The sequence below is a fragment of the Haliotis rufescens genome, unplaced genomic scaffold (assembly GCF_023055435.1).
Source record: "Haliotis rufescens isolate VD_foot unplaced genomic scaffold, xgHalRufe1.0.p SCAF_1, whole genome shotgun sequence".
In the NCBI taxonomy this organism is placed as follows: domain Eukaryota; kingdom Metazoa; phylum Mollusca; class Gastropoda; order Lepetellida; family Haliotidae; genus Haliotis; species Haliotis rufescens.
Genome location: NW_025963779.1, coordinates 57165194 through 57283753, shown reverse-complemented (window position 1 = coordinate 57283753; position 118560 = coordinate 57165194). Strand labels below are relative to the sequence as shown.

The following is a 118560-nucleotide window of genomic DNA, read 5'->3' as shown; positions in this document are numbered from 1 at the left end:
AATTCCCATTTTTGCCATGCTCTTTATTTTTACAATAATGTCCATCGATGGTACGACCCAGAATATGAAGAGGGCGTCATGGAAAATGATAAAAGATTCTTTGGAATAAACCCCTATGCAGCCTCAGACCTATCCAGGCCAACAAACCTGATCTTGTCTTTTTTGATAAATCCAGTGACATCATTGATATCATTGAAGTCTCTGTTTCCTTTGACACCAATGTGATCGACAAGATTCAGGAGAAACATGGCAAATATGCGGTCCGAGAGCTGGCTTTCGAAATGTAACGCTTGTGTCCCAAGTAACAAAATGTCCTACTCCCTATTGGTCTCGGTGCTTTAGATTTGGCACCTTTCAATCTCTTGTCTGACATTGTGAGAATATCTGCTGCCAGAAATACAGTCCTTCCGCCAATATGAGTAATGCAGAAGGCTGCAGTGTTGGGGAGTCTTCACATTCTCCGAAACGTTCTTGGTGTGCTCGACTTGGCAGTGCTTATGGGAGAAGTCCCATTCGCCGTCTTGACTTAGTGTAGTGAAAGGGCCCTGACTTGATGATGAGGCTAACCAGCCTGACTGTGCCAGGATCACCCAAACCCTCTTTGCTGCATTTTTTATTTTATCTATTAATAATAATAATACTACCCAAGTGGGGAAAATGGTAGGGCCTAACCAGGAGCTGCTGATAACGAAGCTTCTTGAAAACGAAATTATGGGTTCGCCTCATACCCCGCCTTACCTCCCGAGGCGCCATGCACTAACGCGGTACCATGTGGCCATACTATATTCGGAGTGGAGAAAGTTATAACGGATAAGATAAATGATATGCGGCACACCCTCTCACTTCCATCGTGAAGCAGCAATAGTCAACATAAATTCCACATGTCGTGAAGGAGGAACATTCGACAGATTTTACATGGGTAACTAAGATGTCGTTTATCTATCCTGCTGTTGTCGCACTATCATAGATGTTACATCTAATTCAATTAATTGTGTATGTATCAGCAGCAAAATATTTTTTGTGGGGGATACTTGTTTGTTTGTTATAGCATCATGTCTTCCTTTTTATCTCCCCGTTCATACTTGTGAGTTTTGTCAGAAGGTATACAGTTCAAAACGAAACTTAATTAGATATCCGAGAAATCATGGACCTCTGTCTCAAGCGTTTCATGGCGTTACCACCATTAAAAGATATCGGTCTCTTTAAACGTATGACTAAGCTTAGATATAAACCAGGTACGAGGAAGAAAATCTGGGATTCGAACCCGAGAAGAAAGGATCGTGGCACGGTAACAATATATAAGCACCCATGTGTGGAATCGAACCTGGGTATTCGGTGTGACGAGCGAACGCTTTCACCACTAGGCTACAACACCGCCCTGCGGAGTAGTTGGACGTAACAAAGGCTTATTCTCATTTATATGAACATATCTTATAACTTTCATAAGTATTTGTGAAGGATCCCCTCCTTCCTAAAATTATGCAAACAAACTTATCCTGTGGGCTGAAAAGGGCCCCTGTCCTACCTTGCCCTACCAACTGCGCAACAGGCACTACTCTAGCGTTATAGTCAACACACAGTTAACATGTGCGCTATTTAATGGATCACTATTTAGAAAAGATGACCTAGTATATAGCTGTTTACACGTGATATCTACCCTGTTCAATATTCATAATACTGACATACATAAAACGTTTATATTACACCAATTACTAACCTGTGTTGGGGAAACGGGTGGATCAGTCTTCTGAGGCGCCTCAATTAGGAATGCAGAATTGCTTGGATCGCCAGAAACCTATGATCGTGGGTTCGAATCCCTATTCCTTTCGATTATGTCTCTAGATTTTTCAACACCACACCCGTTCACCAAAGTAGTAAACGTTTTGATATGCATAGCCTCGGGCTTTTCCGAAGCCGACATGCCGTGAAATAACTGGAATACTGTTCAAAGCAGCGTTAAACCCAGCTCCCTCACTCGCTTATCTCTATACGTATGCAGTATACAGTAAGTGACCTGATATCTGCCGTTGGGATTTTCTCCCCGAGGTGTCGCTGATTATGAGTTCATCTTCGGATGACTCAACACTAGGAAATGTCCTGTACAGGCGCACGGATGTCCATGAGCTGGCATGCCTCTTCTGTAACGTCTTGTCCCAGAGGACACCACAGAAGACCCGAACAACAGGGTGGTCGTGGCTGTTTTCAACGTTTAGCATGCTGATGTAAGAGAAGTGACCTGAGGCATGAACGCAGACTAAAGATGTCATGATGAACAAGAGTTTGCGATAGACGTAACGAGCGCAGAACATGCAGCCTTCTGCCACTTTAGTATTCAAGTCAAAGGAGGTGAGGAGAAATGGGATTTAACGTCGCCTTAAAGAGCATTGCACGTATATAGCGAAGTGCATGCACGTTCGTGTGCTTGTGCTTACGTGTGTGTGTGTCTGCTTGTACAGTCCGGACTATGCCGGTTTTGTAGTGCTTGCCCACTGAGATACAATTAATGCCACAGTTTACTGACTCCGAGCCAACCAGGCCTTCTTTTATCCCAATAATGCCGATCGCCAGGCAGGGTAACAACATGTATCATCTTTTTAACGACGCCTTTTTGTATGACACGGCCGGGGATCGAACCACCGACCTTCCCCTTGTAATCAGTGCGACGTGTGTGACAGATCTTGTGAAATTCAAGAAACATCACGAACTTTGAGTTGGCAGATAATTATAATCAGCCAATCATTGGATTGGATTTATATTTAATAAATCCGAAAGTGGTTGAATAATAAATTGGCCTAAATTTACAAAAACAAATATAGCTTTCACCTGGATGATCTCAACATGGTGTGTTGTGGGTCAAAAGATGTTGTGTCGAGCCATCTAGACCTTTGTATTCAATACAAGTAGCTCAGCACTCAAACATGCAACCGGATTATTGTTTACGTACACATGTATATATACTTCTGTTTGCCTGCACCTTTATAATGCCTTTCCATGTTTCTCGTGAAGGTGGTTTTGTTCCCTCTACCAACCATCACGACGCCTTGACTGTCCCAATTAGAATTCGAAGGAAGCAGGTTATCGCTGCGATAAAATCCCAATACGATCAACATGTTATCACAATCCGCTATATAGGTCACCTAGCAGGCAGAACGTTTTAATAAGATCAATAATTTCTTGTCTTTACGAATCCTTTTGCACTTTTTAATACATGTGCGGTTCACTCAGGCATTGTATTCATACACGGATTCTAAAGTTAAAAGATAGAACTGTCGCTTTTTTCCTTTTCGTAAGCATGTCATTAGGAAAGATAATTAATATTATGCCACTATATACTCACACAATACAATGCTATGTCTTTAATATTCTGATAATGATGGGGCGGTCGGGTAGCCTAGTGGTTAAAGCGTTCGCTCGTCACGCCGAAGACCCGCGTTCGATTCCCGACATGGGTACAATGTGTGAAGCCCATTTCTGGTATCCCCCACCGTGATATTGCTGGAATATTGCTAAAAGCGGCGTAAAACCATACTCACTCACTCACTCTGATAATGATACCGAACCAACCATACGGTTACTGATAAGCGGTTTTATTTAATTGGTGACGTATAGGACGCCATTATTGAAGTCACACAGTCATTATCGAGATGCAACAATAGACGATGATGCTACACCTTTCGAGTAGGTTCGTTCGTTTCTGTTTTCATTGAAAACAAATTAAAATTTCTTATATATATGGTTGTAGCATACTCAGTTTATGAAACTTTTGACTGATCGCGCAGTTAAAGATAACGTTTAAGAGTGACGTTCAGTGCAATACTTACCAAATAGACTGTAGGCAAAGAGGTATCGATAGGGAATCGATGATTGCTAGCCTGAAGGTGAATGCAATAATTGACAAACTAGTTTATCAGTCAGTTTCACAATTTTAGAATTTCCACTTCGTTAAATTCGTCATGATACATATTTAAAGGTACTCAACATAACACAACAGTGTACATGATTGCATATAGTATACCCGACACACTCTAACTAAAACATTACCCGAGTTGGTATTCACACAAGATTCATTCAAGTTGAGCCACAATACATATTCCAAAAGGTAAACAACGTAATACAGTTTACGGAGTTGGCATAATCTGTTCACAGGAGTATTACAATGGGAATATCTGAGATATGCACCCAAATATGACGTTTTCATTTACCAAATAGACTTGCAGGTATTGCCCGGGGTAATAGCATATAGTTTTAACATAGTAAAAGCTGCAGATACAGAGAAAGGTATTAACGCCTTAAATGTGTTTTCCTGACTCTGGGGCGGTCGGGTAGCCTAGTGGTTAAAGCGTTCGCTCGTCACGCCGAACAACCGGGTTCGATTCCCGACATGGGTACATTGTGTGAAGCCCATTTCTGGTGTCCCCCGCCGTGATATTGCTGGAATATTGCTAAAAGCGGCGTAAAACCATACTCACTCATTCACTCACTTTCCTGACTCTATCTGACCAGCACGTTGAGAGATACTGGTCCCGAACTATGTCCGATGTGTATTATTGGCAGGTTTAAGATACTGGAACATGGTCTGTTAGTTTGTAACATTCCCTAGTTCCAATTTTTAATATGTGGCATGTGACGTGATAAAATATTTGTAAAACTTGTCCATTTTTCTAATGTTATCCAGGATCTTTCACTGAACTTTAATATTGTTCAGTAAAGTGTTGAACCAAACACAAGCATCCGTCTTCATTCGAATGAGCACGTTGGTACTCATATAATAAATATATCATTAAAGTATCTACAGTCCAGAAAAAAACATGCTCTTCACAAGGAAAGACGATATTGTGACCACGTGGATCATTTATGGCCTGGTGCAGATAATGACGAGAGGAACGATCTTTCAGGCAATGTGATGCAATTGTATGAGCGTTTCGTGTATATATGTTAGCACTTGGCTAAATAGTCATCCGTCGTCATCGAACCCTCACCCCAAGCGTTGCTCAATCCCCAAAGGATTCTTACATTATACATGTAATCCTATTTTTAGAGGCATTTTGGTTTGTCCAAAAGGCCTAACAAATAGGAATAACACTGGTGTCGTGTGCACAATGGGAATTCCTCTGTGACATAGGTCACGTGTTCATCTATGTCTTCCAGGGGAAATATACAGAAATTAATCAATGCATGTAAATTATGCATTAAATAACCTACAGAAAAGAAGTTTATATAAGTACTAGTTTACCATCGACACACTCACTGCATCTGTTTCGATATATCAGTACACATATTGCGCGGCATCTCCATTCTGACAAATCAACAAGTAACACAATTGTAATCAATAAATTTATTAAAAGCATAAAAAGGGTTCATCAATATTGTACTTAATTGTGAACACCACCAATGTGGGGAGTAAAAATGACAGAAAAACCCCATAAAATGGAATATTGACACATTATTTTTCACAACTGACGGGATGTATAGAGACGTGAAAGAGCGATAAAACGCCACATGCTAAATACATGTTTGCACACTTTAAAACGTCAACATTAACATCTGTAAAATATAACAAAGAAAAATATACGTATCAATCATGAACTGAAAGCAGTAACATTAAAACGTTGGAGTAAAAGTTGTACATCAATATTGTATTTAATCATGAACACCATACAGTTGTGGTAAAGGACGGATTATACGACCTGGTTGACTATAACCTACTTTGCTGATTTTCGAACTCGGTCTGGATCCATAATGCACCATCTGAATACCAAATTTCGTCAAATTCATCAGTCAGCATGGTATCTTGACTATATGGTCCGATAACCAGCATGCCTTACCTTGATATACACTTGAGCTACTGGATATATATTGACCAATTTGGTTGGTTATGCATCGTAACATGTCCATTTCGTGTACGATGGACAATTATATTGTTGGTAGATATCTGATATACAAGTTAGTTATTTTATAGCCTTTGTCATCCCCTAGTGACCTCGTTATTGTTGTCCAATATTACCGGCTATTGTACATGATCTGTTGGTAGGGGTGACTTAATACTGTAAAAGCTGAGTAGCTGATGTTTGTTATTGCAAATGGCAAGTGCAAATGTTTCCTTTCGAATATTGGTCAAAATATGTTACAAATTGTTTAAAACATTCAATTGTTATACCACACACACATGTAGTAATTCAGTGGGCGAAGCCGTAAACCAGGTAATAGTAAATTTAAGTAATGGTCTGAATGTTATGATCACAAGTCACAAGTACTGTCCAATAAAACCATTGCTCAATCATAAGTATCGTGCCATCATAGACACTGTCCACTCATGAGGACTGTCCCTACAAAAGTTCAGTCCGACACTATCCCACCACAAACACTGTTCAGTCAGACACTATCCCATCACATGCACTGTCCCATCACAAACACTGTCCTAATCACAAGCACTGTCCATTCACAAGCACGGACCACTGTCCATACAAAAGCACTGTCCAGTCAGACACTATCCCATCACAAGCACTGTTCAGTAACAAGCATTGTCCCATCACAGATCAGAATGGCATTGAGAGGCTGCGTGATTAAGCAAAACATTCCTTCGGCTCGAAGCAAATTCCACAGAAGAACTGATTCCGTCATCAATGGGCCAGTCAATAGCACATTCCAGTTCCGCTTGAGGGATTCTGGTAAACCGACGTTTTTTGTTGGTTACACTCAGAACTCTTTTTCTTCTTTGAGCAAGTTCTGGGTTGTTGATAAGAGTGTAAGCCACAAACCATCTTCTCAAAGCTTTGGTATTTCTTCTCACTGAAATCAGATCAGAGGAACGTTCTCACACTATTCCTGGTTTGAAAAGGTATTAGCAGAAAACACAAAGGTTGAACAAACTGAATATGATAGTAACACATCCAGAACATAGTCATATGATCATACAGTGTATGCCGAACACATTGTCCAAGGAGATATAATGTTGTGTCCGGTTCTCTTTGTTTATATGGATCATTTTCACCTAACTTGTATTTTCCGCAAAGGTGAGCGCACATGTGTCCTGTCCCACCGATGGCGCCCGTCAAAGCACATTCGCCTGAAGAACGTTGCAGTAGATACAGCATTATATTACGGTTGCTCTTTAAGATCAGATGGTGGACAGGTATAGGTTTTCACTACTGATTTCGCTGCAATGAAACTGAATCAGTCCATGTAGCTGCAGCGTTACTAACAGGCACAGTGTTACCGATTATTGGTATTATTGCATGGTGGTTGACTGCACACTAAATATTCGGGTTCAACACTCAGTGTACCTCGCCGTGACATGGAAGGATATCACTCCAATGTGGTCTATATATGTAAAAACATACTCTGCTCCAATATACCAATAGTCCACATGCCATAAAATGTTACCCGTATTATAGGGACAGTTTATTGACACTCAAAACACGAATACGCCGGTAACATCAGTAAATAAAACATACCCGGTGTCTGAAATATGTGCTGATGTCCATCCTTATCTAGAGCTGTCAGTAACAGGTCACAGAAGACTCTCAACATCGGGTGGTTGTGTGCGACAGATAACCTATATGTGGGAAGAAACCGTTATTAATGATATGTGTTGGCGTGCATGAGGGTGGCTAATACTTGAGAGAGAAAGTACCTATATATTGTTGTTAAAATTAAATAGGTAATATAATGTAGTACGAAATAACTATTTGCTTTCCCCTTTCACTAGAAATGAAGCAGTGACCGACAAAATCTCGTCAATAAAAAGTGAGTTAGACGGCTGGGACATTTGTACCCCCCTCCTTCTTAAAAGAAGATATGCCGCGATATAACTGGAATACTGCTAAAGGCGGCGTTAAACATAACTCACTCACGAAAAGAAGATATATTTGGGGCATGGTGGAGGCTATTCCTACACCATGACCGTGGAATATATTTATTTTATGAAAAAAACCTAATCTAGAAATGCATACAAAAGCAAGTCTAGCCAGCTCAAGCTAGCTCTATTCCTGCACCATGACCGTGGAATATATTTATTTTATGAAAAAAACATAATCTAGAAATGCATCAGCATAGGGAATTTTTATTTTATTTTTAGAGTCAAGAAGGATATTGTGTAATATAAGATTTCAGAGACTAAATGTTAGTCTAGGTGGAGGCCAACTGCGACACATCCAGTCACTGTGAAGCATTACCTTCATAGCCGAGCATGGATCTGCTGGGTATGGATTTAAGGCCAAATTCCTCCACATTATCATCATGTGACCTATACATGTGCTTCTTTCAGCACAGGTCCTTCCTCATTAGCAGGCACATTGCCCTATCATTGAAATACAGTTCAATTGCTATAAAGAAACGATAACGACTAATAATATATAGGTTAAACAACACCCTTGACATATCTTTGTCTCTGTGTTCCCAGCCCCTTGAATATACACTACTGCCTAGAAGTTCATTCCCCTTAGACGCATGGGCAACGCGTTACGCAACCAGTGTGCATCGGGTTGGTCACGCGTGTGAGACCCGTGTGCAACGCGTTGCACACGGGTGTGCACCCCTATGCCACTCGTGTGCAACGCGTGACACACTCATTAGAGGGGGAACACACTTTTGACCAAAGGAGGACCCGTGTTAAGCTGAACCTGGAGGTGGTAACAAGGAGAGAAAATGATAATACACATGTATTTCCTAATGTCTCCTTTCTTTATGTGATTTTGTGGGAATAACATGAATACTGTTGCGATTAAATAGATCTGTTTTGTTTTATACGACCATTGCTTCTAAATCCGATGGTGTTAAGAGAATACATGGTCCTGGAACATGTTATTGCAATTGAAATGCTTTTATTGTGATTTGACATTAACCGTCTGTAGTACGACTTTCAGTGATAATATGTATGAGGTTTGGCGGCGCATTGTTTTTATTGGACCCTAATTACTTTATGATGACTTGGACTCTTTATCACAGCTCTTTATCACAGCTCCATTTTAGGCAGCTTCCTTGTTCGAGGAATGTATCCGTGAATATCCACACAAAGGAACAATATCACATTCGTCTGCAGCTGTACAAAGAAACCTATTCGATGTCACGTGTCTCTGTAACAATCACATATTTTAAAAGATATATATCGTTTCGGGATATTATAACCCATGTTCGTTTCTCAACTGATCACTTGGATTGTTTCAGGTGTTTCACATAGGTGTCAAGTCTCAAGGGTCGGCTGAGAAAGCCCACGTGACAACTATTTTCATAACGTCCACGGTTCCTAAAAAATCCATTGAGTGATAGATAACAATGATCAATCAATCAACGTATTATCAGTTAACCCTTTGAACAAAGTATGTTGTTTTTACATCGGCACTTCACGCCATGGTATGAGTGTATTCCCTTTGTTTTAGTAAACCTAGACATGTAAACACTCACTTTTGACATATCCACTGTGCAAGATAACAGTGATTAATCAATCAACGTATTTTCTGTTAATCCTTTGATGACCAGGAACGATCCGTTGATTTACAAAAAAAAAGTAAATGAACTGATCATTCATCTCTTGCTTGGCTGCCACGTGCATATTACATAACACACATTTCACCTCACTTCAAACCTGGATTTAGATTGAATAATTACCCCAGACACAATAAATGCCAAATGGGAACCTTTGTCAGGTAATCTATGTGGTGCTACCACTAATTGTGCCTGTAATAAATTCATTAACTGAGCATCAAGGGAATGACGACAAATACACAAGTGTAGGGTTAGACGAGAAAACGTGGATGACAACAAGGGAGTAGTAATCGTATTATCGACGCAATCCGAAACCCGAAAATGCTTTCACTGCATGGATACTTTTTTTAGTATTAAACTATAACCATCTGGGGTATTTCCAAATTACGACACCCGATGAGCTCCGCCGTTCTTTTTGTCTGTTTGTTTAGGCTGAAGAAATTAATTAACATGCGCCCTTTGTCGAAATCTTTATAGATCACAGTTAACCAATCAGTGTTTATGCAAAAATGCGTAAAACAAATATTGCCTCCAGCCTCCGAGTTCATTTAGCTGTCCTTGCAGACGGTAGCCCAGTCTCTGGTCACGCTCAGTTGCGTTGCGTATCATCCGGGTACTCACGGGGAAAAAAACAATAACAAAGGCAGCAACCAGTCCGGGGAATTGCGTTAGATCAGTGCCCCTTTAAGTTTCCAAACATTTAAGAAAATTATGACCACTAACAGTGTAAGAAATCTAAAAGGCCTATCTAAATTCCTTAACAATGTGTACAATACAATTGGTAAATTGTATTAGTATCCACGTATCCTATTTTTTATTAAATTGTACATAATAAAAATTGTACATAATTGTATATCATGTTATTCTAAGAATAAATGAGTTTGAGTCCGACACCCGAGAAGAAGCCAGAGATTAGTGCCCCTTTTTGAATAGTTTACAATCATGTGTTTTACGGTTAGCTGTGTTGGCTTAAACGTATTTTTATTTCAAAAGAAATCTGGATCGGTAAACAAGCAAAACTTGCTTATGTAATACCTCTCCAGGTAACAACTTAACAACAGCTGGATATATATAAGAGAGTGATGAACATAAACATACAAAATGCACAAATGAAATACACGAAGCCAATACACTGAAGCAAGTGGTGTCTGTAAAATAAGGTAATGCAGTTTTCCTTTACTACATGCATAAAATTAAGCTACTCAAACCTTTTGCTTTTGACAATGATGTCATGAACTGATTTAAGAAGAGTCATGTTTGTAGAACTGCTTAACTACTGCCATATAATATGATCATTTTTAGACCATACCCATGTGTGTAGAAATACACAGTGTTTCTGATATTATCGTATTTTTTAACAGTTATAGAAAAAGTGAATTGCATCTTCAAGGTGATATCCACAAGTGCAGTCTGGTATGTCTGATACATGTCGTCTAAACTTATCAGCGTTTAAGTCACTGCAGCCGAGCCTAAGGCGACAGTGGACAATTTGGCATGATCTATGAAAATATTTGAAGTCAAAATTATTAATAATTGCATCAGAACGATTAATTAAGGATTTGATTTCTTTTAATGAGCGAGCATTAGTTACTTCATCGGATAGAGGGTTCCGCAGGTTGATCATATCCAGAAGAAATGATAATAAGCATAGGACTGTGTTCTACATTTGATTGTTTGCATGTTGAATCTTTTTCTAAGGTTATATTTGCTGTTATCAGAGAATTGAATATACACTTTTCAAATATTTTGGCTAAGCAACTTGTGAGTGCTACAAGTCTATGATTTGAGCATTCATGTTCATCGCTGACACTGACACCGCATCAGCCCGGCAGTGGACTTGACACAATTATTTGCGCACCGATTATATAACTCCTACAGACAGGTGGGGTGGTTGTTCAAAGCGAAACGGACGACCCCGTCTGTTATCTAATAAATGCTGTGCGGCGCCTTTGATCTTGGGGGGTTGCACTTCTTTATTTAATCATTACGCTTTTTTACCCTAATAGTACAAGTGCTTCCCCGTGTGCGAGATAGGCTTAAGTCGGAAAGCGCACGTTAAATCTCCGAGGTACCTATCTACCAGAACTCTATTTGCTGTTCTGGCCATACATAAATATATGTAAGTTACGTACATGGGGAGGCTAGATTATTTACAGCTTACCGCAATATAGTGCAAATATTATGTTCAAAAAAAGAAAACGTTGATAGATCTATAACACACTTTTTGTACTATTAAACCAACTGTGGACTTTTAAGACATTTTCGCTTATTGTAATAACATCTAGCTAACCAATCATGTCTATCTCTGAAATCCACAAGCATAGTTGCTGTCAAACCTAAAAAACATATTCAGGGAGGTCAGTTTTGACTTGCCAAGCACCTTAAGGTGAGTTTATTTTTAAACTGTCAAAAGCGATTGTCCCTTCAATACTAGTATATGTCTGGAAGCTGTCTCTCGGACTGTTATGAGTTATGATGTATTTTATGATATAACTGGGGAATGTTCAAATTAGTTACTGTCATTTAATCCAACGTTCTAACTGTCAACTGTCTCAACAGGATCATAGGTTTGGTTATATATCTCCTCCCTGTCTCTATGTCTTAAGTTGTTAATCGGTAACTGCGGTCCAAATGTATCAACTTATTCATCTATTGTTGCAAACTTGACTGATTTAAACATATCTTATTGATCATGAACTACTCAGTCAGTCAAGCACCTGTATCAGAAATGTAAAACCAGCCATGTTTCATGTAGTCCCAATATCACTGAAAAATGCCGATGTAACGTGACAAATAAATTTACTCACAGACAATATATTTTTCGTGAGAGTGAAGCACAATTTTATTGAAGTTTTATTAACAATTTCATAAAATATAATAATATTAATATTAAAATTCATCATCACTTGCCAAGTTTATGAAAATGTCAAAGAAGGATTAAAATCCTAAAGATATCCTATCTACGTGGAATAGGTACTCACAACCTCTAATAATAAACTGTTACGTTTGGTATCCCCAGCAATACTCACAATGGTCATTGGGCAAATGTAAAAATCACAAACCCTAACGAGATTCTGTCTACATGGTCACACCCGGTGATTGTGAAGATCTCAAATTTTATCAACTGTCAGACAGCATGGCTGTTCATATTCATTTACAACATCCTCTTATAATTAGTATAAAAGTGTCCCACACAAAACCTTCTTTTATTTATTTTTCAAAATACAACACAGAAAGTGGGGTGTGGGGAAATGGGACATATTCCTACGTGAAATAATGAGACATTAGTAGTGGTGACGGCTATGTCATAATTGAACTGTCTAAAGCATAAATTTGGCGAACGAAAAACGTTATATTTGCAATCAAATGGAATGACTCGTGTGGGCAAATGAATATGTTCGCAATCCACAAACAATTATTTTATTAATGGCGAACATTTACCAACCCGCGACAATCGTGTCAACACGGGGGTTCCCTTAGCAATAAACTCGCATCTAAATTCACTACTGTTCTACTGTCGGCTAGCCACAATGGCTAGACTGGACCCTAGTGGAATGGTTCATGCCATAAAAGTCTAGCAACCGAACACTAATTAAGATGGGCCGACCTTGTATTTACGGTCTGGTGAACACAGCTCAATGGCCGCTCATTAACTCAAATTTCACATCTCACTGTTTTGTTTTATCTCACTATTCATTTGATAAATTTGTCAACTTCAACTGGAACCCGGTCCCGTGTTACACGCGTGGCACACGCGTGTGCAACGGGTTGCACACGCGATTCACACCCGTTGCACACCCGTGTCCAACGGGTGCTCACCCCGTGTGCAACCCGTTGAGCACCCGTGGCACATGCGTGTTACACGCGTTCTCAACGCGTGTTGGGGGAATGAACTTTTAGGCAGTAGTGTATGCTGTGATCCAGTCGACCAACCATTAAGACACCAAGAATGAGCCCTTGTAGAATTCTCCAGAAACACGAAAATATTCCAATGGCCAGATTTCCGAACAAGGCGTAGTAATTAAAGCATTCATAAAAGCGCCTGAAATTATATTGAATTTTCATGGAAGTTACCTTCAACATGTGATTTAATGATCTGTAAATGGATCTGTTCATGATCAGGTTATTGGAAACACTGTGTCGGCCCTAAAAAACACGTTTTCGTGGTATGGTTTGATTATTGTTATAAAACCTATCGCTTCCAAATACTCCAAGAAATGAGCCGCACACATTTTACTCATAAAGGGAATCAAACCCGGACTTTCGGCGTGACGAGCGAACGCTAGGCTCCCCCCAAATCCCCACTTAGACAGTCACGGGGAAAGAGTTTAAAACAACTCTAAACTCTAGTGAGTGAATATATAATGTTGTACGCCACAGTCAACAATTTTTGAGTGGGTGACATCCTAAGCACAACCATCCAGGCCACACATTGTGTCCACCTGGTCCTGATTAATTTGTCCCTGATTCACCACAGGGTCTCTGAAAAGTAAGGTTGAGATTACTATTGAGACTGAAACTGTTACAGTACCTGTTGTCCACATTTAGAGGAGGTGTGTCATCTGTAACCTTGATCTTCTCTTGCATAAGTACACGTTTGGCAAGGACAACTTGTAGATAGAACAACAGCAACGCCATGGCTGGAACACTTGTACAAAAAACAACTTTCAATAACTTTCAATAAATCAAAACTCCTGAAAGTATCAATATGTCAGCTTAATGTTTACAAACATTTTAGTGTTCTTCTTTAATGTTTATTTGAAAAGCGCCACTTGGCATATTCCTTATCCATCATGGTCATGTGTTTGTGAGATGGTGATATAATTGCATAAATACATATTGTAATTGTCAAATACGGAATGACTTTTTACATTTCAGAATTAGCTATGGTGTTTTTATGTCTTTTTTAATATGACAACGTTTGTACCAACGCCCATAGCGGTGTTTTGTAGTGTTGATTGGAGTATACATAAAAGCAGTTATTCATATACATGATGTATATTATGTATGTCCAAGTATGTTTTTTTTCAATTGAACAAAGTATACACCTTTTTATATGAACACATCTCATAATTATCACACCGATTTCTCCCCGTGGGGATTTCTTGTCACCAGCAACTGATGCTGGACGTAAGATGCGGCCAAATGAATCGGGTAGTCAGGCTCGGTGATTAGGTTGATAGCGTGTCATCGTACCCCGACGGTGTAAATCGTTGCACATAAACGTCATATCATTGCTTGTTCAGACTCGCCGCCATTTCATGCTGCCATCATACAGCTGGGATATTGCTGATTGCGGCGTTAAACAACAAACACAAAACAAAAATTATACAGAATCATGAAGAGGCCGTAAAGGACATTTAACATTCCTTGTCCTTTGTAACAGCGATTATGGCACTGTTTTTGGCACATGTGTTGACAAGAATCTGTAGTAAACTACCTTAATCTTTGCACTGTAGTGTTCACACAAGTAGATGTACCTTATTGTTTGTAACAGCGATAAAAGAACATCTGTCAGGATGTGATTGATAATGGTGAGATATATCACGTAGGTGAGCATCAAGCCCACGACCAAAAGTGCAACAAACAGCAGGCCAAACCCTGCAAAATAGAATACACACAATTAATCAATTGATTTACAATATAAGTATTATGGAGAACATTATTATTTGAGTGCATGTATGTGACAGGAAAAACAGTGAAACCTCGCTAGTCCGGACCCCGTTAATCCTGAAACGTCACCTTCTTGACGATCTTGTTCAATGATCCGGTTACATGACATGTATACAAAGTGATTTCAGTACCAGAGATGCGTTAATCCGGACAAAAAGGGTCCGGAGGTTTAAAAATCTTACTACCATTAACTTGAAACCGCATGTCATATTATCCACCTTACATTTCGATGTGCTTCAGCATCTAGACCTATCCGATATTGCTGCGTAACATTTAGGAAAAATTAAACATATCAGTGACTAAAATAATTTGAAGCTGTTACCCTACAACATGTATGCAACTTGATATCCAGGAAAGCGCATGCTGCTGGCCTGAAAGCAGAAAAAGGAAAATATACATTCTTCTTTTCAAATAAACCATTGCGAAAATCACGTTAATATAACCGGTACCAGGGCCCGTTTATCAGGGCACACGCCTTCAGGGTGATGTCTGTTGCAAAAAGGACGAATAAGGACCAGGGTCCTTTTTGGTCAACTGAAAAGTTAAAAATTGTCAGATGATCAATATTATTTTATGATTGTACTGTCTTCGTGTACAATTGCAACTCCTTAGAAAATCGCCTTGGCCCAAGAATTTTGCCGATCCTCAATTATTAGAATAAAACGCTTCTTGAAAACTGAACAGATTTTACTCTCATATATTCCATGATGTTAGTAATGTTATAAATCCCAAACATGCAAGTATTGACATGAATAACGTCTTATTCTCCGTCATAGCAGCACAATCAATAACTTTCATAATGATTAATATAATACTTTCTGGAATAATTATAATGCCCCCATAATGCTTCCCGGGGGCAAAAGTGCCCTTATCAAACCTTGTTTATAAGTAAAATTAAAGGGACATCACAACGTAACGAAATTAATATTTCTTTGATTCGTAAATGGGTCTATCCAAACGATTTCACTTGGAACGGTATAGTCCGAATTATGATTTTCACTACATAAGACCCACTAAGCTTTGAATATTCGATTACTTTAAGTCTAGATATAGGTTCGACTACCAGATACATAATCAAGGGTATTGACTGAGTCAAATGTCTGTCAGCGAGTGAGTGGGGGTTTATGCCGAATTAGCAAAAGTGCCCAAGAGATAATCCGACAGGATTTTAAGTATACCCACGTCGGGAACTCTGGTAATTCGCCTGATGAGCGAACGCTTTATTTATCCTTTATTTCCCCCACGTCCTTAAAGAGTTGAAGCATATAAAATCAAAGCTAATTATCCATTTACATCATTTTCATCCATTCATATAATTTTCACTGCTGTTTGCCTTTACAACGCAATAGGAATTACTTTATCGGATAATATACTGATTATTCTCTGGCGTTGACGTTATATTTTACTATTATATTGGCAGGGCAATACTGCTCATTGAATATAAATAGGACCTAGAAAGTATTCAATTGCGACCATCCTTCTCAGTAGGTATAATGTTAATAAACATGCCATCATTATATGTGGTTTCGGCAGTTGATCGAGAATGAAACTCTTGTTTCCCCGAAACATGCGCAGCAAATGACGTCTGTAAATAGAACAGGATCATGATGGTCTTCAAATGGATTAATGACAGCTAAATCAGTTTAATTGGATTGACAGGAACGCATCGTTTACCTGTAGCCCTTCATAAACAGGTAGATGTAGAATGCAGTGACTATCACACATACGATCGTTGTGATGTAGAACACGCCTGCAACATGGGAAACAAACTGCGTCAAATTCGCATCAGGAAGACAATAATTGATTATTGCTTAATACTAAGCATATTCCTACGAAGTATTCATATGTGTAAAACGGGTTCTTCAAAATAAAACATTCAACACATGGCAAAAGAGAGACATGTGAGGATAAAATGGTTTAAATACGACAATATATAAAGCATGTAAACACAATGTGTCTGTTAAAAATTGTATCACATGTGACCATTACTAATCTGAATGTGTCATGTAGGCTTTAGACTTACAACAAGGTTGCTTAGTAAGTCCATACCTTTTGTCGTTTTCCGTTTAAAAACTGTTTGTAAAGGTACGCGAGGCGTACATATATTTGCTAGGTATTGATGAAATTTTGATGGTACTGGTGTTTGCTGATATCATTCCTTCTCAATAAATGTACTCGAGTTTGTTTTTTATTTTGACAGTTAATCTAAACAAAACATGGCTTAAAACCTGTTAACATATGGGCATAACATTTTCTTGTACACTCCGTTTTATCTTCCTTCAACATATGTACATCTGATTTAGTCACCTGAGAATAAAAATTCAAAATTAACCGACTATGATAGATAATATAGAAACCTCTGTGTGATACTTCAAGTATTGGGTGTCCAATCGCAAAACATAAAATATAATTACTTGTGTAATGCCAGTTTCATAAACGCTAAAGTTAGATTGGTTTCCCAAAACGACGATAATTGGTTATTTCAACTGAATAATATTGAGCTTAGAACATGCGCTTAAATACGTATTTTTTAAATATACAGAGTTATTAAATACATGTATGTTTATACACACGTGGGATTATAAATGAATTCGAGCTCAAGACATGTGCTGTATATAGTGTATGAATGTCAATTAGAAGGTGAAAAGAATTTTCCATCATAACAGAAGAAACTCTTAAAAAACCCTTTCTTATATGTTTAGACCTGAGATAATGAAGACAGTTATAACTTAAACACATAGAAAAACAAAGAGAGGAAGTTATGTATGTACATTCTCCTTTGAGGATGAAAACAATATATATCGTATGATATAATTTAAAAAATCAACACCAGAGAATAATCAGTCTCGATTATCTGTCGCAACAGATTCAATTGGTGGTACATGTTAAAGGTACGGGTGTCCTGCTCTACGATAGGATCCGTCAATATATGTGCTAATGTAAACTATATTGTAAAACTATTTCCCGCTATATACACTTGCCTGGTCAAGTTTCTGTTTGCAGTTACCCCTTTACGTACACATAATAATGCATCGCACTTGCAAGAGCCGACATACACATAAACCTTCTATTGTACATGCGCATTGGGCAACAACCAAATGAAACGCAACATTCACAGCGGAGGAGATACGTCATCCAGAAATTCTTATGAAGGAAGGGAGGCATTATTTGGGGTAATGAGGATTAAACAAACTCCCTACTACTTTTGTGCATGTCACATCAGTCAAATGAATGTTTCATACAATTCTCACAAGACAGCACAAACAATCATCGATCAGGTGTGTTGGTAATTATTACAAGTGTTACTAGGAGGTCATTTGGAGTCGTGAAACAATAAAGAGAAGAATATTTCAAAAAGCGAACGAATAGCCCACTCCACAGTGTCATACCTGGAAGTAGATCAAATACAACTGGTGTCATCAAATAAAACCTGGTTTCACCGACGGGAATTGAAAAATTCTGACCGACGAAATAAAACTCTGACAAGTCGGTAATTAGAGAACCAACCAGAAGCAGGGCCAATCCAAGCTGGAAAAGAATCAATTTAATTATGTACATGCTCACATTCAAAACATAATTATGAAACGAAACCTAAGTTTAAGTTATAAATCTCTGTTTTCTGTGTGTCGACAACGTGGCGTTATTTCAACCCTGACATATGTGATTATAGTGAGTTTGGTTTAACTCCGCTTTGAACAGAATTTCAGGTACTTATAATGTGGGGAAAGTGGCCGAAGTGATGCAGATCTGTGGAACTAACATACTGGTGAAACACATGCGTCGTATATGTTACTGCAAATCATAATCAGGGTGAATTGTTGGATCAACCATATGAGGCTAAGGGAGACAACTCTACATTGCGGCGCTCTAGACGTCTTGCCCACCATGCCCCCATATATGACGATTGTGATGATGGTAGCAACGGGGACCCTTTGAATTCTTGGATTTGCCGAGGGCTTCCATGTTGTTTCGAATGTGAACATTTTAACTATCTTCTTCATACACACATACATGTACACTTTAACCAAATAACAAGACATATATGAATTTCAAAATTAATGTACACTTTGGTATCAATAAGGGCGGCCAGTGGTTAAAGCATTCGCCCGTCACCCTGAAAGCCCGCAGACGAGTCCCTAAAAGGGTACAAAGCGTGAAGCATATTTCTGGAATATTCCTGTAAGCGGCGCAAAACCATACTCACTCACAGACCCTACGTGGGTACTCTGGGGAGTAATTGGATGCAACGATCATATGTATGATGATGACTGATCATAAATGAAATGGTTGAAACTTCCACCCGGGTGTTAGTGGATGTAGTATTCACTGGTTTTAACAGCAACCCGTGTGTGCCCAGGTGTGGCATTACGTTGTTTCAACGTCCGCCGCTCTACTGGTATAATGAGGTTTTAAATGAATAGACGTGGTATAATTAAACTATACATGGGTTCAAGATGACCGTATTCTACTTACTCTGTATAGAAGAACTAGCAGTATGAAGGCTACATATATAATTCGTACAGGGTATTTAAATCCAGGCACGGATCTGTAGATCAGTTTATCACAGGTTGTCGTCTCTATGCTGAAATACAGTGTTATACAGTGCGCAACATCACGGTAGTTTGAAGGCTACGTTGCACAAATATGAATTAATTTGATTACTTTTTTAATCAGAAAACCAAAACTGTCAGTGATTATTTATTCTAATAAATGCTACAGATCTGCGTATTATAAATTACGCAACGCTGATTCTGTTCTGCTGCCACTAGATGTTGTAGTTTGATAAAGCGCCAGTTTTGCCTGTTACTATCATGCAACAGTTCACGAAAATGCTACATGTCCACATGTCACTATGCTAGCTATGGATTCATACATGCCAGAAGAATGATACAGTTACAAATGCATGTACCACTATAATTTAACAGTCCTTTAAGTAACTTAATTAATGCTATATTCCTACAGCACCACTATAATGCTACAGTCCTACATGTTACTATAATGCTACCGTCATAGATGTCGCTATAATGTTACAATCCTAAGTACCTCTATAATGTTAGACTTACAAGTACAATGTATATAATTATGATATTAAATACCTACATGGTTCTACAACACTACGGTCCTACATGTTCCTATGTTACATACCTACATGGTTCTACAACGCTACAGTCCTACATGTTACTATGTTACATACCTACATGGTTCTACAACGTTACAGTCCTACATGTTTCTATGTTACATACCTACATGGTTCTACAACGCTACATTCCTACATGTTCCAATGTTACATACCTACATGGTTCCACAACGCTACATTCCTACAGGTTCCTATGTTACCTACCTACATGGTTCTACAACGCTACAGTCCTACATGTTCCTATGTTACATACCTACATGGTTCTACAACGCTACAGTCCTAGATGTTATATATGTATACATTGCAAAACAGACAATATGTAGTTTTTAGTCTCAACGAAGGGAGCTTAATCTGTGTAGATGAGTAGATAACATTGTATGTTCCCATGCGAGGAGAGCGAAGAAGAGCTTGAATGGATTTACAAAACACAAGTTCATAAAACTCCAATTTTAAGAAAAGACTCAAATTCCACACAACGCCAGTAAATCTTTAATGCTGGGTAGGGAGGTACCGTCATTAAACATGTAACAGACCTAAGAATCTGTGCATTATCGAAATGTTTGTAATAAAAGGTGTTGGAAACTTTTAACGAACCGCATAATGCTAAACTTTTGATGTCATCCTAATGTTTGGAAATGTTCTTCATGAGTATACATACAATGCACTGCAGATTTGTTTTTTTGGAAGATTGAAATATTGTAAGAGCTGCTCAATTCAGCTGATAAAAATATAACCGTCGCTATTTTGGTAAGATGGAGCAGAGAGTTATCATATGCCCTAGTGTGAGTGATTGAATGTTATTGAAACAGCCAGCTATATCATGGTGAATACAAGTGACTGAAAACATGAGCAACGATTGGGTCAAGAAAAACAAATAGCCAAGTTACAGAGCCGGGACAGCCGATCCCATTCAGTAGCCTCTTTCCACCAGCTTTCGGGTACTGGGGGTAGCCTCTTTCCACCAGCAATCGGGTACCGGGGGTAGCCTCTTTCCACCAGCAATCGGGTACTGGCCATGGGGGTAGCCTCTTTCCACCAGCAATCGGGTACTGGGGGTAGCCTCATTCTTCCAGCAATCGGGTACTGGGGGTAGCCTCTTTCCACCAGCAATCGGGTACTGGGGGTAGCCTCTTTCCACCAGCAATCGGGTACTGGGGGTAGCCTCATTCCACCAGCAATCCGGTACTGGGGGTAGCCTCTTTCCACCATCAATCCGGTACTTGGGGTAGCCTCTCTCCATCAGCAATCCGGTACTGGGGGATCTATTCTAATTGATTCCCCGAGGGCTCGTAACATCTGCATATTTTCTCAAAGCGTTTGACATACCCATTTGAACCTGGTATTGAGCCACTTGATTCAATAACTTTGTGACATTCACGTTAAATGTAGCGGAACAGTTTTCTTGCTCTTCTTCGAAAGAACCTTTGTTGCATTGGAAATAGAGTTCAGCGAAGCGCAAAGAAGAGCTGGAAATAGAGCTTTGTGAAGTGAACAATTTCACAGTCGCAGATCAAAAAAAGGATCCCCAACAAAAATACTCGTCCGTGGATATCGATGCACAACACGTACTCATATTCAGTTCGTTATCGTGTATCTTGCTCGTGGAGCTTCAAGTGATCATTGACAGTGCATGATACAGTGAAACCTCGTCTATCCGGACGGTACCGTTCCTAGTGAAATCATCCTAAGTGTTAATCGTGACTAAACACAACCTTATTTTATTCCAAGCTAAGTTTTATTGCAAAGTTTATTGTCAGCATTAAATAAGATTAGGAAAAAGGTGATCCCCGCAATAATTTGTTTATGATTTAGACAACAAAATATAGTAAAACTATTTAGGCCATTATCTCTAAACTATTCGGTTAAATGATAATATTATGTGTTCGGTAATAAACTTTAATTGACATGCAACATTGCTGGCTCAAGTGAAGGGGGCGTCGCACAAAGTCCTGTGGGATATCTGTCCATATCTGCTGGAGCATGTTTCGAAGTTCCTGGAGTGTCTGTCGAACACGTGGTTGACGTAGAAGGCGCCGATCCATCTCATCCCATTGGTGAGAGATCAGGGGAGCGAGCCGGCCAGGGGATGACATTCACGTTGTTTTGTTGAAGGGAATTCTGAACACGTCGAGCAATATGAGGCCGGGCGTTGTCATGTTGAAAGGTAATGCCTGGGCCATGACCACGCAAAAACGGTAGAACAACGATGATCTGGTCGCGGTAGCGCTGTCCATTGAGATTTCCCTCTACCACTATCAAACGGTTCCTCTATCTTGCTGTAATCCCACCCCATACCATAACGCTGCCGCCCCCGAACCGACGATCTTCTTCCATGACACAATGATTGACGTAACGTTCACTTCGACGTCGGTACACTCGAATCCGTCCAGCCCTGCACATCTGAGGCGACGACGTACGGTTTGTGAAGATATTCGTCGAAGGCCAGGGATGCTTCTTTCAGTCACTATTGCTGGCTGGAATCAATTTCGTAGATGTGTTGTTCGAATCCAGTTGTCTAGTCGATTATTGGTTACGCGTGCGCTCCCACTCCGAGGATGGTCTCTGACTGCATTCGTCTGTTGCCAACGTTGCCATAAACACCAAATGGTGTTTCTGTGGACGTTAAATTGTCTTGCAACATCACGTTGACTCGATCCTGCTTCAAGCATACCAATGGCTCGCAGACGCTCATTTTCGGACAGGTGTGGCATTTCGTAATGTTGAATAATTGCGTAATTTTGTTGTTTTTTCTGAGTGGTTGTTGTCAGCACGATGCTAAACAATGCATATGGAATCCCATTAACACACATGCTTTTATACCCATTCTTGGGTAGTGAAATGCATGGGGTTTGTATAAAAGTCAACTTTTGCATGGAATGCATGCTCTTCTGTAGCAGTTGCGTTTTTGTGACTGGATTCTATACATGTACTACGCTATTTAAAACCAAACTTTACTTGTTTAAAAAATACACTTAAATATTGGTGTCACAGGAACTTTTGTTGTTGGGTATATATATTGTTCCGCCGAAACAGATTCCATTAAGCGTAAAAAGCAAAAAAGCGATGAAAATTTTATGAATTGAATGGATCACTTAAAATCAGTGATGACACCAGGTGTACCCGTAGTAAGCATGTCCTGCCACACGCACAATTTGCATAAAAGAGTAAATGTTTCATTGAAGGCCTCAATAAAGCTTTCAAAAATTCTTATGGCACACATGGGGAGGACATTTCCAAAATTGACGCATCAGTGACAAGAATTATGTCCTATGCAATTCCCTATTTCATTTGTACCATACGTTCCCGAGTATATTCACGTGAACAGTTGACTTGCCGTTGTAGCTTTAGTCATGACATCTACCAGACGTGCTTTGACTTATAATTAGTTGTTGTCTGCTTTATATTGCCAACTACCAGCTCTTGCTACTTGCATATGTTCGCCACTCAACCAGTTCAACAATACCTTAATCTGATCTGGAGCGCGTGAATACATTGACAACACACAAAACAGCCAATTTAGATTGTTCCTCTTAATGACACGCCAATGAATAGTCTATGACCCAAACACCCCTAAAACTGCAACTATGTCAAATTGACTTTCCGTAGCATATCCCAAGTTCAAAGCCTTTCATGCCCTTTACAGCAGCATCTGCCCATCCCATTAACTGTAAAACCTCCGACTGACATAGAAATCTGATCCTTCGATATCGTTACTTTGAATCACGACAGTATTCCCAATTATAAACTCTTTGAAGGCTCGAGTTTACGGCTGCAGTTGACACAGAAGGACGGTGAATTGTAATGGAAGGAATTCTTTGTTCATTTTGATGTTAATAAAGTGTGAAATTTACGATTTCTGACTTTTTGGATGATCTTACACTTTGTCTCACTGACTTCTTATGAAGAATTATGAAAACAATATTCTTGACCACTCATTACCTGACATAATATTATTGCAGGAGTAAATTTCAGTTGAATTGGATTTATTTTAACAACTCCCAGGTTAATTGTCATTACTAGCATTTAAGTATGATGAAAATATATAAAGTATTTGATTAACTGCATGGGTAGGTCGTATTATTATGCAGTTTTCCTCCTGAATGTACAGTATCACAAACGAATATTTGGTCGTTTGAATTCAGCATATTTTTAAAGTATTAGTCACAGCTGCCACATTTTGCTGCATATTTGTCCTAGTGTTATTCTTCAAATAGGTAAGTTAAATCTAAGATCCATTCTGAGGTATCTGAAATATGATCATTATCTAAGAGTTAGACTTTCATTTTTAACTCAGACCTCCGAAAAAACTCTTAGAAAAGATTGTTAGTGCATGTTGATGATTTCAACATTTAGTGCTGAAATTACTTGTATGAAAAGTGATGGAAGTAATGTGTACTTCCCAAGTGTTTTTGTCTGTCAAGGATGAATATACATGATCTAATAATTTGAAGTAATACCCATACATTGTATTCATTTATCTATTTAAAGGTATCTGCACATTCATTAACATGTATATTTAAATGTTTTGTGTGTTGTCAATGTATTCACGGGCTCCAGATCAGATTAAAGATATTTCAAAAACAGTACTCCAATTTGATGTTGTTTAAAAGGATTTTAATTCAGTAAAGTATCAAATAAAAACAACTGTTCTATTGCTTTAACTTTCTAAATAATTACCTTGGAGAATAGCTGCATGCAAATTATACATACACTTGCATGTACATGTAGCTGAGATAGGAACTCAACTATACAAAGTTCATGATAGGTAATATTGCTCATTCACCACTCAAGCTATATGAAATAACCTATGACGCTACAAAGTCTGACCATGTATGCTCATTCACTGGAAAAGAACATTGCTGTGGATAATCGCAAGACACATCTTCACCCTTGATCTGTTGTCTGCATCGTTCCTTCTCCAGACACACCGAATATAAATGCTGGAGCTATATTGAATGTTGGAATCACGGTTAAACTACGAAACATTTTAACCTTAATCCTCAGTTCATTAAAAGGTATCCTATGTAGTTAAATATTGTTCTATCTTATTCAAGTGATAACATTTTGTCAAACTTCGTTATAAACTCGTAAATAACTCATGAAACTCATATCAAGTTGAAATATAAAGTTCTGTTTTCTGAATGCATACGAACCATCTGTAACATCTGTAACCTTCTTTTAGTTGGTTAGGAAGGGTACAGTTCTATGAATATATCCCTTGTTAATTATTACCTTTTTTATAAAACGTTGTTCATAATTAATTATTAAGAATTTAATCATAAGTTCTTTCATTCACATCACAAGGAGCAGTTAGTATTATATAATATTATTATGGTATTGACCCTGTATGCTAAAGCGAAGTAATTCAGTCTGAGCAGTTGCGTCACAATCAGCTGATTGTGGTTTTAAACAAAATTCTCATTGAGTTTGTTCTTTTGTTTGTCAGGAACATTCCCATACTTGTCAAGGACACAGTGACCTTCTATGAACTTTAAATCTGATATGTCGTTGTATAACTGATATTCCGTTCAAAGCGGCGTGAAACGTAAATCACATGACGCCTACACTTATGTTCAAAGTGGATTCTTAGAATATTTATATTACGATATATCTACGCCTCCGATAAAGGTTGCAGTACATAAATAGTATGTTGTCTGCTTTTTGACGTAAATGTGAAAGAAATATATAAATACATAAATCCCACGATACGTTTTAACGCACGAATAAATAATCTGTCGAATATAAGTCCTTTACAACTCGGTATCAGATAGTTTTAGCACTGGAATAGGGCATGTGGTAATACATGCTATGTCTTCATAAGGACAAATGACCTTGGGAAATTCGACACCTACGCAAGAATCTCTATAAAAAGAACATTTCTTTAATCATGCAAACATTGTATGAATAAATAATAACAATGCATTTTTGCACCTGTACGTCTCCATACATTCATTTACAAGATAAATTGGAACTTTGTCCCCCAATTTGAGTCCGGAAGTGAAGGAAGTCATCACAATATGTTATTGATGTTATATACAAGTATTAGTCCGGCTTTGACAGATTTCTCTCTTTCTCTTCTTAGAAACATAAGAAGACTGTGAATCAGTGTGTATTTAAAACACGGTGTCACAGTAAACACAGTAAACTAAGTATTAAACTTAGTACCCTTTGCTTGTTGCTACAGCATGATCTAATAACAGTTACAAGGGGATGGGAACATGCGATCCTTGCTTTTACATACAAGAAAACGAACTGACCATAAAGAGAGAGAGTATGTTTTCACTACTTCAAGACACAACATTATTTTGGCCTGAAAATAGGAACCAAACAATTGTATACAGGACGCAACAACTCTGTACCGTGAAATCCAGGGAACAAGCTATTATAATTTATTTAGATATAAAAGTTTTATTTTCAGCACTTTCTGGAACTGGTCTGTAACACAATGTCTTTGCTTTGCATGATAACATAATGTCAGTGCTCTGCGTGATAACATAACGTTAATGTCGTGTGTGATAACATAATGTTAGTGCTCTGTTTGATAACATAATGTTAGTGCTCTGCGTGATAACATAATGACTGCACTGCGTGAAAACATAATGTTAGTCCTCTGCGTGAAAACATTATTTCAGTGATCTGTGTGATAACACAATACCATTGCTCTGTGTGATAATATAATGTCAGTGATCTGTGTGATAACACAATGCCATTGCTGTATGTGATAACATAATGCCAGTGCTCTGCGTGATAACATAATGTCAGTGATCTGTGTTATAACACAAGGCCATTGCTCTTCGTGATAACATAATGTTAGTGCTCTGCGTGAAAACATAATGTTAGTGCTCTGCGTGAAAACATAATGTTAGTGCTCTGCGTGAAAACATAATGTCAGTGTTCTGTGTGATAACAAAAGGTTAGTGCTCTGCGTGATAATATAATGTCAGTGCTCTGCGTGATAACATAATGTCAGTGATTTGTGTGATAACACAATGTCGGTGCTCTGTGTGATATCATGATGCTAGTGCTCTGCGTGATCACATAATGTTAGTGCTCTGCGTGATAAGATAATGTTAGTGCTATGCATGATAACATAATTTCAGTGCTCTACTTGATAAGATAATGTCAATGATCTGTGTGAATACATAGTGTAAGTGCTCTGCGTGATAACATAATGTCAGTAATCTGCGTGATAACATAATTCCACTTCTCAGCGTGATAACAATGTAAGTGCTCTGCGTGATAACATAATGTCAGTGCTGTGCGTGATAACATAATGCCAGCGCTCTGCGTGATAACATAATGTCCTCATGCAAATACGAGGACTTGTCAAAAGGTTTAAGCCTAACAAATGAAAGTGTTTTTAATTTTATTTTTCAACATAAACTCCCTGCTTTTCCATACACTTCTCACACCGATAGTAAAGCTTTTCAATTCAAGTCAGGATGAGTGTTTTGAAGCCACCCTGAACAACCCAGCTTTGATGTCATCGTTTTCGTCACAGCGCTTTCCACTAGGGAGTTCTTTCAATTTAGGAAACAGATGAAAATCACTTGGTGCCAGGTCTGGCGAGTATGGAGAGTGAGGAGCTCGTCGAACCCACATTGTCGCACAGCAGCCTTTGCAAGTCGAGAGGTGTGTGAACAGGCATTGTCATGAAGTTGTAGAACTCCAACAGTCAGCATTCCTCGCCGCTGTTCTTTGATAGAATCTCTTAGGCGATGAAGCACATCAGCACAGTAGGCACCGGTAATCGTCTTTTGACTTTCTAAGTAATGAACATAATACAGTTGCTATAACTTTCTTCATTGATCTTGAAGACTTGGATTTCTTTGGTGCCGGAGAAGTGTTTTGATTCAGGACGTTGTGACTCGGGATAATAGTGGTAGACCAATGTTTCATCACCCGTCAGTAATCTCTTTTTGAATCTGACGAGAAATCCTCCTCAATTAGCTCGAAATTATCTCTGACAATGTCAGTTCTATTTTTCCAAAAGATCAGAATTTAGAAACTTTGGCACCCAACGAGCAGCTATCCTATTCATAAATTGTCATCAATAATACTGTCAAAAGATACATGGCTTAGACCTGTGTCTTCCTCAAGTTCAGCAATGGTAATCCGTCTAGCTATATAAGTTTTCTTTTCAAACTCCTTGATTGAATCTTCATTGATGGAAGTTAAGGGACTTCCAGACCTAGGGTTATCACCAAGACATGTTCTCCAAGCCTTAAACATAGCTGCCCAACGGACAGTAACAGTGAATTCATCTTAAAAGATGCTGAAATGTGCCGTAATTTAATTCCCCTTACAGAATAACCAAACATTGAGCACTCGAGGTTATTCTTGGCAGAATGAAACTGACCCACCCAATTCTGCCACTGGTGATGTTATTTGTGAGTCTGGCTCTTTTGAGAAGGAATACTTTAAAAAATGAGGACACATCAGCCCTGTTAGTTAAAGATTATATGAAATTCGTGGTGATCACTGAATGGAAAAGGCTTCTTAGAAAGTATTTGAAGAGGTTTTAAATCGACTTGATGGCGGCCCTGCACTTGGGGAATATATACGTTTCTTTCTCACACCAACATCACAGGAATCCTTCTTTTTAACAGTGGTGGGTTTGATTCATGGGCACAATGTACGAAGTCCGTTCTATGTGTCCCTCGCTGTGACATGCTGGAATACAGCTGAGCAATAATCGCTCACCCACACTTTTGCACAACGAATTACAGCGTTAGTCGAATGCAGTGTCACCAGTGCCCACTGAAACCCAGGAGCTCGAGTATTGTGCTGGGAAGACTGGAAACATAATCCATGAAAATCTGGGCAACCAATTGTTACATGGCTTACATATAGTCCACACAAGTGTTAAACCAATCATATGCATCCGTCTTCATTCGACAATAAATATATTTATGAAAGTTCATGTATCTACAGTCAAGACAAAAATATTCTGTACAAAAAAGACGATATTTGATCAAGTGGGGCATTTATATGTTGGTGGGAATACTGCTTGGAGAACAACTCATCAGGATGTGTGTTGCAGTAACTGTTGTATGTGCGTTTCGTGGTATTTAGCAACTGGCTAAAGGTAGCCATAAAACGTTGCTTAATCCCCCGACGACGCTTACATCATCATCCTATTTTTAGAGGCAATGTGTTTTCTACCCTTACTAATAGCAATAACGCTAGTGTCGTGTGTATAATGGGAATTCCACAGTGACATAAGTCGAGTGTTAATCTATGTCTTCCAGCCTTTGTGTATTGCTCCACGGCTTCCTTTATGTAAGAACAATGACAAGTGACAGTACAGTTAATAAAGCTCTGCCGTATATAAATGTTCTCGCCTACTTTTGTCTTTGGTGTATATATCTTCATACTTCGACAATCCACTTTCTGAGGTCCTTATTTCAAGAAGGTGAGACATAAAAAGATTAAGCAATGCAAGTAAATTATGCATTAAGTAACATACTAAATTACATATAAGTACTGGTTTACCATCGACACCCTTACTGCATCTGTAAACATCGGTACACATATTGAACGGCATCTCTGAAAATCAACAAGCAACACATTTATAATTAATAAATTTATTAAAAGCACAGAAGTGAACATCAATGCTGACAGATCTTACAGAGAGAAACCCCCATAAAATGGAATATTGACACCATATTTTTCACAGCAAACGGGGTGTATAGAGATATGTAAAAGATCGATAAAACACAACATGCTGAATACATGTTTGCACACTTTCAAGCGTCAACATTAACATCTGTACAATATAACAAAGTCCAAAAGAACATAATAAAAGTAACGAGTTTTATAATAAATCAAACACACAAATAATTAATATATTCATTAAAAGCACAGAAGTGTACATCAATGCTGGAGTAGAAATGACAGATCTTACAGAGAGAAAACCCCCAGAAATGGAATATTGACACCATATTTTTCACAGCAGAAGGGATGCACAGAGATATGTAAAAGAGCGATAAAACACAACATGCTGAATACATGTTTGCACACTTTAAAGCGTCATCATTAACATCTGTACAATATAACAAAGTCCAAAAGAACATCATAAAAGTAACGAGTTTTATAATCAATCAAACACCCAAATAATTCATAAATTTATTAAAAACACAGAAGTGTACATCAATGCTGGAGTAGAAATGACAGATCTTACAGAGAGAAAACTCCATAAATATAAAATGGAATATTGACACCATATTTTTCACAGCAGACGGGGCGTATAGAGATATGTAAAAGAACGATAAAACACAACATGCTGAATACATGTTTGCACATTTTAAAGCGTCAATATTAACATATGTTCAATATAACAAAGTCCAAACGAACATAATAAAAGTAACGAGTTTAATAATCAATCAAACACACAAACATTGATCTTAAAACGTTGGAGTAAAAGTACTTGTGTTGTAAATCAATAATCTATTTAATCATGAACACAAGACACTTGTGCTAAAGGACAGATCATACGGAAAACATAGAGCTGAATACTGACACAATATAATACTGAGATTACAGCTGATGGTCTGTGATATTTTATACTCCCCTGGGAACAGATCAGGGTAATATAACAGTGCCATGCGCTTTAAGCGAACCCTCGCCCCGGCCTTGCTCTTTATAAGTCACCTATTGTTACCACAATCATACTAATTATTATTTATGATATGTGCACACTACATCTTGATATTTCAAAATGCGACACATATAAAATGAAAACTCAAGAAATGTATCGGCGACGTAAGTAACATTAAATTTCCTTTGTTGTTTTGACAGCATTTTCTTGATTGTTTTCCACGTCATGCCTGAACTTATAACATTAAATCAATCTTAGTCAGGTTGAAGTGCATAAGTTAAATATATGCAGGAATTATGCCTCTACGGGGTGGGGTGTAAAGTGACATGTAAAACACGACATGCTGAGATACATGTTTTCACACTTTAAAGAGTGAATATCCACATCTACACAATGTAACAAATTACAAAAGAAGAACAAAAAAGTAAGGAGTTAAATAATCGATCATTCCCTAAAAGAAGTGAGCTTTTGTTATTTCATCCTTGATTTACAGTTGCTAAAATGTGGCTGTTTTATAGATATGAAATCAGTCTATAATACACACTTTTTAATGAATATACATTACACATATATGAATGACCATATATTGGGTTGAATTTGAGAGAAGCTAAAGACTTGATGTCTGTATTTGAACAACAGATCTAGAAGATGAGAAGTGGCAGTGGCCAAACATGTGTTTGGACTTGTACACACGTGGGTATGAGTGTGGCTCCTGCAAATCTGAACACATTGCGTTAGGCAATTAACACTGACCTGTGGTTTCGATGATATCTGGGGTGGTGGGGTGGTCTAGTTGTCAAAGTGTTCGTTCATGACACCGAAGCTCTGAGCTCGCTTCCCCATATGGGTTCAATGTATTAAACCCATTTTAGGTGTGCCCGCCGTGATATAGCTCGAATATTGCTAAAAGCGGGGTAAAACCATACTCACTCACTCACTTCATGATATTGACTAATTTGTCAAGTTACGACTACTTAACATAATCTGAATTTACATGTGGTAACTTATATCTGATCTACATGGATCAATATCTGTTGTAACGCAAGTCAGTTTTAGTTGTTATCCAGCGAAAGTTGACCTCGTCAGTATTGACTGATTTGACCTACATGTATGTTTAAATTTGAATTGTTCTACACATCAAATGCGATTTAATCCATCAATTATTACACCTGATAAAACACGTGAACATGTTTCTGACAGGTTTAGTCAGTTTTACGTGGACTCTGATTAGGTTGACAACAACCTACTTTTCGAACTCGGTCTGTGTTCCTTAATGCACAATCTGAATACCACATTTAGTCAAATGCATCAGTGCATTGGTTGGTTATCCATCTTAACATGTCTACTGCGTGTACAAGTGACAACTGTATTATTGGTAAGTATCTGATATACATGTACAAGTAAGTTTTTTTACAGCCATTGTCATCTACCGTGTGACCTTGTTATTATTGACCAATATTACTGACTTTCGAACATGAATTGGAGCGTGAATTAATACAGTAATAAGAGTAGATGTTTTTTTAAACTGTTACTGTGAATGGCAAGTGAAAAAGTTTCCTTTCGAATATTGGTCAAACAATGTTACAAATTGTTCTAAACATAACATTTTATACCACACATACATGTATTAATTCAGAGGCCGGAGCCGTAAACCAAGTAATAGTAATTTTAATACATGGTCTGAATGTCATGATCACAAAAACTGTCCAGTCAAAAGTACTGTCCAATAAAAACCATTGCTCAAACATAAGTATGGTCCCATCACAAGCACTGTCCTAATTACAGATACTGTCCCATTACATGCTCTGTCCCACCACAAGCACTGTCCTAATCACAAGCTCTGTCCACTCACCAGCACTGTCCCACCAAAAGCACTGTTCAGTCAGACACCAGCAAATCACCAGCACTGTCCCATAAGCACTGTCCCAATCACAAGCGATGTCCACTCACGAGCACTGTCCCACTAAAAGCACTGTTCAGTCAGACACTATCCCATCACATGCACTGTCCCAATTACAGACAATATCCCATCACAAGCACTGTCCTAATCACAAGCAATGTACACTCACCAGCACTGTCCCACCAAAAGCACTGTTCAGTCAGACACCAGCAAATCACCAGCACTGTCCCATAAGCACTGTCCCAATCACAAGCGATGTCCACTCACGAGCACTGTCCCACTAAAAGCACTGTTCAGTCAGACACTATCCCATCACATGCACTGTCCCAAAAAAACTGTCTCAATCACAAGCACTGTCCAATCACAAGCACTGTTCAGTCACAAGCATTGTTCCATCACAGATCCGAATGGTCTTGTGGGGATGCTTGATATACCAAAACATTCCTTCCACTCGAAGCAAATTCCACAGAGGAACTGATTCCGCCATCAATGGGCCAGTCAACAGCACATTCCAGTTCAGCCTCAGGGATTCTGGTAAACTGACTTTTTTGGTTGGTTACACTTTTTCTTCTTTGAGCAAGTCCTGGGTTGTTGATAAGCGTGTAAGCTACAAGCCATCTTCTCAAAGCTTTGGTATTTCTTCTCACTGAAATCAGATCAGAGGAACGTTTTCATACTATTAAGCATTCCTGATTCAAAATGATACAAGTAGAATACACAAAGGTCGAACAAACTGAATGCTATAGTAACACTTCAAGAACATAGTTATATTGTCATATTGCCTTTTGACTTTGTACAACATACAGTGAAAGCCGAATAAATTGTCCAAGGATAAATATTATTGTATCCGGTTCTCTTTGTTTCACGATGTAAAAGATTATGGATAACTTTCACCTTACTTGTAGTTTCCGTAAATATGCATTGTTTACCGATGTATTACAATATTTGAACAATAAATATTCATTATTAAGATGTGTGGACAATAGCTATTGATCTAGAGCTACGTTATGTTCGACGTCATATATATATATATATAGGCAAGTGTTGGCAATATGGTAATAAAAGGGACAAAAGCCTTTCCCTATGCATAAGAAATCCATTGTAAGATCTCGACTTTATCATGATCATGTGTATATGAATCCCTATTAAAAGGTGTTGATACTAGGTTTTCACAGAAAGGTGAGCGTACATGTACCCTGCCCACCGATGACACTCGTCACAAGCACATGCAAAGGCAAGTAAAGTTATCGCCTGAAAAAAACATGGCAGTAGATACAGCATTATGGTTGCTCTACAAAATCTGATGATTGACAGGTAACGGTTTTACTACTAGTTTCGCTGCAGCGAAACTGACTCCTTACATGTAGCTGCAGCATTACTGACAGGCGCAGTGTTACCGTTTATTGGTATTGTCGCATGGTGGTTGACTCAAAACACTAAATATTCGGGTTCAACACTACACATAAAATGTGTGAAATCCATTCTCAGTGTACCTCGCCGTGACATGGAAGGATACCACTTCAATGTGGTGTATTATATGTAAAACCATACTTACTGCTCCCACATACCAATTGTCCACATGACGCAAATAATGTTACCCGTATTATAGTGTTTATTGACACCCACACACGAATAAAACGGTAACATTAGTAAATAAAACGTACCCTGTGTCTGAACTATTTGCTGATGTCCATCCTTATCCAGAGCTGTCAGTAACAGGTCACAGAAGACTCTCAACATCGGGTGGTTGTGTGCGTTCTCCACGTGCAGCATGGAGATGTACGACAGATAGCCTATATGTGAGAAGAAACCGTTATCAATGATGTGTGCTGGCGTGCATGAGAGTGGTTACTACTAGAGAGAAGGTATCTCAGGTTTACGCTCCCACAATAGTTGTTAAAATTAAATAGGTAATAGAATGTAGTGTGAAATAACTATTTGTTTTCCCCTTTCACTGTACATGGTATCTTCAAATATATGTAAACGAGATACGGCAGTTGTATTCGCGCGTCTCACAGAAGATGCGAGTTCGATTCCCAACGTGAATGTGTTGTATTGATAGGGCTAGGAGATTGTAAGAAGAAAATGTCATTACTTTATCTACGTGCAAGTGTTTGGTAATGTACTAAATCTACATATGACGCTGAAACTGATATATGGTCGCCCAGACAATTTCATTTGGACAATATATACAGCTCTACTAAGAGAAAGTTCAATGAGGCGTCAACGGCAACGTAACCACGCCGAACCTTCGGGTTTATCATCTTTAATTATATGTAAAATGTGGCCATATCGTCATTGACATGCAGAAGTTGCAAGATTGCAGTGAGATAGAAACATGACAAATGGCGCTCCTCGATAACCACCGTGGCCGATATTGAAAGACATATAGGATAATAATTGAAATAATGCTATGGTGGGTTTAATTTTCTGACTTTTCATGAAAAATAATCAGATCAAGGGTCGGAATATTACGTCAGTGTCAAAACCCAAACAAGCAACATGTAATCAAGGCTTGTGGTGCCCTACATCCTTATTATACCACTGACAGAGCTTGAATGCAAGGACTTCATGTCCACGATTAATTGTGACGTTAAACTGGCATTGCCTTTTCATCCGTTAATCAGATGCGTTCATGTGTATAAATTCTGTCGGAACTTATACTGGATACGATCATTACTTTTGGCTTGTGAGGTTACGTTTCCTTGGTCTAGATATATTCGTTTGTTATATTACAATTTTATGAGCGACTGCAATCATCAACTAGTAATGTCTTGGAAACAGAAATGGAAACCGAGTTTTACTTGATCACCCTATTCGCGAACACCTGGTGTCATGACTGATTTTCAGTGACCCATGCATATAATTTTCACGGCTTATTATCTTTTACGCCCATGGGAATATGTTTCGGTGGATAATAATGACCTGTTGTTCTCTGGAGTTGATGTTATATATTTACAAATAGTCCATCTTAAAAGTGAGCGAGTTGAGTTTAACGCCACTTTGTACAATTACTAAATAATAAATATTATCACTACGTGTAATCTTTTTGTGGGAGGAAATCCCGAAGTGACCACGGGTATGCCAAACCGTATTTGAAAAATTATGTGAGAGATTTAGAATTCGATCCCTTGTTTGTACTCTGCACAGGGAACTAGACGATTGGGCCATTCGTACCTATTCGTATTGGGAGCATGGTGGAGGCCAACGGCGACACAAGTCAACGTGAAGCATTACCTTCAGAGCCGAGCATGGATCTGCTGGGTATGGATTTAAGGCCAAATTCCTCCACATTACCATCATGTGACCTGTGCATCACAGGGCCTTTCTCACGTCGTTCTATTATTGAAATACCGTTCAAATGCCATAACGATAGCATATATAAAGATGCTATAAACGATAACGATTAATAATATAAAAATTAAACAAAACCCATTACATACCTTTGTCTCTGTGTTCCCAGCCCCTTGCATATATGTTGCGATCCAGTCGACCAACCATGAAGACACAAAGAATGTACACTTGTAGAATTCTCCAGAAACACGAAAATATTCCAATGGCCAGATTTCCGAACAAGGCGTAGTAATTAAAGCAATCATAAAAACGCCTGAAATTAAATGAACTCTTATGGAAGTTGTCTTCAACATGTGACTTCATGATCTTTTATTGGATCTAGTCATGATCAGGTTATTGGAAACACTTTTTCTGCCCTAAACCACACGTTTTCATTGTGTGTTTTGATTATTGTTATTGAATCTATCACTTCGAAATTGATTGAGCAATATTCCAGCAATAGCACGGCGGTGAACGCCGGAAATGATTTTTACGCTTTTTACCCGGACTTTCGGCGTGACGAGCGAACGCTAGGCTACCCATAAACCTCACTTAGGCAGTCACAGGGGTAAGAGTTTGTGCTGAACCGACAACTCTAAACTCTAGTGAGTAAATCCATATTTCAGCACATACATCCAGGCCATACTTTGTGTCCGCCCGATCCTCAATAATTTGTTTTGTTGTACCTGAATCTCCACAGTGGCTCTGAACAGTAAGGTTGAGATTACTATTGAGACTGAAACTGTTACAGTACCTGTTGTCCACATTTAGAGGAGGTGTATCATCTGTAACCTTGATCTTCTCTTGCATGAGCACGCGCTTGGCTAGGACAACTTGTAGATAGAACAACAGCAACGCCGTGGCTGGAACACTTGTACAAAATCAATTTTCGATCCATTTCAATAAAACAAAACTCCTGGAAGTATCAAAATAGCACCTTGATGTTTACAATCATTAATTTGTAAAGAGACACTCAGAAGATTCCTACCCCATCATAAGTCATATGCTTGTTGAATGGCCATTTCCATTTCGAGGAATACATACATTGATTGACAAAAACGGAATTACATTGATTTCATATTTCGAAATACGCGATGATGTTTTACTGTCTGTTTACCTTCTATTGTGACAACGCTCTTAGCAATAGTTTGTAGTGCTGCTTGAAGTATACTGTATATTATGTATTTACAAATACGTATTTGAGATAGAACAAAGCATAATCATCATTCATATCATAATACATGTCATAACTATCACATCGATTTCCCCCCAGGGAATTCGTGTTGGGATAGGTCTCTAGCAGCCTATGTTGGTCGTAAGAGGCGATCAAATGGATCGGGTGGTCAGACTTAGTGATTGGATTGATAGTGTGCCATCGTACCCCGACTGCATGGATCAAATAGTTGGAATATTGCTTATTGCGGCGTTAAACAGCAAACAAACACAAAGATTTCTAAATAATAATGTTAATGTCCTGAATTATGTAGATTTAAAATATGCAGGGGCTCCAAAGGGCCTTTAACATACCGTGTCCTTTGTCCATATTAACCTACCTTATTCTTTAAAACAGCAATGATAACACTCTACTATTCACACAACTTGATGTACCTTAATGTTTGTAACAGCCATTGAAGTACATATGTCAGGTAGTGATTGATAATAATCCCGTATATCCCAAAGGTGAATATGGAGCCCGCGACGAAAAGCCCGAGAAACAGCATGAAAAACCCTGCAAAATAGAATTCCCTAAATTATTGCGAAAATAGCAACAAAATGGAACATGAGTACGTGAAGTGCGAATACCAACCAAACTTAAGATTTGATATCATGTCAGAATCCCGCATTCTGAAGAGATCATGAGATATATCTAATAAAAGTTGAATAATAAAGTTTCGTCGTTTTTGGTATTTACAAATGAATATGTATGTATGTAGATGTAGATATGCATTTACGTAAATGTATGAACATTCAGGCATAAAGCTATGTAAATGTATGTTTTAGACTTGTAAATACTATTGGCAACAATCATTTGGCTTTGTAATGACTGGATTTACAAGTAAGTAAAGGTATACATTTCGAGTGTATACGTTTCAAAGTCGCCTTGTATCCCCTTCAGATGAGGTGATTTACAATGTAAGTTTTATGGAGGAAATGATTATTTGTGTCAATGTTTATGACAGGAAACATATACAGTGAAACCTCGCTAGTCCGGACCCCGTTAATCAAGAAAACTCTGGAAGATCGTGTTGGGAACGGTTGCATGACTTATATTACAAACGACAATGATATACAGTTCCAATGATTCGTTAATCTGGAATGTTGTTAATCAGGATAAAATATCTGTGCTCGCTATTGATTAACGGGGTTTCACTGTACGTAGGCAGGGATTTCACTGGACTAAAACAGATCGTAATTGATACATAAAGTGATACATATAACAAACTGCAAATATGAATCCCAATCGATGCTACATCTTTCATAGTTGAAGGTTTCACAAAAGGGTTCGTGTTTGTTTCATCAGGGCAAAAGGGAGAATCTGATATACGCCTAATTTCTGATCAAACAGACGTTTTGAACTCAAACTTTTACAAACAGTAATTTGAAACCGCATGTCATCTTATTTACCTTACATTTAGATGTACTTCATCCGATAAGGCTACGTAACATTTGAGAATGATTAAACATGGCAATGATTTAAATATTTTAAAGCTGTTACCCCATAACATGTATGCAACTTGATATCCAGGAAAGCGCATGCTGTTGGCCTGAAAGTAGATAAGGTATATATACATTCTTGTTTGTTAATATACCATTGCGTAAAACTCGTTAATATAACCAAGGCCCATTAATCTGGACACCATAACACAAGGATTACTTCTGTTGAGAAATGGATGAGTTTGAGTAAGGGCGTTTTATCGTCCAGTGGAAAGTTGAAAAATATCAGACATGTTCAAATAGTTGACAACAAACCATTAATTTCCCGTGTTTTCTCAGGTGCACAATTTCCTTGCCTTTCCGTGTGTTTACGACGAAAGGAAACGCTCAACTTTTCTCAAACTTGGTATCATCACTATTTAATAATGGTTCATAAACACATGCTTATGGAATAGTCGGATTCGTATAACCGACTCTGCTTTTGGCAAAGATTTCTAATGAATATGGAAAGGGTTTTATCGCTTTTAACATTACTATTGTGCAAATTTGGACCTTCTAACATGATGAAATACATGAAGAGTAACTGCACCTATGATCAATATATGTTTGTACAGCTTGTTCACGAACAACTCCCAAGAAAATCACCTTAGTCCAAAGCATTGCCCATTCTCAATTATCGGAAAAATACTTCCCGAAAACATCTAAAACCCACCCTTTTGACATATTTAGTCTCATCTTTTCATTTATTTTAGTAGTGTTATGAATCCAATAACTTGCAAGTGTTGAAGTGAATAACGTTTGATTCTCACTGATATCAACACATCCAATAACTTTCATAATAATTGACAATAATTTCTTGAATAATGCATATCCCATGGGCAAAACATTCCCACGTTTCATTTACCCGGTTGACATGTATAATCAAAGTTAAGGAACCATTCATATAATTTTCATCGCTGTTTCGCCTTTTACCCCAAATGAATAATGAGACTGGTGATTCTCTTGCCTTGACGTTTTATAGCATACTGGCAGGGTAATACTTCGCACTGAACACAGGCATGTTTTCAGTTGCGACCATCTATCTCAGTAGGTATAATGTTAATATACATACCATCATAATATGTGGTTTCGGCAGTTGATCGAGAATGAAACTCTTGTTTCCCCGAAACATGCGCAGCAAATGACGTCTGAAAAAAGAACAGGATCATGGTGGTTTTCAAATGCCTCAATGACAGCTTAATCAGTTGAATTGGATCGACAAGAACGCATCGCTTACCTGTAGCTCTTCATAAACAGGTAGATGTTGAATGAAGTGACTATCACACATACGATCACGGTAATGAAGTACACGGCTGCAACAAAAGAAACAAATTGTGTCAAATTCGCATTATGGAGATAATCATGGATTACTTAGCTTCCGAAAGAGGCGCATCTTCCTCCGAAGTAATCATATGTGTGAAACGTGTTCTTCAAACATTAATCATTCAACACATGGCATAAATCAAAAGTGGTAAGGATAAACTAGTTCGAATAGAAACATATATAAAGCAAAGAAAACTAATGTGTCTGAATATTTCGAATGTCATATACATGTACATATAGGCTTACAACAAGGTTGTTAAGTTCGTCCACAACTTTTGTCTTTTTGTTGTTGTTAATGCATTGTTTCTATTTGAGGTATTAAGGAAATATTAATGTTACTGCATTTGATGGTGATATTAGTTTTTAATAAAATGCAATGACGTTCTTGGTTTTGACGGTTAATCCAGACAAAACAAACGTATTTGTAGTTAGATTAGGTGGTCACCTTTCATTATTTGTAAGGAAACATGGCTTTCATTATTTTTAAAGAAACATGGCTTTAAATTCTGTTAACATTGAAGAGAAAAGAGTTTCTTGTACTCCTTTCTATCTTCCTTTAACATATACACATTTGATTGAGTCACTAGGCTAAGCGTGCTCTTGTTGAGAATATAATTTCAAAGGTGACCGACTTGTACAATAGTTGACATCGATACCTCTATATGATGCTTCAAGTATTGGGTGCAATCGTTTGAATGCAAACACAAAATATAATTACTTTTCATATAAACGCTAAAGTTAAAGAGGTAAAAATACTGACTGAAATTAATCAGGATGCACGATAACCGTTTCCCTAAAAGGCTTATAATACTCTTACTTCGACTGAATAATATTGGACGTAGAACATGGTCATTAATAGTTATTTTTTAGATAAACATGATTAGTTAATACACGTATGTGTTTACAGAAGTGGAATTCTAAAATGACTTCAACCTAAAAAAATGTGTTGCTTTAAGTGCATAAATCTTTGTTAGAAGGGGAAAAGTATTGTCCATTTTAACCGACGAAACTCCAAAAAAACCTTGTTTTATGTTTAGCCCTAAGATAATGAAGACAGATGGTCGAAAATAAATAAAACAACCACGAAAAACAAAGAGACTAAGTCATTTATGTACATTCTCTGTTGAGGATGAAGACAATATGTATCGTATGATGTAATTAAAAAAATCAGCACCAGAGAATAATCAGTCTCGATTATCTGCTGTTGCTAATCATATAAAGGTATCGCCATTGGGAACAGCCAACACACATATAAACCTTCTACGGCGGATATTATACGTGCGCATTAGGAGACAGTTAAATGAAACGCAACGTTCTGAGCGGAGGAAAATAACTCACCCAAATATTTCCTTGGTAGTGGAAGAAAGATATTATGTGGTGTATTAAGAAATGAACAAATCCCCTAGAAACTACTTTTAGGCACTTCCATTCACTGCTGTGAAACGAATGGTTCATATAATGTAAATCGATCAGGCGTGTAGGTAACAAGCATTATTCGGAGGTGATTTTGAGTCTTGAGTGGTGAATATTCTCCCTTTCTGATGAAGGCGGTCCATTTGGGTTTGACTTCCCACTGCATTCGAGCCTGATTGTGTCGAACTTGGATGTATCGAATTCCCAGATGGGGACAGTGATATCGATGATATGACTGAGTTGCCGTCCATTTCACTATCAGCAGCCGCGCCTTGAAATCTTGTGTTGCGTCCGAACCTGGTAATAATATCCCATAACATGATGTTTGGTTTTCAAAAACTCACTTGATTGGTTGTCTCCAACCCCGGATAATTTTAACTTTTAGCAAGTCCCCACGTGATCGACACAACGAGGTTCGAATGTATCTTTTATTTGCTTCATTATGGTAATGTCTTTGCTGGTTCCTTCAATTCATGACTCTATGATGGACACGTGCATCGCCGTGTACATATATTTCTGTTGTTTACCTATTACAGACACGGTGAAACCCGGTTCACTTCATCAACCGATTTTACTCAGGGAAAATGTGGACGACTACGTGGAAAATAATGATTACTCAAAGGTTTACACTGCTTTGTGAGGATCTGGTGTCGGCATACTTTGGAAAGCCAAGTACTAGTCAGAGTCACGAAACGTGACATAGTTTACGATTCCCCTGAGATTTAAAGCTAACGGTTACTTTTGTTTGTTGTTTTACGCCACACCAGCAATATTCAGCTGTATGACGACTCTCTCTTAATAATGGAGTCTACACCACAAAATCCAGTGATTGGCATCATGAACATTGATGTGATACGATGACATGCATTAGCAAATTCAGCCTGACCACCCGATCCCGTTAGTCGACTCTTTCGACAAACACGGAATACTGAAGACTGAATACTGAATACTGATTGGAATCTTCACGGGTTGGCAAACACTTTCTTACTCCCACTCTTTTAAACCGCACTCTCACCATAACGTAGTGTTTCTCCATCTAAATTATTGCTATGTATCATTTCATTGTCTACATGTATATGCATCATATATCGGTATATTATAAACTTAAAGTTTTCAATTAAAGAAAGAGGAAATCCATTCCGACTCTCCATGCCAGGCAATCCCAAAACACCAATACATCTGATCTCAAACTGTTGTGATTGTCAGAAATCATCTTTTACCTTGTTGATAATTGTGCACGCTGTGAGTGTTCATACACGATGTGTTATTGTATTAATCCAGTACAAAAATGAAAATGAAACATTAAAAAAGGCGACCGAATAGGCCACTCCTTAGTGCCATACCTTTAAATAGATCAACAACAACTGGCGTCAATAAAAAATACTTAGTTCCACCATAGGTGAAACTTGAAACACCCTCTAGCTTCATGACAAGTTGAACACCTCCCAGAAGCAGGCCCAATCCAACCTGGAAAAAGAAATCAATCTTCTTATGTCGGTGTAACTTGCACGTTCACAACATTATGAAACAAAACTTAGTTAAAGTAATACATCTCTATTTCCCTTGTGCCGACAACATGGCGTTATTCCAACTCATCTACCCTTACATGTGACACGAAAACGTTTGATGCGGTGCGATGTGTTTGATTCGGTGCATCAACACGTCGCCAAATTCTTTGTCAGTTACATTATATTTACAAAAAGATAATTTCCCCAAAATATTTAATCAAGATATTCATACGAATTATTTAGACATTTGTAAATGAAAACCCTTGCTCTAGCATGCAGTACACTAAAAGGGCGCTGTCGTATAAATATCAGCATTAAATTTTTACGGAAACTGAAAGTGGAAAGTCAGGGTAATAAAATAAATATTATGGGTTTTAAGCAACCTAAATGTTAAATCTGTGTACTAAATACGATTTGTTTTCGCGTCCCGGCGACCACACTGCTGAGTACCTTATATCCTCTAAATATACCCCCGAAACCAAAAGGGGGTTAGTAGCCTCACTGTCTCCCTCTCATTGCAGTAAACCTCTGAAAATTGTCATACATTTCAGGGTTTAAATAATACTAAAACTGCACAACTCACAAAATACAGAGAATTTTAAGAAATACTAGACCAAATGTGATGTTATGCATGTACTGATCATGCATGGGTATTCAATTACCCATAAGAACATATTTCAATTACCCATAAGTTCCATAGACGTTTTACAAAGCTATTACAAATAGAAAAGTCCTTTAGAATGTTATATCAACACAGACACATTTACAACAAAAATAATACTCATACGAATGCAATGAATTGTCACAGACAATTGAAGACAAAATTTGAAATGCATGAATTTCCGATACAATTTCTTAAAAAAAACCATGTGCCCGCAGACTTTTACAGAATTATTATAAATAGACCACGGTGGCATTGCCGCCGTGGAATGATAGTGAGTTTGGTTTAATTTAACTCCACTTTGAACAGAATTTCAGATATGTCGTTATAATGTGGGAAGAATGCACGAAGTGATGCAGATCTGTGGGGTTTAACACATTGGGGAAACCAGTGAGTTGTATGTGTTGCTGTTGCAAAGATTCATAATCAGGGTGAATCTACATGTAGGAATCGACCACAGGATCCCTGTCACGCCTAAAAGAGGCAACTCCACATAACGAATTGCTGCGCCCTAGACGTCTTGCCCGCCATGATGATTGCAGTAAGAGGGAGATAATGACTGTGGACGATATCCTGACCAGCGACTGTTGACGTATGATACTACACTAAAAAAGCCAGGGCTCAGATTGGAATAATCACCACCTACAAAACCTTCCAAAAACATAACATGTTCAAATTTAGCTATGGCCACAAGCATCCATTTAATTCGTCTTTGACGATAAGAGTTGGAACGGGTACTTGGATTCTCGTGAGAAACCACGTTGTTTAGAATTCCTTGCCTGTGAACAATTGTACGTACACTTTAACCAAATAACAAGATATAAATTAATTTCGAAATGAATGTACACTTTGGTATCAATAGAAAATATACGACATCATTTGGGCGACGGGATAGTCCAGTGGTTAAAGCGTTCGGTCACCGCCCCGAAGATCTGGGTTCGATTCCTCACAAGGGTACAATGCGTGAAGCCAATTTCTGGAATATTGCTGAAAGCGGCGTAAAACCATACTAACATACTGACTCACACACCTTAATTAGGTACACTGGGGAGAATTGGGATGAAACAATCACGACTGGTCATTGATAAGATGGTCGAAACATTCTCTCGTGCGTAAGTATATGTGATACACTACTGTATAAACATCAAACCGTTTGTCACTAGATATGATTGTGAACAATGTCACCCGCTCGTTTATTATTACCATTACGTTGTTCGATATGCTTTTAAGAGCAACACGTGTGTGATTTGGTGTAGTATTACTAAGTCTTGGTTTCAACTTCCACTGTTTTACTGGTAGTATGAGGTTTTTAAATCGATAGACATTGTATGATTAAAATTCACATGGGTTTAAGATAACCGCATTCTACATGGTTTCAACTTCCACTGCTCTACTGGTACAATGAGGTTTTAAATCGATAGACATCGTATGATTATAATGCACATGGGTTCAAGATAACCGCATCCTACTTACTCTGTATAGAAGTATGAGCAGTATAAAGACCACAGATATAATTCGCACTGGGTACTTGAATCCGGGGATGGATCTGTAGATAAGTTTGTCACAGGTTGTCGTCTCTTTGCTGAAATACAGTGTTGTACGGTGTGCATAACCATGGTAGTTTGAATGCATAAAATAGAAATATTTTGATTACCATTTTCAATAAGAAAGCCAAAACTGTTACTGGCTACGATGCTAATAGATGCCACAGATATGTGTGTTATGGATTATGCTAGGTGATATGTTTGCTTGCCACTGAAGGATTAAGTTTGATAAACCTTCAGTTCTGCTTGTTACTATCATGCTACAACAGTTTTATAAAGTTCACTACAATGCTTCAGTTCCACATGCAATAATGCCACTATGCTAGCTATATGTTCCAACATGGCAGTATGCTACAGTTATACACATATATTTGTACCACTAATATGTCACATAATGGTACCATAATGCTAGAGTTACTACTTGTTACTACAGCGCTACAGTCCTTCTTCCACTGTAATGATACAGTCCTACATGTCACTATACTGCTCATTATAATTCTAGTCATACATGATTCCATAATCCTTCAGTCATACATGCCACTATCATGCTAGTCATACATGCCACTATACTGATAAAGTCCAATATGCCACAGTCCTACCTATTATTATTATGCTACCTTACTACATCCCACTATAATCCTAGAGTCCTACAAGTCACGCACGGTTTCAAAATGCTACAGTCCAATATGCCACTATCGTACTTGTCATACATACAACACTGCTAGAGTCTTACATATCACTATAATGCTTCAGTCCCAGATATTGCTATAAGTTCAATATGAAACTATAATGCTACGGTCCTACATGACATAATACTACTACAGTTAACCATGTCTTTGTAGTACTACAGTTTCGGACCCGTGAAGCTCCGGGTTAGAATAGGTCTTCAGCAACCCATGCTTGCCGTAAAAGGCGACTTACGGAATCGAGTGGTCAGGCTCGCTGACTTGGTTGATACATGTCATCATATCCCAATTGCGTGGATCGATTCTCACGATATCACTCACTGGATTGTCTGGTCCAGACTCGATTATTTACAGACTGCCGTCATATTGTTGAGTGCGGCGTTAAACAACTAACAAACAAAAACTACAGTTTCTCACTACTATAGTGAATGAATTTCTCTTCCTGAAAGATTCTACAATTCTCCATGCAATCACATCGCTGACTATATAGTATCCTGCATGCCTCTTTAAGTTCTTCACGGCATTTCGATACCTTGGGTCATAGTCTCTGTGTAGAACTAGACGGACATACTGCTGCTGGTGGGTGTACACCCGTTTCAGCGGCTCCTTTTGAAGAAAGCATATAAATTGTTATATTATTTTTGCTTAAAGCATAATCACACCGAAATGCTTAATATTATCGACATTTTTTAAAAGGAATATTTAAAGAAATTGAATCTGCAATTCGTTTACCGATAGCCGATGAAAGTTCAGTTAAAATATACTCAACAACAAAAGTTCCTGTGACACCAATATTTTAGTGTATTTTTCAAACAAGTTAAGTTTGGTTTTCAATATTGTAGTACATGTATGAAATCAAGTCACAAAAACGCATCTGCTACAGAAAAGCATGCATTCCATGCAAAAGTTGACTTGTATGCAAGCCCCATGCATTTCACTACCCAAGACTGGGTATAAAAACATGTGCGTTAACGCGGGATTCCATATGCATTGTTTAGGATCGTGCTGACAACAACCGATCAGAAAAAACAACAAAATTACGCAATTATTCAACATTACGAAATGCCTAGCCTGTCCGAAAATGAGCGTCTGCGAGCCATTGGTATGCTTGAAGCAGGATCGAGTCAACGTGATGTTGCAAGACAATTAAATGTCCACAGAAACACCATTTGGTGTTTATGGCAACGTTGGCAACAGTCGAATGCATTCAGAGACCATCCTAGGAGTGGCAGGCCACGCGTAACCAATAATCGACAAGATAACTGGATTCGAACAACACACCTACGAAATTGATTCCAGCCAGCAACAGTGACTGCAAGAAGCATCCCTGGCCTTCGACGAATATCTTCACAAACCGTACGTCGTCGCCTCAGATGTGCATTGATTGTCGCCCGAAGACCCTCCAGACGTCCCATTTTGACAGGAAACCACCGTCAAGCACGTCTACAGTGGTGCAGACAGCGTCCACGCTGGATGGCCCATGCAGTGGGTACAAGTTCTATTCACTGACGAGTCTTGTTTTCACCTCAGCCACAGCGATGGACGGATTCCAGTGTACCGACGTCGATGTGAACGTTACGTCAATCATTGTGTCATGGAAGAAGATCGGTTCGGGGGCGGCAGCTTTATGGTATGGGTTGGGATTACAGCACGATAGAGGACCCGTTTGATAGTGGTAGTGGGAAATCTCAATGGACAGCTCCACCGCGACGAGATCATCGTCCCTTTTGTTCTACCGTTTTTGCGTCGTCATGGCCCAGGCATTACCTTTCAGCCTGGCCTCATATTGCTCGACTTGTTCAGGATTCTCTTCAACAAAACAACGTGAATGTCATCCCCTGGCCGGCTCGCTCCCCTGATCTCTCACCAATCGAGCACATGTGGGATGAGATGGATCGACGTCAACCACGTGTTCCACAGACTCTCCAGGAACTTCGAAACATGCTCCAGCAGATATGGACAGTTATTCCACAGGACTTTGTGCGACGCCTGGTCCATTCCATGAGAGGAAGATGTGTTGCTTGCATAGCAACCAGAGGTGGACACACACGCTATTGATTTGTAAACTGACATTTTGGCATGTTCATGTTTTATTTATGAAATCACGCATTTTCAGATGTCAGTATGGCAAATTAAACCATTTGGACACTTACAGGAGTCTTTTTACCGAAATTGTTTCAGATTTGGTAAAAAAACAAAACTTTGCATGAAATCTTATTCAGTGTCACAGGAAATTATGTTGTTCAGTTTACGTTTGACTTATCATATCTCCATGTCAGAATGGTGAGATCTGATTGATCCACGTGATTTTGATAAAATACTACGTTTCCCGCCTTGGAAGGAAATACATTTCTTAGCGGGCGAATGAATCCCATAATCCCCACCACGAGCAAATCAGGCTGAACGTGGATTTATGAGAGGCAGAATAATTTCCTCATACCAAGCTTCGAAGCAGAGAACCGCATGCTTTTCCGAGTCAATGAAAGTCACGTGACATAGCACAAGTTAAACTTAGTTCAATCGGACAGCTGTTTTCTATAAAATTTGAATTTGTTTTGATATTTATACAATGTCATATAAAACATAGGGTTTATGCGACGCGCGTTAGGTTTTATACCACTCGCCTCCTGGTAGTGGTATAATTTAAACCTAACGCGGAACGTTTAAAACCTAATGTACCCCGAGTGATCCTGCTACAACTTATTATGTAGAGGTAATGGAAAATCCAATAGTACTCACTGTTATGACGTAGGTGTTGGACCTGATGCACCACGTGATGGTAAGAAGGAACTTTAAGATAAGATAGAAGAAGCACAGCACAACCGGTATGTTGGTGAGAACCGATACCGTTCGAAGTACCTTTAAACGAAGCCAGTTATTTAAAGATACATGTATATCTGATATTCGTCATAAGTCATTTTGGCTATAGAGTGAGTTAGGGTTTAAAGTAGTCTGTCATACAGACCCTGACAAATATATATCCAATACAGCCCATGCAAGTCTATAATAATTGGCAAGACTAGATTACTGCAGTATCAGGAATATCTGAAAATTAAGAAAGTCTCTGGGTACCTTTTTATATTATATTTTATAACTCTAAGTTAACAACTGTTTTTGCTGTAAAATATTTTAATTTCAGAGACTAGATGTTAGTTTAGGTTTAAAGGCAGCCCTCTAGCATTCATTCAATGCGCTACTTCATGCCAAACGAGGCTTAAAATAGTCGATGATTTTTAGGGTTTGTTCCATCAAGTTTTTGTAGCGGTAGTTATAACAACATGTCTTTCAGCCTTTGGGTTATCGTTAACGTGTCCACAGCATATCGGTTCGCATATCATATATGCTTTACCTGGTAGGTAAAGTAACTCATTTGACCTGGTTAAATCTTAGGACACGGGTATGAAACAGATCTGAATAATATGTGCTTGGCACTTGGACCATGATTTGTTTGGAAATCGGTATGACTCTTACCGTTAGTGCTTGGTCAGTCTGGCAGTAGGACTGTACGGCCTTAGCGAACGTACTGCCTAAGCTGCAAAAGTAAACAAGTGTGTAAGCCATGCAGCACATAGTGATGATGATCGAGTTTATAACCAGTATGTAAAAAGATCTGCAACCCTGCAGAGTCCTTGCTTAGATGAAGTCGGCTAGTCTGAAAAGTGAAACAGAAGGCTTTCTGTTTGCTGCCCAGGACCAGTCACTTCCCACTCGAAACCATTAATGTGTAATTTTGCATCACAATGTAAATTTGAAAAGGATTATGTATTAAATTTAATTAAACTGTCCAACACATAATCAGTGGATGCCCAGCCTTGGCATAAACCCATTATCCCCAGCAACATGATGGCTCGATCCCAGAAAATGATATAATAACATTCTTAGATCTACCAAGGCAAGCAAAACTGACCTTTGCTTTTTTGATAAATCCAATGAAATCAGTTGTATCATTGAATTCTCCGTCCCTTTTACCACCAAGTGATTAACAAGATTCAAGAAAAGCATGGCAAATATGAGGACCTCGCTTACGAAATGTCTCGCTTGCATCCCATGTACCAGCTTGTCCAAATGCCAATTGTTCTCGGTGCCTTAGGTTTGGTACCTCCCAATCTGTTGACTGACATTGGGAGAGTACCTTGGTTTGCTGCCTGGAACACAGCCCTTCTAACACTCTGGGTAAGGCAGAAGGCTGCAGTGTTGGGGAGTCTGCACATTCTCCGAAAAGCCCTTGGCGGGTTCGAATAGGCAGCGCTTCTGTGCTGCGTATAGAGTAGTCTTACGTCCTGAGATAAGTCTAACCAGCGTGACTGTACATGTGCCTGGTCTGAACCCAGTCTGCTGTATGAACATATGGCGTAGAGTAATAATTCCAGGTGCCTTCTACGCGTGTGAACTGTGGTCAAATATGTCCAAGACAGAACACAATGAAATTGAAAAACTCCAGCGCTACTTTGCACGTAATGTACAAAATTTTCATGTAAGATCTTCGACCGTTGCAACTATTCAGACGCTGGGATTGTGGACAATGACATCCGTGATTGACAAAATGAAGCTGGTGTTCCTTGGGAGGATGTGTAGAAGCAGCCACAGATATGCCCCGAAAAAGGTGTTCTATTTCAAGTGTGCTCAATATATAACAGGCAGTGACAAAAGTAAGTCTGTAACACATGATCTACTCAATGTGGCAAAGAAATAGGAATTATGGACCATAATAGTTCACTTTATGAAAACTAACCAGTTTCCACCCAAGGATGTGTGGAACAAAACCGTACAGACTAAAATAACAGAACATGAAACTGCTCATTGGCACACGAGTCTGCGAGATCACCCTGAATTAAACAGATTTATTAAAATTCACAGTAAGCTTGTACCTCATAGACTGTGGAATATGTGTATTCTGTACAATATACCAACTAGACCAATGTATGCACTTGTGAAACTAGGAACACTACCAATAACACCTGGACAGTGTTTAATGTGTGATGAGGAGTGCGATGACATAATAAAGCACCAACTGCTATGTTGTACAGCTTTAGCTGATGCAAGGAACACCCTCTATGAACATCTATTTGACTCTTTAAACCTCGAACAATACATGCGTACTGAGGACTGTGCAGATGACGAAGTCAAACTTGTGACATTGCTAGGTGGTATAACCCCTATTGTAGAGGATATGAGCCTTGACAGATGGGCTGAATTCATATCTTCTGTATCACGAGACATAAGCTCCTGGAACCTGCGATCACTGCTCTATCTATAGACAGCATATCTCATACCAGGACCAGGACATGTAAATATTCAGTATTGCCAATTTCTCTGCATAATATAATGTTCGTGTAAATATGCTGTGTTAACATGATTCCAAATGTATATCACTCTCCGAAATTAATGGAGGAAATAAAGATCATTCATTCATTCATTCATTCATACATACATACATACATACATACATACATACATACATACATACATACATACATACATACATACATACATACATGCAAGAGCTAGAGCTATAGAGCTTCATGGGTAGTACTAAATTACATTTACCTTGAAACAAGTTTCTACAATTTATGGTTCAAATTTATCAGGAGATCAGTATAAAGTGTTCAGGGGATATATCGTGTGATATCAGCACATCGAAGGATGTTAACAACAATTACAACTTACAGTACTGAACTATATGCGACACCGAGAACTGCCCCAACCAGCTTGTGTCGTGTCGAAATACAGGCGAACAGTGGAAAACATGTGATGCAGACCTCCAGAGCTCGAAACTGCAGCACCAGTGCTGGAATAGAACAGATCCAGACACCATCAGATTTTACTGAACCTCCGAAAGGTTCAATAGTATCATAAGAAATTAGATGACAAACATACGTGGGGTGTCAGATGAGGCAGGTGCTAAAGTGAGCATTGCATTATGACTCTGTATACTTTATGTTTCATGTGATTCTTGATATCTTGACATTGTCCCTCTTACAGTAATGAAATTGTGCTGTCATTATGGTTTTCCTTTCGTTGCCATGTTATTGAGCTTCTCGTTCTCATGTCATTCTGCTTCTTCATAACTACCATGGCACTGTGTTGCTTGATGCTATCATATTATGTGAGACAGTAGCTTTCTGTATACAGTAGTGAGTGAAGGAGTGAGTGAGTTAGGTTTAACGCTGCTTTTAACAGTATTCCAGTTATATCACGGCGTGTCAGCTTAATGTGGGAGGAAAGCCCGAAGTGATGCAGGTCTCAGATGTCTACCACTTCGGTGAAACCCACGAGCACGGGTATGGTGCTGACAAATCTAGAAACATATTCGGGGCGAACTGGGTTTCGAACCCACAATCATAGGTTTCTGGCGTGCCCAAGGGAGGCAACTCTGCACAGCGAATCGCGGCGCCTTTGACGACTGGGCCCCCCGTGTCCCCTGTACACAGTAGTAATTAGGTGATCCGTGCCGATATAATAACCTCATTCGATGCCATTTTGTTTGTTTGTTGTCATATTACTGGTACTGCTAGCCCTTATGGCATTGTTTATCGCCGTCATGTCATTGTGTTCTCATGTCAGTGTCCTATTGCCGTCATATTGATGTGCATCATGTGTCATATGACTGATTCATGTTGTCACGCCTATGTGATTATGCTTGTTATTTTGACAACTTATGATTTTGAATGTTACGATTTGACTGCTAATGTAAGCTGTCTATCGGGAAATGATGACAGGTATGAGAGAACCACCACCATCCACACTTCCCCGGATCCACTCGTGGTACATAAAGATACTAATAGGAGAGACCAACCCTTAGCCCACAAAGAAAAGTTGGAGTTGGTTGTATATTTCATGAACAATGTTGCGATGATGTTGATGACGGCTCCGAAGGCTACAGCGTATGAGAAACGGTTGTCGTAGCCGTCTAGTAGAGGAAGAGGACTGGAAAGACAAAATACCAATATATTGGACTAATGGGTCCTCTCTAATCATTAAAACAGACATGTAAGGTAAGCACTTCATCACATAACTTGATACTACCCATGGGATGCCCCAGTTCCAGGCCCCAAACACCATTAATCCTAAGAGATGGCCTTGTGTAGATAATTTTAGTCATTACATGCTGCAATTATATATGTGTGATGAAGATGATATATACACAGAGCTGCATAGGTAATGGTACTCACACAATCAATGCCGGTCTCCCTCCAAATACTTCGGGGTGGAATCGTCGCTTCTGCAGAAGCGCTAGAATGAAGATAATGCCAACCTGGAACGAAATGCCCCTTGTTACTTAATTTATTGAGAATTGACATTTACTTTGTGTGAGTCAGTTGGAGTATGAACCTTCCTAGAGTCAGGCCCAGATATGTTGTAAACGTCGTCGAAATCTCCGACGTTCATACAGTTTGGCCCTGACTCTATAAAGGTTCATACCAAAATAAACTCACACAAAGTGAATGAATAGTTTCATATTTTTTATATACCTATTTTGTTCCTCGATTAACTTCAGTTTGCACGTGTGACTTCATGTTCACACAGACCGCCATACGACAACAAACTGTATCGCGGGGGAAATAGTCCCTCAGAACGAGAGATGACATAAACGAGTGTATGCTCTAATTGCTTTACAGTAACATATTTTCAGGTTTGTTTGCAACGAATAGATCTAAATACTATGATCTTTCGATGAGAAATGTCCGTTAAGAACCTACCTCATTGAGTCAGTGACAGTGACAAACAGTCGTGATATATTTACTTAAAGTACAATGTCAAAATGGTCGACACGATCAACGTAACGGAGTTGAGGCGATTTCAAAGCCATTAAATAATAAAATGTATCCCAAAAGATGACGGTGATGAAGATTTAAGAAGAATTTGCGTCCATTACGTCTGTTCAACGTCGATTGTAAAATCGTCTCTGTGGTTATTGAGTCAAACAAGTATTAACCGGTATAATAAACTCAAACAGGGTTTTTGAAAAACAGATTTTTAGGTGATAGCAGAATTTGTTGAATCACTGCTATTTTAATCAAATTCCTGGATTGCTCATTACAGTCGTCTTTGAAAGAGCATTTAACACTGTTCAATAAGAATTTATTTAAAAATTCTCTTGAAGTATTTCATTTCGACCCTTCCCTTACTTTGAAAAAGGGTTTAAGGTTATTGATATCATTAATACAATTCATGACCATAAACACTGCTCATTTCATTTCTGATAAACCCTATTTATTGATATCCCGAATATATTTTCCTGATATCAGAGTTTTAAATTATTTTTCAAGAGCATTTACACGGTTTTGCATAACAATACATGTATATAATTTGAAATTATGATTTGAAGTCATTTATTCATGTTTATGATATCAGTAATTCATTACCTGAGATGATAATTTCGTTAAATGATATCAATAATTCAGCATTAGTTTTTTGTTTACTGATTTAATTATATCAGTTACTGGATACACGATATCATTAGTCAATGTAAGTATGGTAACAGTAACTGAAATCATTAATACACTGCAAAATATTTCTTTTCTTTGAATATCATTAATAATTTTTTAATTTCACGATATCATCCAACAGTTAATGATATTATTTAATGTCTTGATATCAGTAGAACATAACTGATATCATTAAATGAATACTAAATTGAGTAAAAGAATTACTGCTATAAGTAAATCGGTAAACCACTTTCCATACGGGGATAAGGCAGCGCAGGACAACTTCGGAATGGTCGGCAGAATTTTTTTTTCAGAAATAACTGGCTGAATGTATTTGTTTTTGCAGAAATAACTGGCAGAATTTTTTTTCTGCAGCAATTTCCATCGTCAATTTTTTGAGAGTTTATTCAGCAATAGAAGACATTTTTTATTGTAGATATTTTATTTACTGCTATCGAGAAAAGTTGATGCCACTTGAAATTGGAACAATAAATTGGCACTCATGCCTTTGCATACTGGACGGATGCAATTCCTTGAACTTGAGCTTAAATCTTAATTACTTTCAGAATGAGAATTTCAGTGACCATCTTTAATGGCATTTTACGACTTTACAGTGCACTACATTGATGGTGAATGTGATTCTCAAAAATTAAATTTTATAATTATTCCATTGGGCGAACCAAATATAAGATCCCTGGTTGAAATTTAAAGAAATAAACAAAATGAGATTTACTCATAACTGAAAGACATGAAATAAAAATATAAAACAACCAAGATTTTATAACATAACTGCATTTATTATATACATAAGTATGAAATATATAGATATATAGTGAAAATATAAATGGTATTGTGAAATAAATTTGAAAATGATATTTCACTGCAGTGAAAATATAAGCTTATATTTTCACCAGTGAAAATATAAGGTTTGAACCGGAACTACTTTCATCTCGAGTTACTTCCCCTTGATACAAAGGGACTTAATTTCATGATTACCTCCCTTTGATCGTCTGCTAGCCGAAATGAGCGACAACATAGAGAGAGGTGATATGGATAATTTATTATCTGCAATAGATTACAGCATACTTGGTGATAAAAAGTATCAATCTATCAGTGATGATGATGTTTCAAGGTTTCTTCGAGATCTGGAAAATGAAAACACAAGAAGGAAGACAGATAGAGACATTAGAATTATCAGTGAGTACCTAGTGATGGTTGAGGGGGAAACTAGAAAAATTGAAGAAATCGATGCAGTATCTTTAGATTCCTATTTGTCAAGATTTTTTTCTGTCAGTAAAAAAGAAGGATGGATCAGAATATGAACCAGTCAGTCTAAAAAGCTACCAATCTTCCCTACAAAGACACTTGAAACAAATGGGTTCTACATTTAACATCATTTCCGATATCACATTTGCAAGATCTAGAGAAACACTCAAATGCAAACAAAAAGAACTTAAATCAATGGGTAAAGGCAACAAACCCAAGGCTGCTGAAGAGCTGTCAGATATGGATATTGATGTCATGTACGATGCCAAGACCCTCGGAAGTGAAAACCCACACAGCCTCCTTCACACCATGTGGATGATTTGTTGTCTCAACTTCGGCATGAGAACTGGAAAGGAAACAGAAATTTCAATTGGGAGACATTGACATTAGAAATGATGATGATGGATCCGAGTATCTTATTTTTATAAGTGAGCGACAAACAAAAAGAAGACCTGGGGATAATCCTAAAAACATACGGCAAATAAAACCAAGGGCCTATGCAACACCAGAAGACCTGAAAAAAATGCCCTGTCAATGCATATAAATTGTACAGACAAAGACGACCACCAGCCTCTTGTACACCATACAGTCCATTTTTTCTAGCAGTCAATAACAACAGGAACGAACAGTCGTACTGGTACAAAAATGCCCCACTGGGTGTCAAGAAGCTATATGGAATATGAAGGCTATGACAGAAGGTGCTGACATAGCTGATGACAAAAAATTGACACCAGACAGGTAAATATTCAATATCTATATTAGTTTTGGATAAACACTTTAGTATAATATTGGGAAATACAATGACAATCAGCCATAAAGTAAGTCAAAATAAATAAGGTAATAAATATCAAATAAATGGCATGATATTGAATATACCTGAATCATTTGGGTTTTTTTCAGCATGAGGAGTGAGTGAGTATGATTTTACGCCGCTTTTAGCAATATTCCAGCAATATCACGGCGGGGGACACCAGAAATGGGCTTCACACAGTGTACCCATGTCGGGAATCGAACCCGGGTCTTCGGCGTGACGAGCGAACGCTTTAACCACTAGGCTACCCGACCGCCCCTCAGCATGAGGAAACACCTGGTCCAGAAGTTGACAGACAGTGGCGTTTCTCCCAATGACATCATTCAGATATCTGGTGAGATGACAGCTGTAAACAAAAAAAAATGAATTTATGAAATATTTATACTACATATATTAAAACAATAAAATTATATGGAAAAAACATATTTAGAAATAGATTTTGAAGGTTGGTATTCCACTGAAGTGAAAATATACATTAATTTTATCTACACTTATTTAATAATTCTGGGGACTATAACAAATCGAGTTTCCTTTTTAAATATCAATTGTTAAAATGGGTTTGTATAAGTTAGTTATATTCATTTTGTTGGTATTTTGAATATCATAAGAACATATATTGGTAAAAACATTTGGCCTCATCCTATAAACGTGTTGTTTTAAGACATTAGAGTAATGAAATACCAAATAAAAAATAAAATACTCTTTAGAGAAATACAAATATCATTCATTGATCTTTCAAAATATGGATAAAATGTTATTTTGAATTATTTTATTTAACAAATTTAGGGCAAAAAAACGTGAATTCGATCATGATTACTCAAGTATGAATACTGAAAAGCAGAAGGGAATATCTCGCATTCTGTCAAACAGTAACACCGCCAGCAGCACAGTCACAACAGCTGATCGAAATCCGGACTCGGCACCAATGCAGGGTGGATTTACGATGCAATCTGTGTCCAGCCGCCTTCAGAATCAACATTTTCTGACAAGCTTGTTGTCTGGAAATACCATCAACGGAAATGTTAACATATGTCTATCGCCTGACATGTTCAATGTATCAATGTCCTCCGAAAAAAACACTGCAAATGCGACAACATCGAACACACGTGAAGACGAGTTACCATTGAAAAGACCATGCTTGCAATAGAATGACAAGATCATCTTGAAATATGGCATAAATAATGTTCGTCATAAAATATTGACAACAGAATATGTTTGGACTTACCTTTTCACGTTCATATTCAGTGTTTGTTATATCCTTTTACGTTGTTGACTTTGTTGACAAAAGTTCAAACTTTAAAAGCGAAGCGAGTGTGCGACGTTGTTTTTCTCTGAACACAATCAGCTGTCTATGGATTATTATGTATTGCTACGCATTGACGTTAGTACGAAACATTGTTTGGACAATGAGTTGTATACAATAATACATTAAGAAATTGATAAAATGCCAATTTGAATAAATGTTTTTGTTTCACATTTGTATTTTGTTGACAGGTTTGACAGGTCGTATGTGAGCAGGTCGAGACGCGAGAAATATCGTCGTTCTCGTAGTTGAAAGATCTGACTAAATTTCAATTTAAAATATGTAAAAATGGGAGATGTATATAATAAATAGGCTACTTCATGCTTTTTTGTCGAATACGATTTATATTTCGTCTCGTGAAGCCTCAAACCCCATATTGTTTCGATATCTTCGATCTCGAAACAATATGGGGTTTGAGGCTTCACTCGACGAAATATAAATCGTCTCGTGAAGCCTCAAACCCCATATTGTTTCGATATCTTCGATCTCGAAACAATATGGGGTTTGAGGCTTCACTCGACGAAATATAAATCGTATTCGACAAAAAGCATGAAGTAGCCTGTATATATTGTTTCATAAATGCCATAGTTCACATTACAGTTATTCATCGTACAATTCTAAACACACAGCTTTACTTACATACAAATCATACATACAAAGTACAAAACGCCTCCAATGCATAAGAATCGGCAATATCTCAGCCACAGCGACTGTGCACATAATCTTGCTCAGACAAAAAATATAATATGTACATTAAAGACTAAAGCATTGACACAAATGCGATCAATAAAATATAACAGCGGAACTCTGCGCTTTATGAAAACTCTAACATTGAGCAAGGTGTCCCGGGGGGAATACAAAGGGAAACCACTCTCAACTAGAGTTTGAACTAAGATTAGCTCCCCCTGAGTTATCAATGAGGTCACGGTCATTACTGTAGCCTGCCGACACCTTCCGTTTTTATCCTTCCCAGATTATCGAAAAGGTATGTTGTTTCAAACTTCTTCAGCATGGACTCGGATAGAAATATATTGTAAGCTATCGACTCCACAGTTATGTGGATCGCTGTCGCGATTAAGAACATTTTTTACGTGAAATCCTTGATACGTTCTTCGTGCTTTCGAAGTGTAAATTTGAATGAGACAGTTTTACAAAATGAAATGTCAACGTTTGGACGTAAAACAGACTAATTGTTTGTCAAAATATCTATGGAGAAATATGCCGCCATCTTGGATGAAGATAAAATAAACTTACGACAGGTATGGGGCTATCTTAGATTTACGACAATCTTAAGATATCTTAGGGCTACGATAGTTTCGAAAATATGCTACGATAGCCTACGATTTGCTTACGATAATTTTAGGGCTACGATCATTTCGAAAATCTAGGCCCTGATATATAATTTTTGTCATAACTGCGTAAATATCCAGTTGAGCGATACAGGCCCTGTGGGCCTCTTGTAATTCGATGTTCTCTATTGAAGCCCAGTTTATGGTTATGGTTATTGACCTTTGAGTATCAAGTACTTGTTATTGTTTTATCGAAGTTAGGGAGACATGTGGTTTAAGTTAAATGTTTTCGGACAGGAAGTACAAAGTGGTATGATTTGAGATCTTTATACGCTTTGTATTTCAGTACTGACTTGTTTTCTGTCTGCCAATTATAGATTCTCGGAAAATGTCAGTGGAGCATTTTTAAAGCTATTTACAAAACAGTACAAATAGAAATTCATGTTATCCTTCATTTTCTGCCTAAATCATGATTTATTTTTATTCTTTAATACCAAAATACAGGTAAAAAGCCCAAGTATTATCTGTCCAAAAGGAGAACGTAAACATGCACTGGATTGGCTATAACTATCTATAACAAGATCAGGTTGGAGGTAAGGAGAATCCTTTTCTTAGAGCATACAAAGATACATCATCAACATAATCAGTTATAATAATTTCCACACAGATTACAAAAACATGATTAACGGTTTTCTTACTTACCATCAATACAAACTGTATTTCTCGTAGCTTTTTATCTGAATTTTTACATCTCATGTATCTTCAGAGCTGATCACTATTCACATATTTGTGTTGCCTAAAACCTTTATCTGTGACTTTTTTTAAGCCTACAAGAATTAATGTACATGTTACAAGAATTAATATGCATGTTACAAGAAGTAATATACATATGACAAGTATTAATATACATGTTACAAGAATTAATATACATATGACAAGTATTAATATACATGTTACAAGAAATAATATACAAGTATATCTGATTTAGGTGACGACGTTGAGGCCCCATGGCTAGAGCATAGAGCAGATCGGTACCCTGCTCGTGAGGAGTGCACTGATGGAGGTAATTCTAAGAATATTTAAATAGCTCATAACCCATGAAGCTCATAAATGGTAAGTATGCTATGTGACCTAGAACTTTAAATATGCTATGCTTCAAATCTATTAAATCTATCTTACATTGTTCATGTGTCTAAAGCATGTGGAATGCGTTTATTACTGAAATGAAAAGAATTTTAATGTGTTTTTCATGTCTTTTCAGAATATGTGCACATAGCCTTCAATGACCGGATGAAAAACAGAATTCATATTGTAAAAGAAAGGTTAGTAATTTTCTTAAATTTCTGCACTAATGCATTTTCTGAGCCAATTTTTGAGCTTATGAACATATGAACACACATTATTTGGATTTGTCTCTTCGAGATCTTTCCAGTGATATAAAATACGTTTTTGTAGCTCGCTTTCCTTCTGTGTGGTCATGTTCGGACTGCTGGCCATCGGGAAGTTGTCCCGACCTGAATTGGATGCTAAAGGTTTTGCTGAACTCACCGCAAGGAGGGTGATGTAATGGTTGAACGCCGATACATCAATGATGTCCGCACAGGCAGGGAGAGTTTGGTTGCTTATTATTGACGCCATCACTCTATCATGGTAGCTGAAATTATATTATTGTTTGTTTGTTTAGTTTTTATTTGTTGGTTGTTTAACTCCGCACTCAGCAATATTTGAGCTACATGACTGCGGTCTGTAAACAAGTGAGTTTAGACCAGATATTCTGGACAGTGATTGACATCATGAGCATCGATCCACACAAATTGGACACCGAGTTTGTAACATAAAATTATGCCTCATATTTTTATAAACTAAAACACCCCATGACAGGATCATACGGGCCTCCTAAACCCTCCCCAATCCCAGCATCTGCACTTATGATAATTACAATATGAACTTTTCTTTATTCTTTCAAATGATCGTGATAATGATTTTACAATAAATCCATATGCAGCAATTTTAATTTCTTAAAACATCATTACTGGTTACATGAAAATTGTACTGAAGATAGAGAAAGCACTGTTCAAGTACAAGATATTACACATACGGTTTTTTGACAACTTTGGTGATAGATGTTGGAGGTGAAGTGTTGTTGGAAGATGTGTCAAAGATAGTACAACAACCAGGCACAGAAAACCTAGTATTTCGACCAAAAATATAACAGTTTACCGTGACATCAAAGAGAGATGTGAAAAAACAACAAATATTGAAGTTGCAGCAATACGTCAAAAAGTTACCAACAGATTATTTTGCATTGCGCCAGTCTATAACTGTAATGATATTACACTTTAAAACAATCATTGTTTCAGAGAATACTACTCTAAGATTTAAAAGTGAACTAATCTCGTGACTGTTGGTATATTCAGATATTCTTCAGAATAATTCCTACCAATTAACATGTTAACGGTATCCTTTGATTATTGAATGTCCGGTGTCTTAACATTATGTTTATGTGATGGAATTGCGAAGATGCCTTAAATTAGATTATAAATACATATACCAGTCAAGACCCCCTCCGTGGTCTAGCGGTAGAGCGTACGCCCGGAGAGCGGAAGGTCGGGGTTCGATCCCCGGCAGCGTCATACCAAAATACGTTTAAAGATGGTACTTGTTGTTACCCTGTCTGGCGCTCGGCATAAAGGGGCTAAAACAAGGACTGGTCGGCTCAGAGTCCGTATACTGTGTGTGAGTGGGGTATTCATGCTAAACTGCGGCATGGTATCTGAGTGGGCTTGCACTATTAATCGGCATCAGTCGACTAGCATCGTGTCATGGTGTGGGGCGGCATCAGTCATAACCATCGAACAGAGCTCCATGTTTGTCGTGGAAGAGTTAATGCCCTTTACTACAGGAATAACATTTTGGCAAATCACGTCATCCCATTCTTTCATCAGCACCAGGATATGCAAACCTTCCAGCAAGATAATGCTAGAGCGCACACAGTACGTCTTTCAACACAGTACCTAGCGAACAATAATGTGCCTCTGCTTCCATGGCCAGCACTGTCACCCGATCTATCGCCAATTGAACATCTATGGGATTACCTGGGTCAACGCCTCTCACGTCGTCCGCAAGTACAGTGAGTGAATGAGTGGGTCTGGTTTTACGCCGCTTTTAGCAATATTCCAGCAATATCATGGCGGGGACACCAGAAATGGGCTTCACACATTGTACCCATGTCGGGAATCGAACCCGGGTCTTCGGTGTGACGAGCGAACGCTTTAACCACTAGGCTACCCGACCGACCCCCGCAAGTACAGAACCTGAGAGAACTTGAAGATACACCACGTCAAGAGTGGAATGCCCCAGAACACTATTCGCAGACTTATTCGATCAATGAGAAGACGTTGCATGGCCTGTGTTGCTGTCAATGGCGGACATACCAGATATTGACTTTTCATTTTAACCCTATGTGTCTTCCTTACACTGATGACGTAATTGTAATTGCTGTATGGTATTCCTGTTTCCTTTGTCGTCTTTCTTTATTATCCGTTTATGTCTGTTCTAATTAAAATCGGTCATTGCTCAAGTTGTTTTTTGTAATATTTCAAGATTTATTGCTGGTGCGTTTTCAATGCTGCTCAGTATATAAGTCAGGACTTTTGTATCGTCCATCACCAAACCTATCCCAATCACGAAGAGTTCTTCCCACTTTAAGCTGAAGCGCCGTGATATAACTCAAATACTGTTAAAAGCGGCGTTAGGCCATACTTTTAGAAGCCATGCAAGTGCTTGTCGAGATCCTTTTTCCATTTCTCCTTTATCGCTCCGCTATTTCCTTAATGAGAACAGTTTGTCCTGTGCAAGCATGGCCAATGATTAGATTTTTATATCCATCTTTTTTCAAATCCCATGGAGACACTTGTTTGTCATTATCATATCATTGTTTGACTATCATTATAAAACACGGGTCGGATGAGTGTTGTTGTTTTGATACTGATTGTATTGGTTCAAATAGGTCATCCAATGAGGTGACTCGTTCGATTCTGCCCGCTGCAGAAGTCTACAATTTTGATATTTCGGAAAGTAATCGACATTAATCCATTAGATGGCTTGTACACGAGTATAATTTATCGATCTATGGCCAGAAATGTTTTTACATGAACAAATGAAAAATGGTTGTCGATAAATGACCTGGTTGTCGATATAAAACAAACGGCAAGATGGCGATCGAGTGACGCTCCTTTTCTCTACTTGTATATGGGGGTGCATATTTGTATTTGCTGACCAAAAACGAGTTCCTGTGACATAATCTTAGCATGACTGTCGCGCCCATGAGCATGGTATGTACACAAATAAATGTTATGAAAACAACCTCATATAACAACACATAATATCAAAGAAATATAATTTTCAGACACGAGGAAGTATAAACCATGTTTCTTACCTCAATGACACTGTTTGTTCTTTTGTCCTAAAGTCAACACAATATACAACACTGCATATGACACGAGGACGTATACATATGTCCAATAACCGACACGATCCACAAAGCAATGTCACAACACTTACACATGCAACCTAAAGGGACAAGCTACAAGTTTCCGACTCCGTCGTCTTATGTCGCGACCACTATCTGTCAACCCTGTCTGACCTACTTAAATTACGAGGGGATTAGAGTTCCTGTTTAATTTGTTATCAGCCTCACTGTAGGTGGGTATGAATGATCGAGGACCTGTCCTACCTTGCCCTACCAACTGCGCAACAGGCACTACTCTAGCGTTAAAGTCAACACACAGTTGACATGTGCGCTATTTAATGGATCAATATTTAGAATAGATGACCTAGTATATAGCTGTTTACATGTGCTATTTACCCTGTTCAATAGTCATAATACTGACATACATTAAACGTTTATATTAAACCCACTTGTACTGACCTCTGTTGGGGAAACGCGTCTTCTGAGGCGCCACAACTTGGATGTCAGAATTGCTTGGATCGCCAGAAACCTATGATCTTGGGTTCTAATCCCTATTCCTTTCGAATATGTCTCTAGATTTGTCAACACCATACCCGTTCACCAAAGTGGTAAACTTCTTAGATATGCATAGCCTCGGGCTTTTCCGAAGCCGACATGCCGTGAAATAACTGGAATACTGTTCAAAGCAGCGTTAAACCCAACTCCCTCACTCATTAATCTCTATACGGATGCAGTATACAGTAAGTGACCTGATATCTGCCGTTGTGATTTTCTTCCCGTGGTGTCGCTGATCATGATTTCATCTTCGCATGGCTCAACACTAGGAAATGTCCTGTACAGGCGCACGGATGTCCCCAACAATGTCCATGAGCTGGCATGCCTCTTCTGTAACGTTTTGTCCCAGAGGACACCACAGAGGCCCGAACAACAGGGTGGTCGTGGCTGTTTTCAACGTGTAGCATGCTGATGTAAGAGAAGTGACCTGAGGGATGAATGCAGAATAAAGATGTCATGGTGAACAAGAGTTTGTGATAGACGTAACGAGCGCAGATCATGCAGCCTTCTGCCACTTAAGTATTCCTGTAAAGGATGTGAGGAGATATGGGATTAAACGGCGCCTTAAAGAGTATTGCACGTATATAGCGAAGTGCATGCACGTTCGTGTGCTTGTGCTTATGTGTGTGTGTCTGCTTGTACTGTCCGGAATATGCCGGTTTTGTAGTGCTTGCCCACTGAGATACAATTAATGCCACAGTTTACTGACTCCGAGCCAACCAGGCCTTCTTTTATCTCAATAATGCCGATCGCCAGGCAGGGTAACAACATGTATCATCTTTTTAACGACGCCTTTTGTATTACACGGCCGGGGATCGAACCACCGACCTTCCCCTTGTAATCAGTGCGACGTGTGTGACAGATCTTGTGAAATTCAAGAAACATCACGGACTTTGAGTTGGCAGATAATTTTAATCAGCCAATCATTAGATTGGATTTATATTTAATAAATCCGAAAGTGGTTGAATAATAAATTGGCCTAAATTTACAAAAACAAATATAGCTTTCACCAGACATGCTGGATGATCTCAACATGGTGTGTTGTGGGTCAAAAGATGTTGTGTGGAGCCATCTAGACCTTTGTATTCTATACAAGTAGCTCAGCACTCAAACATGCAACCGGATTATTGTTTACGTACACATGTATATATACTTCTGTTTGCCTGCACCTTTATAATACCTTTCCATGTTTCTCGTGAAGGTGGTTTTGTTCCCTCTACCAACCATCACGACGCCTTGACTGTCCCAATTAGAATTCGAAGGAAGCAGGTTATCGCTGCGATATAATCCCAATACGATCAACCTGTTATCACAATCCGCTATATAGGTCACCTAGCAGGAAGAACGTTTTAATAAGATTCAATAATTTCTCGTGTTTACGAATCCTTTTGCACTTTTTAATACATGTGGGGTTCACACAGGCATTGTATTCATACACGGATTCTAAAGTTAAAAGATAGAACTGTCGCTTGTTTCCTTTTAGTAAGCATGTCATTAGGAAAGATAATTAATATTATGCCACTATATGCTCACACAATACAATGTTATGTCTTAAATATTCTGATAATGATACCGAACCAACCATACGGTTACTGATAAGCGGTTTTATTTAATTGGTGACGTATAGGACGCCATTGTTGAAGTCACACAGTCATTATCGAGATGCAACAATAGACGATGATGCTACACCTTTCGGGTAGGTTCGTTCGTTTCTGTTTTCATAGAAAACAAATTAAATTTTCTTATATGTATGGTTGTAGCATACTCAGTTTACGAAACTTTTGACTGATCGCGCAGTTCAAGAAAACGTTTAAGAGTGACGTTCAGTGCATTACTTACCCATTAGACTGTAGGCAAAGAGGTATCGATAGGGAATCGATTGCTAGCCTGAAGGTGAATGCAATAATTGACAAACTAGTTTATCAGTCAGTTTCACAATTTTAGAATTTCCACTTCGTTAAATTCGTCATGATACATATTTAAAGGTACTCAACATAATACAACAGTATACATGATTGCATATAGTATACCCGACACACTCTAACTAAAACATTACCCGAGTTGGTATTCACACAAGATTCATTCAAGTTCAGCCACAATACATATTCCAAAAGGTAAACAACGTAATACAGTTTACAGAGTTGGCATAATCTGTGCACAGGAGTATTACCATGGGAATATCTGAGATATGCACCCAAGTATGACGTTTTCATTTACCAAATAGACTTGCAGGTATTGCCCGGGGTAATAGCATATAGTTTTAACATAGTAAACACAGATACAGAGAAAGGTATTAACGCCTTAAATTTGTTTTCCTGACTCTATCTGACCAGCACGTTGAGAGATACTGGTCCCGAACTATGTGTATTATTGGCAGGTTTAAGATACTGGAACATGGTCTGTTAGTTTGTAACATTCCCTAGTTCCAATTCTTAATATGTGGCATGTGACGTAATAAAATATTTGTAAAACTTGTCCATTTTTCCAATGTTATCCAGGATCTTTCACTGAACTTTAATATTGTTCAGAAAAGTGTTGAACCAAACACAAGCATCCGTCTTCATTCGAATGAACACGTTGGTACTCATATAATAAATATATCATTAAAGTATCTACAGTCCAGAAAAACATGCTCTTCACAAGGAAAGACGATATTGTGACAACGTGGCTCATTTATGGCCTGGTGCAGATAATGACGAGAGGAACGATCTTTCAGGCAATGTGTTGCAATTGTATTAGCGTTTCGTGTATATTTGTTAGCACTTGGCTAAATAGTCATCGGTAGTCATCGAACCCTCACCCCAAGCGTTGCTCATTCCCAAAGGATTCTTACATTATACATGCAATCCTATTTTTAGAGGCATTTTGGTTTGTCCAAAAGGCCTAACAAATAGAAATAACACTGGTGTCGTGTGCACAATGGGAATTCCTCTGTGACATAGGTCACGTGTTCATCTATGTCTTCCAGGGGAAATATACAGAAATTAATCAATGCATGTAAATTATGCATTAAATAACTTACAGAAAAGAAGTTTATATAAGTACTAGTTTACCATCGACACACTCACTGCATCTGTTTCGATATATCAGTACACATATTGCGCGGCATCTCCATTCTGACAAATCAACAAGTAACACAATTGTAATCAATAAATTTATTAAAAGCATAAAAAGGGTTCATCAATATTGTACTTAATTGTGAACACCACCAATGTGGGGAGTAAAAATGACAGAAAAACCCCATAAAATGGAATATTGACACATTATTTTTCACAGCTGACGGGATGTATAGAGACGTGAAAGAGCGATAAAACGCCACATGCTAAATACATGTTTGCACACTTTAAAACGTCAACATTAACATCTGTAAAATATAACAAAATAAAATATACGTAACGAGTTTCAGAATCAATCATTAACTGAAAGCAGTAACCTTAAAACGTTGGAGTAAAAGTTGTACATCAATAATGTATTATTTAATATCTTGGAACACCTTACAGTTGTGGTAAAGGACAGATTATACAGGGGGAAAAACATAGAGCTGAATATTGACACAATATTATACTGAGATTACAGCCGATAGTCCGTGATATATTACACTCCCCTGAGAACTGATCAGGGTAATATAACAGTGCCATGCGCTTTAAGCGGACCCCGCCCTGGCCCTGCTCTTTATAAGTCACCTATTGTTACCACAATCATTCTAATTTTCATTTATGATGTGTCCACAACATCTTGAAGAAATGGGTCGGCGACTTAGTAAACATTAAATTTCCTTTGTTGTTTAAAAACATTTTCGTGATTGTTTTCCAAGTCATGCCTGAACTTATTACATTAAATCAATCTCAATCGGGGTGTAAGTTAAATATATGCAGGAATTATGCCCCGACAGGGTGGGGTGTAAAGAGACAAGTGAAACACAACATGCTGAGATACATGTTTTCGCACTTTAAAAAGTCAATATCCACATCTACATAATGTAACAAATTACAAAAGAAGATAATAAAAGTTAAGATTATTATAATCAATCATACCCTGAAAGAAGATAGCTTTAAAACGTCTCATTTTTATTCGTCTGTAATACAGACTTCTTTTAGACATAATTATACACTACACATATATAAATGACCATGTAATGGGTTGCATTTGTGAGAAGCTGAAGACTTAATTTCTGTTTTTGAGCAATAGATCTAGAAGATGATAAATATAAGTGGCAGTGGCCAGAAATTTGTTTGGACTTGTACACACATGGGTATGTATTTGGCTCCTGAAAAAAATTGATAATATTGACTAATTTGGCTAGTTACGAGTACTTAACCCAATCTGAATTTACATGTGACAAATTATATCTAAATGTATCAATATTTGTTGTACCACAAGTCAGTTCTAGTCATTATTCAGCGATGTTTGACCTCGTCAGTATTGACTAATTTGACCTATGTTTAAAATTAAATTATTCAACAAATTAAATGCGATTAAATCCATCAATAGTTACACCCGATAAAACACGGGAACATGTTTCTCACAGGTTTAGTCAGTTTTACGTGGCCTCTGACCTGGTTGATATAACCTACTTTGCTGATTTTGAACTCGGTCTGGATCCATAATGCACAATCTGAATACCAAATTTCATCAAATTCATCACTCAGCATGGTATCTTGACTATATCGCCCGATAAGCAGCATGCCTTACCTTGATATACACTTGAGCTACTGGATATTGACCAATTTGGTTGGTTATCCATCGTAACATGCCTATTCCATGTACGATGGACAACTATATTGTTGGTGGATATCTGATATACAAGTAAGTTATTTTACAGCCATTGTCATCCCCTAGTGACCCCGTTATAGTCGTCCAATATTACCGGCTATTGTACATGATCTGTTGGTAGGGGATGACTTAATTCTGTAATAAGAGTAGCTGCAGTTTGTTACTGCGAATGGCAAGTGAAAAAGTTTCCTTTCGAATATTGGTCAAAATATGTTACACATTGTTCTAAACATTCAATTGTTATACCATGCACACACATGTAGTAATTCAGTGGGCGAAGCCGTAAACCAAGTAATAGTAAATTTAAGACATGGTCTAAATGTTATGATCACAAGTAACAAGTACTGTCCAATAAAACCATTGCTCAATCATAAGTATCGTGTCATCACAGGCATTGTCGCATCACAGACACTGTCCACTTACAAGGACTGTCCCTACAAAAGTTCAGTCCGACACTATCCCATCACATGCACTGTCCCATCACAAATACTGTCCTAATCACAAGCACTGTCCACTCACGACCACTGTCCCTACAAAAGTACTGTTCAGTCAGACACTATCCCATCACAAGCACAGTTCAGTAACAAGCATTGTCCCATCACAGATCAGAATGGCATTGAGAGGCTGCGTGATTAAGCAAAATATTCCTTCGGCTAGAAGCAAATTCCACAGAAGAACTGATTCCGTCATCAATGGGCCAGTCAATAGCACATTCCAGTTCCGCTTGAGGGATTCTGGTAAACCGACGTTTTTTGTTGGTTCCACTCAGAACTCTTTTTCTTCTTTGAGCAAGTTCTGGGTTGTTGATAAGCGTGTAAGCCACAAGCCATCTTCTTAAAGCTTTCGTATTTCTTCTCACTGAAATCAGATCAGAGGAACGTTTTCATACTATTCCTGGTTTGAAATGGTATTAGTAGAATACACAAAGGTTGAACAAACTGAATACTATAGTAACACATAGAATATAGTCATATGATCATATTGCCTTTTGACTTTGTACCACATGTAGTGTATGCCGAACACATTGTCCAAGGAGAAATAATGTTGTGTCCGGTTCTCTTTGTTTATATGGATCATTTTCACCTTACTTGTATTTTCCGCAAACATGCATTGCTTTCTGATGTATTACAATATTTGAACAATAAATATTAATTATTAAGAGCCGTGGACAATAGCTATTGATCTAGAGCTACGACGTCAAATATATATAGGCAAGTGTTGGCAATGTTGTAATAAAAGTGACAAAATCCTTTTCTTATTCTTCAGAAATCCATTGTACGATCCCGACTAAATCATGATCATGTGTTTATGAATCACTATCAAAAAGGGATGATACCAGGTGTTCATAAAAAGGTGAGCGTACATGTGTCCTGTCCCACCGATGGCACCCGTCAAAGCACATTCGCCTCAAGAACGTTGCAGTAGATACAGCATTAAATTACGGTTGCTCTACAAGATCAGATGGTGGACAGGTAACGGTTTTTACTACTGATTTCGCTGCAATGAAATTTACTCCTTAAGTGTAGCTGCAGCGTTACTGACAGGCACAGTATTACCGATTATTGGTATTAATGCATGGTGGTTGACTCGGCACACTAAGTATTCGGGTTCAACACTACACATAAAATGTGAAATCGATTCTCAGTTTACCTCGAGGTGGCATGGAAGAATCTCACTACAATGTGGTGTATATTTGTAAAACCATACTCGCTGCTCACGTTTACCAATATATACCACATGATATATAATGTGTTAATATATATGTTACCCGTATTATAGTGTTTATTGACACCCAACACACGAATAAAACGGTAACGGTAAATAAAACGTACCCGGTGTCTGATATGTGTGCTGATGTCCATCCTTATCCAGAGCTGTCAGTAACAGGTCGCAGAAGACTCTCAACACCGGGTGGTTGTGTGCGTTCTCCACGTGCAGCATGGAGATGTACGACAGATAGCCTATATGTGAGAAGAAACCGTTATTAATGATGTGTGTTGGCGTGCATGAGGGTGGCTAATACTTGAGAGAGAAAGTACCTCAGGTTAACGCTCCCACAATATATAGTTGTTAAAATTAAATAGGCAATAGAATGTAGTGTGAAATAACTATTTGCCTTCCCTTTTCACTATAAATGGTATCTTGAAGCAGTGGCCGACAAAATCTCGTCAATAAAAACTGAGTTAGACGGCTGGGCCATTTGTACCCCTCCTTAAAAGAGCATATATTGGGGGCATGGCGGAGGCCAAAGGCGACGCAAATCACTGTAACGCATTACCTTCATAGCCGAGCATGGATCTGCTAGAGATTGATTTAAAGCCAAATTCGTCTACATTACCATTCTGTGACCTGTACATGTGCTTCTTCCAGCACAGGTCCTTCCTCATAAGCAGGTACATTGTCCTATCATTGAAATACCGTTCAATTGCTATAAATGAAGGTTTTTCAAAAGGATAACGACTGATAATATAAAGGTTAAACAACAGCCTTGACATACCTTTGTCTCTGTGTTCCCAGCCCCTTGAATATATGCTGTGATCCAGCCGACCAACCATTAAGACACCAAGAATGAGCCCTTGTAGAATTCTCCAGAAACACGAAAATATTCCAATGGCCAGATTTCCGAACAAGGCGTAGTAATTAAAGCATTCATAAAAGCGCCTGAAATTATATTGAAGTTATCTTCAACATGTGACTTAATGATCTGTAATTGGATCTGTTCATGATCAGGTTATTGGAAACACTGTGTCGGCCCTAAAACACACGTTTTCGTGGTATGGTTTGATTATTGTTATTGAACCTATCACTTCGAAATTGATTGAGCAATACTCCAGCGTTAGCACGGTGGTGGACGCCAGAAGTGAGCCGCACACATTTTACTCATAAAGGGAATCAAACCCGGACTTTCGGGGTGATGAGCGAACGCTAGGCTTCCCAAAAATCCCCACTTAGACAGACAACTCCAAACCCTAGTGAGTGAATCAATAATGTACGTTGTACGCCGCAGTCAACAATATTTGAGTGGGTGACATCCTAAGCACATACATCCAGGCCACACATTGTGTCCACCTGGTCCTCATTAATATGTCCCTGAATCACCACAGGGTCTCTAAACAGTAGGGTTGAGATTACTATTGAGACTGAAGCTTTTACAGTACCTGTTGTCCACATTTAGAGGAGGTGTGTCATCTGTTACCTTGATCTTCTCTTGCATGAGTACACGTTTGGCAAGGACAACTTGTAGATAGAACAACAGCAACGCCATGGCTGGAACACTTGTACAAAAAACAACTTTCAATAACTTTCAATAAAACAAAACTCCTGAAAGTATCAATATGTCAGCTTAATGTTTACAAATATTTATTTGTTTTTCTTTAATGTTTATTTGAAAAGCGCCACTTGGTATATTCCTAATCCATCATGGTCATGTGTTTGTGAGATGGTGATATAATTGCATAAATACATATTGTAATTGTCAAATACGGAATGACTTTTCAAATTTCAGAATTAGCTATGGTGTTTTTATGTCTTTTTTAATATGACAACGTTTGTACCAACGCTCAAAGCGGTGTTTTGTAGTGTTGATTGGAGTATCAATAAAAGCAGTTATTCATATACATGATGTACATTATGTATGTACAAGTTTGTTTTTTTCAATTAATCAAAGTATACACCTTTTTATATGAACACATGTCATAATTATCACACCGATTTCTCCCCGTGGGGATTTCGTGTCACCAGCAACTGATCATGATGCTGGACGTAAGAGGCTGCCAAATGAATCGGGTAGTCAGGCTCGGTCATTAGGTTGATAGCGTGTCATCGTACCCCGACTGTGTAGATCGTTGCACACAAAAGTCATATAACTGCTGGTCCAGACTCGCCGTCATATCATGCTGCCATCATACAGCTGGCATATTGCTGATTGCGGCGTTAAACAACAAACACAAAACAAAATTATACAGAATCACGAAGAGGCCCAAAAGGACATTTAACATTCCTTGTCCTTTGTAACAGTTTTTGGCACATGTGTTGACACGAATCTGTATTAAACTACCTTATTTTTTGCTACAGCAATAATAACACCGTAGTGTTCACACAACTAGATGTACCTTATTGTTTGTAACAGCGATAAAAGAACATCTGTCAGGATGTGATTGATAATGGTCAGATATATCACGTAGGTGAGCATCAAGCCCGCGACCAAAAGTGCAACAAACAGCAGGCCAAACCCTGCAAAATAGAATACACAAAATTAATGAATTGATTTACAATATAAGTATTGCAGAGAACATTATTATTTGAGTGTATATATATGACCGGAAACACATACAGTGAAACATTGCTAGTCCGGACCCCGTTAATCCAAAAACGTCACCTTCCGGACGATCTTCTTGGAAGCGGTTACATGACAAGTGACTTCAGTACCAAAGATGCGTTAATCCAGAAACGTGTTAATCCGGACAAAAACGGTCCGGAGGTTTAAATATCTTACTAACATTAACTTGAAACCGCATGTCATATTATCCACCTTACATTTCGATGTGCTTCAGCATCTAGACCTATCCGATATTGCTGCGTAACATTTAGGAAAAATTAAACATATCAGTGACTAAAATAATTTGAAGCTGTTACCCCACAACATGTATGCAACTTGATATCCAGGAAAGCGCATGCTGCTGGCCTGAAAGCAGAAAAAGGAAAATATACATTCTTCTTTTCAAATAAACCATTGCGAAAATCACGTTAATATAACCGGTACCAGGGCCCGTTTATCAGGGCACACGCCTTCAGGGTGATGTCTGTTGCAAAAAGGACGAATAAGGACCAGGGCCCTTTTGGTCCACTGAAAAGTTAAAAATTGTCAGATTTTCAAATGATCAATATTATTTTATGATTGTACTGTCTTCGTGTACAATTGCAACTCCTTAGAAAATCGCCTTGGCCCAAGAATTTTGCCAATCCTCAATTATTAGAATAAAACGCTTCTTAAAAACTGAACAGATTTTACTCTCATATATTCCATGATGTTAGTAATGTTATAAATCCCAAACATGCAAGTATTGACATGAATAACGTCTTATTCTCCGTCATATCAGCACAATCAATAACTTTCATAATGATTAATATAATACTTTCTGGAATAATTATAATGCCCCCATAATGCTTCTTCCCGGGGGCAAAAGTGCCCTTATCAAACCTTGTTTATAAGTAAAATTAAAGGGACATCACAACGTAACGAAATTAATATTTCTTTGATTCGTAAATGGGTCTATCCAAACGATTTCACTTGGAACGGTATAGTCCGAATTATGATTTTCACTACATAAGACCCACTAAGCTTTGAATATTCGATTACTTTAAGTCTAGATATAGGTTCGACTACCAGATACATAATCAAGGGTATTGACTGAGTCAAATGTCTGTCAGCGAGTGAGTGGGGGTTTATGCCGAATTTGCAAAAGTGCCCAAGTGATAATCCGACAGGATTTTAAGTATACCCACGTCGGGAACTCTGGTAATTCGCCTGATGAGCGAACGCTTTATTTATCCTTTATTTTCCCCACGTCCTTAAAGAGTTGAAGCATATAAAATCAAAGCTAATTATCCATTTACATCATTTTCATCCATTCATATAATTTTCACTGCTGTTTGCCTTTACAACGCAATAGGAATTATTTTATCGGATAATAGACTGATTATTCTCTGGCGTTGACGTTATATTTTACTATTATATTGGCAGGGCAATACTGCTCATTGAAAATAAATAGGACCTGGAAAGTATTCAATTGCGACCATCCTTCCCAGTAGGTATAATGTTAATAAACATACCATCATTATATGTGGTTTCGGCAGTTGATCGAGAATGAAACTCTTGTTTCCCCGAAACATGCGCAGCAAATGACGTCTGTAAATAGAACAGGATCATGATGGTCTTCAAATGAATTAATGACAGCTAAATCAGTTTAATTGGATTGACAGGAACGCATCGTTTACCTGTAACTCTTCATAAACAGGTAGATGTAGAATGTAGTGACTATCACACATACGATCGTTGTGATGTAGAACACGCCTGCAACATGGGAAACAAACTGCGTCAAATTCGCATCAGGAAGACAATAATTGATTATTGCTTAATACTAAGCATATTCCTACGAAGTATTCATATGTGTAAAACGGGTTCTTCAAAATAAAACATTCAACACATGGCAAAAGAGAGACATGTGAGGATAAAATGGTTTAAATACGACAATATATAAAGCATGTAAACACAATGTGTCTGTTAAAAATTATATCACATGTGACCATTACTAATCTGAATGTGTCATGTAGGCTTTAGACTTACAACAAGGTTGCTTAGTAAGTCCATACCTTTTGTCGTTTTCCGTTTAAAAACTGTTTGTAAAGGTACGCGAGGCGTACATATATTTGCTAGGTATTGATGAAATATTAATGGTACTGTATTTGCTGATATCATTCCTTCTCAATAAATGTACTCGAGTTTGTTTTTTATTTTGACAGTTAATCTAAACAAAACATGGCTTTAAACCTGTTAACATATGGGCATAAAATTTTCTTGTACACTCCTTTTTATCTTCCTTCAACATATGTACATCTGATTTAGTCACCTGAGAATACAAATTCAAAATTAACCGACTATGATAGATAATATAGAAACCTCTGTGTGATACTTCAAGTATTGGGTGTCCAATCGCAAAACATAAAATATAATTACTTGTGTAATGCCAGTTTCATAAACGCTAAAGTTAGATTGGTTTCCCAAAACGACGATAATTTGTTATTTCAACTGAATAATATTGAGCTTAGAACATGCGCTTAAATACGTATTTTTTAAATATACAGAGTTATTAAATACATGTATGTTTATACACACGTGGGATTATAAATGAATTCGAGCTCAAGACATGTGCTGTATATAGTGTATGAATGTTAATTAGAAGGTGAAAAGAATTTTCCATCATAACAGAAGAAACTCTTAAAAAACCCTTTCTTATATGTTTAGACCTGAGATAATGAAGACAGTTATAACTTAAACACATAGAAAAACAAAGAGAGGAAGTTATGTATGTACATTCTCCTTTGAGGATGAAAACAATATATATCGTATGATATAATTTAAAAAATCAACACCAGAGAATAATCAGTCTCGATTATCTGTTGCAACAGATTCAATTGGGGGTACATGTTAAAGGTACGGGTGTCCTGCTCTACGATAGGATCCGTCAATATATGTGCTAATGTAAACTATATTGTATAACTATTTCCCGCTATATACACTTGCCTGGTCAAGTTTCTGTTTGCATTTACCCCTTTACGTACACATAATAATGCATCGCACTTGCAAGAGCCGACATACACATAAACCTTCTATTGTACATGCGCATTGGGCAACAACCAAATGAAACGCAACATTCACAGCGGAGGAGATACGTCATCCAGAAATTCTTATGAAGGAAGGGAGGCATTATTTGGGGTAATGAGGATTAAACAAACTCCCTACTACTTTTGTGCATGTCACATCAGTCAAATGAATGTTTCATACAATTCTCACAAGACAGCACAAAAAATCATCGATCAGGTGTGTTGGTAATTATTACAAGTGTTACTAGGAGGTCATTTGGAGTCGTGAAACAATAAAGAGAAGAATATTTCAAAAAGCGAACGAATAGCCCACTCCACAGTGTCATACCTACAAGTAGATCCAATACAACTGGCGTCATCAAATAAAACCTGGTTTCACCGACGGGAATTGAAAAATTCTGACCGACGAAATAAAACTCTGACAAGTCGGTAATTAGAGAACCAACAAGAAGCAGGGCCAATCCAAGCTGGAAAAGAATCAATTTAATTATGTACATGCTCACATTCAAAACATAATTATGAAACGAAACCTAAGTTTAAGTTATAAATCTCTGTTTTTTCTGTGTGTCGACAACGTGGCGTTATTTCAACCCTGACATATGTGATTATAGTGAGTTTGGTTTAACTCCGCTTTGAACAGAATTTCAGGTACTTATAATGTGGGGAAAGTGGCCGAAGTGATGCAGATCTGTGGAACTAACATACTGGTGAAACACATGCGTCGTATATGTTACTGCAAATCATAATCAGGGTGAATTGTTGGATCAACCATATGAGGCTAAGGGAGACAACTCTACATTGCGGCGCTCTAGACGTCTTGCCCACCATGCCCCCATATATGACGATTGTGATGATGGCAGCAACGGTGACCCTTTGAATTCTTGGATTTGCCGAGGACTTCCATGTTGTTTCGAATGTGAACATTTGAACTATCTTCTTCATACACACATACACTTTAACCAAATAACAAGACATAAATGAATTTCAAAATTAATGTACACTTTGGTATCAATAAGGGCGGCCAGTGGTTAAAGCATTCGCCCGCCACCCTGAAAGCCCGCAGACGAGTCCCAAAAAGGGTTGAATTCGTGAAGCATATTTCTGGAATATTCCTGTAAGCGGCGCAAAACCATAATCACTAACAGACCCTACGTGGATACTCTGGGGAGTAATTGGATGCAACGATCATATGTATGATGATGACTGATCATAAATGAAATGGTTGAAACTTCCACCCGGGTGTTAGTGGATGTAGTATTCTCTGGTTTTAACAGCAACCCGTGTGTGCCCAGGTGTGGCATTACGTTGTTTCAACGTCCGCCGCTCTACTGGTATAATGAGGTTTTAAATCAATAGACGTGGTATAATTAAACTATACATGGGTTCAAGATAACCGCATTCTACTTACTCTGTATAGAAGAACTAGCAGTATGAAGGCCACAGATATAATTCGTACAGGGTATTTGAATCCAGCCACGGATCTGTAGATCAGTTTATCACAGGTTGTCGTCTCTGTGCTGAAATACAGTGTTATACAGTGCGCAACATCACGGTAGTTTGAAGGCTACATTGCACAAATATGAATTAATTTGATTACTTTTTTAATCAGAAAACCAAAACTGTCAGTGATTATTTATTCTAATAAATGCTACAGATCTTCGTATTATAAATTACGCAACGCTGATTCAGTTCTGCTGCCACTAGATGTTGTAGTTTGATAAAGCGCCAGTTTTGCCTGTTACTATCATGCAACAGTTCACGAAAATGCTACATGTCCACATGTCAATATGCTAGCTATGGATTCATACATGCCAGAAGAATGATACAGTTAAAAATGCATGTACCACTATAATTTTACAGTCCTTTAAGTAACTTAATTAATGCTATATTCCTACAGTACCACCATAATGCTACAGTCCTACATGTTACTATAGTGCTACCGTCATAGATGTCACTATAATGTTAGACTTACAAGTACAATGTATATAATTATAATATTACATACCTACATGGTTCGCAAGGATACAGTCCTAGATGTTCCTTTAATGTTACATACCTACATGGTTCTACAACGCTACAGTCCTACGTGTTCCTATGTAACATACCTATATGGTTCCACAACGCTACAATCCTACATGTTCCTATGTTACATACCTACATGATTCTACAACGCTACAGTCCTACATGTTCCTATGATACATACCTACATGATTCTACAACGCTACAATCCTACATGTTCCTGTGATACATACTTACATGATTCTACAACGCTACAGTCCTACATGTTACTATGTTACATACCTACATGGTTCTACAACGCTACAGTCCTACATGTTTCTATGTTACATACCTACATGGTTCTACAACGCTACGGTCCTACATTTTACTATGTTACATACCTACATGGTTCTACAACGCTACAGTTCTACAGGTTCCTATGATACATACCTACATGGTTCTACAACGCTACAGTCCTACATGTTACTATGTTACATACCTACATGGTTCTACAACGCTACAGTTCTACAGGTTCCTATGATACATACCTACATGGTTCTACAACGCTACAGTTCTACATGTTCCTATGTTACATACCTACATGGTTCTTCAACGCTACAGTTCTACAGGTTACTATGTTACATACCTACATGGTCCTACAACGCTACAGTCCTACATGTTTCTATGTTACATACCTACATGGTTCTACAACGCTACAGTTCTACAGGTTCCTATGTTACATACCTACATGGTTCCACAACGCTACAGTCCTACATGTTCCTATGTTACATACCTACATGGTTCTACAACGCTACAGTCCTACAGGGTTCCTATGTTACATACCTACATGTACATGGTTCTACAACGCTACAGTTCTACATGTTCCTATGTTACATACCTACATGGTTCTACAACGCTACAGTCCTACATGTTACTATGTTACATACCTACATGGTTCTACAACGCTACAGTCCTACATGTTTCTATGTTACATACCTACATGATTCTACAACGCTACAGTCCTATATGTCACTATGTTACATTCCTACATGGTTCTACAACGCTACAGTTCTACAGGTTCCTATGATACATACCTGCATGATTCTACAACGCTACAGACCTACATGTTACTATGTTACATACCTACATGATTCTACAACGCTACAGTCCTATATGTCACTATGTTACATTCCTACATGTACATGATTCTACAACGCTACAGTCCTACATGTTCCTATGATACATACCTACATGATTCTACAACGCTACAGTCCTACATGTTCCTATGATACATACCTACATGATTCTACAACGCTACAGTCCTACATGTTACTATGTTACATACCTACATGATTCTACAACGCTACAGTCCTACATGTTACTATGTTACATACCTACATGATTCCACAACGCTACAGTCCTACATGTTTCTATGTTACATACCTACATGATTCTACAACGCTACAGTCCTATATGTCACTATGTTACATTCCTACATGGTTCTACAACGCTACAGTTCTACAGGTTCCTATGATACATACCTGCATGATTCTACAACGCTACAGACCTACATGTTACTATGTTACATACCTACATGATTCTACAACGCTACAGTCCTATATGTCACTATGTTACATTCCTACATGTACATGATTCTACAACGCTACAGTCCTACATGTTCCTATGATACATACCTACATGATTCTACAACGCTACAGTCCTACATGTTCCTATGATACATACCTACATGATTCTACAACGCTACAGTCCTACATGTTACTATGTTACATACCTACATGATTCTACAACGCTACAGTCCTACATGTTACTATGTTACATACCTACATGATTCCACAACGCTACAGTCCTATATGTCACTATGTTACATTCCTACATGGTTCTACAACGCTACAGTCCTACATGTTCCTATGATACATACCTACATGGTTCTACAACGCTACAGTCCTACATGTTCCTATGATACATACCTACATGGTTCTACAACGCTACAGTCCTATATGTTCCTATGTTACATACCTACATGGTTCTACAACGCTACAGTCCTATATGTCACTATGTTACATACTTACATGGTTCCACAACGCTACAGTCCTACATGTTCCTATGTTACATACCTACATGATTCTACAACGCTACAGTCCTATATGTCACTATGTTACATTCCTACATGTACATGATTCTACAATGCTACAGTCCTATATGTTACTATGTTACATACCTACATGATTCTACAACGCAACAGTCCTATATGTCACTATGTTACATACCTACATGATTCTCCAACGCTACAGTCCTATATGTCACTATGATACATTCCTACATGTACATGATTCTACAACGCTACAGTCCTACATGTTACTATGTTACATACCTACATGATTCTACAACGCTACAGTCCTTTATGTCACTATGTTACATTCCTACATGTACATGATTCTACAACGCTACAGTCCTACATGTTCCTATGATACATACCTACATGATTCTACAACGCTACAGTCCTACATGTTCCTATGATACATACCTACATGATTCTACAACGCTACAGTCCTACATGTTACTATGTTACATACCTACATGATTCTACAACGCTACAGTCCTACATGTTACTATGTTACATACCTACATGATTCCACAACGCTACAGTCCTACATGTTTCTATGTTACATACCTACATGATTCTACAACGCTACAGTCCTATATGTCACTATGTTACATTCCTACATGGTTCTACAACGCTACAGTTCTACAGGTTCCTATGATACATACCTGCATGATTCTACAACGCTACAGACCTACATGTTACTATGTTACATACCTACATGATTCTACAGCGCTACAGTCCTATATGTCACTATGTTACATTCCTACATGTACATGATTCTACAACGCTACAGTCCTACATGTTCCTATGATACATACCTACATGATTCTACAACGCTACAGTCCTACATGTTCCTATGATACATACCTACATGATTCTACAACGCTACAGTCCTACATGTTACTATGTTACATACCTACATGATTCTACAACGCTACAGTCCTACATGTTACTATGTTACATACCTACATGATTCCACAACGCTACAGTCCTATATGCCACTATGTTACATTCCTACATGGTTCTACAACGCTACAGTCCTACATGTTCCTATGATATATACCTACATGGTTCTACAACGCTACAGTCCTACATGTTCCTATGATACATACCTACTTGGTTCTACAACGCTACAGTCCTATATGTTCCTATGTTACATACCTACATGGTTCTACAACGCTACAGTCCTATATGTCACTATGTTACATACCTACATGGTTCCACAACGCTACAGTCCTACATGTTCCTATGTTACATACCTACATGATTCTACAACGCTACAGTCCTATATGTCACTATGTTACATTCCTACATGTACATGATTCTACAATGCTACAGTCCTATATGTTACTATGTTACATACCTACATGATTCTACAACGCAACAGTCCTATATGTCACTATGTTACATACCTACATGATTCTCCAACGCTACAGTGCTATATGTCACTATGATACATTCCTACATGTACATGATTCTACAACGCTACAGTCCTACATGTTACTATGTTACATACCTACATGATTCTACAACGCTACAGTCCTACATGTTACTATGTTACATACCTACATGATTCTACAACGCTACAGTCCTATATGTCACTATGTTACATTCCTACATGTACATGATTCTACAACGCTACAGTCCTACATGTTACTATGTTACATACCTAAATGATTCTACAACGCTGCAGATCTACATGTTACTATGTTACATACCTATATGATTCTACAACGCTACAGTTCTACAGGTTCCTATGATACATACCTACATAGTTCTACAACGCTACAGTCATATATGTCACTATGTTACATTCCTACATGTACATGATTCTACAACGCTACAGTCCTACATGTTACTATGTTACCTACCTACATGGTTCTACAACGCTACAGTCCTACATGTTACTATGTTACACACCTACATGGTTCCACAACGCTACAGTCCTACATATTCCTATTATGCTACAGTGCTCCATATTCCTATTATATTTCAATCCTACATGTTCCTATTATGCTAATCCTACATGCCAATATAACCTACAGTCATACTTGTGACTAATATGCTACAGTCATGCATGTCACTATACTGCTACAGTTCTACATATTACTAGAAGTCTGAGTTATGCCATAGTTATACTACAGTTTGCCATGCCTTTATAGTACTACAGTTTCACACTACTAAAGTGAATGAATTTCTCTCCCTGAAGGATTCTACAAGTCTCCATGCAACCACATCGCTGACTATATAGTATCCTGCATGCCTCTATAAGTTCTTCACGGCATTAGGATACCTTGGGTCATAGTCTCTGTGTAGAACTAGACGCACATACTGCTGCTGGTGGGTGTACACCCGTTTCAGGGGCTCCTTTTATATGTAAAAATATACATAAAATAGTCATATTATTTGTGTTAGCGGCATTATCAATGGTTATATCACACCAAAATGCTAAATAATATCGACATATTTTACAACAATATTTAAAGAAACTGAATCAGTAAGTCGTTTACCGATAATCGATGAAAGTTCAATTAAAATAAGTCATAGAGAGGAAAAGGAAAATCCAATAGAACTCACAGTTGTTATGTATGTGTTTGACCTGATGCACTCCGTGATGGCATGAAGGAACTTGAAGATAAGATACAAGAAGCACAGCACAACCGGGAGGTAGATGAGAACCGATATCGCTTGAGATACCTTTAAACGATGCCAGTTATTGAAAGATGTATCTGATATTCGTGATTAGTCATTTTGGATTTAGAGTGAGTTGGGGTTTAAAGGCAGCCATCGAGCATTCATTGGGGGCGCTGCATTATGCCAAAACGAGACTTAAAATAGTCGATGTTATTTAGAGATTTCTTCAATATAGTATGTAGTTATAACAACGAAATGAAAAGAGAAAAAGAGAATATTTATATCGCGTGTTCAGCCTTTGGATCTCGTTCGATTGTTAACTTTAACGTGTCTTTGAAACAACATATCGGTTCGCATGGCATATATACTTCACCTGGAAGGTAAAGGGATACATTGGATTTAGTTAAACCTTAAGGCACGCCTATGTAACTAATCTGAATAATATATACTTGGCACTTGGACCATCGTGATGTATTTGTATGACTCTTACCGTTACTGCTGGCACAATTTGGCAGTAGGCCTGTACGGCCTCAGCGGACGTACTGCCTAGGCTGCAATATTAAAAAATGTGCGTAAGCCATGCAGCATATGATGATGAGGATGATGATGATGATGAGGATGATGATGATGATGATGATCGAGTTTATATGCAGTATGTTAAAAAAGACCAGCAATGACCAGAGGAAGTCGGCTGGCCTCAAAAAGTTAAACAGAATGCTTTCTGTTTGCTGCTCAGGAACAGTCAATTCCCACTCGAAGACATCAATGTGTGATTTGTGCATCACAATGTAAATATGAAATGTAGATTATGCAATGAATATAATAAGACTGTCCAACACATTATCAGTGGATACAATAAATTGATAAATTGATAAATGCAAACAAATCATTTTGATGTAATTGAATTCTCTGTCCCTATTCCCACCTATGTGATTCACATGATTCAGGAATAACATGGCAAATATTACGACCTCGCTTACGAAATGTCTCGCTTGCATCCAAGGTACCATTGTTCTCGGTGCCTTAGGTTTGGTACCTCCCAATCTGTTGACTGACATATTCGAGTACCCGAGCTGGCTGCATGGAACACGGCCCTTCTAATACTCTTGGTAATGCAAAAGGCTGCGGTGTTGGGAAGTCTTCACATTTTCCGAACGGTTCGTGGTGGGTTCCACAAGGCAGCGTTTCCATCCATCCAACCATCCACGTATCAGATTTAAAATGCCAAGAGCTAGCGCTATAGAGCCACATTTGGTATTACTAATTTGCATTTATCCTTAAACAAGTTTCTACAACTTATAGTTAAAATTTATCAGGAGATCAGTATAAGCTGTTCAGGGGATAAATCTTGTGATTTCAGCACATCGACGGATGTTAACAACAGATAACTTACAGTATCGAACTATATGTGACACCGAGAACTGCCCCAGCCAGCTTGTGTCGTGTCGAAATACAGGCGAACAGTGGAAAACATGTGATGCAGGCCTCCAGAACTCGAAACTGCAGCACCAGTGCTGGAATAGAACAGATCAAGCTTTTACTGAACCACCGAAAAGTTCAATAGCATCATAACAATACAGATGACAAACGTACGTGGGATGTCAGATGAGGCAGGAACTAAAGTGACCATTGAGCCCCATTGCATTATGACTACATCTGTCATGACTACATCATTTAGGTGATTCCTGATGTCTTGATTTTGTCCCTCTTACAGTAATGGAATTGTGCCTCTTTTTGTCATGATAGTTTTCCTTTTGTTTTCATGTCATTGTGCTTCTCGTTGTTATGTCATTCTGCTTCTTCGTAACTATCATGGCATTGTGTTATTTACTGCTATGATATTATGTGAGACGGTAACTTGCTGTACAAAGTAGTAAATAAGTGATCCGTTTCCATATAATATCATAATGCAACTGTGCTTCTTGCTGTCATAACACTGCTAGCTCTCATCGCATTGCTTCTCGCCGTCATGTTATTGTGCGTCTTGTGTCAAATGACTGCTTCTTGTTGTCTCGCCTATGTGCTTGTGCTTATGCTTGTTATTTTGACAACTTATGATTTTTTACAGCTAATGTAAACTTTCTTTCGGGAAATGATGACAGATATGAGATGCCCGTAGAACCGCCACCATCTGGACTTCCCCGGATCCACCTGTGGTACATAAAGAAAATTATAGGGGAGACCCACCCGCAGCCCACAAAGGAACGTTGAAGGAGTCAGTTAACGTTGTATCCAACTTTGTGAACAATGTTGAGATGATGTTGATGACGGCTCCGAAGGCTGCAGCGTATGAGAAACGGTTGTCATAGCCATCTAGTAGAGGAAGAGGGCTGGAAAGGCAAGGTACCAATATAATAGACTGATGGTTCTCCTTTTAAAATTGAAACATACATGTAAGGTAAGCACTTCATCGCATAACTTGATACTACCCATGGGATGCCCCAGTTCCAGGCCCCAAACACCATTAATCCTTGTAAGGGCTGACTTGTATTTATCACATGATAAATGTATAATGAAGATGACATACTAGTATACGCAGAGCTGGACAGGTATTGATACTCACACAATCAATGCCGGCCTTCCTCCACACACTTCTGGGTGGAATCTTCGCTTCTCCAGAAGCGCTAGAATGAGGATCATACCAGCCTGGGAAGAAATGCCCCTTGTTACTTAAGACGAAATTGGCAGCCACTTTGTGTGAGTTCATTGGCGTATGAACCTTCATAGAGTCTCCGACATTTATACAGTTTGGCCCCCATTCTATTAAATTCAGACCCCAACGAACGCACGCAAACTGACTGCCAATTCGTATATCCTTATTTTGCTCCTCGATATAACAACCCACTGTGTCGCCGGGGAAAATAGTCCTTCAAACAAGAGATGACATGTGTGAATGTAGGCTCAAATTGCCATACAGTAATATATTTTGTAGTTTGGTTACAACAAATATATCTCAATATATGATCCTTTGGTGCGACATTCCCTCAGGGTGTCAGTGACAGTGGCATGCGTCGAGATTGCATTTGCTTAAAGTACAGTGTCAAATTGGTCGACACGATCAACGTGTCAAGGCTTCACACCCTTTCAAAGACAAGGTATAATAACATGTATCCCAAAAGATGACCGTGATAGATGAATTATGAAGGAATGACATAACCGATATAATAAACTCAAACAGGGTTTTTGAAAAACAGATTTATAGGTGATAATACTAGAATTTGTTGAATCATTGCTAAATGAATCAAATTCCGGGATTTGTCATTATAGTTGTCTTTGAAAAATATTAGTCACTGTCGAATGGGAATGTATTGATGAGCTGTTGAAGCATTTAATTTCGGCCTTTCCCTTAGAAAAGGGGTTTTAAATATAATTGATATCATTAATTCAATTCATGAACATACAACTTGCTGTTACATTACTGGTAAATCCTTTTTAGTGATAGCCCGAATAATCAGTTTTCAGATTATGATATCAATAATGTCTTCCTTTTTAATGCATTAACTGAGATAAGAATTTTGTTTATTGATAGCAGTTATTCGGTAACTACTATCAATGTTTTTTATTGAGTTAATTATATCATTAACTACCAAAATATGCTTCTTAGAATGATGTAATTAATTCGTTGATTGATATCATCAATAATTATTCATTTCAAGATATCATCCATTTTTTATCGATATCATTAACTCATTTCTTGATATCAATAAAAAAGTACTGATAACATTAAATGAATAATGATATCATCAAATGCATTACTGGTATAAGTAAATCGGTAAACCACTTTCCATACGGGGATGCTGTGGGTATCGATGAACTCACCGCAAGGAGGGTGATGTAATGGTTGAACGCCGATACATCAATGATGTCCGCACAGGCAGGGAGAGTTTGGTTGCTTATTATTGACGCCATCACTGTCGTGGAAGCTGAAATTATATTGTTTGTTTCTTAAATTATTGTCTGTGGTTGTTATTTAACGCAGTACTCAGCAATATTCCAGCTTCATGACGACGGTCTGTAAATAATCGAGTCTGGACCAACAATTCCAGCGATTGACATCATGACCATCGATCAACTCAATTGTGTCACTGAGTTTGACCACCCAAACCATTAAGTCGCCCATTCCGACAAGCAAAGGTTTTTTTGGGGCTGTACTCATACCCAGAATCCCCACGGATAGAAAATGGAAAAAGGCACAATAAATGTGATGCAAATACATCCTTGGTGTTGATGAAAACAAAGTGATGGGGTTTGTACAACATAAACACATCATGAGTGGAGACTAGGTTTACAAGATAAATTCACTCGGGGAAGATTACACTTAAAGCCTCTTATTTCATCGGTTTCCCCGTGAAAATAGATCCTCTGAATTTAGACATTTTGAATTAAAATAATTTTCATTAGAGATTGAGGGTGGGATATTGACAACCTGGTGCTTCCTTTGAGACAAGAATCCCCTGTAACACGTGGTCACCAGAAGGTGGTAAGGCGGTTGAGATATAGTAATTAGCATGTTGGAGTTTGTACGCGCACTTTAAATGATAATATTAAAAAATATATTTATATGAATGCTTCAAAATGAGACCTTTACATATCTTGTCCGAGTGGACGAATATATGAGTTCATTTTTCTGGATTGAAACACGACGATAAAGCGTCTTTCTATATTGATCATACCAGTGTCCGCTAACAGAATTGTAGTTGAATCGTGTCACACCCTTTACAACACACAGAGCAAAACTAACCACAGTGCATCACAACGGTACACAACACTACATAACAACGCAGCTCCTGTGAGCTTTGGGTGGACGTTATAGCAAATATAAGCCCTTGGTGCCACACGATGAAGCTGATATTTTCATGATTTCGCGATATCATATGTTCTGTACATACAGATATGTATGGAATATTTGTTAAAGAAAACATAATATTACAAAACATATTTGTTTAATGTAATCAGTCATTTCGCAATCTATCAGTATACCTTCTAACACATGCGTATGTGAGTTGTTTAGTCTTCAATGCCAGTAACAATTATGATATAGCTGAGTACGCTTATTTTTCACCTGCGCATTATATTAAAGGCATGTCTTTTGCCGGCGAATATCTGATTAGAATTAACAGCTGAACAATAAATGAAGGATGTAAGGAAATATAAGATTGAATCGATATCTGTAGTGAATGAATGTGTGAGTGGGTATTGTTTTACGCCGAATTTAGCAATATTCCAGCAATATCAAGGCGGGGGATACCAGAAATGGGCTTCACACATTGTACCCATGGGGGCAATCAAACCCGGGTCTTCGGCGTGACGAGCGAACACTTTAACCACTTGGCTACCCTCCGCCCCGATACATGTGGTACACTTTGAATGGATATTTAGTCACGTTCATGATACATGTAGTAAGAACCGGTATTTCCACCCGTGTTTGAGAATTGTCATCTCAGGATATTCTATATACCAACAAAATTGACACTGTAAGGAAATGTATAATAATCATTCAGATAAACTGTCGAGGCATGAGTTTTTTGTCTTCAGATTCTTTCCGAGACTGGTTTCATTGTGTGATAGTTGAGTGGAACTGCTCTCACACGTTTATCCAGAATGTGTGTTGCTATTTGACTTTATCTACTTAGCTCTTACACATGCATTTTCAACAACACTAGGCTTGTCATAAGAAAGGTAGGTTACAATCTGTGGTGGAAGTTTCGTAGCGATAGTTTCGTCACATGTCATGTTAAGTGAGTGAGTGAGTTTATACTTTACGTCACATCGGCAATTTATCTCTCAGCCATATCGTGACGAAGTCATGTTTAGAAATTTCATATGTAAATCATTCTAAAAATCGTCCCATAACTTGTGAGGCAAAGAATGGGCTTTACAAATTGCACGCATGTGGAGAAGGTCGTCAGTGTGTCAAATCAACATTTAACTCCACCACCCCATGACTAACATGAAGCCAGCACTTTAGAGTTACTTCCCTTGGATCAACCGAGGCCGTTTTCTATAAACCTAATCTTAGTAAGACTGTCGCCCTCGGAGGATGGGTATGTACACCAATACTTGTTACGAAAACAACCTCATAATAGAACACTCATATAACAACACATTATAACACAGAAACATCATTTTCAGACACGAGAAAGTCAATTCAGGATGAGTATAAACCATGTTTCTTACCTCACTGTCACTGTATTGTACTTATGTCCCGACGTATACACTAGACAACACTACAGATTACACCATGAAGTAAACATATGTCCAATAACATCCAGGTCCACAAAGCAATGTCACAACACTAACATACACAACCAATACGACCGGCTACAAACATCCGGCTCCAGCGTCTCTCGTGAACGAAGCGAAACATATGGCGACCGCTAGCTGTCACCCCCGTCTGACCTACTTTAACTGCGAGGTGATAAGACACCCTGTTACATAGTTTATCAGTATCATCGAAGGTGTAATTAAACTTGCGGTAACGTGACTGGATTTTAACGATCGAAAGTACAATGGATGGCTGACAGAATAACTTTCCGAACCGCCCTTGTAATTCTACACTCTCCGTAAACTGGTACATATATACGCGGAAACATAGACTAATATACATTGAATGCAGTTGTACACGTTAGTTGGTGTTGCTCTATAAAGTAAAAACTCATGTTCCGGGTTCTGCCGAACTACCTGATATAACTGTTATCCGCTTGTGCCCAAAAATATTATTTTCATAGGTGGTTTGGGTGATGGTTTACTGGTATCACAAACACCACATAATTTATTTGAGTAAAATATTCTCATTCAGTGGTGACATGCATATATTAACCCGCTTGTTGCCAGATAACAATGCCCTTTACATTCCAATCGCTTTCAGCTATCGTACATCATGCTGCTGGGGTGTACTCTCAATTCATCACATGGCTACGGTATATAGGTTTTCCTAAAAACTGATTAATATTAAATCTTCACTCCTTAAAATAAATGTACAATGTTTTCACTGTCGTTTAAACAGTTTGTATTTTGTATAACACCCGGCAATATTCCAGCTATATGACGGCGGTCTGTAAATAACCGAGTCTGGACCAGACAATCCAGGGACTGAAGTCACGAGCATCGATTTACACAACTGGGATACGAAGACATGCAACAACCAAGTCATCGAGCCTGACCACCCGACCCCGTTAGTCGCCTCATCAATCTTTATTTGCACTTGAAGCCTCAGGCCCATATACAAAGTATACAAAGTATACAAAAATACAAAATATACATCAAGGGTGATGGCGGTTTATCATATGTGTATATATATTCAATGATAACAGAGTGTTCAGTAATTAATGATAACATTCTCTCCTTAAAGTGAAGCTTTACAAAAGTTTAACAAGTATACTACTATAGCTGGATCATAATCATTCATTAAATTAACAAAACATTTGAATGTGCATTTGCTTAAATATTTCTTTGGTACAAAATGTTTCTCAAATCATTAAAACATGGACATTGCATTAGCATGTGGCATTCATCCTCTAACTCATTTAAATTACAATTCTGACAAATTTTGTTACATTTTTCAAATTATAACAAGCATGGTTTGCCGAAGGCCATTTCTAATCGGGTCTCCGGTTGTCACTGTCAATTGAGGGTACATTATGCTGCACATATGTACATACTTGCACTTGTGTGTTAATACGATGAAGCCATTGAGTATTGTTTTACGGATGTAATTGTATTTGGGGACACGGCTGTACAAGCCGTATTTCGATGGCGCGTTTCTTTGGCATGCTAGAACCATGATCGAGGGTTCGAGTCCCAGATATTAAGCCATGCTTGTATTACTCGTGTCACGATCCGATAATCGTGGGTTCGAATCCCTGATGATTCCTGATTAATAAGAACAATTGCTTGCCAGCACCACACAGTGCTCGTTGGTTTCGACAAAGTGGTAAGCGTCTAAAATAAGCATCACATCTGCAATTTCTCCCACATGGAAGAAGCCATCGTATTATTGAAACAGGGTTAAAAGCACTGTCAATCACTCACTCAGACATCCAGCAATTCACTCACTCACATACACTCACTCTTGAAATGATATGCTGCAAAAGAGAATATGCTGCAAAAGGAGTATTTTGTACAAATCACATTTATCATGGAGCATGGCAAGAAATCAGATAAGGGAGTAGTACAAATGTTCGATGTCGGATCAAAAAACCTCACACATGTAGTTTGGAACAACAACCCTTAAGCCTAATTGCGAAATTGTTGACATCCTCAAAAATCTCAGAATAACAGTACCACCGATATTAAAACAAAACACAGAAATTCTGGAGTCACACCACTATCAACACACCATGCACGGATGGATATAGAACTGGTATGTTTTCATCTGTACTTTATATTGTTATATCTGCGATAGTGATGATGATTATGTTTATTATAATATTGTGACGATTAAAGCTGTACAAAGGTTAATTATGGCCTTCCACCAATAACATGGAGTTGAAAGGAAGAAAAGCTGGCAGACCAACTGACACCCTAAATTTCAGAATTTTTTTTTTTTATCCGAGACCGAACTTTTCAACTGCTCGCTTAATACATCGATCAGTGTTGAGATTACTGGAGTTGTGTCCGAGTCTTGCGTGTCATATTAGATGCCCTTCACGTTATTGTCAAAATGGACAGAAATGTTTGGCGATATCCTTTATTACGTTTTGAATGCAAACTTATCGGTGTTAAAGTAATCAATATTAACAAAATTTGATAGTGAAGATACGGGTATAACAGAACATATTGAAAAATGGGTTAACATACATGAAGAAAGTGTATCAACTTTAATAATATGCTGTCATGGTTGTACTTAATGTCAAGGTTTATTATGTTGACTTGCTTATAAGAATATATATCAAGAAGATAAGAGAATATTTAATAATTACATATCAGATTGAGAGACAAAATGAATTAATATACTTTGAAATCATGTAACAAGAGAGGCACTGGATGTATTGACAACTCGACAGTGAAAATTCAGACTACCAGTACATGTGGTCAGTAAGTATTGGGTAAGAAGAAGCTGATTAATAACCACCAATCTCCTTAAAATCAGATTTTTTAATCCGAAACGATATACCACTCTGCGTAAAGATCTGAGGTGACAGTGTACCCCCAATAATGACGTCGCGTGAGGTGAACTTTCTGATCAGTGAATCAGCGTCGAGGCGTCTAAATTATCGGTACTAGTGCGCGAACCATTCAGATCAACATATCTGATTTCCGTCTCACGAAAAAGCGCTAAAACGACATTTCCAGAACGTACATAATGAAAGCTGCACCATTAGATTTTTGTGGAAAATTTAAACTACCTGTTGTTTCTTACCTCCGCGGTAGCTACAACAAAAACCAAGTACCTTCGAGGGCATATTTATGTCCTGAGTGGATTTTCTTTTGTTCAAATCGAAATTTCCGAATCGAGAAAGCTGACATTTGTTTGGCTTAAAATCCTATTCATCCTGGTTCACCGAACGCGACCTTCTATGGAGTTGTCCTTAAGGTAAGTATTGTTTCGGATTAAAATATCAGAGCCCCGTTACCCAAAGCGATCTGAGCGCTAAGCTTATCGTAATGTATAACCCCTATACGTTTACATGGGCTTTGTCGTAGCCCAAAGATCGCTTTGTGGAACTATCGTAAACCTATATTAGAGTATGGGAGTTACGATCACCTTAGCGCTAAGATAGCTTTGTGGAACGGGGCCCTGCAGCTGGACCCTGATCTTTATTGGATTGACTCACTACAGGTATACAGTTCATCCCTTTAAATCGGACTCTCCTATATTCGTATGATTACTTTTAAGGAACGTCTCCATATATACAATGTGTCACTACATCGTAAGTATGATTCGATACTACGGACATTTGTTAAGCCAGACGAATTCACAAGTTACGGCGTTGTTCGGATTAACGAGGTCATTGGTCTTTTCCCATGGTGTCACGTGATCATTGAATAATACAGGTGTAACGTTTTGAATTATTAAATGTGGTTCATCAATTTATCATTGATGAGAAGTCATGTATCTCAACCATTACACTTTCAATTGCTTCTTGAGGTTTGTGTCCACCATTGGATGCAAAAGTCTTCCTCTGTCTCCTCAAACCTGGGTTCCTGAGCAATGTGTAGGCAAGTTTCCACTTTCGAACGTATCGCGTATTTTTCAAAACTGAAAGTAAATATTATCTCACATTACAGGTCTAGTTAGTAAATTACATAAATGATATTCATCGTAAGAAATCATGATAACTTCATGTAAATATAAGTTTTCCAGGTCGCTATACATTCATTTGCAAACTGGCAAAGGTAGCACTTTCCTTGATGGGAGAATAAAGAATACAGATAACAAAAAAGGACACATTGATACACTTAGGTAACCAGTTTCAAAATGAGCCAAGCAATTTCTTACAGGATTAAAATGGTACTTTGACAAAGGCCAAATCTACAGTGACAAAACAAAGTTGAACTGATTAAGGTATAACCTTGTGGTTATCTGGAGCTTGCAAGGGGAATTTGGTATGACAATCAACTCCGCATATAACGAACTGTAAGGAATCCTCGTGATCATTTCGTTGAATTCGAAGATCGGTTTAATGACGTTTTGAACTGTGATTTTACAGTATTTCAGTAACATCACGGCTTGGTACTGCGGTCAGAACGCCTAACGTGAACCGGGTCTTTGACATTTACCACTTTTGATGACACCCTAGAGCAAGGGTATGGTGCCAACGAGAAAGGATCATAACTACTCACGGAGAATCTGGGATTCGAACTCGAGATAATCGGATAGTGGCACAAGTAACACAAGCAACTGTTCATTTTGAAACATGATGACACGAAATACGAGATAGGACAAAAGCCCTGCTTGACTCACTGCAGCTGGCAATGGCAATTTGTTAAGAATATCATACATGATCAGGTATCTGGCAATTTGTATTTTTCTTTCTTACATTTGCATGGTTTGGACTTTTGACATGACCAATGTCTAAAATGAGTGAAATAAGACGATTTGGCAAACTCCAAGAGAATATCTCAGCATGAGTCAATCCGTGACCACGATACTTTTTGTTAACCATGTGATTGTACACCTGCGGAGATAATTAGATTGGGTCACAAGATTGGCTCAAATACTAAAAAAACCCGTTTCTTGGAAACCTCCAAAACCGGCCTTTTTGACATATTTTAATCTTAGCAATGCATTTAGTGTTGTCCCAAACGTGCGGTTTTTGAAAGGAACAAAGGCTTATTCTCATTCATATAAACATATCTGATAACTTTCATAATTATTTGTAAAGGATTTCCTCCTTTCTTAAATAATGCATTCAAAATTATCCCGTGGGCTAAAAAGGGCCCCTGTCCTACCTCGTCCTTTGAGATAAATTCCGTCCTACTGCGCAACAGACATTACCCTAGCGTTATAGATAACACACTGTTGGCAGGTGCGCTATTCAATGGATCAATATTTAGACCAGATGACCTGGAATCTAGCTACATGTATTTACATGTGAATATTTACCTTTTCAACATACACAATTCTGTCACATGTAAAACGTTTATGTTAGACCCACTAACGTCTGTGGGGGAAGCAGGATACACAGTCGTCTGAGGCACCTCAACTCGGTGTACAGAATAGCTTGCCTTGGAACGCCAGAAACCTATGATAGTGGGTTCGAATCCCGATTCGCCCCGATTGTTTCTAAATTTGCCAGCACCATACCAGTCCTCTTTGGTTTCACCAACATGGTAAACCTCTTAAATCTGCCTAGCTTCGGACTTTCTTCCCACATTAATCTGACACGCCGTGATATAACTGGAATACTGTTCGAAGCAGCGTTAAACCAAACTCACTAATACTCTCTATACTTATGTAGTATACAGAAAGTAACCTGAAATCTGCCGTTGGGATTTTCTACCCGAAGTGCCGCTGATCAGGTGTTCATCTTCGGATGGCTCAACATCAGGAAATGTCCTGTACAGGCGCACGGGTGTCCCAAATAATGTTCTTTGGCTGTCATGTCTCTTCTGTAACGTTTCGTCCCAGAGGACACCACAGAAGACCCGGACAACAGGGTGGTTATGACTGTTTTCAACGTGTAGCATACTGATGTAGGATAAGTGACCTGAAGGATGAATGCAGATTGAAGATGTCATGATGAACAAGAGATTGCGATAAACTTAACGAGCGTAGATCATGCAGCCTTCTGCCAAATGGGCTGAAGTGAAAGGGGGTTTAACGTTCCGTTAAGGAGTTGTGCACGTATATAGCGAGGTACACGCACCGTAATTTGTTTGTGGTTGTGTGTGTGTGGCTGCTTGTACTTGTCCGGACTTTGCCGATTTTATAGTGCTCGCCCACTGAGATACCATGCCACTGCTTACTGACTCCGCGCCGGCCAGCCCTTGTTTTTTATCCCCTTATATATCGATCGCCATACAGGGTAAAAACATGTACCATCATTTAACGACGCCTTTTTGTATGACACGACCTGAGATCGAACCACCGATCTTTCCCTCTATCAACTAGAACTGTGGATGTGCGATGTGTGTAACCGAGATCATGTCATAATACTAGATACATCACGAACTTTGATTTGGCAAATAATAATAAAGACGTGGCATTTATATATTTAAATAAATTCCAAACTGCTTGCATAATAAATTGTCACAAATATCTAACAAATATCTTTCACCAGACATGATGGATGATCTAAACATGATGTGTTGTGGGTCGAAAGATGTTGTGTGGAGCCATCTAGACCTTGGTATTCAGTACAAGTAGTCCAACAGTCGAACATGCAACCGGATTACTGTTTACGTACAAATGTATACATATATCTGTTTGCCTGCACCTCTATCATGCCTTTCCATGTTCCTCATGAAGGTGGTTTTGTCCAGTCTACCAACCATCACGCCGCCCATGACTGTCCCAATTAGAATTCGAAGGAAGCAGGAGAATATACCAATGGTCAGGCTCCCGAACAGGGAGAAAAAGTTGAATCCCTCGTAAAATCTCCTACAACACAACATGAACCTGATCACCACCATTGCAGTCCTTTGTGGTAATCAGCAAAAATAGTTGATGAGAAATAATGCAATTCAGCGAGGGATGCATTCGCCACGCTTTCGTTAGGAAATAAGATACCCCTTTGCGAAGCGTTGGGAATTCACTGTGCACACGTAACTATAGCGTTACCAAGTGAGTCGAGGTTCAATGGTGTAGAAAGTGGTGTATTATGTGTTAAATTAACTTATTTACATCTTTAAACATGTAGGCAAGTCAAAGTAACTACAAATGCCATTAAATAAACATTATACCACAGTGACTGTTAGGACACTTTGTTTGAACTCCTGAAAAACATGTATTTGATGTCGTAATAAAAAATGGAATTTTTCTTTTTTACAATTATTCTTTGGAGTCACCGTCACGATCTTTGAACAGTTTGAATAACAGGTTAACAATAAATTAAAAGTATTATTTGCCCTACCTGTTATCTACATTGAGCGGTGGATCCTCGTCAGTCGGGCGTATTTTGTCCTGAAGCAGAACGTATCTCGCCATCACTACCTGGAGATAGAAGAGGATGAGTGCCGTGGCAGGAAAGCTGGGAAGAGAAACAAGACGCTGAGAATATATTTATTACACTGTGTTCCTTGAGGAGAACGCATGGAACAAAAGGCCCCAGTACAATTACAACATACACACCTTTCGTTATGATGAGGTTAGGTGAATTGTGGCTTAATCGTTTAAGATTATTGCACTTATTTGGCGACGTGCATGTGTGTGTGTGTGTGTGTGTGTGTGTGTGTGTGTGTGTGTGTGGTTGTACTAATCCGACGTTTGCTGATTCACATTCTTCTCTAAAGTTGGTTGGCTGGTTTGTTGTTTAACGCCGCACTCAGCAATATTCCAGGTATATGACGGCGGTCTGTAAATAGTCGAGTCTGGACCAGACAATCCAGTGATTAATATCATAAGCATCGTTCCACGCATTTGGGATCGATGACATGTATCAACCAAGTCAGCGAGCCTGACCACCCGATCCCGTTAGTCTCCTTTTACGACAAGCATAGTTGCCTTTTACGGCAAGTATGGGTTGCTAAGACCTATTCTACCCCGGAATCTTCACGGGTCCTTTTCTGAAGGGGGACGAGGATGGAGCAAATAATCAGTTCCAGAAAGTTGGATTCAAGTCAATGTGTCACTGCCTTGTCTGTCTACGACTTCAAGTCTTTCAGTTATCATAATAAGTCGAAGCAATGTCTTAATCAAGTTCACAATTAAATCTCATCGTGGAGCATACTCTCCCCTTAACGTCAGGTCACTCGTCATTCATATTATAAGTAAAAGCGACAAAACCCTTTCCATGTACAAAATATCTTCCCCCAAAGTCGACTCAACGATTCTGACTAATAGTATATTATGAGAATGTGTCTATGAATCACTATCAAATAGTGATGATACCAGGTATTCGCGAAAATGTGAGCGTATCTTTCCCCGCCGGTTACATCCGTGTCAAATACGAGCAAAGACAACCCAACAACAACATGGGCATATACGGTACAGGTAAGAAACAGTCCCAACAAATGTTTCTAAAATATTTTTTTTCAAAAGTCAACTTCCAAATTGATATGGCAGAATATTCGGCAGCACCAATGACGTAAGCTATGGTGACGAATGAATGCATGGTATTTTCACAAAATATAAAAGAAAGATAATACACTGGATAATGAAGGTACCTTAATAGACACGATAGTTTGGCGAAAAGGGCATGTGGAGCAAGCATTATCTACCTCAAAACCTGTGCTACGTATGTGAGGAAGGTCACCAGGTAGCCGTTGGCGTCCATCAAGAACAGCGCATAGTAGACTACAAGAGACAACCCCAGCAGAAAGAAGAAGGCAATCACGGTACCTGTGGCATAAAAATACGTTTAGTGGGTAGGGTTATGGAAGCTATAAAGCCAATACACACAATCCGATATATACAATGAATGAATATTGTTTTACGCCGCATCAGCAATTTTCCAGCTATTCACGGCGACCGATATATAGGTCACCTAGCAGAAACAACGTTTTAATTAGAATTATACATATGTCATTTCTTGTGTTCAGAAACATGGCTACAAATCCCTTTGCACTATTTAATAAATGTGCGGTTCCCTCAGGTATTGTATTCATACACGGATTCTAAAGCTTAAACATTGTACTCTCGTGTTTGTCTTTTTAGTTAATATATCATTTGGTTGATAACTAATAGTATGCCACTAAAAGCTCACATAATACAATGTTATACCTTAAACATTCTGATAACGATACGGACATAACCATACAGTTACAAATAAGCGGTTTGTCACGGTAAACGAAACACTGATGTAAGACACTATTGTTGACTTTACACAGACATTACGCTTGACGTGGTATTTTGTGACGTCACAATAAATGATGACGTCACAGCGTTCGAGAAGGTTCCCTCTTCAAAAGGTTTGTTCGTTTTTGAAAGATACAGCTTAGAGTGATTATTACAATCATAGTTGTAGCAGATTCAGTTTCAAAAACGTGTGACTGAAAAGCTGAAGCAGGACTTACCCCATACACTGTAGGCAATGAGATAGCCGAGGAATCGCAGATTGCTGGCCTGAAGGTGAATGCAATAATTGGCGAACTATTTTATGTGTCAATTTTACAATACCGTTATTGTTTAAATTGCATATTTTGTGTTCAGTTCGACTGATATTATGTGGCAGTTTAACTCCTCACTCATTACGCAGTGGCTCCTTACCATGATATATTGTGCACGTTGGTCAATCTGGCAGATGAAGGATTGATCTCCTTGGTGCAACCTCAAAATGTTTTTCCTTCAGATTTGGAAATGAAAAAGAGATTGAAGCAAATTGGAGGGTTGGCAGTTTAGGTATGACGTGATCAGTTCCTTATGTCAGTAGAATAAAATGTCATAAATCTCAGACAGTATCGTAAACATTGAAACAAATAAACGGCACACTCTTATGAATGAGTTTAAGGACGAACCGATGATGATATGTCATATACCCCGACTTTCTTTTCATAAGCTTATTTTGCAAAAGAGAGTAAATCGCTTGAGTACGTATGACGAAACCTAAAAGAAATGAATGAGCGATCTAGGTTTAACGCCACTTTTAGCAATTTAAGGAATTTCACCAACGAAATGTGTTTCACACATGGTGGAGAATCGAACCTTGGCCTTCGGCATGACGAGCGAACGATTTAACAACTGGGCTACCCAACGCCCTTTTTCCGTTATAGTAATTGAATTTCACTGAAATGAGTATTGGGTTTTCAAAGTTTGGACTGGATGAGGACGGTGCTATGAGTGTTTGTCGTTATAGGTTACATGTTATATGTTCCTCGTACTGTTGCGCCAAGCTTCATATCTTTAATCCCAATACTGCTGCCTGAATCAACGCTCGGGAACTATCGAGTTGCCTGCCTTAGCCACACAGAGATACGCTGTCTATGGGTTTGTATTTCACATTTGCACTCATTATGAACTTTGGAATGTCACTACCATTTCCGCGCGCGTGGGTTTCACTGTTCGTGTCTTCCACTACTGCGTCAATTTTGGCTTTACTCCATCATTGAGGTGAGGTAGAGACATTACTTTAAATGTAACATACTATGTTCACAGTGGCGTACAGGTCTCAAACACAGATCTAGAAAAACATCACCGGTTTGGAATGAACAGATGTAATACACGAAATGATCTCCTGCCCGTTTCAATTTTATGTTGAAGATAGAACTGAAACATGAATGAGAACAATTCGTAACGTGTTGTTATTTCATTAATATATAAAACGTACCCCCTCCCCTCTCTCTCTCTCTCGCTCTCTCTCTCTTTCTCTCTCTCTCTCTCTCTCTCTCTCTCTCTCTCTCTCTATATATATATATATATATATATATATGAATAATGAATAATGAATTTATTTCACGATGAATTTTCTATTTATAACATATTAAATTCTGAAACGGAATTATGTAGTGAAGCGGTCATAAAATATACGGGATTCGTTTGGAAAATGGACACCAATCTCTCTGTCCATGTGCGAACAAAACAAAACGACACACTTACTCCTGGTGTGAGTAACCTCCCGTTGGGATTCCGGGTCAATTAGGTCCTGAGCAACATGTGCTTGTCGTATGAGGCGACTAAAGGGTGTCAGGCACGATCACTTGGTCGATTGCTGTCAACCTACCTCCACTGCGTGGTACGTTTCTCATAATCACTGGTTTGTCTGGTCTATGCCCTGTGTCACAAAGCGCTATGAGATCAAAGATGACCGTAACTCCTTTTCCATAGCATTAACAGTCGTTGAGCTAACAACGATTGGTTGTCTTGTCCAGGGCTCCGGTTTACAAAGCGGTCTCAGCGCTACGAGAGTCACAGTCCTAACCCCGTTTGTCGAACGGGGCCCGGATTCGATCATTTACAGTGCGGCAATATATAAGAAACAAACTAATAAATAATGAATACTTCATAGTTACAAAAAAGACATAAGGGTACCTGTATATCTTCAAGAAGAAGTATATGTGAATAAACGCTGCAGCATTGGCTACAAACGCCACTGCGTAATACGTTCCTGCAAGAATAAATACAACAAATCAATTTTAAAAAGAGCATCATATTCATATGGTCTAAGAGCATTAAGTTTATTAAAAGTACTCCAAAGGTAAAAGATTTCATAAAATGGATGATGACGTCATAGCTATCATTTCTGACGTCATGTTGATATTGAAAGCCTCGCGACATGATATCAGTAGAAAATATATATCATTTTCTTCACTGCAGCTAAACCCACCAAGCGTCTGAACCCACCAAGCGTTCGAGGTGGACTTATTGACTTTTTAAATGCGCTACTATTCACACAACAGAGATATTGTTGATAAGTCATCTGCATTTTTCGTTATCTACAGAATCGAAATATACAGGGTTTGTATCAAATATGTGTTCTCTTTTATATGCAAATGGCGTACAAAGCGGTAAGGTAAAGGTTGTGTCTCGGTGCAAATATAGCCCTATCTTCAACATTTTCTCAACACACAGAGAGAGCACACCAGCTGATCTTTAAACGCAATAAAATATGTGGTTGGCTGCAATCAAGTACCGATATCTATCATTCAAATGTAAAAGGTAAAACATAACCTACTTTATCTTAATGGGTACGGTAGATATCACATTGTACTTCATCGTTTACATCCATTCAAAAATGGATACATCTGAGTGTAACCGGAACTTAAGCATTTAAGCTTGAATCAAACTACCACGTGCTTATAACGACTTAGATGAATTGACACAATAACTGGGACCACAGTTCTACTGTTTAATATTACATGAAATATCATCACCCGATACGGATTCAACATATGAATATGCAAAATATTGTCCTTATTGTATGGAGACTCGATTCCCGACATGGGTTCCTTGTGTAGTGCCCTGGAAATTCTGGTGTTCCATGTCCGTGACATGGCAGGGATATTGTTAATAGCCCACCCATTCATAGTTTTGGCATTGGACATAGAGTACTAACTGGTTTGCCTAAAGGTAAGATATGGTGTTTTTCAGCACAGTGCTCTTGGGTTAATTTTCATGTTTTTTTGTTGTTTAACACCGTATTCAGCAATATTCCAGCTATATGACGGCGGTCTGTAAGTAATCGAGTCTGGACCAGACAAACACATTTTGACAACATGAGCTTTGATCCTCACAATTGGGATCGATGACATGCATCTACCAAGTCAGTGAGTCTGACCACCCAATCCCGTTAGTCGCCTTTTACGACAAGCATTGTATTCTACCCCGGATCTTCCTGTCGACAAGCGGACCTCAGTTCAAAATATTCACACTCTGTAATATCTCAATGTGTTTTATATGGGGTCTTGGTGCAAATCAAAGCGTGGTGACTGTTGTTGGTACCATTGCGGGAGCAGTGGGGTAGACTAGTGGTTAAAACGTTCGCTCACCACGCCGAATGACCCGGTTCGATTATTCATGTGGATACAATGTGTGAAACCAATGTCTGGAGTGCCCTGCTCCCGATATTGATGGAATATTGCTAATTGCGGCGTAAAATCATACTCACTGACTCACTCACTAGTACCAGTACTTGTTATTTAAGGTGTGTTACCTATCATACCGTCGACGGCCTGTGGTGTGAGGAAGATGATTGTATGGTTGAATACTGGTAGCTGGATGTTCTCATCCAAGTTCTTGAGCTCTTGCGCTGACATGACGAACCCTATCTCTGCTACAGCAAGCTGAAAGGGTAAAAGAGTTTTCCTGTTTTCTCAATTAAACGTTTATCATTTTAATTTTTATTACCTTTCAAGAAATATCTTTTTCTTCATTGAAGCATATTTCATGTTGTCTGACAAATCAGTAATTCCTGTGTGAAAACCGGTGGTCGTATCTATATAATACAAATGTCTACACTAAGTACACGTTAACATGTCAGGCACTACAAGTAGAACCCGAGTGATACCTATGTCTACACTAGGTACATGTTAGCATGTCCTGCCTTCATGTAGTACCCGAGTGATACCAATGTCTACACTAGGTACATGTAAGCATGTCCTGCCTTCATGTAGTACCCGAGTGATACCAATGTCTACACTAGGTACATGTAAGCATGTCCTGCCTTCATGTAGTACCCGAGTGATACCAATGTCTACACTAGGTACATGTAAGCATGTCCTGCCTTCATGTAGTACCCGAGTGATACCAATGTCTACACTAGGTACATGTAAGCATGTCCTGCCTTCATGTAGTAACCGTGTTATAACAATGTCTACACTAGGTACATGTAAGCATGTCCTGAATTCATGTAGTACCCGAGTGATATCAATGTCTACACTAGGTACATGTAAGCATGTCCTGCCTTCATGTAGTACCCGAGTGATACCAATGTTTACACTAGGTACATGTAAGCATGTCCTGCCTTCATGTAGTACCCGAGTGATAGCAATGTTTACACTAGGTACATGTAAGCATGTCCTGCCTTACAGGTAGTATCCGAGTGATATCAATGTCTACACTAGGTACATGTAAGCATGTCCTGCCTTACAGGTAGTACCCGAGTGATACCAATGTCTACACTAGGTACATGTAAGTATGTCCTGCCTTAAAGGTAGTACCCGAGTGACACCAATATCTACACTAGGTACATGTAAGCATGTCCTGCATTCATGCAGTACCCGAGTGATACCAATGTCTACACTAGGTACATGTAAGCATGTCCTGCCTTCATGTAGTACCCGAATGATAACAATGTCTACACTAGGTACATGTAAGCATGTCCTGCCTTCATGTAGTACCCGAGTGAAATCAATGTCTACACTAGGTACATGTAAGCATGTCCTGCCTTCGTGTAGTACCCGAGTGATACCAATGTCTACACTAGGTACATGTAAGCATGTCTTGCCTTACAAGTAGCACCCGAGTGATACCAATGTCTACATTAGATATATGTAAGCATGTCCTGCCTTACAGGTAGTACCCGAGTGATGCCAATGTTAACACTAGGTACATGTAAGCATGTCCTGCCTTCATGTAGTACCCGAGTGATACCAATGTCTACACTAGGTACAGGTAAGCATGTCCTGCCTTCATGTAAGACCCGAGTGATACCAATGTCTATACTATAGGTACATGTAAGCATGTCCTGCCTTCATGTAGTACCCGAGTGATATCAATGTCTACACTAGGTACATGTAAACATGTCCTGCCTTCATGTAGTACCCGAATGATAACAATGTCTACACTAGGTACGTGTAAGCATGTCCTGCCTTACAGGTAGTACCCGAGTGATATCAATGTCTACACTAGGTACATGTAAGCATGTCCTGCCTTCGTGTAGTACCCGAGTGATACCAATGTCTACACTAGGTACATGTAAGCATGTCTTGCCTTCCTGTAGTACCCGAGTGATACCAATGTCTACACTAGGTACATGTAAGCATGTCCTGCCTTACAGGTAGTACCCGAGTGATGTCACTGTCTACGCTAGGTACATGTAAGCATGTCCTGCCTTACAGGTAGTACCCGAGTGATGTCAATGTCTACGCTAGGTACATGTAAGCATGTCTTGCCTTACAGGTAGTACCCGAGTGATACCAATGTCTACACTAGGTACATGTAAGTATATCCTGCCTTACAGGTAGTACCCGAGTGATGCCAATGTCTACACTAGGTACATGTTAGCATGTCCTGCCTTACAGGTAGTACCCGAGTGATAACAATGTTTACACTAGGTACATGTAAGCATGTCCTGCCTTACAGGTAGTACACGAGTGATACCAATGTCTACACTAGGTACATGTAAGCATGTCCTGCCTTACACTTAGTACCCGAGTGATACCAATGTCTACACTAGGTATATGTAAGCATGTCCTGCCTTTATGTTGTACCCGAGTGATACCAATGTCCACACTAGGTACATGTAAGCATGTCCTGCCTTCATGTAGTACCTGAGTGATACCAATGTCTACACTAGGTACATGTAAGCATATCCTGCCTTCATGTAGTACCCGAGTGATACCAATGTTTACACTAGTTACATGTAAGCATGTCCTGCCTTACAGGTAGTACCCGAGTGATACCAATGTCTACACTAGGTACATGTAAGCATTACCTGCATTCATGTAGTACCCGAGTGATACCAATGTCTACACTAGGTACATGTAAGCATGTCCTGCCTTACAGGTAGTACCCGAGTAATATCAATGTCTACACTAGGTACATGTAAGCATGTCCTGCCTTCATGTAGTACCCGAGTGATACCAATGTCTACACTAGGTACATGTAAGCATGTCTTGCCTTACAGGTAGTACCCGAGTGATACCAATGTCTACACTAGGTACATGTAAGCATGTCCTGCCTTCATGTAGTACCCGAGTGATAACAATGTTTACACTAGGTACATGTAAGCATGTCCTGCCTTACAGGTAGTACCCGAGTGATACCAATGTCTACACTAGGTACATGTACGCATGTCCTGCCTTACAGGTAGTACTCGAGTGATATCAATGTCTACACTAGGTACATGTAAGCATGTCTTGCCTTACAGGTAGTACCCGTGTGATAACAATGTTTACACTAGGTACATGTAAGCATTACTTGCATTCATGTAGTACCCGAGTGATACCAATGTCTACACTAGGTACATGTAAGCATGTCCTGCCTTACAGGTAGTACCCGAGTAATATCAATGTCTACACTAGGTACATGTAAGCATGGCCTGCCTTCATGTAGTACCCGAGTGATACCAATGTCTACACTAGGTACATGTAAGCATGTCTTGCCTTACAGGTAGTACCCGAGTGATACCAATGTCTACACTAGGTACATATAAGCATGTCCTGCCTTCATGTAGTACCCGAGTGATAACAATGTTTACACTAGGTACATGTAAGCATGTCCTGCCTTACAGGTAGTACCCGAGTGATACCAATGTCTACACTAGGTACATGTACGCATGTCCTGCCTTACAGGTAGTACTCGAGTGATATCAATGTTTACACTAGGTACATGTAAGCATGTCCTGCCTTACAGGTAGTACCCGTGTGATAACAATGTTTACACTAGGTACATGTAAGCATGTCCTGCCTTACAGGTAGTACCCAAGTGATACCAATGTCTACACTAGGTACATGTAAGCATGTCCTGCCTTACAGGTAGTACCCGAGTGATACCAATGTCTACACTAGGTAGATGTACGCATGCCTTGCCTTCATGTAGTACCCGAGTGATACCAATGTCTACACTAGGTACATGTAAGCATGTTCTGCCTTACAGGTAGTACCCGAGTGATGCCAATGTGTACACTAGGTACATGTAAGCATGTCCTGCCTTACAGGTAGTACCCGAGTTATACCAATGTCTACACTAGGTACATGTAAGCATGTCTTGCCTTACAGGTAGTACCCGAGTGATACCAATGTCCACACTAGGTACATGTAAGCATATACCTCCTTCATGTAGTACCCGTGTGATAACAATGTCTACACTAGGTACATGTAAGCATGTCCTGCCTTACAGGTAGTACCCGAGTGATATCAATGTCTACACTAGGTACATGTAAGCATGTCCTGCCTTCATGTAGTACCCGAGTGATACCAATGTCTACACTAGGTACATGTAAGCATGTCCTGCCTTACAGGTAGTACCCGAGTGATACCAATGTCTACACTAGGTACATGTAAGCATGTCCTGCCTTCATGTAGTACCCGAGTGATACCAATGTTTACACTAGGTACATGTTAGCATGTCCTGCCTTCATGTAGTACCCGAGTGATACCAATGTTTACACTAGGTATATGTTAGCATGTTTTGACTTACAGGTAGTACCCGAGTGATACCAATGTCCACACTAGGTACATGTAAGCATATACTTCCTTCATGTAGAACCAGTGTGATAACAATGTCTACACTAGGTACATGTAAGCATCTTCTGCACTACAGGGAGTACCTGTGTGATAGCAATGTCTAGACAAGTGTAAGCATGTCCTACCCTAAAGCTGGTACACGTATAACATACGAACACATTTGCCGTTCTAACATGTCTTCTGAAGGGGAATACCATAAACATTCACATCCTTCAAATCACATTGCACCTTCCAGCTAATACGAACCTGATAGAGAATAACAGTAATGATGAAGACAGCACAGACTATCTTCACAGGATACTTGAAGCCCTGGATGGATCTGTAGCAAACCTTTTGTCTGAACGTTTCTTCTTTCCTGTAAAGTAAATAACTACTCTTATTCTACACAAATATAACAAAGATTTGTCTCGGCATTGTGTTAGTATTCAGTAGATGTTACCATCATTTATACACTCACTTAACCGCCTACCCACTCACTCATTCACTCACTTACTCTACAATACTTACGTTAAAACTGCATCGTAGTAACCGCTCAGTAATAGCCGTACATGGATGATTTGATGTGGATGCACCGTGTCTGTATCCTCCTGTCGTTAAAAGTTGAAGCGTGAGTTATTTTATCCAATATTGTGGTGAATAAATGATCACAGCACAAACAGTTGTTGATGTTAAATTACATACTGTACCAGAACAATCTAAATCTGAGTCCGCAGAAATCAGTTTTGCCGTATGTTGACGGACACTGGAAAGTTATTCCGGTTGTCGGATCATACTTGCAAATACTTCCAAATGTGACATTGTTACAAAACTGATGTCCAATGCAATTCCCTATCTTCACATGTACTGTATGTTCCCTTGTGTTTTTCAGGTGAACAGTTGACTTGCTTTGCATGTGTTTGTGACGAGTGCCACCCGTGGGGCAGGATAGGCTCACCTTTTCGCGGACACTTGGTTTTATCACTATTTGATAATGATTCATAAACACATGCTCATGACATAGTCAGAATCGTACAGTGACCTCTGCTTTAAGAAGAGATTTATTATGATTATGGAAATGTTTTTATAGCTTTTTATTATCGCAGTGCCTCTCTAACTTATTTTTTTAAGTATTTTCATATTTCAATATTTTTAAAATTTAAATCCCCCCTCCCCCATGCCCTGGTTATTCTCATTTCAAAATAGAGACGAACAGCAGTTTAACAGGGAAAATCACTAGAAGTATGATATGGCTTTCTTCTTAACCTTTCACATATTAACACGGCATCAGGATACGTGTTGCCTACCTGGTCTTTCGTCATAATTTGCTCTGTTCGCAATTCGACTCTTTTCTTTGATTATACTATACAACATGACATATCAATTTTTTGTATTCAAGGCTATTGACAAATATATTTTAATGATTTTGGCAATAGAGACATATACAACGTTTACAATATCATCAGATATATCGATAACTGATATTACGTGACAGATATACATGTCAAAGTGTTTTTTCTAATCAAAGCTGGCATGGTACTATACTAGTTACGTAGAGTGAATGTGTATTTAACACATGGTTTAAGAAGAAGTTTATTCAAGAATGAGTTTAAGAAGATACTGTTTAACGACGAAGTATGTCTTTTGGATATCTCTAAGTTATATCATGCCATAAGGGTTTGGGAATGACGGCAGCTTGGCATGCTTGATACATTTGACAAATGAGTCTATTAGGGTCTCGACACATTCTCCGTTTACCATAGCTTTTGGTCTACGTTGAGTAATGCCTAAAATATTTACATGCTTTATATCATGTTCGATCAGGTATGTCAAACTTTTGACAATCCCATATTTCAGAGGCATATGTAAGAATACATTGTAGGTTTCGTCTTCATGTCGAATATCTTAAAGCACATTTCATAAGTTAGATACCCAATACAATTCATGGTTATTGAAGTTCAAACAGTGCTCTTTTGACTTCTAACCATGTAAGTAATATTGAATTTTGCATATTCAAATTTGAACTAAAGATGACACCGAACTATTTCAACATTATTATCATCAACTTTCCAAACACCACATCCCTTGATTGGACCATACATTATGAAAACAACAATTCTATAGTTTTATCTAAATTAACAGGCTTGGATAATTTCCAAGTTTCTCTGTATACCTTCCAAATTGTTTAAGTCGGGGTAATTTATTTTGCCTCTATTGCCATTTGCTCCTAATTCATTTACCAGGGGGGTACAATAACGGATTAAGAACACAATCGCCCTCTGAACGTGTGTGTCTCTGTCGTACCTGTAGGGAGTAAACTTCAGATGCCACAAGGCGGATAATTAACACTGCTGATCTCAGCATCAGGCACAGGTAACATACAAGCACAGGAAGGTAGATCGCGATGGATTCTGCTGGAGGCACCTGCAACATATATTGTCAATATGGTTCGACAGAAACGCAGAGTCCACGAATTCATTCATTGTGAAAGGCGTACGTTCTACCGGTATTGATAATGATCGACCTCTTACAACATCTGTAAATTGCTTTTCATTAACTAAGTACTACTCAATCACATTTTAATCGTGTGGGAATTCTATGACAACCTCTGGAACATATATAACCTTTTGGAACAATGTTTAAAAAGGGTAGTTGTTTGTTGCAGTTTGTTTGTTTCCTTGTTTAAAGCATGTTATAATCAATGTTTATCAATGCTCACTACGCTGCAAAATCCAACCAAGACATTTGTCCGCACGATCATCAAACGGTGTACTTACTTTATTGATATGACCGGATTCACAGAGCCACTGCACTAGACTTGTGACAACACCGCCGCACCTGTCAGATATTTTTAACTTACATGCTTGTATCCAAGAGTGTGTATAGATATACGTACTTGATTGGTACTATGGTTCTAAATGACACATAATAGGTACACAAACGTAGTTATTTGTAATTTTCATTTGTTTCGTAGCCTGGAGGGGACCAAGCCCGGACATGTTGACTGTGTCCGAGTTATTCAGAAACCCACTTTGTTCATTTGCTAACTCAACTTTCAATATGCATTCTTTAGATCAATCGAGACGTTAATGGTTAGTAATACCATAACTTCATGCAGAGACAATATAATATGTCTACATAGAGCTATTTTTGCTCTATAGACAAAGACTGGAAATAGGCACCATACAAAACGCATTATCCTTTCATTGCCAACATTCCTATGACGTATCCAGTGTAGATGCGTGTTTGTGAAACTGAAAAAAAACTCTCAACTGACAGAATAAATTTTTAACACATTTATAACAACTCACAATAAGGCAGAATAGAGAAATCCACATACAGATCCAACCAATCGGTGTCGAGTAGCGATGCATGCAAACAGAGGGAAGCATACCACTGTCACCTCCACCACCCGCAGTTGTAGAATCAATGCTGTAAGAATATAACAATGCATGTAAATTCAAACACAGGAGACCATGGCTATCGATGCATTGTACAATCATGTTATACGTGTACCGTGTGTATAAGTACGCCCATCAGTGAGTGGAACAATAACATAAGACTTCCGTGGTAGATGTGGTGCAATTTGAACGACATTCACACAGATCACTCAATTTCAGGACAAGGACGACGTTGTCGTACGCGGTGGTCCAACTGATTCTATTAAGAGGGCCTAAAAAAGACCTGTACATAAACTGGTTCTGTAGGAATGCTGATGTTACATGTGATGTATACATTATTACTATGCCACCGTCAAATCTACATTCGCCGTTACTTTCCCACCGTCAAATCTGCCGAAATCCCAAATATAGTTGGCGGCAAATTGTCAGTGATGACGTCGGTACGTCATGGCTCTCGAATCAGATCGATTCACCATATATCTTGACTCGTTACTGAGCCTAACAGTTCTCAAATTAATGCTTGTTAATATAAGCGCCAAAACTATTATCATTAGGTGAAAAATACTATATCATAAGCATGCGTTTATTAATCACTCATTGAAACCTTCGTTGGGAAGTGCATGCTCACTTGTACGTTAAAAGATGTGAATTGTAGACACCAAAGGCTGGGGTTCAACACAAAGGGAAACTTGTCCATTTGAAAGTTGAAGTCATCAGTTTTATTGAAAGTCTTGTTGATAGTTTGTTGTAACTATATTGTTATGTATAAATCTAAATATGAAACACATCAGGCGGTTTAATTGGTTTAATTAGATTCTTTTATTTTTAGTTCTAGTGGGTAAATCAGTTCAACGGAATTGACTATTTTGCCATCGTTGAACTATATCAGCTCATTAAATTCTTGGCCAAATTCCCGTGCTTTGATTTTGTATATCTGGGCAGAAATTCTGGTTCATATGTATTAACAAATCCGAAAAAAACAAATCACTGATAAAGCAGAGTCGATTGTACGATTCATACTATATCATGCGTTTATGAATCTTTATCAGATAGTGTTGATGGCAGATACTCTCGAATCGGTGAGCGTATCCTGCTCCACCGGTTTAAGCCGTCACAAACAACCCAGCAGCCCTACATTATTTAAGAAACAAACGATGAGGGGGAGATGTTTATTGTAAAATAAATCACTGCAGGGAGAATAGACGACAGGTCGTTGTTTCGTTTTATGAGATATCAACATCATGTACATGCTCTTTATGGATGTTAATAAAATGTACAAGCTTTAAAAATATTCACCCTTATTTAACTAATGATGACTCCCTGGAGTGCTAGCCAAGGGATCGAACCACCAATGTCCTCTCCATGGACCGACTCTCTAGCCACAGACCATAAATGTGGCACAATAAAACAAGACACAAGCAGGAACACTTACATGGTTTATGTGACACAATCACATGTACAGGACGCGCATCATTGATATGCTTTAAACAGGTGAGTAGCTCGCTTATAATACAGTCAAACACCGTTGTGTCGAGCCTGGATGTATCGAACTTACGGTTGTCTCGAAGTAAAATCATGGTACCTGCGTATTCCTTCTTTATTCATCATTTTCGGTTGAGTCGTACCTCGGATAACTCGAAATATGTACGGTAGTCCCTTCAACATCGACACAAGGGTGTTTGACTGTAGGTTGCGTCATAATCAGAAAATACTCTCACAATAAGCGTTATTCAGACACACATCATAGAGCTGACACATTCAGACAAAACAGTCATAATGGATGAGGCAATGTCCCGCACAATATCGCAATGCACTCATCCTATTTATATATGACACAATCACATCGTAATGAAAATACGAAACATGATAGAATACAAAGTGAAACCCTGTTAATCGGGAACGGGTTAGTTCGGAAGGTTTTAAGGCGATTACTTTTGGAATCTACAATGATCAAAGTGTCAGTACCCAGTAACCAACAAACCTGATTGATCGGGACATTTAACTGAGAAGCGTGCTTTCCCGATTAACTCTCACAACCTTGAATACACATTAGCATACATTTCGATTTCAATATAAAATCAAGTTTACAATATTCGACGTTATTATATATGATGATTTAATATTTCGAAGAATGATGCTCACCAACGGCCCAGAGCGGATACTCAAGGTCGGTGTACAGGATCTCCCAAAACAGAGTTAAGGTTTCGTTAGTGACAGCACCAAAGGCAGCAGCAAACGCAAGTCGATTCTCATAACCGTCCAGGAGATTTAACGGGCTACAAAACAGTACAGTTGGTCAGAGGGATCGGGAACAATGCCAGCGGTTTTACCTGGATTTCAAGTGTAAGAAGAGGACACATAGGCCTGCTTTTCTTCATCTATCTTAAAGGGTAATTACGCCCAGGTTAATTCTCATCCATAGCAAAGTTGACACGTCAAAACCTACTATGTGTCTACCAACTCAAAGCAAATGCTGTGGATCATTTGCAGTTCACTATCCCCATATGAGATTGTGAAATCCCCGTGAGGATCCCTGTTAGCCCCCAGCAATATATGCTTGTCGTAAAATGCGACCAAAGGGATCGGGTGGTCTCATTGTTTACCGGCAGCCGTTACATAGCTTGAATATTGCTGAATGTGGGTTAAACAAACAAACAAACAACACAGTGAAATGACTCATTTTCGCAGTGCACTATCTAAAACGATTCAATATGACCCCAAGGCAGCGGAGCATAATATCCCAACATTAACCTTACAGAATTGAGATTTGATAACAGAAGAAGGAAATCATGGCCAAACTTAGTTCCTCAAGAATGAAGATGGTGGAAGATTGTCACATGTTTGATGCTACAGGTTGATTTACATTTTGTGAGGCAACAATGCGGTAGAGGCGGATGCCACGAGTTGTTGACAGCACGTGGTGGCAGGGACTAAATGAATCCTATTGCATTGGAGAAACATAATAGATTTAGCAATGAACACGAGGGACTGAATTTTAAACATCTCTGCAATAGGCTTTATGTTTACTTTCACTATAAGCAAATTGATGTTCAGGTCAATCGAGATGAGACGTCGCGTTCAAGATTATAACACTTATATTGCGACGTGCATTTGTGTGTTGCGTCATGTACCAGTCCGGACTTATGCCGGTTGTATAGTGCTAGCCAACTATGATACCATGACTTAGTGTATCATGGGTACTCCACTCAGACTCGGTATACTGATTTAGAGCCGATAAGTCCTTGTTTGTCCCCGAAATGCCGAACGCCATGCAGTATAACAATATGTACATCTTTTAGCGCCTTTTGGTATGACGCGGTCCGGGGTCGCACCACCGACCTTCCCCTCTCCGGGCAGATGCCCTAGCCACTCGACCAAGGAGGCGGTCGTTTGATGTTGTGTACTGAACTATTAAACATCTTGATGATATCACCTTAATGGTAATCATATTCGCATCCCTGTCACAAACAAGATAAACAGAAACCGAGACAACCTACATGTATGAACATATCAATGTGAGTAAAGGTCAAGGGCAACTTGTCGCGAGTCTCAAGGTGCAATTAGCAGATGCATCTACCCCTGTGAGGTCGCTGATACAGATGAAAATGGTTACCGGCGACTTCTTGCCATTGGTACACTGTAGGTATCCATCAATGTCATAGTTGATGTGGATGCAAGTTCTACAGGCTTATGCTCTAACGGAAACGTTTGAAAGGAAATATTAAAAAGTAAAAAACAAATTTATTCCCAAACCAAAAGTACATCCTCATGATACAGAGGGAATTACAACCGATTGTGCTGCTAGCAGAGATTTCTAAGAATTATGGAAATGGTTTTGAAATGGCTTTTATTGAAAACATCCCCACACATTGATACCTACGTTGCTGCAATAGCCTCAAGTGTTCGAGGAAAGGGGTCACGGGTGGTGACCATCTTAGGCACCGCAATTCGTTGTGCAGTGTTGCCTCGCTGAGGCACGCCAGAAACCAATGATTGTGGGTTAAAATCCCGGTTCGCCCCGATTATGTTTCTAGGTTTAATTTGTCAGCACCATACCCGTTCTCTTGGGTTTCATGAAAGTGTCAAGACGTATATCACATGGGGCTTTCCTCCCACTTTAAGCTGACGCGCCGTGATATAGCTGGAATACTGTTCGAACCCCACCTCACTCACTCACTCAAGTGTTCGAGGCAATAGAATAACATGGCAAGACATTACTTATCATAGTCTACGTTATAAACAACTATTTCATGGCATTGGCGTCCAACTTCACCTGGGCCTACACCTAGACCTTGACGACGGCAGGGCTGTACCTTCACACAATGTTCTCTGAAAACATGTTATCCTCATTGAAATTTACAGTGATTCATAAGCGTAGACACGCATGAATGTGTCGCCAGTGTTAATGTGACAGGGATAGGAGTATGGTTACTACCTTGAGGATGAGGCTTTTAACGACACACTTAAGGATGATGAATTGGTGTCATGGTAATGCGCCTTGTCTTACACGATCAATGCTGGTCGGCCGTTCCAGATGCCCTTCCCATGCTTCCTTTTCTCCAGGAAAGCCAGCACGAGTATGATCGCCACCTGTAACACGGCACACTTATCGTGGATCACTATCGCTTGTACATATAAATGATTACAATAGTCTAATATATAGAGGCTGATAGGGAAACTATTGTTTTTAATCAACATTAGTGTAGACAGAATAAAAGCCAGATTTGACTTACGTAATGTGCAAATTTAAACTACCTTTACTGAACGATATGATGTAAGATTGAGGTGAGGTGAAATTGGGTTTAACGTCGCGTCCAAGATTATCGCACTTATATAGGAACGTGTCATGTACGTGTATGTGATGTACTACATTGGGGGAGCTCAGTGAACACCGGCATGGGTGGTTTATGTAAAATCTCTAAACAGCGGATTCTATCATTGGACACAGCCCTCAACAACAATTTGGCGTCTTAAACCATTGGACCGCCCGTGCCACTTCATAAATGCGTTTAGTGTGATTAAGATATCTACGAGATAAACCGCAAAGAACAATGAAGAACGAAGTGTGGTTTATTTCACGAAAAAGCATTTTTCTATCATGACGTCATTTCTGGAGATTCGAAGATGCGCTCGTAATTTGAGAGGGGAGTGTTTAGAGAGTTGTTCTCCGCAGATGTAGCTGGGCAACACAGATAAACGCGATGGCCGAACTATCGCCCCCAAAAGAGGGATAGAAATAACAATCGGTATTGGGGGAAAAGGTACAGGTAATCGACGTGAGTATTGTGAGAATATGCGGTAAAGATGCACCTGTGAATAAAATTGCCGAGATCGGATTCCATTGAGGAAGTCATCAATATTTAAAATACCGGTAAGTATTTTAAAGCTTGTACATTTTACATCATCCTCAAAGAGGCCGTAAAAATGTTGATATCTCATATCAGACATAGACGAGCAGCCCCTCAAGGTTTATTCTCCCTGCGGTATTTTATTGCACGATAAACCACTCGTCGTCTACTTCTTAATATATTATCAATACTGTGAAACATGACAACAACTTGGACATGGATAACAACTTCTTTTAAGTCAGAGTCATTCTGACCCTTGTCACCCTAATCTGTTCTGTGTTTGCGTGGAGGAAATTATATCAGCGTGAATACGTACAGCGGGTATTGTTGTAAAGTGGGTGAAGGTGTCATAGTTGAAGAAATTGGTACATGACGTTGTCGGCACTGTTGGCTCCATGTCTTCAACCTGCAAAATCGTCAATCGATCCGAATAACCGGTATCGGCTATCTTATTGCATGAAAAGACATTTTGTTCTCAATCGTACTACCGTTAACACAGCAAAACGTTATCAGAGATACATGAAGTAATATATTGAAGGTGGCGATGTCCTTGTGTGCTACACTATCAGCCTAAAATGGTTGGACTGTGGACTCCAAAATCACATTTTTCATCCTGCCTTGTCCCTATCATGCAATTGCAAATGTACAAGTAACCGAATACTGTTGAATATTGATCTATCTCGTTGCGGTAACTGTGTTAAAGGTTCCCGATCCGTGCTTCAGCATCTATGACGAGTTTTTCGAAACGAACATATATGCAAATCGACATTTAAATAAAGATGTTCTTGTGAGGACCAAAAAACGTAACGGTTTATATTACAGAATTCCGTGACGAAAAGGCGGTGCACGTAATCTGCCAAACGTGCCACTGTAGGCGGTGAACTTGTCGTCACTAAGAAGGGTTGTTAACAGTTACTATATTGTATTTACAAGGGTTGCTGGTGGTGAAACTATCTATTTTAAAAAGTATAATAATGCTTCATTCTCGGTAGTCCAGTGTATAATCGAAGATGTCTTCAAATGTTAAGAAATGACACTGTCCTATATACATATAAAACATTTGATATAGTTCCTTTTTGACCGAATTCAACTTTTGTAATACGTTCACGTTCATTAATGTTTTAACAGTTTCCCTTACACACCAAGCAAATGGAGTTTAACGTCGCGCTCAAGAATATTGCACTTGTATAGCGACGTCCAAGTACGCATGTGTGTGTGTTTCTGTTTGAACTAGCTAGCCCGGAGTGTATACTCACTTCGAACCTGCCAGTCCTTGCTTTACCCCTTTAATGTCGAGCGGTAGGCGGGGTAACATCAACTATACTCTCTTAATGTCTTTTAGCATGACGCAGTCTGGGATCGAACCCGCGACCTTCGCTCTAGACAATTAATGACACCGACGATACGAGGATAGAGGATTAAAAGTGAGCCTCTTAATAAGGCTCCTTACACAATCAAGTATATACTCACATGACCACTCACTTACTATGGGTATAATGGGGGCCTGATCACATTTGGTGCCCCTTAAATATTTGTCAGTAAATCCTGCTCACTGTCTGTGTCTCACACTCCCACATACCGTATTGTCTTCCTCGAGTATCCTCAGGTTTATCAACAGATATGGCCTATGTATCAGGCAGATAATGTCATGACATGACTGAAAAAACAATCTATTACAACACATGGTATCATGTCTGTTGTGTCACAACAGTCCCCGCTTGACAAAGTGATCCGAACCTCCATACTTGACTTCCATGTAGACTTACGTCATTCATAGTGCTAATCAACAGCGTTTTGAAGACCAGGGCCAATTTTGAACCTGTCCCATACGCACAAATGTAGCCCCTGAATTTAAAACGCTGTTAATGAGCACTACTACTGTTTTCAAATTAAAAGCGACAAAACCATTTCTATAAGCTCGGAGTCAGTAGTTGGGTGGTCACAAAAATAACAAATATGAGTTCAATAATCATAAGTAATCTCTCCTAAAAACGAGTCCGTTGTACGATTCCGGCTATACCATGAGCATGTGTTTATGAATCACTATCAGATAGTGATGATACCAGATGATATAGATAGAATTTGCGTTGGATGGTGTATGAGATGGTATATTGGAGATATCGTGCTCAATGTTCGTATATGATTCATCGGTTACCTCGACCCTTCAGCTACGGGATCCACGTTTGTCCACTCAACGTTTGTTAGCGATATTCTGAAAGTCAAGAGAAGAGCAAGAAGAGAGTGGTTGCTTGTTTAGATAACGTCACGGAACGGTTCACGTTATAATAAACAGTACACTTTGCCACCATATACGTAACAGCGTAAGGTATCTATTTATCCAAACATGTAGCATGTGAGTGAGTTGTATTTTACGCCGCTTTTAGCAATATCACGGGGGGGGGGGGGGGGGGGTGAGAGGATGGGGGTGCAGCAGAAATTGGCTTCACACATCGTACCCATTTCGGGAGTCGAACCAGGATCTTCGTCGTGAGGAGCGAACGCCTTAACCACTAGGCTACTCCATCGCCATGTGACGCATTTGTCTCATTCTAGTTGTAATACACCTATTTGATACAACATCTCTTCTACCAGATACGTATACAAGTCTTCATTTATTATCGATGTGATTGTATTTGATGATATCGATGATACAAGGCAATACTTTATATATTAAAAAAAATAATACACTTTTGTGGTGTAAATGTTTATCATTTACATATGATACTTTGAAATATGAAGTTTTTCTTTCACATTATGGGTTTTGTCAAAGTGTGATCTTTGCGAACGAAAGTTTAAACGATTTTATGACACTGAAATGTGTCTGAGAATGAAACGAAGGGCTTTTGTCTCATAAATCATCACCTTCTTCATCCCCTTCTGAAGATTTTATGACACTAAAACACTTGTCCCATGAATCTTGAGTACTCTTTACATTCCATTTTCTTCTGTCCCTGTGAAAATTCCAGAAAAAAATCAAATCTAGGTTTGCACAGCTTGCTGGTCTCTGCTTTCTAGTTATAAGGTGTAAGGCAACGGGGTGTCTTGTAAGTGCCACTCCTGACAGAAAAGCTAATATATATGATAATAAAATGGCATTTCAGTTGGGCACAGAAAATCCCCAACTTGACAAGGAAGGGACGAATCTGATCTTAGAGGTATCGCTTACCGATTCCGAGTGTTACAGCAAATTGTTTTACCGCGAAGTGGCTAGCAATTTATCGATTAATTACTCCTATCTTTTCTGGATGATCAGTGAGGGTGATGCCGCATACTATTATGGGGGCAAAGGGACAGAAAGAATGCCAACTTTTCCCAGCCAAACCTAAAATCTGTCTGAGTAAATCTCATGACAGTGTAATGACCTCTTGCACACGTTGGTTGCTATTGGCGGAACGGGT

At 38.7% G+C, this 118560-nt stretch overlaps 2 protein-coding genes and 2 long non-coding RNA genes across 9 annotated transcripts; all 4 read right to left on the bottom strand.

Annotated features, from left to right (window-relative positions):
* Positions 1-13408: 13408 nt before the first annotated feature.
* On the bottom strand, positions 13409-15071 carry LOC125381539. Its single transcript, XR_007221863.1, has 3 exons — positions 14964-15071; positions 14015-14131; positions 13409-13525 (listed from the first exon to the last, which is right to left on the bottom strand). It is a non-coding gene; the product is annotated as an uncharacterized LOC125381539 (long non-coding RNA).
* A 14793-nt stretch (positions 15072-29864) lies between these two features.
* Positions 29865-89556, bottom strand: LOC124131504 (stimulated by retinoic acid gene 6 protein-like). 3 transcript variants are annotated; one of them, XM_048398409.1, is made up of 18 exons: positions 89170-89556; positions 86812-86915; positions 85556-85638; positions 85180-85322; positions 84386-84506; positions 83483-83543; positions 82936-83055; positions 82652-82725; positions 77644-77752; positions 76564-76702; positions 74850-74925; positions 74685-74760; positions 73488-73536; positions 72965-73085; positions 72011-72127; positions 71350-71513; positions 70685-70813; positions 29865-33439 (listed from the first exon to the last, which is right to left on the bottom strand). In XM_048398409.1, the coding sequence occupies exons 2-18, from the start codon at positions 86899-86901 to the stop codon at positions 33189-33191; spliced, it is 1923 nt and encodes a 640-aa protein (XP_048254366.1). In that variant the 5' UTR covers positions 86902-86915; positions 89170-89556; the 3' UTR covers positions 29865-33188. The 3 variants fall into 3 exon arrangements, with proteins under 3 accessions (XP_048254366.1, XP_048254363.1, XP_046350754.2); XM_048398406.1 differs by lacking the exon at positions 70685-70813 and adding an exon at positions 34458-34586; XM_046494798.2 differs by lacking the exon at positions 29865-33439 and adding an exon at positions 67220-69710 and having other exon boundaries at positions 89170-89551.
* Positions 56721-57572, bottom strand: LOC125381540. The gene is made up of 2 exons (XR_007221864.1): positions 57279-57572; positions 56721-56807 (listed from the first exon to the last, which is right to left on the bottom strand). It is a non-coding gene; the product is annotated as an uncharacterized LOC125381540 (long non-coding RNA).
* A 607-nt stretch (positions 89557-90163) lies between the features above and the next one.
* Positions 90164-116888, bottom strand: LOC124131482 (stimulated by retinoic acid gene 6 protein-like). 4 transcript variants are annotated; one of them, XM_048398351.1, is made up of 18 exons: positions 116742-116881; positions 115479-115568; positions 114322-114404; positions 111957-112090; positions 109725-109845; positions 109191-109251; positions 108718-108837; positions 106945-107024; positions 106684-106792; positions 102183-102312; positions 100562-100637; positions 98804-98879; positions 98611-98659; positions 97816-97936; positions 96510-96626; positions 95874-96037; positions 94911-95144; positions 90164-93193 (listed from the first exon to the last, which is right to left on the bottom strand). In XM_048398351.1, exons 1-18 carry the CDS (start codon positions 116844-116846, stop codon positions 93021-93023), a joined length of 2043 nt encoding a protein of 680 aa, XP_048254308.1. In that variant the 5' UTR covers positions 116847-116881; the 3' UTR covers positions 90164-93020. The 4 variants fall into 4 exon arrangements, with proteins under 4 accessions (XP_048254308.1, XP_048254326.1, XP_048254319.1 ...); XM_048398369.1 differs by having other exon boundaries at positions 116633-116785; XM_048398362.1 differs by having other exon boundaries at positions 116649-116783.
* Positions 116889-118560: the final 1672 nt, after the last annotated feature.

Excerpts from the sequence above, each read along its gene's own strand:
- LOC124131482 (XM_048398351.1), bottom strand. The coding sequence starts at position 116,846 with ATGTGTTGTAATAGATTGTTTTTTCAGTCATGTCATGACATTATCTGC. Across the intron at positions 98,880-100,561 it reads TTCTTCTTGAAGATATACAG|GAAAAACATTTTGAGGTTGC; the intron begins GTACCCTTATGT and ends CCAAATCTGAAG. Across the intron at positions 93,194-94,910 it reads ATCCCAACGGCAGATTTCAG|TTTTGAAAAATACGCGATAC; the intron begins GTTACTTTCTGT and ends ATTTACTTTCAG.
- LOC124131504 (XM_046494798.2), bottom strand. The coding sequence starts at position 86,901 with ATGGCGTCAATAATAAGCAACCAAACTCTCCCTGCCTGTGCGGACATC. Across the intron at positions 74,761-74,849 it reads CTGTTTATGAAGAGTTACAG|ACGTCATTTGCTGCGCATGT; the intron begins GTAAACGATGCG and ends TTCTATTTACAG. Across the intron at positions 72,128-72,964 it reads TCGCTGTTACAAACAATAAG|TGTTCCAGCCATGGCGTTGC; the intron begins GTACATCTAGTT and ends TTTTTGTACAAG.